Source organism: Eublepharis macularius, chromosome 4 (genome assembly GCF_028583425.1).
Source record: "Eublepharis macularius isolate TG4126 chromosome 4, MPM_Emac_v1.0, whole genome shotgun sequence".
NCBI lineage: Eukaryota > Metazoa > Chordata > Lepidosauria > Squamata > Eublepharidae > Eublepharis > Eublepharis macularius.
This window is the reverse complement of record NC_072793.1, coordinates 188,069,463-188,187,668: the sequence shown is the minus strand read 5'-3', so window position 1 is coordinate 188,187,668 and position 118,206 is coordinate 188,069,463. Positions and strand designations below refer to the sequence as shown.

Below are 118,206 nucleotides of genomic sequence, written 5' to 3'. Positions count from 1 at the left end.
CCACCCCACCCCTCGGGCTAGTCGGGGCTGCTCCGGCCGGGCATCGATGAAGTGGGTAAAGGGGGGTGGGGGGGCTGTCTCTCCAAGCCCCCTTCCCCTCCCCCCGGAGCTCCACTCCCCGGGGGTCTTCTGAGCCTCCTCTCCGCCCCAGTGGCCGGGAGGGGCCCGGCAGCCCCATCAGCTGCCCCCGAGAACCCGGCTTGCAGCCCCCAGCGGACACTTTGCCCGTTCCCTGCAGGGGAGGGGAAGGGACTCTGGCCCCTTCTTCGGTCCTGCCCAAGGGGCACCAATAGGAGCGTGTAGGCGCGTGGGGGCGGGGCGGGGCAACTCTTAGCACTCTGCCCCCCCCCGGCCCCCATTCCCCTCCTAGGCAGGCCGCCCCAAAGCGGAGCTCCCCTCCTCTCCTCGGCCGCTTCCTTCGAGCGGGGCGGCTCAGTCGGTCTGCTCTCTTCCGGTCGGAGCGCCCTCCTCTTCAGCAGGGCTCGCGGGTGCCTTTCTTTCCTGAAACCCATTTTCCTCCCCAGTGGAGACCCCAAGCAGCTGACACCATTTCTCCCTCCTCGGTTTTATCCTCACAACAACCCTGTCAGGTAGGCTAGGCGAAGAGAGAGTGACTCGCCCAAGATCACCAAGTGAGCCCCCCCCCCGTGACGGAGTGGGGATTCGACCCCAGCTCTCCCAGACGGTAGTCAACACTCTTAACCATTACAGCACACTGCTTCTAGAGTCTGAGGATGTCGCCTGCCGCCATTTCTACCCGAGGACCACCCTGGGGCACTTTGGGTCACACCCAGACCATCATCTCAAAGCTAGACTCTGCCGAAGCATCGCACTTGGGTCTCCCCTTGGAGACTTCCTCTGCTGGGAAGCAGGAAAAGCGCAGCCGCAGAGGCGCTTCCAGGAAGGAGGCCTTTGCGTCCCTCAGGAGGAACCAGTGTATGTGACACCCAGAACGGGGGCGGGGGGGGGGGGAGGCTGGGCCGCAGTGTGGAGCCCCCCCCCACACCCAGGGCTGGCTGGGCAAGTTCTGGCCCTCAAAGCCAAGCCCAAGAAGGGTCCACACAGCTGATGCCGCCCCCCCCCGCTCGCTCCCCACCGGCCCCCCGGAAGGGTCGGGGGCAGCCTGAATCCTCCTGCCTGGGCCACCCGCCTCCCCGAGGCCTGGCGCAAAGGGAGAGGCCTGCCGCCCTCCAGCCCCAAGGCAGAGGGGCCTGGCCGGGCGGAGCAGATCCCCGCTGGGCGCTCCCTGCAGGGGGAAGGCAGGCGGCAGAGCAGCAGCCCCTGGGGCAGCGGTCCCGGCAGGCTGGCAGCCGGTATCCTGGGGCTAACGGGAGCGGGAGGCGCTCCGGGCGGCAGGTGGGGAAGGCCCTGCAGAGCCCAGCCGGCCAGAGCTGCCACTGGTCAGGCCGGGCAGGAGGCAGCCCACGGGGGGCTTCTTTGGCTGATGTGTGTGTGTGGGGGGGGCAGCCTTTAGGGGGGCCCAGCTGTGTGGGGGCGGGGGGAGATGAGCAGCACAGGAAGCTGCTGGCAATTTGGGGTCTATTCATAAGGCTCCGAGGAAGAGTCCAGGAGAGGCGGGCTTGTGCCTCTTTGGGGGTCCAGAGCAGCCCCTGGAAATGAGCGCGGGGCTGGAGGGGCTGTCGCAAGCCACTCCTGCGCAGAGCCCCGAGGGAATGCAGCTCCACCCGGGATGCTCACAAGAGAGCAAGCGAGGCAGAGGAGGCCTCCGGAATCCGGCTCACCTTCGCTTTCTTCCCTGGCCTTGGGCCGGGCCGGCAGCTCCTGGCTCCAGTGGCCGGGAGTTCCCTCGGGCTATCTGCCGCTTTCGGCTGCTTTCTGGGGCTCTTCCACCCGGCAACAGACAGGTCAGCACCTGGGCGTTTCCTCATTGGCTGCCTCGGCCATTCCTGTAACATTCTTTCAAGTATGACTTTTTGGATTCGGGATGCATCCCCCATAAGATGTACTTGTGTTGACTGATTAGTCAGTAAATTTACATACCGAAAGGAAGGGACAACCAGTCCAAACAGACCCGATTTCTTCGATTCCTCTCGTATCACAGACAAGAAATTTCAAAACAATGTACACTTAAAGAATCCCATGAAGGCGGAGGCCCTTTACCTGGATGTTACGACCCCTTTCTTTCTCTTGGGTAGAATTTGCCTTTAATCTGTCTCTTACACCCTCTTGGTAAATTGCTGCCACCAGGAATATTATATTCCAAGATATTTTATTTAAATGTCCCCTTTAGGCTTTTTCGTGGTACTATCGTCATAGATCCAGAAGAGTTAGCCATGTTAGTCTGTAGTAGCGAAATAGTCCAGTAGCACTTTTAAGACTAACCAACTTTACTGTAGCATAAGCTTTCGATAACCACAGATCTCTTCATCTGATGCATGGAGGGTATGAAGAAACAGTTTCTTCATACCCTCCATGCATCTGACGAAGAGAACTGTGGTTGGTTGTTGTGGGTTTTCCGGGCTGTATTGCCATGGTCTTGGCATTGTAGTTCCTGACGTTTCGCCAGCAGCTGTGGCTGGCATCTTCAGAGGTGTAGCACCAAAAGTTGTAGCACAGAGGTGTAGCACACTGTGACACTGAGAGATCTCTGTCTTTTGGTGCTACACCTCTGAAGATGCCAGCCACAGCTGCTGGCGAAACGCCAGGAACTACAATGCCAAGACCACGGCAATACAGCCCGGAAAACCCACAACAACCATCGTTCTCCGGCCATGAAAGCCTTCGACAATGCTATCGGACTGTTTTCTATCGTGGTACTATGTGGCCCTGAGGATAGGAATGGGATATAGGAATTACAAGAGACTCTGGAATATAAAAAAGCCAAAGTAAACTTTTATTTTTATAAGAAGCATATCGGTTTCATATTATTTCTAAAACTTGATGGTTTCAAAAGAATAGTTCTCAATTCTTAAAGTTACTTTACTTAAACCCAGTCACATAGATCTCCTCTCAGGCTTCACACACAGTTTGCCTGCTTTTTAATATTAATTTCTCTCTCTGTTACAAGTAAGACCTTTTCTCAGGCGCCCACACAGTTTGCCTGCTTTCCCCTGACTGAATGTTCTTTCACAAACACACAGTTCCGGCTTCCCCACAGGTTATATTTCTCTCAGGCAACGTAAAAAAGCTCAGGCTGCACACACAGCTTGCTTGTTTTCTCCTGGCTGAATATTTTCTCTCAGAACTGCTTTAAAATGCTCAGGCTGCCCACAGCCGGCCTCTCTTGCCCTGACTGAATCTTTTCTCTCCACTCTCAGTCTAAAACTGCCTTCACTCCGCCCACCCTCTCAGTCATCAGCCAATCATCTCCCTCACTCAGCCCTCTCTTTCACCCCCCCCCCCCCCGCTGCCACTCTTCATCTAAACCACACCAAGCATTTAAGGACACACACGCACGCATTTACTTAAAATCATTACGCTGGGCCGTGAGCTGACAGGTTCTGAGATTCGACTTCCAATCCTTGGTGGGACGCTGCTGGCGCCTGTACCAGTGGTGAGGAGTATGGGCGTGGTCCTGGATGTCTCCTTGTCAACAGAAGTCCAAGTCACAGCAGTCACCAAATCTGCGTTCTTCCAACTTGCACCTTACCTCTCAGCCCATGACCTAGCTACGGTGATCCAGGCAACGGTCACCTCTAGGTTGGACTGCTGCAACTCGCTCTATGCTGGGCTACCCTTGGGCTTGATCCAACTGGTCCAGAATGCATCTTGACCAGGACCCCATTCCAGTCACATATAACACGGGGTTTGTGCCACCTGCCCTGGCTTCCAGTGGAATTCCAGATCAGGTTCAAGGTTTGGGTCTTAACCTTTAAGGCCCTTAGCAGACTGGGGCCAGCATATCTGTGGGACTGCCTGTGGGACCCACGTTCCCCACAGGCTGCTCTGTTCGGCAGACAAACGCCTACTGGTGGTCCCTGACCCCAAGGAGGTTCACCTTGCCTCCACCGGGGCCAGGGCTTTTTCGGCCTGAGCACCAACCTGGTGGCGCTCTCTGCCAGTGGAAACCTGGGCCCAGTCAGATTTATCATCTTTCCACCAGGCCTGCAAGACAGAGATGTTCCACCAACTATACGGTGGTTGAGGTGGGCAAGCCACCAAACCGGCCTCCTGCCATAGAGGTGGCATGTGTCCCCCAAATTCTGTATTCATCTGGTAGCTGGCCATGCTGCCACATGGATTTGTTAATATCTGACAAGTTGTGCGATATGCACATGGCTGTTTTAGTGAATTGTTTTACTGATTGATGTTATGTATGAATCCATGTTTTTATTATATTTATCTTATTATTGTGATCCACTCTGAGCCCGCTTGGGGGAGAGTGGAATATAACTAACTAAATAACTAACTAACAAGAGGCCTGGGTCCAGCAGCACCCCAGGCTACGGACCAGTTTCTTCAAGGAAAGTGCGACCCCTTCCAGAAAAGGAGAGATCCCACTTCCTGGGTCAGACCTCCCCCGATGAAGGTGGTTCAGAAGTGCCCCATCAGTAAGTGGACCGATAATTATGCACGCCTCGCGGACAGACAATGTCTGCTGGGGGCGCTTGGGACGGACCTGCTTTGCTGTGCCCCCTTCAAGAGGTGGGATGGGTGGGGTTTGGCCTCCGTGCTCCATGCCCTGCTCACATCCGGGTTGGATCAACAGGCCCCCCGTCTTTCTCTCCCGTCAGCCGAGCTCCACTCACCAGAGGGGCAGGAGGGAGCGCTCTCTCCCACTGCCCCATACAGCCTCCTATTGCTCCATGCAGGTCCCAAGACTCCCCGAATAAACTTTCCTGGGGTGGGAAATGGCTGCTGAGGAAGGGAATAAAACATGTTCGGATTAAATGTCATTTCATTATGGAAGTATGAAAGATCAGACTCTGTCACCCTTTTGCTCAGCTGGGGCACAAAGACACCCCTAACTCACTGGAACTAGGCTGCCTCCAAACCCTCCTGGCAAAGTGCCCCATCCCACAGCCAGAACTCCTGCCTCCCCCCTCCTCCTTCCTTTGCCATGAGCCCCCATTTGGAAGCCGGCTGGACGCTGCTGCGGCTGCTCTCGGGTTTCGCTTCCCCACGCGCCAGGCTAAACTCAGCACTTGGGGAAATGAAAGAGAGAAACTGGCCCTGATCCAGAAGACAGTGGTCCCCATACAGCGAAGCAGAACTTCCCTCTAAATCCTCTTGGGTGTTAGGGTTACCAGCTCCAAGTACCTGGAGAAATACCTGGAGAATTGGGGCTGGGAATGGCAGAGTTTGGGGAGGGGACTCCAGTGGGGTAGAATGCCATAGACTCCACCCTCCAAAGCAGTGGTCTGTGGTCTGGATATCAGTTGTAGTTTATTCTTATTTGTGTTATTTATATTCCACCTTTCTCACTGAGACTCAAGGTGGATTACATAGTGTGAGATTAGTACAATTAGTGGCAAGGACAAGGGCAGGCATTTCCATACAGTGTCAAGAACATTTCCATAAACAATGAGTGGAGATCGAACCAACATATTGCTGATTTGCAACCCAACCATTTCAAAACTGCTGCGGCCACTCAGGAAGCCGCTGAGTAGGAACAGGGAATGCGGAGGCTGTGGGAGAAGCCTAGAGCCAAAGGATGTGAGCTCAGGCCCCTGGGCAGGATGCGGCCCTGGCACGACTGCCCTCCTCTCTACGTTTCTGGGCTGCCCTTCAGACCACAGCAAAGAGCTTACAGAAGACAAACGGAGACCAAATGTGGCTTAGTTACAGAGGCAATGAAAGCCCTCCCCCTCCCTGACCCGGTGCCCCATGCGAGTCTTGCCTCTCCCATGAACTCACCTACCAGAGGCAAGGAGCCACCCCGTCTCGATCTCAGCCCTGTCCCATCTTCAACAGGGGGAGATATTCCCCTACCTTAGAAGTCTGCTGTCAGAATTATTAGACTATACATGGGAAGCTCTGTATGAATCGGCGCTCAGTGCAGGACTCTTTTTGCCCAGGGCGATACCATGCTCAAAAAAGCCTGTAAAAACAATAGGAAAAAACCCAGGAAAAGCAGTCAGGGAGGAATTCCGCTTTGGGGGGTCCTGAGCGAGACAAGGCCTCTCTGGAGTGCTCTTCCAGAGAGGACGGCAAGGCTCCGGTGCCACCCTGTGCCCGGCCTGTCCTTGCCTTTGAGCAAGCCTTGGGGTAGAGGGCTCTGGCAATAATGCCAGGCTGCACCTCAGAGGGACTAGCTGCATGATGCCCCTTCCTCTCAGGCTCTAGAGGAGACCCTGGCAGGGGAAGGACCAGGTTCACAGCCGCACATACTCAAAGAGGCCCCCCTGGGCTTGCTGTTGCGGATTCATGCGAGAAAGCAGCACAAATAAGGAGTCTCTCATGCACAAACCGTGCAGCCTGCTCACCGTATTGGAGAGTCTCTGTCCAAGTAATACATGTTGTTATTTTTACTCCAGAGTTCAATTTTGACCTTCGACTTTTAGTTTTTTCCTACCTCTCAGATGGCGAAAATTAAGGATCCGTGTGCTACGGTAGCAGAGGATGCAGCGGTTTGCAACCCTTTCTCAAGGACTGAGTGTGAGTGTGTGTGTGTGTGTGTGTGTTATGTGCCAACAAGTCACCTCCCACCTATGGAGACCCTCTGAATGAAAGACCTCCAAAGCGCCCTAACCCTAACCCTACCAGTAACAGACTTCCTCAGATCCCGCAAACGGGAGGATTGAGTCCACTGGCAGATTTCCTTCTGGAGAATGAAGCCTTTGGTGTATTCCCTTCTCCTGCCCCCGCCCCCGCCCCCCTTCGTGCTGACCACCTGCCCAGCCTCGGCTTCCCCGTAGCTGTAGCGGCGGAAGGTCTCCACCGAGGCCCCAGGTGTTCCCGGCAGTCCTTCCGGCTGCTCCAGCGCCGGGGGTCGGGCTTGCCCGGCTCTGCCCCGTGGCTGTTGAAGCAGGGCGGGGGGGGGGGGGGACTCCTTCCAGCCCTGGGCAGAAAGCGGGGGTGGGAGGCCGTGCCCCGGTCCCCTTGGAAGGCCAGGGGCTGCGGGGGAGCCGGGAGCCTTGCCCCTCCCCGCCTCTGCCCTCGAGCCCGGGGCTCCCCTGCGGAGAACGACTCCTGTCCCTCTTCCGAGCAGCCGCCGCCCCGCGCGGACCCCTTCCGGCAGCTGCCAGACTGCGGGATTCCCCGTGCAGAGAGAGGCTCGGCTCCGCTTGCAGGCCCCCCCCCTCCCCAAAGGGGTCCCGCGAGGGGGCGTGGCTGCGGTCACATCTGGCGCCTGCGGGCCGGCCTCCCCCCCGCCCCCCGCCCAATGCTGCGCCGCAGCGCCTTCGCTCGTCTGGACGGGGCCGCGGCGAGGACAAAATTCGGAAGGGCAGCGGCGGAGACGGGTTTGCAGTCAGTGAACGCAGCCAATCCGCACCCGCAGCGCCTCCAGCGGGGCTTGGCCGCCGGGCCCCACGGAAGACCCCCTCCCGGGCCCCGATGGAAACTTCCGTCTGGTCCCTGCAGGGGAGGGACGGGGACTCCGGGCCCAAAGGAGCACCAATGAGAATTCCCCCTGAGGCAGCGTCGTCCGTCTCCGGGCAGAAGCGGCAGCACACGCTCGCCTTCGGGAAGCGGGTTAAGAGAAGGCGGAGGGGGGCGTGGGGTGTGCGGTGTGTGCGCACTTACGTGTTTGTGCAGGGGGTGCATTGAGACTTCGCCTCCCCCACCCCACCCGTCCCCCTGTCTGGGGCAGGGCTCTACCTCCCTTCCTCTCTTGGGATTTCAGGGGATTTCAGCACCGAGACCCCCCACCCAGCTATCTTTATTTATGTAGGTACATGCCCCATTTTTCTCCCCAGTGGAGACCCCAAGCAGCTGACACCATTTCTCCCTCCTCGGTTTTATCCTCACAACAACCCTGTCAGGTAGGCTAGGCGAAGAGAGAGTGACTCGCCCAAGATCACCAAGTGAGCCCCCCCCCCCGTGACGGAGTGGGGATTCGAACCCAGCTCTCCCAGACGGTAGTCAACACTCTTAACCATTACAGCACACTGCTTCTAGAGTCTGAGGATGTCGCCTGCCCCCATTTCTACCCAAGGACCACCCTGGGGCACTTTGGGTCAGACCCAGACCATCATCTCAAAGCTAGACTCTGCCGAAGCATCGCACTTGGGTCTCCCCTTGGAGACTTCCTCTGCTGGGAAGCAGGAAAAGCAAGCCGCAGAGGCGCTTCCAGGAAGGAGGCCTTTGCGTCCCTCAGGAGGAACCAGTGTATGTGACACCCAGAACGGGGGGCGAGAGGGGGGGCAGGCTGGGCCGCAGTGTGGAGCCCCCTCCCCCCCCCGGGCTGGCTGGGCAAGTTCTGGCCCTCAAAGCCAAGCCCAAGAAGGGTCCACACGGCTGATGCCGCCCCCCCCCCGCTCGCTCCCCACCGGCCCCCTGGAAGGGTCGGGGGCAGCCTGAATCCTCCTGCCTGGGCCACTCGCCTCCCCGAGGCCTGGCGCCCTCCAGCCCCAAGGCAGAGGGGCCTGGCCGGGCGGAGCAGATCCCCGCTGGGCGCTCCCTGCAGGGGGGGAGGGCAGGCGGCAGAGGGGCAGCCCCTGGGGCAGCGGTCCCGGCAGGCTGGCAGCCGGTATCCTAGGGCTAACGGGAGCGGGAGGCGCTCCGGGCGGCAGGTGGGGAAGGCCCTGCAGAGCCCAGCCGGCCAGAGCTGCCACTGGTCAGGCCGGGCAGGAAGCAGCCCACGGGGGGCTTCTTTGGCTGATGTGTGTGTGGGGGGGGGGAGCAGCCTTTAGGGGCCCCCAGCTGTGTGGGGGCGGGGGGAGATGAGCAGCACAGGAAGCTGCTGGCAATTTGGGGTCTATTCATAAGGCTCCGAGGAAGAGTCCAGGAGAGGCGGGCTTGTGCCTCTTTGGGGGTCCAGAGCAGCCCCTGGAAATGAGCGCGGGGCTGGAGGGGCTGTCGCAAGCCACTCCTGCGCAGAGCCCCGAGGGAATGCAGCTCCACCCGGGATGCTCACAAGAGAGCAAGCGAGGCAGAGGAGGCCTCCGGAATCCGGCTCACCTTCGCTTTCTTCCCTGGCCTTGGGCCGGGCCGGCAGCTCCTGGCTCCAGTGGCCGGGAGTTCCCTCGGGCTATCTGCCGCTTTCGGCTGCTTTCTGGGGCTCTTCCACCCGGCAACAGACAGGTCAGCACCTGGGCGTTTCCTCATTGGCTGCCTCGGCCCTGCCCTCCTCCGCATCCATCTGGGTCAGGACCGAGCTCTGCCCCGCTGCCTCCATTGCCCCCTGGCTCAGTCCCCTGGGTACGTCGCTCCTCTGAGATGGCAGCGGGAATGGGGGGCTTGGCGGGGTACCTGTGGCTACTGTCCTTCCTGGGTGGCCACCTTGCGGCAGGTAAGAGATCCCCCCCCCCCTCGCCCGGTCCTTGGGGGGCGCAGGGGAAGCCTGGCCGGGGGCAGCGGTTCCGGAGGGAAGGGTTCACAGGAGGGCGGAGGGGGGCTAGCGGGGCTTCATTTATTCCGAGCGGCGGCTAAGAGCTCTCTCCGGGGGAAGAAGTGGGCCGCGCAGGATCTCCTTAAGGGCGCCGCTGTCTGCGAACTGGAGTCCACCCTCCAACTTTCCCTTTGCCTTTCCAATAAATGCCAAGCAGAGAGGAGCCGGAGCAGAGGACCGCGCTCCCAGCCCCCAGGGGGCGGCGGAGGAGCCCAGTGCCCGGGGAGGGGCCGGGTCCTCTGCCCTGAATGAGGGGCGAGGGGGGGCACTGTTGTCCCAGGAACAGGACGATCGCCGGGGGGGGGGCTCCGCGGAGAGGGCGGGGGTCTGCTCGCCCCGCTGCCATCGCCTCGGCCTGCCGGGCTGAGAAATGCCCCCCCGCTCGCCCCAAGAGGTCTTGATACGAGGGGGGGGGTCAGAGAGCCGGCTGGGGGGGTGCGAGCGGGGGGCAGCCCCGCCCCGCCAGCTGCAGCCCTTCTCCGACCCCTCCCTCCGGCCTGCCGAGCCCGCTGCCTGCCGAGTCTGCGGGGGCTCTCCCAGCCGGGGGGCCTCGTCCTGCCCCGCTCCCCAGCGAGGGCAAAGGCGCTTACTCCCGAGGAGGGGGCCGAGGATCGCCGGGCAGGAGGCCGGGAGCCCGAAGCCCGGGGCGGGGCCTGTTGGACTGTGGGCGGCGCTAGGGGGGTGCTCCTCCCTCGGCCCCGAGTGCGAGTCTCCCGCCTCCGAGAGCTCGGCCGCCGCTTCTCCTCTGGCTGCGGAGGGAGAAGGAACTGACCAGCCGCCGCCTGCTGCTCGCTGGAGAGGAGGGGCAGGGGCGGTCCGGTCCGGAGCTTCCGGGAGGGGAGGGGCAGTGGGCAGCAGCCATGTCCCGGTCGGGAGCTTTTCTCGTCCCTTCCCGGCAGGGCGAGCCTTCGGGGGCCCAGGACCGAGAATGCCGGTGTGTGTGTATGTGTGTGTGTGGGGGGGGGGGGAATCGTCGCCTCCAGGCTCGGCTCGAAGTCTTTGGGTGAGTCCCCAGACGGAAGAGAGAGGCCCGGCCCGATTCCACCCCCCCCCCCAGCCCAGATCTTGCACGCGTGAATGGCAGGCCGTCCGGGCCCTCCGGTCGGGGCTCACCCCTCTCCCTCCTCCCGCCCCCCCCCCCGGGCCAGCGGAGGACGTGCTGTCGCAGGTGGCCTTCGTGCAGCGCAGCCTGGACTCGGACAAGGGGCCCAGCGAGTTCATGTTCGACTTCGACGGCGACGAGATCTTCCACGTGGACCTGGAGCAGAAGGAGACGGTCTGGCGGCTGCCGCAGTTCCAGGAGTTCACCAGCTTCCAGGCCGAGGGCGCCCAAGGCAACATCGCCGTCCTGCGCTCCAACCTGGACATCCTCATGAAACGCTCCAACTACACCCCGGCCCAGAACGGTACCGCTGGGCCTGGCTGGGGGGAGGGGGCGGGAGGGCTCCTGAAGACAGATCCAGCTACCCCCACCCCCACAAGGGATCGCCCTCCCAGGAATCCACCCCTCAGTCCCAGGCTCCTGAGAGGGGTTCTCCGGAGGAGGGTGCCTGCCGCCCCCCTGCAGTGAACTTGACCCTTAGAGCAGGATGGGGCTGTTTTCCCCACGGATACCAGCTGCAACACAGACCCTTCTCTCTTTGCCTCCCTTCCACCGCAGTGGCCCCAAAGGTGACCGTGTACCCGGAGAAGCCAGTGGCCCTGGGGGAGCCCAATATGCTGATCTGCCTGGCGGATGAGTTCTCGCCCCCGGTGATTCACCTCAGCTGGTGGAAGAACGGGCAGGAGGTGGCGGACCACGTAGAGGAGACGGACTTCTACCCCAACACAGACAACTCCTTCCGCAAGTTCTCCTACCTGCCCTTCGTCCCGGACGCCGAGGACATCTACTACTGCCGGGTGGAGCACTGGGGCCTGGCCCAGCCCCTCACCAAGGAGTGGAGTAAGGATGGTGGGGGTGGGGGCAGGATCAGGGCCTGTTTGCACCTGGGGAGTCCTCTCTGAGGAGCTGCAGCATCGTTCCTCTGCTGGGGCAGGCCCCCCCAAGAGCAAGATCCTTCAGGGGAGGCAACCTGTACATTCCGCTGGCAGAGTCATCCGGGGACGTCATGTGCCCGGGGCCCTTCCCTTCGAGGCAGGGGATCGTGGGGGGGGGGGTTCTGGGGCAGATTGGGGGCCAAAGGGGTGGCGGCGCAAGAAGGTGTATTCTCAGCTGTCCTTCTTGCAATGGGCCCCGGACCTCCAGCCAGCCCTCTGCTCCGCCCACCCCCCAGTAAAGGGTGCCGTTGGTTTCTGGAAGAGCTCCTTTGGACAGGCTGAAATTCAAGTGGTGTAGCAGCTCCTCCCTGTGGCCAACCCTTCTGTTAGCCTTCCTCTCCCGTGGCCCCTTTTCTGGATCGTGTGCAAGCCCCCTTCCCTGACCCAGATCCACTTAACAGCGCCCAGCACCTGGACACCTTGGGGGGGGGGGCGGCAGCCCTGTGAGTTGCTTGCCTGAGCGCCCTGGACTTTTTGGAGAGCTGCAGTTCCCCTGGGGGCCATTACAGAGAAACGGCTCAGAGAGCGGCTTCGGTTGGCAGTGACGGCATGAACAGGGCAGTCCTGTCGGGGTTGATGGCACTGGGAGGTCTGCTCTTGGAGGGTCTGGGGGGCAAAAGGAAGGGGAGGCAGAACAGTGAGTGGCGTCGCTGGAAGACGCAGAATCCAAGGGGCAGAAAGCACAGAGGAGGCGCTGGGTCAGGTCCCTCCTCCTGCTTCCACTAACCCACCTTCTTCTATCAGATACCAACATGCCCGAGCCCCTCCCAGAGACAGGGGCGAACGTGGTGTGTGGCCTGGGCCTGGCCGTGGGCATCATGGGCATCATCGCGGGCACCGTCCTCATCATCAAGAGCCGGCAGAGGAACGAGGCCAACTTCCGCCGGAGGCCGATGTGAGTCCATCCAGGGTCCTTGGATCAGAAGGCCCGAAGATGGGGTGTGTGTGTGTGTGTGTGTGTGTGTGGGTGTCTCATCCTGCCAACTTTATGGGGGGGGGGAACCTCTCACTGTCCCTCAGGGGTGGCAGAAGAGGATGAAGAAGGTGGGCAGAAAGGGAGGAACACGCTGTGAGCGAGGGGAAGTTGCACAGTTGTGCCTTAAGAGTGGGTCGGGCTAAGTGGGATGCTCGGGGGGGGGGGGGGGCTCTTCTTTGGGCGATGTCTTTGGCCAGGTGTATTCTCACCCTCCCCCCTCTCCTTCCTTCTAGGTAATCAAGATCTGCATCTTTTCCGACCCGCATCCTTCGCTGCTTCTTTCTTGACAAAGCTCTTTCCTCCTTGATCCTCAGCGGCCTTCGATGTGCCCCCTCCCACCAATATGGTCAGGGGTCATTTTGCAGAAAAAGAGCTGGAGGAACTCATTAGCATATGCCACACCCCCTTGCCATCACCAGAAATGTGTCATTAGCATAACTGATTTGCATATGCCACACCCCCTAACATCACCTATCTTGGCTTTTTTGGACCCAATCCTGGCCATTCAGGGCCAAAATTGGGCCCAAAATGGAAAAAGGGGCTGAAAATGGCTGAAAAGGGGCTCAAAATGGTCAGGATTGGGCTGCTACTAAACCGGAGAGTGATCCACCACCCGTCAGAGACCCAATCCAGGCCATTTCAGCCCCAATCCAGGACGAAACGGGCCCAAAATGGCTGACAGTCAGGTGGGTGGGGCCATCTGACATGTGACCTCTTTGGGGAACTGTTGGAACTGCGTTCCTGCGCGTTCCCCCTCGAAATGAGCCCTGAATATGGTGACCACACTGAAAAGGCCCTGCTGGGACCAAACTAGGTGGCAACTAGAGAAGGGTCAGAGGGTGCCCCCCAAACCACTCCCCCAAGAGCTGACAGCACTTCTTTCCATTTCTGCCATGATCAAGTGGGACCCCGTTCTCTCGTTGTGCATCAGCTGCCTGCATAGGCTCTGTTCCGGTGGCTCTTCCCACGAGAGGGTGCCCTCCTTCCCCTGCAGTCTGCTTGGGGGCCTCCTCTGGGCCAACGGGGAGGGGCCAGGGGGCATTTGCTGTGAGACGCTGCCTGTCTTGCCCTGCTTGCTTTGTGTAGGGGGTGGGTCCCTTGCGCTCTTTCTGATTCCAGAGAATCTCTGGGAAGGACCTGCTTGGATATGCTGACCATTGATTTGCAGAGACCCTTCTGCACTTCTGGGCACTACACTCTTAGGTAGTATTCAGTCTCCCTCTTTGCAGTCGGTGGGTGAGGAAGGAGAACTGGCTGGGCCTCCTTTGGACTGGCTCCTCTCCTGGGACTAACGCAGCCTGACAGGCAGAAGTAATACTGGTGAATCTTTCCTTGGCATGAAGGTATTGTCGCTGTCAGTGAGGGAGTGGCCATGATCCGTGCAGGTGCGGACAGGCAGAGAAGCCAGAAGAATATTCAGTGCCCACCGTGAGCTTGAGAACCCCTATCCCATAATACTGAGCTGAGCATGAGAAGGAACCCTTCAGTAGTCTGTAGCACGAAGCCAAAGTGGCTTCCTCTAGAGCAAATCACCCCTGCACTCAAGCCAGCTCTTCCATGATCACTGGTTCAGGGGTGGGGCGGGGCATGATTTTGCCATGCAGGGCCTCTGCGTAGTAAGCCCCTTCTCAATGTTTCCATGCTGTCGCATTTCTGAACCAGAAATAAATGGGGGTGATTTTTCTGAATTCTTCTGAGTCGTATTGCTTTTTTTTTTTTGGTAACCTGGTGCTAAAATGTAGGAGAGTACAAAAGTACAACTAGGCCTGTTCCACATGGGGTGTCAGCAAACACTGCGGTTGCCAGCTGGCCTGGAGAGAAAACTGTCCTCTCCCTTCAGTGCAAGCTGAACAGGATGTTGGTTGTTGTGGATTTTTCGGGCTGTATAGCCGTGGTCTTGGCATTGTAGTTCCTGACGTTTCGCCAGCAGCTGTGGCTGGCGTCTTCAGAGGTGTAGCACCGAAAGACAGGGATCTCTGAGAGATCTGTAACCAGGGCTTTTTTTCAGTGGGAACGCGGTGGAACAGAGTTCCAGCACCTCTTGAAAATGGTCACATGGCCGGTGGCCCCGCCCCCTGATCTCCAGACAGAGGGGAGTTTAGATTGCCCTCTGAGCTGCCACACCGGCCATGTAACCATTTTCGCCGAGAGTCATTTAAACTTAAAAAAAAAACGTCATTGTGCGGTCCTGAGTTCCACCATCTCTTTTCCCAGAAAAAAATCCCTGTCTGTAACTGAGTGAAATGTTCGATGGGGAACTGGACATGACCCCAGTGCTCTGATGAGAGTACTTGCATGATCCATTATTATTTTCTTTATTAACGTAAAGAAATGTTATGCCGCCTCTTCAGGGAACCCGCCCATGGCAGCTTTTAAAAGAAAGCATCATAAAAAACAGAAAACAGCTAACGTTGGCATCAGAGAGCTTCTTCCTCAAAACAGAGCATGGTGTAGGACTGCAGGAGGCCTGTCCCACAGTCATCAAAACTTCAGAAATGAGCTTTCTCCTAAAGGGTAGGCAGGCAGGTGCCAGGGTGATGTATTGGGGTCAAGAATTCCAGAGCTGGGGTGCCACTACAGAGGAGGCCCCGTCCTTGAAGCCACCTGCTCAGTTCCCAAGGAGTTGTCCATGTTTCCAAATACACATCTGTCTCAGCCACACAGCCTGTTCTAGGGAATAAACTTTCAAAACAGGATGTGCGATTTCTGCCTCTGTGCCTCTTCTTCGTTGGGAAATTAAGTAGGAGAAGGTGGGACAGGAAGAAGGAAGCATGCCTTCCCCAGCTGAAATTAGCCTGTGGGCTTTACTGCCACAAGGTCTGAGTGAACCTGACCTAGACGGTTTGGAAAAGAGAGGAAATAGTGGACGAGGGGAATTCTATCGAGGGCTGTTGGCTGCGATTGCTGAATCGAACCTCCCTGCTCTGGGGCAGTCTACCTCTGAATTCCCCATGGAGCAGGGGAAGGCCTGCATTTTTTCTTCCTGCTTGGCAACTGGACTTTCTGGAGGTATCTGGTTGGCTGCTGTGGAGAAGAAGATGCTGGCTAGGGGAGTCTTTGGACTGATCCAGCCAGGCTCTTCTTCGGTCTTGCTCGCCTGGTTATTTGTGGGGGGGGGGGCGGTGAATGCAGACTACAAGGGATTATGTTCGATAATCCAAAACTGAGTGTGTGTGTGCGGGGGGGGGGGCATTGCTGAAAACAGCCTCCATCCATTACACCCAATGCCCAGCCCCTCCCCAAACACTGGGCCCTTGGAGTGGGGTGGGAGCGGTCTACCAAGGGATCCCCCAATGCACCCCAGCTTGTGTCACCGGGGACCCGGTGGAGGCTCCCCCTTATCACTCCGTTCTCCCCACAGGCACCACCTCTGCTGCTATCAAGCCCCACAAGTCTGTTTATCTATTTACTTCCTTTAAACGTTTTTGCCAAAAAACCCGAGACCCAAGGCAGGAAGCTGCAATGAAGCAGCTCACGGAAGCCTCAAAGAATCACCCTGAACGCGTGTGGTGTCCGGATCTCGGAAGCTGTCGGCTCACAAAGCCAGAGCGTCCCAAATACTCAGCCGGAGGGGCTGGAAGCCCTTCGGCAAAGTTCCTTCTTGCCTCCCTTCCAAAATCCCAGGAGAGGCTTCCCGGATGCCCAGGCTGGGCAGCTGCTCCAGAGCATCGGGGCAAAGCCAGCAGCGCAGGGCTGGACCCCCAGCAAGGCCTCTCCGTGCCGAGCAGAGCTGCCCCCTGGACTCATACCAGGGGGACAGGCGGCCCTTGAGGCAGGTGGGCCCCAGGTCATGACGGGCATCAAAGGGGCACTGCCCCCGTGGATAGGAGTCAGATGCCAATCAGCCACCGGTGGAGCAATCGCAAAACAGGCAGCTCCTGGCAACCCGTGGCCTGCCTGCCGCGTTCGAATCTCATTGCGCTTTCCACTAACCGGGCCTTTGACGAAGTGATAGTGAGGGACTGAAGACTGCGCTACTGGGCACTCTCTGTTCCTGTCATTTATTATGTCACATCAAATTGCTTATGTATCAAATTTCTGCTCGTTTTCAAATCGTTCCGTAATCTACACCCTCCCTGTATTGTTTATTGAATGCTCCAGCTGTCGCTTGTACTGAACTTCACTCTGTAACCTGCCTTGAGTCTCCATGAGAAAGGCGGCCTATAAGTAATGTAAGTAAAAATATATATATAAATTCAGAGTCGTCTTCAAGGGCTGCCCCAGACAGAGCACATCACCACAGTCCAGTCTCGAGGTAACCACTGCAGGGATTAGCCTGCTCTGATAAGGGAGCATTTTCTATTTCACCAAATGGTGGTGGTGGTGGAGAGTGCCCTAAACTCATAGCCGACTTATGGCAACCTCTGGTGGGGTTTTCATGGCAAGAGACTAACAGAGGTGGTTTGCCATTGGCTGGCTCTGCAACCCTGGACTTCTGTGGAGGTCTCCCATCCAATTACTAACCAAGGCCGACCCTGCTTAGCTTCTGAGATCTGATGAGATCTGCTCACCTGAGCTACCCAAGTCAAGGCATTTTTTAGATTTGGCAAAAAGGACCCACCCATGGCTGCTGCAGGGCCCTGATTCCCCCCCCTCTGATGGACACAGCCCACCCCTGCAGCAGCCTCAAGCCCCTTCACAGTCAGAGAACGCAGACCCGCCCCCCGCCCCGCCCCGCCCCGCCCCGCAGGTGCGTCTTCACTGGCCAGCCCCCCTCCCTCTGGGCAGGTCCCGCCCGCAGCCTCCAGATCTTTGACCGCAAGGCGCCAGGCTGGGGGTGGGGCTCACGTTCCTTCGGGGGAGGGGTCTCCCCCTGTGAACAGGGCGCAGCGTGGAGAAGTGAGCTCTTCCCTGGGGAAACTTCTGCCCCCGCCCTTGTTCTGCCAGCTTCTGGCGGGGATCAGCTAAAAGCAGAGCCTTTGCCAAGCGCTGGCCAGGAAAACTGGTGGTGGGGAGGGGGAGAGGAGGGGGCTTGTCCCTTGGAGGCCGTTTGGCACAGCCCAGGGGAACCTCCTCTCTGCCCCACGGACGGACGGACGGGACGTTGCGACCGGAGCGGAACAGAAGAGACGCTTAGTCCGGAAGCCGCAGCTGCTCTGCCCGGCGACTGGTGACTCAGCCAGAGGTGGGGCCTGTGATTGGCTGCTCAAGCTGCTCAAACTCTGGCTCCTGGAAAGTCCCCGCCAACGGTCAACCCCAGCGCCTTCCAGTCTCGGAGAGGGAAAAGCCCCGGCTGCAAAGCAGGCCGGTAAATAAATGGACTTGGAGAGGGCGAAGCCCCGGAGGGATCCCCAGCAGGCAGCGGGCGGGCAACGCCAGGAGGACGCGCCGGGCCGGCCTCCAGCAGCTGGCCTCGCCACCGGGGCGGGGGGGGGCGCGGGGGGGGCAGCTCTGCCGCCTCAGGCAAATTCCAGCGACCTTTCCTCATTTTGCACCCGCAGCAGTAGAAAGGCCATCGCCCCCCCCCCCGTCCGCAGAGAGGTTTTTCCTCTGCTGCTCATTGTTAGCGAGGTGAAATGAGACCCCCCCACACACACCGGTGGGTAAGAATTTTGCACTTTGCCTGCCTTGTGACTATTGGGCTTGCTCTCTGTGCATGCTCAGGGGCTCCAGTCAAACTGCCCATACAGGCAATCTGCGTCACATCTGCGTTGAGGCTCCCTCTTACCAGTCCAGTGGCCTGTGAGGGGGGCTGGTGGGCTGGGCAGAGCCCGCCCCTTAGTGTCTGTTCCAGCCCCCTCCTTCCCTGTTTTGACCCCATGACTGCCCTCCAGATCCCTGCACTGCTGGGCTGTGTCTGTTGCTGGCCCCGACTGAGTGGCCGATGGGCTTGCTGCTTGGCCGGAGCACTGCCCCTAGTGGGGGAACTGGGGACCCCCCCCCCCCGGGCTCAGCTCCGCCCCAGTGGGAGTTGTGGGAACCCCCACTTATGGGAGGGTGCAATGTGCCTTCGAGTGACACTGGCTTGTTTGTGAGATGGGGAGGGGGCAACTAAATCGCGACGCCCAACCAGGAGGGGAAGGAGGCAAGGGAGAGGGTCAGACACTTAATCCAAGAATCTCTATAAGAATTTTCTGTTTGCCTTGCATATGTCGGGGTTTGAGTCTTTGTAGGCGCCCAGAAGCCTGGGCAAAGGCGAGAGTGACACTCCTCCCTTTCCCAAGTCTAAGCAACAAGCGGGAGCAGAGGGGCTGTGGCTCAATGGCAGGACATTTCCGCTTGGCATGCCGAAGGTTCCAGGTTCAATCCTTGGTAGCTCCAGTAAAGAACAGTCTGTAGGAGACGTGAAACAATTTAGCGTGAGATCTGGAGAGCAGCTGCCAGTCTGAGATGATGGCACTGACTTGGGAGGACCAAATCAATAAATCCCAACATAGAAAGGAAGCATTGCTGAAATGTAGCGCAACTGATTTTTTATTATTATTTTTTTATTATTTTATCATATTTGTATTCCGCCCTCCCCGCGAGCAGGCTCAGGGAGGATAACAGCATTATGAATATTTAAAACATTCCATATAAAACATTTAAAAGCATCATACAAAAATATAAAAAATAGCAGCACTCTTTTTCCTGATGGTGGCAATACAGTTAATAATAAATAGTGCAACAGTGCAGTTGAACATAGCAGCTTAAGGACAGTGGTGGGCAGCTCTCAGAGGGAGGGGGGTAGATGTTTTATCCTCCAGCCAGCGGAGGCCCAACCTCAGCCACAAGCCTGGCGGAACAACTCTGTCTTACAGGCCCGGCGGAAAGATAGTAGATCCTGCCAGGCCCTGGTCTCGAGCGTTCCGCCAGGTAGGAGCCAGGACTGAGAAAGCTCTGGCTCCAGTCGAGGCCAGGCGGGCCCAGGGACTGATAACAATTTTTCCTCTCGATCGGAGGGGGGACAATTTGAAGGATGTGGCAACTACTCAGTAGAAGCATATCTACATCAGCAGGCGGTACTTAGTAGCATAGTCTACAGCCTCTGCCCCTTCACCAATGCATCTCTTGGAGCCATTTCTGAGAGCACAGCCCTCCTGGCTCATCGAGTTTGGCATCCATTATTTCCCTGTCAGTAGGCGACACAGGAAGGCAGGCTCCGGCCTGGTCACGTAGGTGATGAAGAAGTCTCTCTGTCCCCAGCCCTGATGCACAGTGAAGCCATGCATAGTGAAGCCAGCCCTGATGCACAGTCAAGCCATGCTTCCAGGCACCGCCAAGCTGTGAGAGATGGAAGCCATCAGAAGCGCTGCTCAAGAGAGCAGTTGTATACCAGCCCCTGGTCTGATGTGGCAGGGTGTGGCCATTCTGGAAGATGATTCATTTGGAAACAGACATCAAACTCAGAACCTCTCCCCCTATGCACCGTCATGGCTGCTTCGCTCATCTGAACTGGGCCTTCTCAGGTGCCACCCTGCAAATGGGCAAAATCCACAACTTGCCCGTGCGTGTGCGTTCCCTGTGGCGGCCCCTGCCCTATGGAATGGCCTGCCCAAGGAGGTTAGGATGCTCCCAAACTTTCCACAAACTGTGCAAAACTGCATTATTTTGGAAGGCTTTTTTTTACACAGGTAGAGGGGCTGTGCAGTAAGGAAACAGTTCAGAGAGATGCCTTGGCAAAGGGACAGGGGCTGCAGACTATACTACTGTTGTGGTAAGTCTGGTCCTGCTGGGTAGTTTCTGCGCTGTTTAAGATTTCATGTTTAATTGCTTATGCTTCGTTTCAGCTTTACTTTGGATCTGTGCTTGTTTCCAATTTCTGCACATTTGCATTTGCGTACCTTAGCAGTGTGTCATCACCACGAATCCCACCAGGGAAAGGTGGACTATGGATAATGTCAGTAAATAAATGCGCCACAGGGACCTGTGCTTTCAGCTGAGAAACAGAAGGATTTGTTTTACGTGTTTGATTTTCCTGTGCTCAGGTGCTTATGATTTCTTGCTGCTCTACATTTACTCGTGCCGTGAGTTCATTGTTTGCTTATATTCTTTGAGATAAAATTTCTTTTTCATTAAGCTGCCATTCTTTGCTGTCCGTAAACCACATTAAGCCCAGTTCAGTCCACACTTCCCAGGAGTATGAGGGGGGCGGGGCGGCTATGAAGCCCCTCCCTCCTAGAGCTCATGTAGGAGAGATTTGGCCCCCTCTGGCTGTCTGGAGAGGGGGGGGGATGCAAACATGGTGTTAGGGTCTTTTAGGAGAGTGGAAGCAGAAGGGCAAATCCTCTGAGAATCGATCTGCTGGTGCTGGTGGTGGGTTCCCGGAGAGGAGTGGGGAGAGGAAGCGGAGGAGCCTCGTTGGGGTCGAGGGACTGGAGATCGGGCTTGGAACGGAACAGACTCCGGGCCTCATGTGCCACCCTTTGGCTCAGCTGTGCGAAGGTGGGTGAGATTTAATTTCCCCTCCAGCACTCTAAAATCCTGATCCACACTCTCGAAGTGACTGGACAAGGGCAGGCTTGGAGGGAAACGGTGATCATGTTGCATTTGCTTGGGGTAGCAAAGATCCTTCTGGTCTGTAGGAGAATTGATAAAATAGTCAGCCTGGAACTGGAGAGGGTGTTCAAGAGCGGGGGTGGGGGGGCACATCTCTGTCAAGGGGGGGGGCAGCAAGGCCAGGCTTGGAGTGCGAGAGACCGTCCAAGCCTCGCTTCTAACTCTCACGGCCATTCCTGAGAGGGGCATGCTGAGATTTCCATTCGTAAGTATAGAATTAGCTCTCTCTCTTCCTCCCATCTATCCGTCCGTCCGTCCATCACAAGATCCAGGCCCAGTAACTCCTTACAGACCAGGTATTGCAAAGTAGAGTGTCAGGGAGTGAGCTGAAGCCCAATCTACTCGGTATTGAAAGTGTTGCTGGACCCATATCTTGCTCTTCTACTACAGACAAATATGGTCACCCACCTAAAGCTACCTTCAAGGAAGCTAACTGTAAAAAATGTTGTAATAAGTATGATAGGGCATAGGTGTGATAGGGCGAAGTGCAGAAAATTAGCATCTGTAGTGCAAGAAAAGCCTTATGTCCCCATTCAACCCTGGGGGATCCATTTTTTTCAAATTTGCAAATAAATTCAACTTCATCAATCTTATGTTGTGATTTTCCTTTGCTCTGCTTGAGAACTGCTATTCTGAGGTCGGCAATGGAATGTCCTGGCAGATTAAAATGTTCGCCCGCTGGTTTTTGAATGTTGTGATTTTGGACATGAGATTTATGCGCATTTATTCTTTTGCGAAGGTTCTGATCTGTTTGTCCAAGATAGAGTTGAAGGGAGTTGCTGACACTTGATGGCATGTATAACTGCAATGGGAGAGAGAGGATGATGAAGATTTTGTTCCCAAATTATCGGGTGTCCTTCTGAGTGTAGGAGGACAGCCTTTTTGAATAATTCAGTTTTACGAGCAGGGCAGGTGGCAATGCCCACACCCCACCATAACCCAGTTGGTATTAGTAGCAGAGCAAGTGGCAATGCCCGTCCCCCTTCACTCAGATGGGATCAGTAGCAGAGCAGATGGCGATACCCGCCCTCTACACCTTGCTGGGATCAGGAGCTGAGCAGGTGGCAGTACCTGCCCCAGCCATCACCCCATTGGGATCAGGAGTGGAGCAAGTGGCAATGCCCACCCCATGTTTTCACCTGGCTAGGATCAGGTGCAGAGCAGGAGGCAATACTCTTCTTCCCTTCCCAGCCAGGATAAGGAGCGGAGCAGGTGGCAATACTCATTCACTTCAACCTACCAGAATAAGGTACTGAGCAGGCGGCCATACCCACCCCCCTTCACCCATCTGTAATCAGGCGTGCAGCAGGAGGCAATGCCTGTTTCCCCTTCACCCGTCTGCGAGTAGAAGGTGGCAATGCCACTCCCCTTTACCTGGCCTGTATCAGATGTGAAGCAGGTAGCAAAGCCCTCCACCCGTTCATGTGACCGAGATCAGGCGTGGAGCAGGAACCAATGCCCGTTTCCCCTTCCCCCAGCTGGGATCAGGAGCGGAGCAGATCACAAGGCCCGTCCCCCTTTACCCAGCCTGTATCAGGTTTGGAGCAGGCAGCACAGCCCCCCTTCACGTGGCTGAGATCACGTGTGGAGCAGGTGGCGATGCCCACGCCCTCCTTCACCGGTCAGGATCAGTGACGGAGGAGGAGGGAATGCCTTCCGAAGACCAAAACCCTTTCCACAGTTTTCACATTTATATGGTTTCTCCACTATATGGAAACCTCGATGGGCAATAAGATGTGCACTATGAGCCAAGCCCTTTCCACAGTCTTCACTTTTATATGGTTTCTCCTCTATATGGATACGTCAATGGGCAGTAAGATGTGCACTCTGAGCCAAGCTCTTTCAACAGTAATCACATTTATATGGTTTCTCCTCTATATGGATACGTTGATGAGCAGTAAGATGTGCACTCTGAGCCAAGCTCTTTCGACAATAATCACATTTATGTGCTTTTACCCATCTATGGATACATATAGGTACAGATGTAAATATCTTAAGCCTATTTATATGAAGAACTACTGGGCCTCTGGTTGAATCCCTGATGCAGTAGTTATTGTCCGTGCAACATTCTTCCACCTTAACTGGGTCTGGCCAATGCACATCCAGCTTTTTAACTGTATCAGGATTTATTACTGAAAACAAGTCTCCCGTTTGCAAGGTTCTTGGCTTAGCTGTTCTATCAAAATACCCTTTATGCTTCTTCTGGGCCTCAGTGACTTCAATATGGACAATTTCACGCCCCCTCTTTTGATTTTATTGCAGATCAGTAAGGAACTGTGTCACTGAAACTGGCATGCCGGGCTCTAACACCCCGTCCCATCTTCACTGCAGCAACGTAAAGTTCCATGAAACTTTATCCCAAAGATCACTTCATCTGGGGCCTGGCCTCTCAAGGAAGGATGTGGTGATTCATTAAAGCACTGACAAGGAGGAGCAAAGCTATTTCTCAATCCCCACGTTGCTCCATACATAATGCCTTGATCACTCGGATCAGAGTCGTCGTCCCCCGTCCCCCCGTCCCCCCCCCATCTCTCGGCCTGGCCATGGGACTGAGCATGGTATGCTGTACTTAGACTCTACCTAATCCCAGCAATTTCATATAACTTCTGCATCAACGTATTAACAAATTCCACGCCCCTATCAGAAGTTATAACCTGTGGAATTCCAAATTCTCCGTAATACTCCATTAGGGGTCTTGCTACACTCTCTGCAGTAGCAGATCTCCTCACCTCTGCTGTCTTCCCAGAAGAAGTCAAACTGCTGTTGAAAGCTTCTCCAGTTGCCTGCAGCGTGAACAGAGAGATCTAGCATCTCTGGGGTCCAACTTGGCACCTTCCTGCTTCTGGGCCGCTCTTTCTGCCACTCCGGGAAGATACTAGAACAGATTTTAAAGGGACCGATCTGTAAGCATCTGAAGGACCACTCAGTGATCCGGGGAAGTCAGCATGGTTTTGTCCCCAACAGATCTTGCCAGACCAACCTGGTTTCCTTCTTTGACCGAGTGACCAGCTGACTGGATCGGGGGAACTCTGTTGACGTGATTTATCTGGATTTCAGTAAAGCTTTTGATAAGGTCCCCCATGACATTCTGATGGGCAAACTGGAAGACTGTGGAGTAGACTATAGGACAGTTCGGTGGATAGGGAACTGGTTGGAGGACCACACTCAAAGAGTGGTGGTCAACGGCGTTTCATCAGATTGGAGGAAGGTGTCCAGTGGGGTGCCGCAGGGCTCGGTTTTGGGCCTGGTACTTTTCAATATTTTTATCAAGGTATGCTGTTCCCAGTCTGCTAAGGGCCTTAAACGTCAAAACCAGCACCTTGAACCTGATCCGGAATTCCACCAGGAGCCAGTGCAGCTGGCGCAGAACAGGTGTCATATAAGCCCGGAACGGCTTATATGACACCTGGAACAGTCAAAAGCCACCCGGAACAGTCAAAAGCCCCCCGGAACAGTCAAAAGCCACACACCGCTGCATTCTGGACCAGCTGTAGTCTCCGGAGCAGGCCCAAGAGCAGCCCAGTATAGAGCGAGTTACAGTAGTCCAGCCTGGAGGTGACCATTGCATGGATCACTGTTACAAGGTCGCGGGGTGAGAGGTAGGGGGCAAGCTGCCTGATCTGGTGAAAATAGTAAAATGCCGATCTGGCAACCGCCGTGATCTGGGCCTCCATAGATAAGGAGGCATCCGAGACCACACCCAGGCTCTTCGACGTAAGAAGCAGGTGTAAGCAAATGCGCCATCGAGAAGTGGGAGCTGGATCCCTGAACCCAACAACCCTTGGCCCAGGTACAGGACTTCCGTCTTTGTTGGATTCAACTTCAGTCTGCTCTGGTTTAGCCATCCAGTTATGGCCTCCAGAGTCCTGGCCAGATCTCCAGGCCGGCCATCCATCAACAGATACAACTGGGGGTCATCCACATATTGGTGACACTCAAGTCTGAAGCTTTGCACCAGCTGGGCGAGGGGGAGCATATTACCCCCTGTGGGACACCGCACACCAATGGGTGGCGCGACAGTAACTGCTCCCCCAGCGCCACCTTCTATCCTCGGCCATGAAGAAAGGAGACCAGCCACTGTAAGGCTGTCCCACGAACCCCCACATCGGCGAGGCGGTGGGTCAAAAGCTCAGAATCAACTGTCCTGAGTGCTGTGGCGAGGTCCAGCAAGACTACGTTGGCCTGTCCTTCCGTTAGTTGCTTCGGGTTTCATCATCTCTTATGGCTTAATTCCATGCACAGAGTTTGGGAAATTCTTTCGTTGGGGTGCCTGTCACGCAGAAGTTTTTCTTCCAGTGGGATTTCACAGTCTTCTGATGATTTTCCTCTCGCTGAACTGTGTATTTTTAACTGTTTTAGACTGTACTGCTATTTTGCAATTTAACACTTTTAAAGCCTGTATCTGCCAAATCATTTATTAATATAGAATTTTTTTTTAAATCACGTGCCAAGGGGCTCTTTGTGGGGCTCGCCGGTGACATCGTGCAGCCTTGCGCCAGCCCCGGCGCTGCAGTTCTCTGTCCCCCTCCACCAGCAGCAGGGGAGGGTGTTGCCCGCAGGCCTAGCCCCGAAACGGTGGCTGTGCAGTTGGGAGGCTCCCCCACCGGCGGCCACTGGGCTCCCGCAGCCAGCCCGCGGTTCCTTTCGCTCTCCCTCTGCCCCTTCCTTGGGGGTTGGTGCCATTGCTTTGCACGGGGCTGACGTTTGGGTGGACCTGCTTAGGGCTGCTCCCAGTGAGTGGAGGGGAGGGCCCCTTTCCCTCTTTTTTTGTGCTGCTGCTTCCATTTTGTTTGGTGGGGCCTCCTGTGCCTTTAAGAGGATGGGTGTGTGACTCCGCCCCTCTCCAAACCTCTGCTTGAGTATTGATTGGGCTGGGGCCCCTCCATTGCCACCTTTGGGTTGCTTGGTTCCCCCTCTACCTGCACTGCGGCGCCCCTGATACATTTTCTGTGTGTAATCGTACGGTCACTTGGGAGACAGGTTCAACCGTGACCTGTGTGGTCCCACAGGTGGGGTGTTTGCCCAGTCACTTCCCTATGCATGCTCCCTTTCGGGAACACCTGAGTAAGACTCCTGTTGTGCCACCGGTTGGCTGCATCCATCTGGGCTATGCTGCTAGTCACTATCCCACTGTTATAGCAGAGATGATGCATATACATTTTTAAGGCTGAGCAAACCAATGTTCTAGGCCTCTGTGCATGGTTCAGTGAGCAAGAGAGCAAGCGAGCGACTGTCTGTGTTTGACCCTTTAGACAGAGAAAAACATGTCCTAGCGGTTTTCTCATGCAATATGTTTTTGGGAGCAACTGGAATGCTTGCTGAATTGTAGCCAGGTGTGAAGGGAGAGAGACTTCGCTGTGCTGTGAAAATGCTCCGTTATGTTAAGTAAAGGCAATTATTCTGGTAAAATCAAGAGATAGGGTGAGTTAGCTATGAAGGAGAATATGTTCAGAACATTATAGAAAGAGATTGAGAGAGTGAGGTGACCAAACTCCCTTTTATCGGAGTTCACTCTTAGGTTGAAGTTTATTTAGTAAGATTTAAAGATCTTAGAAAGATGAGTCTGGGAGGGAGGGAGAGGGCTGCTATAAAGAGAGTGGGAATATATTATTAAAACGTAACAGAAGTAAGAATTTCTGAGCATTCAGGATGGATTTCAAAAATTTTATTTTTTGAATGCGATCCCATCTGCTGGCAGACGATATTATAGTAGTCTGAAAAACTTGAAGCATTTTCAGCATAGCTTTAGCAAGATCATATCACTGTTTATAACTTATATTTTCATCATGCTTTTAACATAGCTACTCAATTCTATTCATGGTTGTTAAGGCATAATATCCTTATGTTATTCTAGTATTACAAACGAATAGATTTTTAAAAGTGGACACTTAAGCAGGGTGAATTCCAAGTGGGATAAGTTACTGTGGAAAAGGTCAGTGGCGTCCTTGGAACAGGCCCCGTTTGAAAAGCATCTCCTCCCACAAATAGCGTGATACGGTTGCAAAACGAGGACCCTCCAACTGGCAAACGACCACTGAGCGATCATGCAGCCCGGACACGGGGAGGAATTGGGAATTTGATTGGTCGATAAGAGAGGTGGAACCCTAAATTCAGGGGACAGAACTGCCTAGGCAGATCATGGTGAGAAACAAAGGCCTATCGGATTCTTTCTCCCTCTTAACTGTTCCCTCTAAGTACCGTCTCCAGTCAAAGAACCATCAGCCAGTTGGAGGACCTTCCATTCAAATCCTTTAAATTTCATCACCTATTACACTCAGTAAGAACTATTTCCTCTGATGTTGTCTTTCGCATAGAACTAGTAAGTGAAACCAGGACTGTCTGCACTCAGGAAAATACTTTGTACTGAACAAGCTCAGGGAATTTCTCATGTGAATGCAAAAGGTAGGGCTAACATGAACGTGTCTTAATGGATAAATCTATATGAAATCTACGTCTTGTGGTGTTCAGTGTCTTTTCCTGGAAAGTTGCTACTTTACACAAGGCAAAGACAACCCCCTTCTAAGTACCAGCTCAGCCTAGATAAGATACAAGGCTAACGCCACATAAATCTTCCCAATGCACATAAATGCAATTCTGCTCAAGAAATACAGTTGTAGTTTTAATCCCTGCGGGGGGAACATTAACTCGTTTTCCTATATTATTTATTGTTTGTAGCTTATTGTTTTATACTATTGCTTTTCAATTTTTGGAGTCAGTTTGATTTAATGTAACATTTTCCCACATTCAGAACATTGCTATGGTTTCTCTCCAATGTGAGTCCTTTGATGAGAAGCAATGTTTCCACTCTGACTGAAAGTTTTTTGACGGAAAGTAAGATTTGAACTATAATTGAAGCTTTTCCCACAGTCAAGGCATTTGTATGGTTTCTACCCTGTGTGAATTCTTTCATGAACAGCAAGCAATCCACTGTCCCTGAAGCTCTTTCCATCCTCCAGGCATTTATAAGGTTTCAACCCTGGGTGAATTCTTTGATGGAAATTAAGATGTGCACTCTGACTGAAGCTTTTCCCACACTTCAGGCATTTGTATGGTTTCTCCCCTGTGTGAATTCTTTGATGGCGAAGAAGGCTTTCACTTACACTGAAGCTTTTTCCACACTCCAAGCATTTGTATGGTTTCTCACCTGTGTGAATTATTTGATGAACAACAAGATCTCCACTCCGACTGAAGCTTTTTTCACACTGCTCACATTTATATGGCTTCTCACCTGTGTGAATCCTTTGATGAACAGCAAAATCTCCACTCCGACTGAAGCTTTTTTCACACTTCTTGCATTTATATGGCTTCTCACCTGTGTGAATCCTTTGATGAACAGCCAGATCTCCACTCCGACTGAAGCTTTTCCCACATTCCTTGCATTTATATGGCTTCTCACCTGTGTGAATTCTTTGATGGAAAGTAAGGTTTCCACTCCTATTGAAGCTTTTCCCACACTCCAGGCATGTGTATGGTGTGTCTCCTGTGTGGATTATTTGATGGAGATTAAGGCTTCCTCTCACAGTGAAGCTTTTTCCACACTCCTTGCATTTATATGGCTTCTCACCAGTGTGAATTCTTTGATGGAAAGTAAGGTTTCCACTCCGATTGAAGCTTTTCCCACACTCCAAGCATGTGTATGGTTTGTCTCCTGTGTGGATTCTTTGATGGAGATTGAGGCTTCCTCTCACAGTGAAGCTTTTCCCACACTCCTTGCATTTATATGGCTTCTCACCTGTGTGAATTCTTTGATGGAAAGTAAGGTTTCCACTCCGATTGAAGCTTTTCCCACACTCCAAGCATGTGTATGATTTGTCTCCTGTGTGGATTCTTTGATGGAGATTAAGGCTTCCTTTCCCAGTGAAGCTTTTCCCACACTCCTCACATTTATATGGCTTCTCACTTGTGTGAATTCTTTGATGGAAAGTAAGGTGTGCACTTTGATTGAAGCTTTTTCCACACTCCAGGCATTTATAGGACTTCTCCCCTGTGTGAATTCTTTGATGGACAATAAGGTTTCCACTTTCCTTGAAGCTTTTTCCACATTCTAGGCATTTGTATGGTTTCTCTCCTGTGTCAATTCTTTGATGAACAGCAAAGTATCCTTGCACACTGAAGCTTTTTCCACTCTCCAAGCATTTGTTTGGTTCCTCCCCTGTATGAATTCTTTGATGGATAGTAAGTTTTCCACTTTCCCTGAAGCTTTTCCCACACTCCAGGCATTTATATGGTTTCTCCCCTGTGTGAATTCTTTGGTGGGAACAAAGGCTTCCACTCTGACTGAAACTTTTTCCACACTCCAGACATTTATATGGCTTCTCCCCTGTGTGAATTCTTTGATGGACACTAAGGTTTCCACTTTCCTTGAAGCTTTTCCCACATTCTAGGCATTTATATGGTTTTTCCCCTGTGTGAATTCTACTATGTATATTAAGGTAACCTCTCTGACTGAAGCTTTTCCCACACTCCATGCATTTATATGGTTTGTCGCCTGTGTGAATGCTTGGAGGGAAATTAAGGCTTCCACTCTGACTGAAGTTTTTCCTATATGCCAGGCATTTGTATTGCTTCAGCTTGTCCGCCTGGTCAAAGGCTTTTCCATACTCCTGCCCTTTAAATACTTTTGTCCTGGTATTCATATTCCAATGAGTATCAACGTCTGATTTTTCAGCAAAATTTCCCTCATTTGCAGTGCTCTCAGTCCAATTGCCTTCATTGTATATTTGTTGAAGTACTGGAACTTCATGTGAGATTTCACTTTGTAAAAGACTGGAACTATTCCTCGGTGGGTACTTCCCCTCTTCCTTCCTTGGCGCATTACAGTATTCAGTGTTCTCTTTCCATGACAGACAGGCATCTTCTTTTTCCATTATTGCAGGTTCTTTTGTTTTCTTTGCTGACTCCCAGTCACCTCCTGCAGAAAGAGAGAGAAACCTGGCATGATCACAAAATAGAAAAATTCAACCAAAGACTTAGGGAAAGCACTAAACTGCTGAGGAGGATGCAAGAATTCAAAAGCTCGGTGTCCATAAACACTACGATAACCCTTGCTTTAGAGTTCATGACATTCTAGCTGGTGCTATTCAATGTCTCATGGGTGGATAATAATGGGAGTACAGCACTTCACTGGGACTTTTATTGCCTCACAGGTCCTTCTTTGACTCAAATTCCAGGTCGGAGCAGGCTGTACAAAATGCCTCCAGAATTCAATCTATTTGTTTCCAGGCAGTGGCACAGGGCACAGATTGCCTGTTTATTTGCTCTTCCCAGGTCAGTGAGGGATGGTGGAACTGTGTGGTGCTGCTAAAGAGGCAGTGGGGATCTCCTGCCTGCGGTGTTGGACCCACCAAGCGTGCCAGAGAGGCCCCGCGTTCTGGATATTTGGCACCTTGACAGTCTCTCCGCCCCTTCTGACTTTGGGGGCAGTTGTCAGTGTTTCAGCACAGTGGGAAATAATTTTATATTCTGGATCTGAAATACAGTGGCAGGAATCTCACCTTCCTAGCCATGATTATGGAGAGGTGTTTTAATACACAGTTGAAAGATTGTGAAACGTTGAAGAGGACAGGCGGGGGGGGGGGGGATTTTTTGGGATACTGCTTGACCATGCTTATAAGTTGTGTGCCGCTTTAGTATTGGACAGTTTGTCGAGTGCTGGCTACAGCTGGGCTTTCTGGGACCACTGAAGGGTGACCTGTGGCGGAATTTTCCCCTGCCAGAGATGGAGTGACGCATCCTCCCATTCCCAGAACAGGGCCTCAGCATTTGGGAACACAACCTGCATTCTGCCTCTTCAGGAACAATAAGGGAGTTTGGTCTCTCCCCACTCCAAGGCTTCAGCTCCAGCAAGCCGCTCCCTCTTTGCCATTAACTATGGGAAGAAAGGAGTGGAGGGGGTGGAATTTAGGGTCATGTTTATATTCAAAAAGAGAATCCAGCTTTGAAAGTGGAAGTTCACTCTCCATTCACCTCAGGTTGCTCCACTTGTAGTAGAACCAGTAGCAGCTGTCAATCTTCCATCACCACTGAAGGGAGAAGCACAACTGGCTCCCCAAAGAGACCCCTGTTCCCCCAGGGATGCATCCAGCTCAGTTCCGGGCCAAGGTGGCCACCCTCCCAACTGGCCTGACAATTTCTCTCTCCCCCATTTTCTGCAGCCCTCCCCTTGCTCACACCCCTTCTGCACACCATTTTAGATACTAAATCAGCTCTGGAGGAGAAGACTCCTGGCTACCGTATAAAAGTCAATGGGAGAGCCAGGATTTCCTCTGCGAGATGCTGGATTTTATCATGGGATGTTCTACTTTGGGGTAACCCTTGTGTGCCAGGGATCGCTTATGCCAGCGTTCAGAACCACTTACATTGGGATCCCCCACCACTGTGCCCAAGGGAGGAAAGGTGCCCACCAGCTCCTTCCCTGGCACCTGCACGGAGTTCATCAATACTGGGTGGGTCCATTCCACAGCAGGGCTTCGTCATGACCATGCAGTTTTTTAGAAAGTTCTTTGTGCAGCAGGCACTCCACAAGGACTTGTGCTGAATGACTAGGTAAACTGCAGTTCCTGTCCGCCATCGCCTCCTGTACCCCCCCTCCACCGTGGGGTGGGGAGAAAATCAATTTCCTCCTCTGCATGAGCCAGCCAGGGAGCCGAGATCCTTGGAGCGCCAGCCTCTGCCAGGGGCAGGGGAAAACCCCTGCCCCTATGCAAGCCAGCTGGTTAGCTCCTGCCCCCTGGGCTGCCACTGCCAGGATGAGAGAAGACTTTCCATCTCCCTTGCAAGCCGGTAGGATTGTTCTCCCCCTGGGCACTGCTGCTGGGAATGGGAGAAAAGCCCCTCCCTCTGCTATGCAAGCTGCGTAAAATGTGTTTACTTGGAGTTTCTTTGGGCCACATCTCTGTGGTAAAGCACACGCTTCGCGCACACAAGGCCCCGGGTTCAATGACCAGCATCTCCAGAGAAAGGGATCTCACGGGAAACCATCTTGTCAGGGACCCGCTGCGGATTGGCCAACACTTGGGAAGAAAAGCCCCCCAGTCTGCAGATGAGATTCCTCTTCTGCTAGCTGGGACTGCACTGTGATGACATAGCGCTGAGTGTAACTGTGATGAATTGTGGGATCTCTCTGTGTTTCAAGAGGTGTTTCTGCTCAATAAGCAGGGATAGCACCCGCACCTTGCTGTGCACAAGAAACAAAGATCCTGCTCAGCGCCCAGGGATGCCTCTCGAGGCCTCTGATGGGCAAGACGTGGGCCACCAATTGCCACCCACCCAACGCTACAGGAAGGAAGACTCTACATAGATCCCCACCCACAATGGTTGCAATGCCACACTGGATTCCTGCAGAGGAAGTTTTCCAGCTGAGCCCAAACTGACGTGATGAAGGAAGGTCGTCTCCCAAAACACAACCTCACCCGTGCTGAAAGAAACAGTCCACTGAATACTCAACAAATTTTAAGTGAATTGGACCACAGGGCTCAGTTCTATCGGCCCCTGAACAAGCTGCCCCCAGCCGTTCTCCACTGTTTCATGGGGGGCGGGAATCCATGGCATTCTCCAAGACACAGGAAGCCGTAGCCAACACACAACAGCAACCAGCAAAACCCTCCAAGGCAGGCTCAGCCCACAAAACCCAACAGAACCAACGTCAAATAGGAGAATATCACACCAGAACTATCAAACCAGAGAAACTTAGCAGTAAAAAACCTGAAGCTTAGGTCACTGGTGTGTCACTCAAAAGATGCCGGGCAGAACCCAGGGCCAATGAAAAACCCATTCGACCCAATGCAAAGCCAGAGAATCCCAGCATCCAGACCAGGCCATGGCACACGGCAAGCAAGCAACACTGACACAGTCACACACACACACACACAGTCATCCTGCCTTCTCCCCTCCTGATTCCTGCAAAGTCTATGGTGTGTGTGTGGGGGGGGGGGGAGTTGCTGCAATCTTTCAAATGAAATTTCCAGATATTCCCAAACAGATGTGGATAATTCTGGAATGTATGTACTGGTATATTGGAATATACCTGAATAAGCCAGATACATTTGGAAATAACCAAAGAATACCAAATTGGTATCTTTCCAGTATATGTTCAGATGAGGAAGAAAAATTTGCACACCCCTAACAACAGGCATTTGGGGGAATTACAATACTCATGAGATGTAGTAAGGAACAGATCAGGCATCTGGAGAAGGGAGTTTTGATTCTTAAATGCCCATACCCTACAAATCTGGTTGATCTCACAGGTGACACTGGACTCAAACCCTGCTGAATTATTCAGGAGGCCTTTTTATGCAGGCAGGAGGGCTGGACTGTACCAAAATGGTTCATATTAAAGATCTGGTAAAGGATAGAGACTGTAGACTATACCACTGAATACTGACCGTTGCTGTATCCGATGGCCTTGTTTACTGGATGTCCCAGCCTTACTTGATATAGACAGCGCTATGTAATCTGTCTTGAGTTTCAGTGACAAAGGAAGAATATGAATAATGTAAATAATGTTTTTTTAAAAACTCCAGGCTTAGAAATTCCTGGTGACTGAAGGGGTGGAGCAGAAGTGGGGAGTGGAAGGTCTTCAGCATGGATTACTAGCCTAGGCAGCGGCTGAGCTCACAGCCCCTAAAGCGGGAAAGAGCAATACGCCACCCTTGCGCTTCGAGATCTACAGCCTTCATAACTCATCAACGTTCTTTTGAGAAGAAGCAACTGGGAGGATAAAGAACACTGCGGAAATCGACCTTCCCTTGGGAGGAAGCGCAGGCAACACACCGTCCCATGACAGATCTAAAAAGGTACCTGCCAATCCCTCCTCTTCATCAGAGAATGGAAGAAATAGCCCTTCCTCTTCCTCCAGCCAGGATATGAGGTCAGGTTTGGCAATCTGGGGTCCTGTTTGTCAGAAGAAACACAAAATTATGACTCTTCAGTGTGCACATAAATCCAGCAATTCCAAGCCAGCTTGGCTGTCCCTCCGGAAATACACAAGAGGCAAGTACAAAGTGGGGCGGAGTGCAGCACGGGGCGAAGACTCCTCCGTCCAGCACTGGCAGTTCTGTGGCCCCTCCCTGCCCACCTGAGACTGAAATGCCAGAGAGCCCCGCAGAGCTCCTTCCACAGCGCAGGAGGGCAAAGACCAGAGAGGAGGGGAGCCCCTGCTGGGACCATCCCACCCGCCAGGCCTGGCGTCCCTTGGCACCTCTTCTCAGGCACTCCAGGGACAGGACTGCCAGGCAGAGGCTCCCTCTCTGCAAGGGGGACCCAGAAGCCCTCCCACATCCGAGGAAGGAGCACGGAGGGGGGCAGAGATCAGCCACTGGGCCCGGGGAAGACTGCCTGGCCGTGCCCTTAAGACAGCCCAGGAGAAATGGACCCTTACCCAAGGAGGCCACATGGCCAAAGTTCTCCAGCATGACTTCCTTGTACAGGGCTCTCTGGGCCGGGTGCAGCAGGCTCCACTCCCCCCGGGTGAAACGCACAGCCACCTCTTCGAAGGACACCCAGCCCTGGAAGGAGAGGAAAGCATTTCCTTACATCACTGGAAAGGACAGTAGATTAATGCTGGGAAACTAGCCAAAAGAGGAGGGGGGAAGAGCCCTGAGGGGACATTTGGCTTCCCCCTCCCAGACCTCTTGAGGGCCATCTTGAGGGCAAACAGATGTCCCTAACACAGAGAAGCACAAAGTTTTGCGAGGGAAATTCATGGCCCAGTAACAGTCTCTGCCTGGGCTTCTCTGTTCAGGCCATCTTAGGCAGGGGGTGACCCTTCTCCCGCCCTCCCCCTGGCATGAGCAGCGCCAGAACCAGGGGCAAGGGGCCCGATCCTCTGAGACTGACAACTGACCAGGAGGCACTCCTGCTCTCCACTGAATGGCTCCCCTCTGGGACCCCCCCCTCCTTACCTTAGCTGGCTGCATGGCTGCCCCTTTCCCTTCGCCAAAGGGAGGAGATGGAGGAGAAAGTCTCAAGAGCGTCTTCTCCCTGCTGCCTTGCAGTGAGAAAGAGAAGGAGGGTGGGAAGCTGTTTTCTGTACCCACATATTTCTGTGCCAGCTCCTGTCATCTCTGGACTGGCTTCGGGGCACAATTCCAGATCTGATATATGAAGGCTGAGGAGGGTTTTGCCCAGCATCTCTCCCCCCAAACCAGGCCATGTTTCAGGAGGAGTCCCACCCTCCTTATTTATCTCCCCTCCCAGAAATGCTCCCTCCCAAGCCATTTTGGGGCAATGAGCTCCTGGCCCTGCCTGAGGCCCCCCCTCGAGGGAAGCCCAGCCCCCTCCTGCTTGCTCCACACAACTGGCAGAGCCCAGAAGGGACAGGAAGGAGTGCCCCACTCGAGGCAGCAGGTGGGAAAGTTCCAGCTACAAAAGAGTTCCCTGCACATAGAAAGCTAGCCCTGAACGGAGGCAGTTTCTGCCCTCTTTCAATGCTTGCTGAGCTGCTTTCCTGCAGCAGGGAGTTTTTAACACTGTAGGGGAAAAATCCTCATTGTGCTCCTCCACTGATGTCTGGAGTGAAGCCGCCCCTTGAGGCCACCTTCAGGGAAAGGGGCTTAAATAACAGGGCAAATCGGGTGAGCCCCCTCCCCGACTCCAGGTCTCTGCCCCCTCCTCCTCTTGCATGTGTGAACCCGGCCTGAGAGCTATACGAGTGCTGGGCAGGGAGGGTGTTCCTTGTTCTGGGTCCAGCACGGCTGACCCTGAAGGAATCCTGGGCCTGGGGTGAAGAATCCCTGGGGGACTGGAGTCCCCCCACCCCTTCCCACGCCTGCTGGAGAGTAAAGGAACAGCCCAGAAGTTACAGGAAACAGGCCAGGATTCCCCAACAGAAAGGGGAGAAGGGGAGGGGGCTCCTCTAACAGACACCCCACCAAGCCGCTAAGGGTCTTTGGGAGCCTGAGGTGGAAGGAGTGGGGGGGAGGGGAGGAAAGTCCTGCTGGGGCCACCCTGAAAAGCAGCCGAGGGGGAGGAGGGGGCTCCTCTCGCCCCCCCTTCTCACGCTCCTCCTGCTGTTCCCCAGCCTTGACCCCCTCCCTGGTCCAAATCCCAAAGAACAGCAAGCTGGTCCTTTTGCCTATTTGCGCCTCCATTTTGTCTCTCATTCTCTGGCTTTGAAGGAAGCTGGAGCAGGAGGGCAGGGAGGGAACTGGGGAGGGGGCTCCTTTTCACCCCCCCATTTCCCTCTCTTTTCTCCCCCTTGGGACTTGCATTGCAGCCCCTCTCACTGCATACTACCCCCCCCTTCTGCCCCCAAAAGCCCCTTTCAGCTCCCCCGACCCCTCCCAGCCACACTAGCAGCAGCCAGTGAAAGTCAGAGGAGCTTCTTGGGGGGGGGGCGGAGGAAAGGGCTCCCCTCAAGACTCCACCCTCATGGGCCTCTCTAGGATTTTGGGGTCCTTCCCCTTAACCCTTGGAGGGAATCTCTCCCGTCAAAAGTTGCTTCGGTGCCGGGCCCTTTTCTACTCTCCAGGTGTGTTGTCGTGTAGGCATGCCTGCCTGCCTGCTATTAATATGTTTTGCATCTTGTACCGAACTGCTAAAATGAAATGTACTGAGCTGGGGGGGGGGGGGGGCTGTCTACTGGTGAGGTGGTCATCTGCCAAAACGATGTACTTTCACTTCGGAGGCAAGTGTCCTTGGACACGGGCTGGGCATAGCAAGCTATGTATCTTTTCTCAGAGATGGTGTTGATTTCCTTGTGTGCCATGTCTAGCTGAAATATTCGGTCCCCACGCAGCCCCTTGCGGGTGTTTGCGCCAGAATGTCAACGGACCCAAGGGGCGGGAAGCCTTTCGATAACTAGCCTTGTTCCATTTTGAATAGTCGCTTCTGCCGATTGCTACCTGAGGGAAAACACCTCGAACTGCATGGCTCTCTAATAAAAGTTTCTTCAACCAATGCACCTGTGTGCTTGCTGCCAGGGTCTGGGGGATCTGCCTGCCAAGGACTGACACGTGTATATGTTTATAAGCAGCCATGCACAAATGATGTATTTTTATTTATTTATTTATTTATATTTAATTTATATTCCGCCCTCCCCACATCAGCAGGCTTAGGGCGGATCACAAGATTAAAAACGCATTTCACCACATATACAATTTAAAATCATAAGACATCCCAATACATGTAAACATATTCACACACACATATATGTAAACACAGCGGCACATAATCCAGACGCCCCCCCCCCCCTATTTAGCCACCTCCAGAGTATTTTGCCAGGGACGTATGGGAGAGGGAGGGGCCACTGGTAGGGAGGGCATCTACTGCGCTCCCCCGGCCAGGGGGCACCGGCGGGCATCAACCATGTGCCTGGCGGAACAGCTCCGTCTTACAGGCCCGGCGAAATGCTAATAAATCTCGCTGAGTTATTCAGTATTTAGCTGCTAAGAAAACCCAAAGGAAACGGCCAAGGGAGGGGAATGGCCGCCAGCGGGCAGAGGGGCTGGGAAAGGGGCGCTGCAGCCTGGGCGGGAGGGACGGAGGGAGGGAGGGAGGGGGCCACTCTGGGCAGGGCCGTCCCGGGGCAGCCCCCCCACCCCACCCCACCCCACGGCTTTCCCCCCAAAAGCAGGCCTGGGGAAGGTCAGAGAAAGGCCGGGAAGCCCCCGGAAGGGCAGGGAGGGAAACCCTTGGGCCGGGGGTGGGGGGGTGGGTGGGCAAAGAGCCCCCGTGGAAAAGGAAGAGCGTTGCTATTGGGGGGGATTTCCTCGGAGGCCCCTCCTGTTCTGGTTTAGGGTTTTGTCCAGCGCCAGTCCCTGCCCCCCTGCCCCCAATCCCCTCCCCCCTTCATTCCTACTCCTTCCCCTTCTCCCCCTCCCTCAAGCCCTCCGCTCTTCCCTCCCTACTCCACCCGTCCCCAAATTCTCTCCCCCTCACTCCGCCCTCAGCGCCTGTGGAACCTGCAGCCACTTGAGCCCCGTCCCGCCTCCAAAGGTGCCGCCTGCGGGTCCCCCCCTCGAGCCCCTGCAGGGCCCTCCCGGCTCTGGGGGGCAGGAGGGGGGGGCAGAGCGGGCCTTTGGGGAGGGAGGGGGGCTCCCCCAGCCCCTGCTGCCCCCCTTCCTCTCTGCTTTGGGCCTTGCATTGCACTGCTGCCCCCTCCCCATAGGCCCCCTTCTCCCCCTCCCAAGCCCCTCTCAGCTCACCCGATTCCTCCAAGCCCTTCAGAGCAAAGCCTCTTAGGTAAGGCGGGGGGGGGGGGCAGGAAACGGCTTTTCCCTGAGCGCCCCCCCCTTGCCTGTCCCTCTCTAGGACTGCGCGTTTCTCCCTTTAACCCTTGGAGAGCTGCTTAAGCCGTCGAAGACAGGAAATGTCCACAGGCCCAAGGAAGGGGTCCTTCGATTTAGCGCACAAACTGTTTGTTTGCAGAATTAGCCTTTTGTTTTAGTGTTGGTGGGTTTTTTTACAATTGAGGTATTTCTTTGAATGTTCCCCCTTTTCTAAAAAGATTTTGCATCTAATTCTCCACACACGAGTACAGGTTCCTGGAAGCAGATGGCTGCTGACCTGGGAAGAATACCAGTTTTGAAAGCCCCTCTAGGGGGTCGCTCAATTGTGACTTGATGGCACTTGACACACACACCTCTTCCTCACGGTCTTGGCGGTCCCTGCTTCAGAGGCTTTCTTGCATCAAGCATGCAGATGGCTCTTTGCCTTCCCCAATTTTCAGGGGCGTCCTCTTTTTCAGGTAACTTTTGGCATGGTAATGGAGCACAGTTGGTTTGCACGCAGTGCTTTTAAAGGTCGACTCACTGAATGGCGGATATTTTGAGCAGGTGCCCAGGTGCTTCAGCCTTCCTTCCTCTTCCCTTTCCCAATGGAGGCATTTGAAGGTCCAGAGCCTAAAGGCAGCAACGCAGGGCTGTGCTGTTAGTGCACATATAGAGAATCAGAGCTTGGTTATGCCGGTTGGGTGTCCCATTCTGCACTCCGCCCCTCCCCTCTTACTTGCCTCTTGTGTATTTCCGGAGGGACAGCCAAGCTGGCTTGGAATTGCTGGATTTATGTGCACACTGAAGAGTCACAATTCTGTGTTTTTTCTGATGAACAGGACCCCCGATTGCCAAACCTGACCTCATATCCTGGCTGGAGGAAGAGGAAGGGCTGTTTCTCCCGTTCTCTGATGAAGAGGAGGGATTGGCAGGTACTTGCTTAGGTCTGTCATGGGACGGTGTGTTGCCTGCGCTTCCTCCCAAGGGAAGCTCGATTTCCACAGCGTTCTTTATCCTCCCAGTTGCTTCTTCACAAAAGAACATTGATGAGTTCTGAATTCTGTAGATCTCGAAGCGCAAGGGTGGCGTATTGCTCTTTCCCGCTTTAGGGGCTGTGAGCTCAGCCGCTGCCTAGGCTAGTAATCCATGCTGAAGACCTTCCACTTCCCACTTCTGCTCCACCCCTTCAATCACCAGGAATTTCCAAGCCTGGAGTTTTTAAAAAAACATTATTTACATTATTCATATTCTTCCTTTGTCACTGAAACTCAAGACAGATTACATAGCACTGTCTATATCAAGTAAGGCTGGGACATCCAGTAAACAAGGCCATCGGATACAGCAACAGTCAGTACTCAGTGGTATAGTCTACAGTCTCTATCCTTTACCAAATCTAATCTGAACCATCTTGGTACAGTCCAGCCCTCCTGCCTGCATAAAAAGGCCTCCTGAATAATTCAGCAGGGTTTGAGTTCAGTAGCACCTTAGAGTGTGTGTGTTATATGCCATTGTGGAATATTGATTTAATGAAAGAGATTTTATATACCATTTCTGTGCCTTTCAGTATTATACTTTCAGTATTATGCACTTTTACTATGATCAGGAGCTATTGTAGTATTTGTAACGCAACTTGCAAGAAAATGAAATTTGAAACAAAAGACCAAAGAAGAATGTATGTTAAACATGTTAATCACTGTGAGAACTCAGAATTAATGGTACAATGCTTGCTATGTGGTAGAGATGCACCTGTCACACACACATCTGCTGAATGATTTTAATACAGGAAGCTTTTTGTAAGAACTGTCTATGCAAAATGTTGCAATGAAAGCGAGCTAGGATTAGAAACATCTCTCTCAAGGCTGAGAGAAACTGCAAGACTGGGGCCAGGGGCTGTAACCACAAGCGCATTCCAATAGCGCTTTTCCACCCACGGAGCTCCTGGAAAAGACCCCAAGGTTGCAAGAAGTGACTTTAGGGCGCCGCCGTTAAAAGTTACATTGGCAAAAAGGAGTGGGCAGGAGCAAGCCCAGAAGAGGAGACGTGTGAGAAAGGAAGGAGGATGTTCCTCCCAGAGTTAACACCAAGGACAGATAAGAAACTGCAATCTTGCCATTTCTGCTGCTGACCTAAGTTCCTTCTTCCAGTCAGAATGCCCCTGGGCATTTGTGTCATGATAGGTGGTTCCCCCCCCCCCCGCTTCTGTGCCAATGCGGGACCCCCGTATTCTGCGAGCCAATAAGATAACAAATATTATAATTAACCAAAAGGTATTAATTGCTTTGCGCTGCTATTGTAGCTCTGATGAGCGCTGAACACGAGGAGACCTTTCCTCTTCATGTAAAAAGTCGTTTATCCATTGTTTAATAAACAATCATTTATTGCTTCAATCTACAGGACTCCGTGGGGTGTGTCTCTTATTGTGATTGGCGAGAGGGACACCCAAGGCACCAGTTTGTGCTTAACAAGTGAGGGCTCGTCCTCATCTGCCCCCCCCCCACCAGGGCGTCGTCGCTTGACGGACATCAGCGTCTTCCCAGAAAAGTGCACTCTGGCTCAGCTTTGGCCAGCTGGTAGGAGTTGGAGGCTGGTGGTGAGACAGTGTCGCGAGGAAACGCAGCAAAGTCCGGCTGGAGTCCTGAAGACGGAAGCAGAGGAGAGAGTGTGAACCCACGGGATGGAAAGGTAAAAAGGGGACCTCCCTCGGGCAGGGACATAGAAGTCCTCGCTAAGTCCCGGTAAGCGGGCAGAGGCATTGTTCAACATGAGGGGAGGAGGTGGGATTCCACTTAAAAGAACAACGGAAGAGAAACGAGAACTGAAAACCTAGGTGTGTGGAAATATTGGCACCAATGAATGAATGGTTTGACGGCCGAGGGTTGCTGGGGGGCTCAGAGGAGCTGAGCGGGAGATAAAAGCGCAACAGGTGTTTGGCACAGCAAGCCAAGTGGGTGTATGTGCGGGGCTCAGTTTGTGCTTAACGCCATCAAGTTGCCTCTAACCTGTGGCGACCCAATGAACGAGAGACCTCCAAAACGTCCTCTCATTAACGGACTGGAGGACGTGGCTTCTTTTAGTGAGTCCAGCCCTCTCCTTTTAGGTCTTCCTCTTTTCCTACTGCCTTCCACTTTTCCTAGCACTATTGACTGTTCCAGAGAATCTTGTCTTCTCATAATATGACCAAAGTATGATAGCCTCAGTTTGTGGGTGTCTTAGCAACTTTCAAAATGGTGACTTGTGCAAAGAGTGGGTGTTGGAGTTTTGGGGTGGAGTGGACTTCACAGTTTATGCAGCTTGCCCCAGAAAGTACAGGAGAGAGTGAGAAAGGGGCCGGCTGGTGAAGTGATGGGCAAGGAGGGATGTTGTTTGGGCCAAGTGCCCGGCTACAGGGGCACCTCTGAAAGGGGCAGGGTAAACTGGGTGGCGTTCCCAGCCTGTCCTCACACACCTGGTGCACCCAAGGGTTTTTGTGGGCGGGATGCGAGTGTGTGAGTGAGGCTGTGGGCCTGCTCCGTGGGGGACTGCTGCCTCGGTGGGGCTGCCACTCGCTGCAGCCTGCCAGGGCCGGACTTCCCCTGGCCTTTGCCCCCCTCAGTACAGGCATCGAGTGAGTGAAGGGGGCAGTTACAGGAGCTTCTCTGTTTGGGAGGGGGGAATAGTGGCCGCTTTTTCTGTTACCAGGGGGAGGGAGGGCTTCTGTCAGGCATCCTTTGCACAGCCTGCCCCCCCTCCAACCAGGAAGGAGAGCGATGGGTGGGGTGTGGCAGAAGGTGCCCACCTGTTCGATGGCATTTTCCTCGGTGGGTGCGCATCGTCTCCGTGCTCGCTGTCTCTGTGCTGTCTGTCTGGTGTAGGACAGTGTTCCAAGGAGGCACATTGCTGGGGTCACCTTACCTTTGACGGATGACCCTTGGAATTTGGGGCATGTAGTAGCGAACCTAGCAGAATTCGGTCTGATGATTTGGGGAGGGGGGAACCGGAGCATGTATGGGGACATTGGAAATTAGATGTGTGATTCCCCCCAGGCAGGATCTCAGGCAGGATTTGATCCTGGAGAATCTTCCCTCCAAAGGATCTGTTTTCTCCAGGGGAATGGATCACTGCAGTCTGGAGATCAGTGGGGATTCTGGGAGATCTCCACGTCCCACCTGGAGGTTGGCCACCCTACTAGTACACCTCAGAGGCTCCTGCATGGACTTAGAGGCAGCTTGCTCTCCTTCCACAGGAGTTTGCGGAGGGACAAACTGGGACAGGTTAACTCATCTTCCCTGGGGAATTTAGGCAAGGATGCAGATCATCTCCCCATCTATTCAGCTTACATGCAGAACATATTTTAAGGGTAGGTGGTTTAGATATAGAAGGAGGGGGAGCAAAATGCAGATGACACCCCGTTCCTGGCCGAAAATACCAAAGACCTGAAACGACTGCTGATGAAGGTTAAGGGAGAAAGCGCCAAAGCAGGATTATAGCTGAACATCAAGAAGACAAAAGTAATGACTACTGAGGAGTTACACAATTTTAAAGTTGACTATGAGGAAATTGAAATGGTTCAAGATTTTCTATTCCTTGACTCAATCATCAACAAAAAGGGAGACTGCAATGAAGAAATCAGAAGAAGGTTGAGGCTTGGAAGAGCAGCTGTGAGGGAACCAGAGAAGATCCTTAAAGATAAAGATGTCTCTCGGGGGACCAAGATCAAGGTACTCCAAACTACGGTATTCCCAGTTAAGATGTATGGATGTGAAGTTGGTTAATGAAGAAAGCTGACAGGAAGAAAACTGATTCCTTTGAAATGTGATGCCAGAGGAGAGTTTTATGGAGACCATGGACCTCCCAAAGGACAAATAAATGGGTTCCAGTTCAAAACAAGCCTGGATACTTCCTAGAACCTAAAAGGAGGCCATCATACTTTAGTCACATCATGAAAAAAAAAGACTCACTGGAAAAGACAATGGCCGATTCCAGACGGTCCTCCCCATCCCGAAACGTCGCGTGTTGTTGTGCGGAAAACGCGAAATATCGGCCAATAATTCTTGAAAAAGAGGAAGACCCAACGTGAGATGGATTCAATAAAGGATGCCTTGGCCTCCAGTTTGTGAGACCCGAGCAAGGTTGTCAATGATCAGATGTTTTGGAGGTCATTAATTCTTAGGTTCACCATGAGTCGGAAGAGACTGGATGGCACATAACACTCATACAGGAGAAAACCCTTCAAAGAATGAAGGGAGTCCCTGCAGTAAGAGCCGGATAATCCCTGCCAGGGATACTGGAACAGATCACATTCCTGTTCCAATTAAAACAATGCCCTCCTTGACCAGCTTTCAAGGCGTGAACCTACACCGCCGAGTTATTGCAAGGATAAGAGAGAGGAGAATAGTTTAATCCGGTGGAGAGCCCCCTTGTGAAGGGAGATGGAGCACAAATGAAGTAAACCATTCTGTATCAACAGAAGGCTCCGGCGCTCCATCCCTCCGTCTGTCTCTTCGTCAGGCTGTGGCAGGCACAACTCTCCAGAGAAGAAAGCCGGGGGTCTCAAAATCTGCCCCTGGCTTAGGGATGATCACGGGAGATGGCGGGCCAAACACAGAGGGAATCGGGACTTCCTCCCCAGTTCTTTGCACTGCAATATAAGGCTGTCAGAGGAAGACACCGTTCATCAGAAAAGAAAGCTGGGCGCCACAACATTGGTCTCTAACTTCAGGCCGAGGGGGTTGGTGAGTCCCAAAGCAACAGGAATCCGAAAATCCTGGCCCAGATTGTCACCAGATCCACCTCCCCCAATTTGGACTGGACAGTACCATTGACTGTGGCAGGTAGAAGCAAGGGAGGGGCCAGCAGCACAGACAGGGAAGGGGGGGAAATATCCCCTATGTGAAAAAACGCAAGGGGTGTGACCACTTCCCTGACCTGTCAGAGCCCGTGTGGGGTAGTGGTTAGAGCGTCAGACTAGGAAGAAGGAGATACAGGATTGAATCTCAACTGTGGCATGGAAGGTTGCTGGAAGGTGGACAATATCCCCTTCTTTACAAAACAAAGGCCATGTCAAAAGCTCCCTGAGCTGTGAGAACCACCCTGACCGGATCAAGGCAGAGAGGGGGCTGCTGGACGGCTGGTGGGGGACCGGTCCAGAGCGGCCCTTGCCACCCTCAGGGGCAACTCCATTACTTCACACCACTTTGCCTTCTGGCGCCTTCAAGCAGAACGGGTCCCTGCCCTGAGCCGCCTACAAAGAGGGAGAGGTCCCCACAGAAGTGGTGGAATGACTGCTTTGGGCTGGCTGAAAGTGTGCCCTTATGGTCAACAGCATTCCTGACAAGTGGGCAGCGTAGGAGGGGCTGTTCTGAGGGGGGGCAACAGCATAAAAAGTCCTGTCCTGTGGCTATGGGGCCTCGTGGCCGGGGAGGGAAGGAGGAACGGAACGGAGACTTTCCTTGTTGGGAAGCCAGAAGATTCTCTGAAAAAGGACCAGGGAAACATGGTTGTTGTGGGTTTTCCGGGCTGTGTCGCTGTGGTCTTGGCATTGTAGTTCCTGGCGTTTCGCCAGCAGCTGTGGCTGGCATCTTCAGAGGTGTTGCTGTGACACTGAGAGATCTCTGTCTTTTGGTGCTACACCTCTGAAGCTGTGACACTGAGAGATCTCTGTCTTTTGGTGCTACACCTCTGAAGATGCCAGCCACAGCTGCTGGCGAAACGTCAGGAACTACAATGCCAAGACCACGGCAGTACAGCCTGGAAAACCCACAACAACCATCGTTCTCCGGCCGTGAAAGCCTTCGACAATACATCGACCAGGGAAACAGCTTGGCCCGACTCCTCCTGAGAACATCTAGACTGACCCCTAAGAAGGGCTCCTCCTAGCTCAGCAGGGTTTAGACAGAGACCAAATGACTGCAGCCGAGATGGGTGGAGTTGTGAGGGAGGCCTTTCCGTGCTCAAAGGCCTCCCGCCGATCCTCAGCCCGGGCTGGAGCTTCAGGCTGCCTCTTTTTACAAATATGAGTGAGTGCCAGGCTGTCTCCAGCCTTACTCTGCAAAGTTCTGTGTAACTCTGGGTTCTGGTTGTTCCTGTGTGACCCAGAGGTTAGAAGCTGCTCCGGCATGTTCTCTCTTCTGGCCTGCGGTTTCTCTTCTGCCTGGGAGAGCTGGGCCTCATGGAAAGCCCCACGCGCCGCCTTGGCTTTGTCCTGCTCATCTAGTAGACTTAGCTAGCTGTTTCTGGAAGGGGGCGGGTGGGTGGGGATTCTGGGGGCGGGGCTTAGAATCCTACATACATTCGGTGCTTGTGGAGAAACGCCATTCCTGGCAAGAATCGAAATGGGGAAAGATACTAGTAGCGGATCCATAAAATTGCTTTAACTCCTGCAGTCCCTGGGCTCACGCAGTGAAGTCATTGAGAGCCACGTGGCAGTAGCTTTAGAGTGAGAAGTGCTGCAATTGAACCGTAGCCCTTTACAACCTGTCAGGTGTGCCTGCCTGCAGTACATGCCGTGAGTATGTTATGCGCTACCTATTAATCCTCTGACATGCATCTGACGAAGAGAACTGTGATTCTTGAAAGCTTATGCTACAATAAAGTTGGTTAGTCTTAAAGGTGTTACTGGACTCTTTGATTTTATTAATCCTCTGACGCTATAGAGTGCTGAGTACCATTTGGCGTCTGTTATTTGGGAGTTCAGTGTGTTATCTCCTCTTTGAAGTTCAACACTTTCACTTTTGTAGCCAACGGCTACTAACCAGGGGCAGGCCCTTACCCTATATCTAACCATACTTTCCCTTAATGCATCACTTCTGCCAGTCTCTACTGTCTGAGCACCTTGAACCGGATGGGTCTCTAATAATAAAAGTTACGTCAACCAAATCACCTGTGTGTTTGCTGTGGAGAACTTGGGGAGTCTACCTGCCAAGGACGGACAGGTGTTGGCGCCAAGAGCTCCCCCCGCCCTGCTAAGGGCCCGCTCCACGCTTCCCCTGCCACTGCCGTGCAGCACCCTGCACTGCAGCTCTGCCCAGCAGGAACCTCTAAAGCAGAGTTCTGTGCCCTGCCCCTGACCTCCGGATTTGTAAGGCATCCCGACTGGGATTTATGCAGGCTGGGGGGGTGGGGCTGTGATTGGCTGCTGAGGAGAGCAGCTGGATTTGGGCTTTGCACCTATGGGCTCCGCTGTCTTTTTTAGTGCAGTGGACGGCAGGAAGTTCTCAGGCTGCAGCCGGGCAGGGGGTCCGCTAACTCCCGCCACAGCTCCCGGCCTGTCCGCTTCCACGCTGGCACGGGGGCTATGTTGCCAACCTGCCACCAGGCAGCCTCAGCATAGCTGGGCCAGCAGGTGGACGGGCGTCGTGATGCCCGGGTGCTGCGCTGGCATCTCTGCTACTAATGCTGACATTTCTGGGCGATGCCGAGGCCAGGAACTGCTCGTTCCATTCTGACATGTAAGCCAAGCCTCTCCTCCCTTCTGATCAGGTTCCACATAGTCCCATTGACAAGTTGGAAACAATGCGGTTTGGATCCTATTGCTGTTAGCCAGAATTGTAACGGGCGGACAGATCACACTCAAAGAGTGCTTGCAAATGGCTCCTTGTCCTCTTGGAGAAGAGTGACATGTGGCGTGCCTCAGGGACCGGTCTTGGCACCTGTTCTGTCCAACATTTTTATAAATGATTTGGATGAAGGAATAGAGGGGATGCTCTCATTAAATTTGCAGATGATACAAATTTGGGAGGCGTAGCTAATACAGTCGAAAATGGAATCAGGATGATCTTGACAGGCTGAAAAACTGGACTAAAACTAACAAAAGTAATTTCAACAGAGATAAATACTCTGCATTTAGGTAGAAGTTTTATTTCTACCTAAATTTGCAATTTTAGGCTTGATCAACAGAAGTAGAGCATCCAGGTCACACCACGTGAAGGTATCGCTCTACTCTGCACTGGTTAGGCCTCACCTAGAGTTCTGCGTTCCGTTTGGGGCAGCACAATTTCAGAAGGACGTTGACATGCTGGACCGTGTCCGGAGGGGGGCAATGGGGATGGTGAGGGGTCTGGAGACCAAATCCTAAGAGGAACAGTTGAAGGAGCTGCGCATGTTTAGCCTGGAGAGGACAGAGAGGTCTCCTGTAGCCAGTTTTCCAAGAGATAAATTAACAAGTAACAAAAGTAAACAGCTAAACAAAATTAAACCCTCTTTTCCAGTAGGGACACATAGAACACTATATTAAAACAAAATATAAATTGAAATACTGAGGCATCTCTTTATTAGCAGGAAATAACAGATGGTGCTCTCCTTTGGTATTGTCTCATGAATTTTTTCTTTTTGTTGCCTGCCTGTTTTTATATTTTTATTACATTTCAATGAACAACTCCCATCACCAGAATATATGCCTTTTTGACCCTTACTACTTTTACCACTTGGTTTCCCTTCCCCTGCTGAGTGCCAACATGCCGTGGCTGGTGGGATCTAAGATTTGTTTCAGTTCTGAAAGCTTTTATGTCATTATACTGAATTATGAAACACATTATTACAGTGTTTTATTTCATTGCTTGCTAATTTTGACAGCCAAGTTACCTGATGTGACTTCCTTCCATTAGTCAAGCTTTGTTATGGTTTTCTTTCTATGTGGGCTCTTTGATGGGAAGTAAGCATATCACTCCGACTGAAACTTTTCCCACAATCCAGGCATTTATAGGGTTTCTCCCCTGTGTGAATCCTTTGGTGGGAAGTAAGGTTATAACTCCAACTGAAACTTTTCCCACACTCCAGGCATTTATATGGCTTCTCCTCTAAGTGAATTCTTTGATGAGAAGTAAGAGTATCACTACGACTGAAGTTCTTTCCACACTCTAGGCACTTATATGGTTTCTCCCCAGTGTGAATTCTTTGGTGAATAGTAAGTTTTCCACTCTGAATGAAACCTTTTCCACACTCGAGGCATTTATATGGTTTCTCTCCTGTGTGAATCCTTTGATGAACAGTAAGATCTCTACTCCAACTGAAGCTTTTCCCACACTTCAAGCATTTATATGGTTTCTCCCCTGAGTGAATTCTATGATGGGAATTAAGGCTGTCACTCCGAGAGAAATCTTTTCCACACTCCAGGCATTTATATGGTTTCTCCCCAGTATGAACTCTTTGATGGGAAGAAAGATTTCCACTCTTACTGAAGCTTTTCCCACACTTCAGGCATTCATATGGTTTCTCTCCTGTGTGAATCTTTTGATGGACAGCAAGTTCTCCACTCTGATTGAAGTTTTTCCCACACTCCAGGCATTTATATCGTTTCTCCCCAGTGTGAATTCTTTCATGAGAAGAAAGATCTCCACTCCGTCTGAAGCTTTTCCCACACGTCAAGCATTTATATGGTTTCTCCCCTGAGTGAATTCTATGATGGAAATTAAGGCTGTGACTCCGAGAGAAACTTTTCCCACACTCTAGGCACTTATATGGTTTCTCCCCAGTGTGAACTCTTCGATGGGAAGAAAGATTTCTACTCTGATGGAAGCTTTTCCCACACTCTAGGCATTTATATGGTTTCTCTCCTGTGTGAAGTCTTTGGTGAATAGTAAGTTTTCCACTCTGACTGAAACCTTTTCCACACTCAAAGCATTTATATGGTTTCTCTCCTGTGTGAATCCTTTGATGAACAGCAAGATCTCTACTCCGACTGAAGCTTTTCCCACACTCCAGGCACTGAAATATTTTGTTATATGTGCTCCGTTGAATATTAATATCTGATTTTTGGGGGAAATTTTCCCTGCTTGTAGTGAGCTTATTCCTGTTCTTGCCTGGGTATAGGTTTTCCTGTATAGAGTCACTCCACTCTAATAGACAGGAAGAATTCCCCCCTTCATTCGGATCTTTTCCCTCTTCCTTCTTCAGTCCATCAAAATATTCAGCCTTTTCCTTCCCATCTGAATACATTTCCTCTTTCACCATCACTGGATGTTCTTTTGTGTCATTTGCTGACTCCCACACGCCTCCTGCTGAAAGAAAGAGAAACCGGGTGTGATTGTGGGGGTATGAATGCTGAGGCATTAAACTCCAACCACCTGCAGCCATTTCTCCCCCTAACCTTTTCATTTCCTTCTAAATTTCAAGAGGGGCAGAGTAGCCTTTTGCATGGTAATGAACGTAGCCCAAGAGACAACAGAGCGCGCGTGGGCAATGGAGGTCTTCATCTTAAATTGAACCAGTAGTTTTATCTTTTTCTGCGGGGGGGGGGGCATTTACAGGAGGGGACTGAAGGGGGGGGGAGAAGGGCACCCTTTAAGAGAGGGACAGCCATTCATACAGATGGCAGGAGGTCTGAAGAGAGGTGGCCAGCCAGATGGAGGAAAAGGTAATCCAGCGTTAACAAGAAAACTCTTGTTTTCTTTTGCCTATGTTTCAGATTAGGATAAGCCAGTCTGCTGTTCAAAATTATAAGGTGATAAATTAGCCATGAATAGGGGGGTCTTCTGAAGAAGGACAGTTAGTTATCATTAGGAAATTCCTCTGAAAACCTCTAAATAGGAGAAGTTGAATTATCGGGAGCTTCTTCTTGTGAGGAGCTTCTTGCTTCTTTATCTTGGGGTAAGATACATTCGTGGACTCATCATGTTTTAATAAAGGCTTAGAATGGAAGCAAAGATTCTATCTGCGGTGTGCCTTTTGCCAGGAGTTAAATAATTTGATATAAGAGAGCTGACTAGAAACTATGGGTTTCTTATGCGCATGGCTGTACCTGAATAAGGCCTGACTGGACTCATCCAGGACACCTGCAAGTTGTTAGACTTTATATTGGCACACCGTCTGTGCCAGGACCTTTGGGATCACCTGCAGCACTGCACTTAGCTGGGTGGGCGGATGTCTTCAACTCAAGAGCTCTGTGGGGTTGTTTTGGGTCATGCCTCTGCAATAAAGCACAGGCTTGGCTTTGCTGGCAGAAAGTCCAGGATCAATGCCTGACATCTCCAGGGAAAACCTCTCAAATTGGACAATACTTGGCTGGGCTTGGCATCAGTGATCTGTCTTGGGAGGAGGAAGTGGCCTATTTTCAGAGGTTCCAGATCTCCAGGCACCATTTCAGCAGTCAGAACTCAGCCCAGCTCTTCTGAGAGCCCACCAAAACCCACTAGCCCTTGGAAGGAAGCGCAGGCAACACGCAGTCCCAAGACAGGTCGAAGCACTTACCTGTTAATCCCTCCTCTTCATCTGAGCCTGAGAGAATCAGCTCTTCCTCCTCTTCCAGCCAGGATATGAGTTCAGGTTTGGCAACTTGAGGTCCTTTTTACCAGGGGGAAGAAAACACAAAATCATAACTTTTCTGGGTGCAAATAAATCCAGCAATTCCAAGATGGCTTGACTCCGTCTCTCCAGAAATACAGAACAGACAAGCAATAGGGGTGGGGCAGAGTACAGTACGGGGTGAAAAACTGTCCATCTTTTGTTACCCTCGGATCAGGGTGGGAGGCAGAAGTATGTGGCCATTCGCACAAGCACCCCCCTACTCTGGGTCTCTTGGGACCTGAGCCTGTGTATACACACATTGCATATAGGATGGGTATTTTCCCATGAAATAACGAGGCCATCGTTTTAAAAAGGTTGACTATTATTAGCTGCAAAGAGATAGACCGGAGGCAAGCCAGAGAGGAAAATTCAGAAGGCAGCCAGCAATCAAAACCTCTGGCAAGCCAAAATATTTGACATATCTACTAGGTTAGTCCTAACTTTACAATTACTCCAACCTCTGATCAGTAAGGTGTCATGGCCATTCTCTGAGAGAGCTGTGCTGAATGAGAGAGAGAAAGAGAATGCAAGGAGACGTCTTGGGGACTCGAGAGGGAGAACGATGCCGGAGAGGTGGGTAGAAAGGGGGTTGGCAGGGCCCAGAGAACCAGGGGATGTGGAGAGGGACGTTGGGAGCCTCCATGGATATTGGGAGCAGCGATGGAGTAATGGGGAGAAAGTGTGGGCCCCATGGGCCATAGTGAGAAAAAGAGGGAGACAAAGAAAAGGGGAGGAATTAGATCACACCCCCCACGGATCCTGAAAAGCGCGTGCTGCCTCCTAAGTGGGGGAGGTGGGATAGATGGAAAAACCTCACCTGCCTCGTATGGCTGAATCCCAGGTCTTATGTGGGAGCGAGGGGAGTCCTGAAGTCAAATTAATTTGTCTTATTTGCTAGTTTCAGGATTCATTTCTGCTTGTGAGAGGGCTTCTATTTTCTGGGGCAGCAGGAGGCCAGGGATGGCTATAGGGGTGCTTGGAGTGAAAGTGGCACTGCAAGTTCTCTGAGTAGGAAATGCCAGCTGAGAAAGAACCGGTGGCAAAGAAGCCGGCAGAGCACCATCCTCTGCCACATCTCAGCTGAGGCAAGGAAGGCCTGGACTGGAGGGAAGCCCCCGCACAGACCCTCCCCCAAGCCCCGTTTCACTTGGCACTGCTCTCGCGGTCCAGGCCCGGGGCTGCCAGGCAGGGGCTCCCCCTCCGCAAGGAGAACTCACAACCCCCTCCCACATCAGAGGAGGGACCAGGGAGGGCGGCAGAGATCAGCCACTGGGCCCAGGGGAGGCAGCCTGGCCACGGCCTTCCTCATTCAGGTCTTCCTCAGAGTCACTCCTCCCACCAGAAGGAGGCAGCCCAGGAGAAAGGGACCCTTACCCAGAGAGGCCACGATCCCAAAGTTCTCCAGCATGACTTCCTTGTACAGGGCTCTCTGGGCCGGGCGCAGCAGGCTCCACTCCGCCTTGGAGAAACGCACAGCCACCTCTTCGAAGGACACCGGACTCTGGAAGGAGAAGGGGGAAGCAGTTCTTTACACCACTGGAAAGCTGGTCCATGGGACCAGGGAAGGGGCAGAAAGAGAGGCAGGGGGATTAATACAGGAAGGCCAGCACCGAGAGGAGGGGAGCCCCTTGGGGGCATTTCGCTCCCCACTCCCGGCTCTCCTTGGGGGCACTGGGGGCCCAGAGGGGTGGCCCTCCTTGGCAGGGGGCTGGCAGGCTTGTGGGAAGAGGCCGGAGACGTCCATGGGGCAAAGGACCAAACCCTTTTCCATCGTCCTGCACACGCCATCCTAGGCAGGGGGTGGCCATTTTCCTGCCTCCTCAGCGGGCAGCCTCAGCCTCTCGTATCGCCACAGCCAAGGCCAAGGAGCCCGAGCCTCTGAGCCCCCAAGGCCCCCTCCCCGTACCTGAGCTGGCCGCATGGCTGGTCTTTTCCCTTCACCAAGTGGAGGAGACAGCGGAGAAGCCATCAAGGGAGCCTTTTCACTGCTGCCTGGGAGGGAGAGAAAGAAAGAGGGTGGGAAACCCTTATTAGTACCCTCACATCTCCTGCACCAGTCCCTTCAGGGAACCTCTCTCTGCACTGCCTTTAGGGCACAACATGAGAAACTGGGTTCCCTCTCGGCTGGCTCAGAAGGGCTTGGCCCCAGAGCCCTCCCCCCCCCGTTCCTCCTTCACCCGTCCCCCTCCCATACTTGAAATGCTTCCTCCCAAACTGCAGGTCCCTTCCAGGGAGAGGAGCCCCTGGCCCTGCCTGGAGACAAAACCTCCCCCTCGCCCTGTCTGAGGGAAGCCAAGACCGTCTGGGACTCTGCTGGTCAGGGGGTGGAAGAGCCTCTGAGGTGAAGGGATGGACTGATGGACTCCCTGCAAAGAGAAAACTAGCCCTGCAGGGAAAAGGTTTCTTTCCTCTCTGCCTCTCCTGTCTGGGAGGCTTTCCCTCCTGGAAATACAAGAAATCCTGCAATTGTGGTTAATAATCCTTTGGGAAAACACCCCTCCAGGCACGCCCAGCAGAGCAGAAAAACAGCCCCAAGGCTACAGGGGAGGGACCCAAAGGAGGGAGGGTGAAAGCTAGTGGGGGAAGAGGCTTGTGTGGTCCCCCCCTTGATGCTGCCGTGCCAGGCCTTCCAGGGCCACGGGGGCCTCTTCAGGGGAGGCTTCCCCGCACGCCCCCAACCCCAGACTTCCAGCAGTGCTACTGAGGCTTTTTCACTGGGATTGCAAAATCAGTAATTGAATATTGAGGGATCAGCATAACCAGATACAATGTGTGGATAGAACAATACAATAATATTTAACTGCTAGTTAAAAAAAGAAAGAAAGACCCACATACCCGGTTCAGAGGCCAGGAGAAGGAGAATGGGGCAGGAGGAGGGAAGCCGAAGTGGCACCCAGGTGGGTTTGGTTACGCAACAGAGGAGGTTTGGGGAGATCGAGCCTGGGAGGGGGAAACCCACTTCCCGGAGGCATGAAATGTGGGGCTCAGGGGTCGGAAAAGGCCTTCCATCTCTTTGTCCGGGTAGCCCTTCCAGGGCCACGGTCCCCCATCAACACCCCTCTTCCCAGCTCCATCGACTTCGTCAGCCCCTTCCTCATACGTACCCCATGCTTCCAACCCAAACCTCCCCCCAGGCCCCCACGCCTGCTCCATCCTTTCTCCCCCCCCCAACCTCCCCCTCCCGCCTGGCAGGGACCCCCTGGCACGTCTGCACGAGGGCCGCGTGGCTCTCAGTCAAAGAGGAGGGGGACTGGGGCGGCGGCTCTCCCCTTCTCCTCTCCACAAAGCCCCTTCGGGGCCCCCAGACCCGCCCCCAGGTGCATCTGGAAGGGCCCGGGAGACCCCCGTTTCGCCCCAGCCCAGGCCCTCTGTGCAGGGGTCCCCGCGAGAGAAGCCGAGCTGCTCCGATGCCTGCCGGGGCTTGAGCAGGAGGAGGAAGACCCGGCCGGCCCCCCGCCGCTCAGCGCCCCCTCGGGCCGCAGGCGCCCTTCGCAAGGGGGCTGCGCGATGCAGGGGCCCCGCTCCAGAGCCGGCAGAGGGCGACCCAGGGGGGGGTCTGGATCCAGCCGGGACAGCCCCCCTCCCGCGTTGCGCCTCCGGACTGTCCCCGCCTCGCTGGGGCCACGGGGCGGAGGGCAGGACAGGGGGGGGCAGGCCCCTCCGCCGCGCCCCCATCTCCGCTCTGCGGCCCTGCGAGGTCCGCTGCTGGCCGGAGGCGCCACCCCCTCCCCTGAAGGGGCGCGGCGGGGGGCTCTTCCCAGGGAACCGCCCCCGAGCCCCCCTGCCCCGACCCACCGGGCTCTGCAGCGGAAGCCGCGCCGGCCCCTCCGCCGGGAGCCCGGAGTTGGCGGCCCCTCCGACGGCCCCGCCGCTGGCCCGGCTGCGCCCCTCGCTCCCTCCCCCCCTCCCCCCGAGGCGGCGCTGCTGCAGAAGAACCGCGGGCCGGGGGCTCCCGGGCTAGCCGGGCCGGGCAGGAGGGCCTTCTTCCAGCTGGGGTTCCTCGGAAAGGCGAGCGCAGACGCCGCGGCAATCCCCGGGAGCGAACTGGGTTAGCCCAGGAGGGCGGAGGCCGTACCTGGAGCCAGGCGGCGGCTGCGGGGGGGCCGTTTGCTGCGAGCCTGAGAATACATCGTGCGCTCTTATCACCCGGAGACTTTCCAGAGGGGGGGGTGTTGCCAGGCTCGGTTTTTAAAAGATCCCGGCCGGTGACATCGTAGGGAGGGGCTGCACTATCTAGGGAGGAGGTGAGGCCATAGGGGATTTAGGGAGGGGCTTCCTGCAAATTTAGCCCCCCCCCGGCACCCTTGGACACCCCCCTAACAACGCCCCTGGGCTGGGCCAAACCTGAGAGAAGGTGGGAACTGGCCCGTGGTTCAGTGATCTCCCGCTGTGTCCTGTTTTTGAAATTCACTTTTACGACAATCGCTTTGAGATCTACAGATATACACACCTTGTGCATCAGACAAACGAATGGTCACAAATCTGACACTAAGAAAGGCAACACAGAAAAGCCTGTAGGGGGACATTTTTAAAGTTTTCCTGGACGTTCATTTACAGGCGTCTTGATTCTGCCTTATTCATAAGGGTGACTTAGCACTGAAATTTACTAAATTGCGGCATGGCAGATGCCTTCGTTTGGCAAATGCAGGGCTGAAGCCTCTGAGCCAGGGCAGAATACAAAACAGTTGCTGTGCACTCCGTTTCTGAGCAAAGTGCAGAGTTCAGAGTTGTCACAATCCTCTCGCTTCAAACTCATATCGTGTAAGTGAGTAGAAGCATGTATTGTCGAAGGCTTTCACGGCCGGAGAACGATGGTTGTTGTGGGTTTTCCGGGCTGTATTGCCGTGGTCTTGGCATTGTAGTTCCTGACGTTTCGCCAGCAGCTGTGGCTGGCATCTTCAGAGGTGTAGCACCAAAAGACAGAGATCTCTCAGTGTCCAAGAGATCTCTCAGTGTCCAGTGTCTGAGAGATCTCTGTCTTTTGGTGCTACACCTCTGAAGATGCCAGCCACAGCTGCTGGCGAAACGTCAGGAACTACAATGCCAAGACCACGGCAATACAGCCCGGAAAACCCACAACAACCATGAGTAGAAGCACTTGAGAGGCAATTCAGAACAGCGCCCATAACGGTGGCCTCAAAGAAAACTCGCAGCTACGCCGCCTGGGATTTTAAGTTACACGGAATGCGTTTGTCCTAACTGATGTTCATTAGCTATACCATCCCGGAGAGATCTGTTTGTGTCCATGAAGAAGAGCCCGGGGTTTGAGTCTTGCTTGTCTCGTGCTGGACCTTAGAAAGATCTTTATCCTCCGGAGGCTCCATGAGACTGGCCTTTCTGAGGCGCAGGAGGAAACAGGTGTGAACTCCCAAGCAATGACTGCATGCGTGCTCGCGGGTGTGTGAGCGCCCGGAAGACGAGTCTCTGCCCTTGGAATTCACTCTGGAAGGAGCCTGAGTGGCTCCCTTGGATACGTTAGACGTTTAGCAGAAGAAAATCCCTCCATGGCTTCTGCAATACTTGGGATTCTTTTTGTCACCAACGCTCTGACCGTATCTTGCGGCCGGAATCCGCAATGATCTCAGCAAGTCAGGATTGTTTGCTTTTAGGATGAGCCTTCTTGCAAAAGGGAACCTGGAAAACCCGTTTCGCACTTTAACCGATTTGGGCAATTATTCCTCTGAGCCTGATCAAGCTGCTTCTTCCCCCCTCGCCTTCGGAAGTCTCTGAGAGCCAGTTTGGTGTAGCGGTTAAGAGCATGGGGCTCTAATCTGGAGAGCCGGGTTTGATTCTCCATTCCTCTGCTTGAAGCCAGCTGGGTGACCTTGGGGCAGTCACAGCTCTTCCAGAGCTCTCTCAGGCCCGCCCACCTCACAGGGTGATTATCGTGAGGATAATAACAACACACTTCGGTAAACCACTCTGACTGTGGCATTAAGTTGTCCTGAAGGGCGGTATATACATCAAATGTTATTGTTGTTATTCTCTGGAAATGAAAAGTGGGGCGTTCACCGACCCCCTTTTATCTGTGGCAGGAAGAGGCCCCGTATGACCACAGGGTGCTGGTGTAACAATGGCTCTGGCAGTTCTCTGCCTGCTCCCTGACCAGGTAAAGGTAAAGGTAGTCCCCTGTGTGAGCACCAAGTCATTACTGACCCATGGGGGGGACATCACATCACAATGTTTTCTTGGCAGACTTTTTGTGACAGGGCAGTTTGCCATTGCCTTCCCCAGTCATCTACACTTTACCCCCAGGAAACTGGGCACTAATTTTACCGACCTCAGGAGGATGGAAGGCTGAGTCAACCTTGAGCCGGCTACCTGAACCCGCCTTCCACCAGGATCGAATTCAGGTCAAGAGCATTTCCAACTCCCTGACCAAGTGAGCTGGAAATGCCAGCTGAGAAGTAACCAGTGGCCAAGAAGCCAGCTGTGCTCCTTCCTCTGCCACATCTCAGCTCAGGGAAGGTGTAAGAACCTTATACTTGGTCTCAGCAGAAGTATTTTCAGCTCTGTATGAGATTTCTGCACGTTTTCAAAATTTCTGCAATCCTTACCCCATTGTGTTGTTTACTAAATGTCCAGCTCTTGATTGTCTTGACTTTTGCTGTGAGATCCACCTAGAGTCTCAGCGAAAAAGGCAGGTTGTGAATAGTGCAAGCAAATTGACATGACATATTAAACCAATGTGGAACTAACTATCCAGCAGGAGCAAACTTACAGCAACAGAGATTGACTAGACTAGAATATATTGTCGAAGGCTTTCACGGCCGGAGAACACTGAGAGATCCCTGTCTTTTGAGTGTGACACTGAGAGATCCCTATCTTTTGGTGCTACACCTCTGAAGATGCCAGTCACAGCTGCTGGCGAAACGTCAGGAACTACAATGCCAAGACCACAGCGACACAGCCCGGACAATCCACAACAACCATAGACTAGAATACATCTCAATAACTCTCATTACATTCTCAAAGGAAGGTTGTAAGTTTAAAAACAACATTTGATTTAAAAACAACAAATCACAGAATCACAGAATCCTAGGTCATAGATCCAGAGGAGTTAGCCATGTTAGTCTGTAGTAGCAAAATCGAAAAGAGTCCAGTAGCACCTTTAAGACTAACCAACTTTACTGTAGCATAAGCTTTTGAGAACCACAGCTCTCTTCGTCAGATGCGTGGAGGGCAAGAAGAAACTGGTCAGATATATCGGTGGGGAGGGGAGGGGGAGTAGATGCAATCAGTAGCTTCTGATAATGGGATCAGTTTGCTTCTGATAATGAGATAACCATTCATAGTCTCTATTCAATCCAAGCCTGACTGAATCAAATTTGCATATGAATTCCAGTTCAGCAGCCTCCCGTTGGATTTTGTTTTTGAAAGGTTTCTGTTGAACCACAGCGACCTTTAAGTCTTTGGTGGAATGTCCTGGTAGATTGAAGTGTTCTCCCACTGGTTTCTGGACGTTTCCATTTCTAATGTCAGATTTGTGTCCATTTATTCTTTTGTGCAGTGGTTGGCTGGTTTGTCCAATGTGCAGAGCAGATGGACATTGTTGGCACATGAGGGCATATATCAGATTGGAGGATGAGCAGCTGTAAGAGCCAGAGACACTGTAGTTGATGCCATTGGGCCCTGTAATTGTATTCCCTGGGTAGATATAGGGGCAGAGCTGGCATCTGGGTCTGTTGCAGGGCCTGGTACCTGTGCTGGTGACTCTGCTGGCCGATTCATGGTTGTGAGTGAGAAGTCGTTTCAGGTTGGGGGGCTGTCTGTAGGCAAGGAGAGGTCTTCCACCCAGGGCTTCTGAGAGAGAGGCATCATTTTCCAGGATGGGTTGTAGCTCCCTGATGATACGTTGGGTGGGTTTGAGCTGGGAGCTATAGGTGACAACCAGGGGTGTTCTGTTGTTAGTTCCTTTAGGTTTGTCCTGGAGCAGACTGTTTCTGGGTACTAGTCTGGCCCTGTTGATCTGTTTCTTCACTTCATTTGGTGGGTACTGTAGCCCCAAAAATGCTTGTTGCAAATCTCTTAAGTGGGAGTCCCAATCAAGAGCATTGGAGCAGATACGATTGTAACGTAAGGCTTGGCTGTAGACAATCCACCAAGTGGTATGTTTAGGGTGGTAGCTGGAGGCATGTAGATATGAGTATCGGTCTGTTGGTTTCCGGTATAAGGTGGTATTTATTCGTCCATTATGTAGTTGTACAGTGGTGTCCAGGAAGTGTACCTGTTGTGTAGAGTGGTCCAGGCTCAGGTTGATAGCAGGGTGAAAGTTGTTGAAGGCCTGATGAAATCTCTCAAGGGCTTCCTTCCCATGGGTCCAAATGATGAAGATGTCATCCAAAAGAGTCCAGTAGCACCTTTAAGACTAACCAATTTTATTGTAGCATAAGCTTTCGAGAATCACAGTTCTCTTCGTCAGATGCATGGAGGGCAGAAAGAGACTGGTCAAATATAGAGGAGGAGAGAGGAGGGGAGGAGGAGAGGAGGGATGCAAACAGCTCCTTTTGATGTGGGGATCAGTTTGTTTGTGTAAAGGTTCAAAGGAGTTTGCCTTGTTAGTAGCAAAATCAAAAAGAGTCCAGCACCACCTCCAAGACCACGTGGCTGTCTCCCTCCTGGCCAACGTGCCAACGGAGGAGGAGACAAGTGCATTTTCTGCACACGGGCAGGAATGCTTTTGTTTTGAGGAGGATTTAACACACACACACCCATGTAATTTTTACACCTTTGGCGGTTGGGGGAGTTTTGTAGCTAAAAGACCCCGAATCTTGAATTCAGGGATGCAAACATTGGGGCCACTTGGCTATTAGATATATTTTGGTAGGAGGGCTTCAAAACTTTACATAACATTTTGCCAGTCAGCTCGTATATTTAGGAAAGGGAAAGGTTAGGAGACCTGATTTTTACTGCATGTATTTCTTCTGTCATTGTAGGACATATTTGAATCTGTGTTTACTTATCAAGTTCTTTCCTCATAAAAAGAGGTATGCTTTCCTTTAAATAAAATCATTAACGCAAAGAAGCTCTCTGTCTGTTCCTCTGGCAAAAGACTTCTCTGTGCTGTAAGCCGCTCTCAGAGAGTTTATCTTCCATAGATCTCTCAGAGATTTTTAAATGACGGAGGAAAACTCGCCCAGAACTGAGCAGGGCCAGCCCTCAACTGGCTGCGTATTAAAGAATCCGCCAGGACAGGGTCTGAGAATTTTCCCACCTTCCCACTGAGAACTTCCACGCGGGAAGCCTTGATATCTCGCAGCCACACAGGCCAGGCAAGCAGCCGGATCCTCTGAGCAGCCCTACGACAGAGGAAGAAACACCCCTGGGGCCTGCTGCCGGCCTCCCTGACCTGAGCTGGCATCTCCAAGGGGAAGAGGGATTCTGTTTGCTTATGTCACTTATAACCCACCTTTTCGCACTGAGACTCAAGGGGGATTACATAGTGTGAGATTAGCACAGTCAATACCAAGGACATTTCGATAAACAATGCCATAGGGTGCCATAAATGCGGATTTGCAAAGACATAACACCAGCAAAAGTCCAATGCAGAGTAGAAGAAATGCTGCAAGAGAGCACAAGACTGACATGCTAAACAACACAGAAGTACCCAGTAGGAGCATCCCTAAAGCGGCAGGTGGAACTGAAGGCCACAGAGAGCGCATGGCAGTGAAGTCTCCTTAGTGAAGCGTCTCTTTGGGGCCACCTCCCCGCAAAGAAATAGTTTAATTAAAAGAAACAGACTACATGTTACAAGAGGCACACACGGAAACGGAAAAGCCAGCAACTGTCATGTTTACAGCGTACAGATAAACAAAAACGCCCCCCAAACATGAACCTTTCCTATCCCCCCAACATCTCGTGCATCCCAGCTTGTGCATGCTTCCCAAGGGTTAAAGTGAGAAACGCGCAGTCCTAGAGAGGTGCATGGAGCGGGGGGGGGGGGGGCTCCAGGGAAAAGCTATTTCCTGCCAAAGCTATTTCCCTTGCCAAAGAGGCCTTTGTGTCTCCGGCTTTTGTGTCCCCGGCTTGGAGGAATCGGGTGAGCTGAAAGGGGCTTTGGAGGAGGAGAAGGGGGCATATGGGGAGGGGGCTGCAGTGCAGTGCAAGACCCAAAGCAGAGAGGGGGCAGCAGGGGGAGCCCCCTCCCTCCCCCCGAAAGGCCCGCTCTGCCCCCCCTCCTGCCCCCCAGAGCCGGGACGGGAGGCCCCTGCAGTGGGCTCGAGGGGGGGGGGACCCGCAGGCGGCGCCTTTGGCGGCGGGTCGGGGCTCAAGTGGCTGCAAGTTCCACAGGCGCTGAGGACGGAGGGACGGGCTGGGGCTGGGGAGGGGGAGAAGGTGCGGAAGAGGAGGCAGGGACTGGCGCTGGACTCTTCCTCAGGATCCCAGACAGAATAGGACCCTGAACCAGAACGGGAGGAGGCTCCAAAGAAATCACCCCCCCCCCCAGTTGCAAAACTGTTCCCTTTTCCAGCATGGTAGTTAATGAAGGTGCCTGATACCTTTTAAATCATTGAATCACAGAGTTGGAAGGGACCTCCGGGGTCATCTAGTCCAACCCCCTGCACAATGCAGGGAATTCACAAATCCCCCCCCCCAACACACACACCCAGTGGGCTCCTTGCCCAGGAGGAGCCACGGGAACCAAGCCCTGATGCAGCCCTCCCCCTCACGATCCACACGGGTTCTTCGCCCCGGGGGTTTTCCCCTCGCTTCCCGCCCTTCCTGGGGCTTCGTGGCCTTTCTCTGACCTTCCCCAGTCCTGCTTTTGGAGGTTGCAGGAAAGCCGGGGGGGGGGAGGGGGGGGCTGCCACGGGACGGCCCTGCTCAGAGTGGCCCCCTCCCTCCCTCCCGCCCAGGCTGCTGCGCCCCTTTCCCAGCCCCTCTGCCCGCTGGCGGCCCCCCCCCTCCTCAGCCTCCTCCATCAGATCTGGAATTGTGTCCAGAAGCTAATCCAGAGACGACAGAAGCTGGCACAGAAATCTGTGAGTACCAAAAATGGCTTCCCACCCTCTTTTTCTCACTGCAAGGCAAGAGGGAGAAGTCGCTCTTGAGATATTCTCTGCCATCTCCTCCGTCTGGTGAAGGGAAAAGAGCCGCCATGCAGCCAGCTCAGGTAAGGAGAGGGGGGGGTCCCAGAGGGGAGCCATTCGGTGGAGAGCAGGAATGCTTCCTGGTCAGTTGTCAGTCTCTGAGGATCGGGCCCCTTTCCGCTGGTTCTGGCGCTGCTCACACCAGGGGGAGGCAGGAGAAGGGTCACCCCCTGCCTAAGATGGCCTGAACAGAGAAGCCCAGGCAGAGACTGTTACTGGGCATTGAATGTCCCACACAAAACTTTCTGCTTCTCTGTGATACGGACATCTCTGGCCTCTTCCCCACAAGGGGTACTACTCACCCTCTGCCAGTGAGGACAGACACTTTGGCCTCAAGATGGCCCCCAAGAGGTCTGGGAGGGTGGTGTCAGATGTCCCCTCAGAGCCCTTACCGCCTCCTCTTTCTGCTAGTCTTCCGTCTTTCCAGTGATGTAAAGATCTTCCTCCTCCTTCTCCTTCCAGGGCGGGGTGTCCTTCGAAGAGGTGGCTGTGCGTTTCACCCGGGGGGAGTGGAGCCTGCTGCGCCCGGCCCAGAGAGCCCTGTACAAGGAAGTCATGCTGGAGAACTTTGGCCATGTGGCCTCCTTGGGTGAGGACGCTTCTCTCCTGGGCTGTCTTAAGGGCACGGCCAGGCAGTCTTCCCTGGGCCCAGTGGCTGATCCCTGCCCCCCTCCATGCTCCTTCCTCGGATGTAGGAGGGCTTCTGGGTCCTCCCTGCAGAGAGGGAGCCCCTGCCTGGCAGTCCTGTCCCTGGAGTGCCTGAGAAGAGGTGCCAAGGGACGCTTGGCCTGCCGGGTGGGATGGTCCAAGCAGGGGCTCCCCTCCTCCCTGGGCTTTGCCCTCCTGCGCTGTGGAAGGAGCTCTGCGAGGCTCTCTGGCATTTCAGTCTCAGGTGGGCAGGGAGGGGCCACAGAACTGCCGGTGCTGGACGGAGGAGTCTTCGCCCCATGCTGCACTCCGCCCCGCCCCTCTTACTTGCCTCTTGTGTGTTTCCGGAGGGACACTCAAGCTGGCTTGGAATTGCTGGATTTATGCACACACTAAAGAGTCTTAATTCTGTATTATTTCTGACAATCAGGACCCCCGATTGCCAAACCTGACCTCATATCCTGGCTGGAGGAAGAGGAAGGGCTGTTTCTCCCATTTTCTGATGAAGAGGAAGAATTTACAGGTACCTGCTTAGATGTGTCGTGTGTCTGTGTGTTGCCTGCGCTTCCTCCCAAGGGAAGCTCGATTTCTGCAGCGTTCTTTATCATCACAGTTGCTTCTTCTCCAAAGAACGCTGATGAGTTCTGAAGGCTGTACATCTTGAAGCGCAGGGGTGGCGTATTACACTTTTCTGTTTTAGGGGCTGTGAAGTCAACTGAGGTCTCTTTCTTCTACCACTCTTGGAAAGTTGGTCTAAACACTTATGGTCTAAATGCTTACGGTGTGTTTGCAGAGATCAGGCTTGGGGCATTCAGAATATAAACAAACAAATGGGGCCTTGCAACAAAATGTCCCGGAATGTGTTGCTCTTGAACCGCCAGGTGGGGCCCGGAGATCTCCCCGATTTACAAGAGATCTCCAAACTTCGGAGATGAATTCCGGAGGGAAAAATGGCTGCTTTGGGGGGTTTACTCTATGCTAGTAATCCATACTGGAAGTCCTTCCGCTCCCCACTTCCGATCCACCCCTTCAATCTCCAGCAATTTCCAAGCCTGGAGTTGTTTAAAAAAATATTTACATTATTTGTAGCCTGCCTTTGTCATTGAGGTGTACTACCTGCAAGTTTTGCATCCAGACAGAGACTTAAATAAAACATCCATTTATTGGTTTACAGAGTGTCGCAAAGCATAAAACACTCGAATTCAGGCAACAGAAATAAAACAAACAACCTCTCTGTTGCTAGCTAAAATCTGCGTATCTACAAGTTATAAAGCTTGGTCCCTCTGTGTCTGTGAGGCACTTTCGTCGCTGGTTGTTTCTCGCCCATTGGTTTGGCAGGTGTGCCCACTCCTAGAACTGGGTGAGCTGGGAAGGCGTATTTTCAGGAGTCCGGCCATCACCCTGCCCTCCACGAGCCAATCAGGGCCCAGCTGCTGATCAGCGTTTCCCTCTGTGTGAAAACGGTGTGAATTCAGAGTCTCTGAGAACCAGTCTCTCCAGTTAGAAGCTGCAAGGAACAGACACTGGGCTGCAGGTGTTACAGTCAGCCTGGAAACTGGGCCTGCAAACATGGACACCAATTAAGTAATTAATTAATTCTTAAAATGATTCTGGCCATCACTGGCAACTTCCATACAAGTGGCACCTTAGAGACCAAAAAGATTTTCAGGGTATCGGCTTTTCAGAATCTCTCAATACCCGATCTGTTTCGCTCTGCATCTGGTGGGTATTGTAATTCCCCAAATGACTGTTGTTAGGGGTGTGCAAGCTAGTATTCTTGACCTGGATATATATCTGAAAAATACCTGTTTGATATTCTTTCGTTATATTTGGATAGGTACGGCTTACTCAGGAATATTTGAATATGCCAGTATTTAAATTCCTGAATTATCCAGACCTGTTTGGGAATATCCGGAAATCTCATTTTCAAGAATGCTGCAGCTTCCCCCACCCCACCTTTGCAGAATTCACTGGAAACAAGAGGAGGGGGGAAGGAGGCAGGATCACTGTGTGTGTGTTTGTGTCAGCGCTGCTTGCTTGCCATTTTCCATATGCATTCTGGGATTCTCTGGCTTTACATTGTCTCTAATACGTTGGCATTGGCCCTGGGTCCTGCCTGGCACCTTTTGAGTGGCACGGGTTCTGTTCAGCTTGTACCTGCGTCCCTTGCTTCAGTTTTTTTTCCTGCTGAGAATCTCTGGTTTGATCATTCTGGTGGGATTCTCCTATTTGACGCTGGTTCTTCTGGGCTTTGTGGGTTCAGCTTGCCTTGGTAGGCTTTGCTGGTTGCTGTTGTGTGTTGGCTACGGCTTCCTGTGTCTTGGAGATAGCCATGGGACCCCCCCCCCATGAAACAATGGACAGTGGCTGGGAGCAGCTTGTTCATCGCCAAGAGAATTGGGCCCTGTGGTCCAATTCACTTAAAATTTGGTGAGTATTCAGTGAACAGGCAGGACTAGGATCCCTTCAATCTTAATACCCTTTTCTTGAAAAGTGATCCCTCCAGCCTCTGGAAAAAAATTTCTCATATGGAGTAACAGAACCGAATACGTTTAGAATTCCGAATAAAACCCGAATCCAAATGCTGTTGTAGATCCTGCAGGCAAGAATCTCTGTCAGAGGGATTGGAGCAGGTAATACAGAGCTTGGCTGTGGGCGATGGATTTTTGGAGTGTTTAGAATGGAGATATGTTTGCTGATCAGTCAGTTTCTGGTTAAGGTAGTTCTTAAGCATCCCTCATCTATTTGTACAGTGGAGATGCTGGTCACTGAACCCGGGGCCTTGTGTGCGCAAAGCGTGTGCTTTACCACAGAGATGTGGCCCAAAGAAACTCCAAGTAAACACATTTTACGCAGCTTGCATAGCAGAGGGAGGGGCTTTTCTCCCATTCCCGGCAGCCGTGCCCAGGGGGAGAACAATCCCACCGGCTTGCAAGGGAGATGGAAAGTCTTCTCTCATCCTGGCAGTGGCAGCCCAGGGGGCAGGAGCTAACCAGCTGGCTTGCAAAGGGGCAGGGGTTTTCTCCTGCCCCTGGCAGAGGCTGGCGCTCCAAGGATCTCGGCTGGCTCATGCAGAGGAGGAAATGGATTTTCTCCCCACCCCACGGTGGAGGGGGGGGTACAGGAGGTGATGGCGGACTGGAACTGCAGTTTACCTTGTCACTCAGGACAAGTCCTTGTGGAGTGCCTGCTGCACAAAGAACTTTCTAAAAAACTGCATGGTCACGACGAAGCCCTGCTGTGGAATGGACCCACCCAGTATTGATGAACTCCGTGCAGGTGCCAGGGAAGGAGCTGGTGGGCACCTTTGCTCGCTTGGGCACAGTGGTGGGGAACCCTAATGCAAGTGGTTCTGAGCACTGGTGTAAGCGATCCCAGGCACACAAGGGTTACCCCAAAGTAGAACATCCCATGATAAAATCCAGCATCTCGCAGAGGAAATCCTGGCTCTCCCAGTTTATACCATAGCCAGGATTCTTCTCTTCTGGTGCTCAAACCTCAGGACCTCTTCAGGACCTCAAACCATGTGCAGAAGGGGTGTGAGCAAGGGGAGGGCTGCAGAGAATGGGGGGAGAGAGAAACTCAGGCCAGTTGGGAGGGTGGCCACCTTGGCCTTGGATGCAGGAAGGGCTCTGGGGGAACAGGGGGCTCTTTGGGGAGCAAGGAGTGCTTCTCCCTACGGTTGTGATGCAAGATTGACAGCTGCCACTCTTTCCACTGCTGGTGGAGTAACTCAAGGCTTTAGAGAATTTATTGTAATAGCACAGCAGCTTACAATTTATAAGCATCGTCAAGCAGTTTCCTAGCACCCCCTTCTCTTTTTTGCAGTGTTTGAACTGTACATTGATACATCTCTCAATTAATCATGGCTGTTGGGTTAAACTAGATTCCTGGTACTCTGTCACAGGTCCATAATATAAAATTATTTTCCACTGTGTTGAAACACTGACAACTGGCCCCAAATCAGAAGAGGCTGAGAGGCTATCAGGTGCCAAATATCAATTAATTTAATTTAATTTAATTTAATTTAATTTATTACATTTGTATTCCGCCCTCCCCACTTTTGCAGGCTCAAGAACGCGGGGCCTCTCTGACAGGCTTTGTGGGCCAACACCGCAGGCAGGAAATCCCCACTGCCTCTTCAGGCATGCCACCGTTCCACCACCCCTCACTGACCTGAGAAGAGCAAATGAACAGGCAATCTGTGCCCTGTGCCACTGCCTGAAAACAAATAGACTGGATTGTGGATGCATTTTGGCCAAGCTGCTCTGACCTGGAATTTGGGTCAAAGAAGGAGCTGTGTGGCAATAAATGTCCCAGTAAAATACTGTACTTTCATTATTATCCACCCATGAGACATTGGATAGCACCAGCTAGGATGTCACAGATTCCCAAGCAAGTGTTATCATGGGCCGTTTCCAGATGGCTTACCTGAAGCCGCTCCATGCCGCAATGTTGTGGATCGTGCTGGGGAAAATGCGAAATATCGCGTTTTCCCTGGCACGATCCACAACATTGCGGCATGGAGCGGCTTCAGGTAAGCCATCTGGAAACGGCCATGGTGTTTATGGACACTCAGCCTTTGAATTCTTGCCTCCTCCGCAGCAGTTTATTTAGTGCTTTCCCTAAGGTTTAGGTTGCATTTTTCTATTTTGTGATCATGCCAAGTTTCTCTCTCTCTCTGCAGGAGGTGACTGGGAGTCAGCAAAGAAAACAAAAGAACCTGCAGTAACTGAAAAAAAAGATACCTGTCTGCCACAGAAAGAGAACAGTGCGTATCTTAATGCAACAAGGAAGGAAGAGGGAAAATACATGCCAAGGAATACTTCCATTGTTTTACAAGGTGATATCTCTCATGAAGTTCTAGTGCTTCAAAAAATATACAAAGGAAGCAAGTGGACTGAGAGCACAGCAAATGAGGGGAGAAATCTTGAAAAATCAGACTTTGATATTTATTGGAACATGAATACCAGGACAAATGTATTGAAATGGCTGGAGTGTGGAAAAGCCTTTGATCAGATAGAAAAGCTTAATTCCCCTCAAAGAATTCACACAGGGGAGAAGTCATATAAATGCCTGGAGTGTGGAAAGAGCTGCAATGGCAGTGGATCCCTTGCTGTTCATAAAAGAATTCACACACAGGAGAAACCATACAAATGCCTGGAGTGTGGAAAAAGCTTCAGACAGAGTGGAGACCTTGCTGCTCATCAAAGGATTCACACAGGGGAAAAACCATATGAATGCCTGGAGTGTGGAAAGAGCTGCAATGGCAGTGGATCCCTTGCTGTTCATCAAAGAATTCACACAGGGGAGAAACCATATGAATGCCTGGAGTGTGGGAAAAGCTTCACTCAGAGTGGAAACCTTAATCTCCACCAAAGAATCCACAAAGGGGAGAAACGATATGAATGCCTGGAGTGTGGGAAAAGCTTCAGTCAGAGGGGAAACCTAACTCGCCACCAAAGAATTCACACAGGGGAGAAACCTTATAAATGCCTGGAGTGCGACAAGAGCTTCAGTGAAAGTGGAACCCTTGCTGTTCATGGAAGAATTCACACAGGGGAGAAACCATACAAATGCCTGGAGTGTGGGAAAAGATTCAATCACAGTGGAAAACTCACTATCCATCAAAGAATTCACACAGGGGAGAAGCCATATAAATGCCTGGAATGTAGAAAGAGCTTTAATTACAGTGGATCCCTTGCTGTTCATCAAAGATTTCACACAGGAGAGAAACCCTACAAATGTCCAGAGTGCGGGAAAAGCTTCACTCAGAGTGGAAACCTTACTTCCCATCAAAGATTTCACACAGGGGAGAAACCATACAAATGCGAGGAGTGTGGGAAAAGCTTCAGTCAGAGGGGACAACTTAATTCCCATCAAAAAATTCACACAGGAGAGAAACCATACAAATGCTTTGAATGTGGGAAAAGCTTCAGTCACAGAGGAAACCTTACTTCCCATCAAAGCATCCATCACACCTTATAAATGCATAGAATGTGGGAAAAGCTTCAATCATAGTTCACACCTTACTTCCTGTCAAACAATTCACAAAAGGGAGAAATCACATCCATGAAAAGTGTATGGAAAAACCTTCAGACAGAGTGGAAGCCTTGCTTCTTATCAAAGAATTCACGTAAGAGAGAAACTGTCATATATGTCTGCCTACATAGCTGCCATGAATGTATTCTGGGTTCTGTACTGATCCTCTGAGGGTATGGGAAGTATGCCATTGATGTTAAGCTGGTAGCTTATCTTGCAAGTGTTTACTTTTGCTTTCCCAGCTCACTGGAGCAGGTGTCCTTGAATGCTGGTCGAAGCTGGCTCGAGATGTCTCATCCTCGGGAACCAAAATGATTTCATTCTTCTCTGTCTAGACTAATTTTGTCTAGAATAATTCTAGAACTAGTTACTAGTTCTATGCGTAACACAACATTAAAGCAAATACTTCTTACCGACTCCAACAGGTGATAAAATTCAAAGGATTTGAACGGAAGGTCCTCCAACTGGGCTGATGGTTCTTTGACGGGAGACGGTACTTAGAGGGAACAGATAAGGGAAGGAAAGTCATCCCACAGGCCTTTTCTCTCTCTCCATGATCTGCATAGGCAGTCCCTATGCATAGGCATCCCTATCTGCACAGGGAGGCAGATAAATGTTAATTACTATTAAGGCTTTCCCTGCACTCTTCAGCATGCTGGCCTGAGCTAGGTGGCCGCCACAATCCCCAAGGGGGCAGAACTCCCAGTTTAGGTTATTAGACCAAAGTATGGCCAGACCTGCTTGGGGACGACCAAGTCTCTTAGTTTTTAAAACACATAAAGAGTGAACCCTAAATCCCTCCAGGGAAATTTCATCACAGGCCCAGGTTTCTTGGAGTAGAATCACATCAAACCTTGAAAGGAAGTTTTTAAGGGAGGGATCCGTAGACTTCTTCTTCCAGCCAGCAACATTCCAAGAGATGATGTTAAAATTAGGGGATGCTGGCTGGATACTCAGTCATTCAGTTTCCACTATTTGATTGAATGTCTCATTTTCGTCATGGAACACGCTACCGTTTTTCCAAACTTTGCACTCTGTTTCCCTATGAGGACCTCTGGACTCTCTGATCGCTGACTCCGCCTCCACAGGACACTGTTGTGTTCTTGCTGGCACAATATCCGGCAGAAAACAAGGCAATTACGGGTATAGGCAACAAGCAGACTGGCGTCCCCGTAATGAAATAAACAAATGTAAGTGAATTACAGAATGTAAATACTGTTGAATTTATATTCGCCTCTTTCGTCGGGCTAATACATGTTAATACTATTTACATAGAACAACAAACAAAAAGAAACAGAATATGTTGGAGCTCTTATATCTTGGCTCATTCACACATCCAAATATATACACAGTTCTATTTGCAGCAATTGTTGTCAATGAAAATATAGACCACGGATGGTCCGTTGTAATGTCTCTGTTATTCCATTTGGAATAATTCCAAATGGAATAATTTGAGACCGTCTTATTGAATTTAGACTGGTTACTACGCACAGGGACATCCCTGCCGATCCTAGCAGCCTTACTGTTGGTTTGGGACAGAGTTTTGACTTGTTCGTTGAGAGCTTCTATCTCATTATGCAGCAGCTGTAGCATTTTGCAAACATGATCGATCCACACTGTTCTCGCGGACAACTGCCGCAGATTAGAAAAATCCTTGTCTGCTTCCAGCGATTCCTCCTTCCATGCAGAGAGAGTCCAGCTCTTGGAAGTGGGAATTTGAGGTAGGTAATAGTCGTCGATTTTTAACTGTTTTGAGAGAGGCGGTGAGAGTTCTTCATCCTGTCTATTGCGCTTACAAGATTTCATCTTGAGAAGAGTAAATGCCACAAACTAGTTGGCCATGTGCTGGCAATAACCCAACAGTATGCGGCAATAGTTTAGAAACTCCACATTCAATAAGAAGTTCTCTCACCTACTTTAATTTTTTTAAAAAAGACATGTTACAAGCAGCACACAAAAACAGGTAAGTAGTAAAGAGTCCAGTAGCACCTTTAAGACTAAGAATTTTATTGTAGCCTAAGCTGTCGAGAACCACAGCTCTCTTCATCAGATGCATCTGACAAAGAGAGCTGTGGTTCGCGAAGGCTACAATAAAATTCTTAGTCTTAAAGGTCCTACTGGACTTTTTACTATTTTGCAACTACAGACAAGAAAGCAACTGTCCCATTTACACATAGATAAACAAAAAACCCTCACAAACACTGAAACATTTTGTGCACTAAATTGAAGGATCCCTTCCTTGGGACTTGGGACATTTCCTGTCCCCAACATTTTATGCGGCTCTCCAAGGGTTAAAGGGAGAGACGCACAGTCCTAGAGAGGGACAGGCAAGGGGAGGGGGGGCCCTCCGGGGAAAAGCCATTTCCTGCCCCCCCCCTTGCCAAAGAGGCTTTTGTGTCTCCTGGACTTTGCTCTGAAGGGCTCGGAGGAATCGGGTGAGCTGAGAGGGGCTTGGGAGGGGGAGGAGGGGGCCTATGGGGAGGGGGCTGCAGTGCAGTGCAAGGGCCAAAGCAGAGAGGAAGGAGGGGGCGGCAGGGGCTGGGGGAAGGGGAGCCCCCTCCCTTCCTCCCCAAAGTCCCGCTCTGCCCCCCAGAGCCGGGAGGCCCCTGCAGTGGCTCCGGGGGGGCGGGACCGGCAGGCGGCGCCTTTGGAGGCGGGACGGGGCTCAAGTGGCTGCAGGTTCCACAGGCGCTGAGGACGGAGGGGGCAGCTGCGGGGAGGGGAGGGCGGAGTCGACGGAGGGGCTTGTACTGAGGAGGGGGAGGTACCGCGGCCCTGGACCCTGCGGGTTACCCGGGAACAGGAGGAGGCGCCGAGGAGACAGCCCAGGCTGCCGCGCCCCTTTCCCAGCCCCTCTGCCCGCGGCGGCCACCCCCTCCCCTGGCCGTTGTTTCCTTTGGGTTTGGCTGGCGGCTGAACACGCCCTAACAGGGGGTCCGTCAGGCCTTGGATTCCCCGGATGTCCCCCTCGAGAGAGGGGGGGGCGTCTCCTCGGGCAGGGCTGCTTGGGAACGTATCAGTGCCCGGAGAGCGGGAAAGGGCCCGGCACCAGAGCAACTGCTGAGACCCCCTCCAAGGGCTAAGGAGAGAGAGACCCCCAAATCCATGGGGGAGGGGCGGAGTGTTGTGGGGAAGCCCTTTCCTCCCCCTCCCCCAAAGAAGCTCCTCTGACTTTCACTGGCTGCTGCTGGAATGGCTGGGAGGGGTCTGGTGAGCTGAAAGGGGCTTTTGGGGGGCGGGAAGGGGGGAATATGCAGAGGGAGGGGCTGCAATGCAAGCCTCAAGGCAGAGAGAAGAGAGGGGAAGGTGGGGGTGTAAGAGACATCCCCCCCCCCCGCCAAGTTCCCTCTCTGCCCTCTTGCATCAGCTTCGTGCAAAGCCAGAGAATAAAAGACAAATAGGAAAAGGAACAGCTTGCCAATGTTTGGGATTTGGACCAGGGAGGGGTCAAGGGAGGGGAACAGCAGGAGGAGCAAGAGATGGGGGGGGGCGAGAGGAGCCCCCTCCTCCCCCTCGGCTGCTTTTCAGGCTGGCCCCAGCAGGACTTTCCTCCCCTCCCCCCCCCCCACTCCTTCCACCTCAGGCTCCCAAAGACCCTTAGCGACTTGGTGGGGTGTCTGTTTGAGGAGCCCCCTCCCCTTCTCCCCTTTCTGTTGGGGAATCCTGGCCTGTTTCCTGTAACTCCTGGGCTGCTCCTTTACTCTCCAGCAGGCGTGGGAAGGGGTGGGGGGGCTCCAGTCCCCCAGGGATTCTTCACCCCAGGCCCAGGATTCCTTCAGGGTCAGCCGTGCTGCACCCAAAACAGGAAATGTCCTCCCTATTCAGCAATTGTTCACACATGCAAGAGAACAGGCAGCAGAGACCTGAGGTGGGGGTGGGGTGGGAGAAGGGGGGCTCACCTGATTTGCCCTGTTATTTAAGCCCCATTCCCTGAAGGTGGGCTCAAGGGGCGGCTTCACTCTGGACTTTAGTGGAGGAGCAGAACATGGAAAGTTTTCCTGCAGTGTTAAAAACTCCCTGCTGCAGGAAAGCAGCTCAGCAAGCACTGAAAGAGGGCAGAAACTGCCTCCTTTCAGTGCTAACTTTCTATGTGCAGGGAACTTTCCATTATGCAAAGAACTCTTTGGAGCTTTCCCGCCTGCTCCCTTGAGTCAGACACTCCGTCCCATCACCCCTCCAGGGCTTGCCCAGCACAATCTGGGAGTTGCCTGGAGCAGGACGGAGGGGCTGTTGGGCTCCCCTCAGAGGGGAGGAGGGGGTGCTGCAGCCTCAGGCACGGCCAGGAGCCCATTGCCCCAAAATGGGAGGGGAGGGAACATTTCCAGGAGGGGAGATGAATAAGGAGGGTGGGACTCCCCCTGTAAACATGGCCTGGTTTGGGGGGAGAGATGCTGGGCAAAATGCTCCTCGGCCTTCATATATCAGATCTGGAATTGTGCCCCGAAGCCAGTCCAGAGACAGAAGGAGATGGCACAGAAATCTGTGAGTACCAAAAACGGCTTCCCACCCTCCTTCTCTTTCTCACTGCAAGGCAGCAGGGAGAAGACGCTCTCGAGACTTTCTCTGCCACCTCCTCCCTGTGGTGAAGGGAAAAGAGCTGCCATGGATCTAGCTAAGGTAAGCAGGGAGGGGGGATCCCAGAGGGGAGCCATTCAGAGGTGAACAGGAATGCTTCCCGGTCAGTTGTCAGTCTCAGAGGATTGGGCCCCTTGCCCCTGGTTCTCTGGCCTCTTCCCCACAAGGCAGCTCACCCTCTGCCAGTGAGGACAGACTCTTTGGCCTCAAGATGGCCCCTGAGAGGTCTGGGAGGGGGGAGCCAGATGTCCCCTCGGGGCTCTTCCCCCCTCCTCTTTCTGCTAGTCTTCCAGCATTAATCTACTGTCTTTTCCAGTGATGCAAATATCTTCCTCCTCCTTCTCCTTCCAGGGCGGGGTGTCCTTCGAAGAGGTGGCTGTGCGTTTCACCCGGGGGGAGTGGAGCTTGCTGCGCCCGGCCCAGAGAGCCCTGTACAAGGAAGTCATGCTGGAGAATTTTGAAACCGTGGCCTCTCTGGGTAAGGGTCCCTTTCTCCTGGGCTGCCTCCTAGTTGCTATGAGGAGTGGCAGCGAAGAAGACCTCAATGAGGAAGGGCATGGCCAGGCAGTCTTCGGTGGGCCCAGTGGCTGGTCTCTGCCCCCCTCCGTGCTCCTTCCTCGGATGTGGGAGGGCTTCTGGGTCCTCCCTGCAGAGAGGGAGCCCCTGCCTGGCAGTCCTGTCCCTGGAGTGCCTGAGAAGAGGTGCCCAGGGACGCCTGGCCTGCCGGGTCAGATGGTCCCAGCAGGGGCTCCCCTCCTCCCTGGGCTTTGCCTCCCTGCGCTGTGGAAGGAGCTCTGCGGGGCTCTCTGGCATTTCAGTCTCAGGTGGGCAGGGAGGGGCCACAGAACTGCCGGTGCCAGACGGAGGATTCTTCGCCCCGTGCTGCACTCCGCCCCACTTGGTACTTGCCTCTTGTGTATTTCCGGAGGGACAACCAAGCTGGCTTGGAATTGCTGGATTTATGTGCACACTGAAGAGTCATAATTCTGTATTATTTCTGATAAACAGGACCCCCGATTGCCAAACCTGACCTCATATCCTGGCTGGAGGAAGAGGAAGGGCTGTTTCTCCCATTCTCTGCTGAAGAGGCGGGATTGGCAGGTACCTGCTTAGATCTGTCATGGGACGGTGTGTTGCCTGCGCTTCCTCCCAAGGGAAGGTCGATTTCTGCAGCGCTCTTTATCCTCCCAGTTGCTTCTTCACAAACGAACGCTGATGAGTTCTGAATTCTGTAGATCTCGAAGCGCAAGGGTGGCCTATTGCACTTTCCCGCTGTAGGGCCTGTGAACTCAACCGCTGCTTCTCCCTCCCACCACTCTTGGGAAACTGGTCTGAACACTTGTGGGGCGCTCAAAATATAAATGAACAAATGGGGCCTTGAAACAAAATGTCCCGGAATGTGTTGCTCTTGAACCGCCAGGTGGGGGCCGGAGATCTCAGAGATCTCCAAACTACAGAGATGAATTCTGGTGGACAAAGGGGCTGCTTTGGGGTTATTTATTTATTTATAGTCCGCTTTTCTCACTCAAGGTGGATTACGCAGTATGCGATTAGTACGGTCGGTATCAATTACCTTTCTACACAGGGTCAAGGACGTTTCCATCAATAGTGCCATAGAGCATAGATACAAGTTTCAAAAGACATAGCATGAGCAAGAATCCAATACAGAGTAGAAGAAATAGTGAAAAAGAAGAAATCAATTCTAGGAAACATTTATTTATTTATTTATTTATGACATTGATAGTCCACCTTTCTCACTGAGACTCAAGCCGAATGATACAATATGAGATTAGTACAATCAGTAACAAATACATTTCAATACAGTATCAAAGACATTTGGCTCAGCCCTAGACCCCTTCCAGTCCCGGTTTCGTCTGGGACATGGGACAGAGACATTGTTGGTTGCCCTCACAGATGATCTTCATAGACATCTGGATCGAGGCGGCTCGGCATTGCTGATATTGTTGGATCTGTCGGCAGCATTCGTTACAGTCGATTACGATCTTCTGACTCGCTGCCTCACCGATGTGGGGATACGAGGGACTGTCTTGCAGTGGCTTGTCTCTTTTCTCCATGGTCGGGGACAGAGGGTGGCGCTTGGGGAGAAATTGTCATCCCGCCACCCTTTGGTGTGCGGGGCCCCACCGGGAGCAATACTCTCCCCTTTATTGTTTAACATGTATATGCACCCCCAGTTGGTGTGAAGTTTCGGACTTGGGTGTCATCAGTATGCAGGTGACACCCAGTTGTATCTGATGATGGACGGCTGGCCCGGCTCAGCTCCAGATGTTCTGGAACATGCTTTTGCCACCATGACTGGTTAGTTGAGGCAGAGTCGGATGAAACTGAACTCGGCAAAGACGGAGGTCCTGTACTTGAGCCGCGGGGGATTAGGTTCGGGACTCCGGCTCCCGGCCCTCGATGGGGCACCATTAGTGCCAGTTCCAAGGGTTAAGAGCCATGGGGTGATCTTGGATGCCTCCCTGAAAATGGAGGCACAGGTTACAGCGGTTGTCAGGGCCTCTTTTTTTCCATCTGCGGCAGACCAGGCAACTTGTCCCTGTCAACCTGTGACTTGACTACAGTGATCCAAGCAACGGTCATCTCTAGGTTAGATTACTGTAACTCGCTCTACGCGGGGCTGCCCTTGAGCCTGACCCGGAGATTACAGCTGGTACAAAATGCAGCAGCGTGTGTTATTATGAGAGTGCCAAATAAGGTGCATATAACACCGTTCTTAGGTGAGCTGCATTGGTTGCCAGTGGAGTAAAGGATCAAATTCAAGGTTATGGTATTGACCTATAAGGCCCTGTGCGGACTGGGACCAGCGTATCTATGGGACTGTCTCTCCCCATATATTCCCTAGAGGATACTCCAATCAGGGGACAACAGCTGTTGGTGGTCCCTGGCCCCAAGGAGGCCCGCCTAGCCTCGACTAGAGCCAGGGCCTTTTCGGTCCTGGCTCCCACCTGGTGGAACGCTCTGTCTGCTGAAATCAGGGCCCGGCAGGACCGACTATCTTTTCGCCGGGCCTGCAAGACAGTGTTGTTCCGCCAGGCATATGGCTGAGGCTGGGCCTCCGCCGGCCTGGGAAAAAAAGGGGTGTATAAATCTTAACCCTCCCTGTGAAGGCCGTCCACCATCCTGTTTTAAATGTGTTGTTTTTAATTAACATGAATTTTTAATTGTATTTTTAATATGTTGTTATCCGCTGTGAGCCTGCTCACGGGGAGGGTGGAATACAAATTTTAAATAAATAAATAAATAATAATAAATTTCCATAAACAGTGCCTTATGGTAAATAGACACAAGTTTAAAAGACATAGTATTAGCAAGAATATAATACAGAGTAGCTAAAGTATTGAAGCAGAACATAATCAATTCTAGGACTAACATTAGACAACATGGAGCACTGGTAGTACATAGGAGTACATATTTAAAGCAGCAGATAATACGTAAGGCAATATAATAATAACATAACATTAGATTTATACACCGCCCTTCAGGACAACTTAATGCCCACTCAGAGCGGTTTACAAAGTGTTATTATTACCCCACAGCAATCACCCTGTGAGGTGGGTGGGGCTGAGAGAGCTCCAGAGAACTGTGACTAGCCCAAGGTCACCCAGCTGGCTTCAGGTGGAGGAGTGGGGAATCAAACCCGGCTCTCCAGATTAGAGTCCCGCTGCTCTTAGCCACTACACCAAACTGGCTTTTGATGTGACCATAGCATGGATCCAAGTGGCCAGGTCGGCCGTGTCAAGATAAGAAGCCATCTTCCAGGCTAGGGTGAGGTTGTAGAAAGCATTTTTTGCCACTGCCTTAACCAGTTTGTCTAGTAGTAGCGCTGGATCCAGTATAACCCCTGGGCTCTTAACCGAGTCTGCAAGGGTCAGACGAACTCCATCGAAAGTGGGGAGTACAATATCCTTCAAGATCTTGTCTGGGATCCTTCAGTCTTGTCTGGGATCAATTTCAATTTGTTGTTTTTCATGGGGACCTGGATAGCGAGATACAGAGTTGGGTGTCACCTGCACATTGGTGACATCCGACTCCATAGCTGTGAATGAGTTCTCCTAGAGGCGTTACATAGAGGCTGAATAACGTGGGAGGTAAGACTCTGCCCTGCGGAACCACGCAAGAGAGTTCCCGTTCTAGAGACAGCTGATCTCCGACGGCAGCCCTCTGAGTCCGCTCCAAGAGAAACGATTTAAGCCAGTCCAGGGCACAACCCTTGATGCCAACTTCTGTCTCTAGGCGCCTCAACAGGATGGCACGGTCTACTGTGTCAAAGGCTGCGGACAGATCCAGGAGGAGCAATAAAGCTCAGGTAGTACGTAGGAGTACATATTTAAAGCAACAGATAATACGTAAGCAGGGCTCATTTCGAGGGGGAACGCAACGGAACGCCGTTCCAGTGTAACCTCTGAAAAGAGATCCCGTGGGTGGTGGCCCTGCCCACATGATTCCTTTTCCTGCCCCCAGTAGGCGGTGGCGGCGGCGGCGGCGGCGGCAGCACCCCATCCCCACCCCGAGCAGGCCCCGAGGCCAGCCGGCACCTGTGCGGCCCATCCTCCCATCCTGCAGGCTGGTCAAGGGGCGTGGCATATGCTAATGAGCTATGCTAATGAGTTCCTGCCGCTCTTTTTCTACGAAATGACCCCTGTATGTAAGGCAACATAGTGGTGAAGTCTAGGGTCCCTAACTCATCAGCGAAGCATCTGAGACCCCCTCCCTACAATACAGCCCCCCCCCCATTTGAATAAAACGCCTTTTTGAATCGGTCAGTTTTGCATCGTTTGCAGAAAGCCAGGAGAGGTGGGGGCTCAGTCCTGACCTCCTCAGGCAGGCCGTTCCACAGGGTGGGGGCCACCACAGAGAAAGCCCGTGTATGGGCTGCTGCTGCTGACTTCACCCGTGTGCAGCCTGGCACCTGTAGGAGACCCTGTTCAGCTGCCGTGGATGAACATAGGGAGGGGGACGGTCCCACAGATATGCCGGACCAAAGCCATGAAGAGCTTTGCATGTAATAATCAATACCTTGACTTGAGCACGATAACTGATAGCCAATGGAATGACTGTAGGATGGGAGTTAAGTTCATGCTCCTGCTCGCTCCTGCTAACAGTCGAGCTAGCGCAGTGCTTTACTCTCTGCTAGTAATCCATTCTGAAGCCTTTCCTCTTGCCTCTTCCGCTCCACGTCTTCCGTCTCCAGGATTTTCCAAGCTTGTAGTAAAAAAATCATTTACATTATTTGTAGTTTGCCTTTGTCATTGAAACGTAAGACGGATTGCAGAGCGTTGTCAATATCAAGTATGGCTGGGACATCCAGAAAACAAGGCCATCAGTTACAGCAACAGTCAGTACTCAGCGGTATAGTCTACAGTCCCTATCCTTTAGCAAATCCTTCCTTTGAACCATTTTGGTACAGTCCAGCCCTCCTACCTGCATAAAAAGGCCTGCTGAGTCATTCAGCAGGGTTTGAGTCCAGTGGCACCTAAAATCTCTTAAGTGAAATCCATTTTCCCACCAGACCAACAAGGTTTTAAGGATATGGGCGTTTAAGAATCAAAACTCCCTTCTCCATATGCCCGACCAGTTCCTTAGTAAATTTAGTGGGTATTTTAATTCCAAAAATGTCTGTTGTTAGGGGTGTGCAAGTTTTTATTCCTAACCTGAACATATACCTGAAAAATACCAATGTGGTATTCTTTGGTTATATCCAGATATATCTGGCTTATTCAGGAATATTCAAATATACCAGTACATACATTCCTGAATTATCCACACCTGTTTGGGAATATCTGATAATTGCATTTTAAAGATTGCAGCAGCTTGTGTGTATGCCCCCCCCTCGCAGACTTTGCAAGAAACAGAAGCGGGGGGCCAGAAGGCCGTACGTCTGGGTCAGAGTGGCTGGCTTGCCATGCGTCATTACCTAGTCTGGAAGCTGGGATTCTCTGGTTTGAAAGTTCTGGTGTGATATTCTCCTGTTTGACATTTGTTCTGTTGGGCCTCGTGGGTTCAGCTTGCCTTGGGAGGCTTCGCTGGTTGCTGCTGTGTGTTGGCGAAGGCTTTGTGTGTCCTGGAGAAAGCCCCTACGAAGCATGGGAGAGTGGCAGGGGACAGCTTGTTCAGGGGCCTATAGAATTGGGCCCTGTGGCCCATTTAAAATTTGGTGAGCATTTAACGGACTGGCAGAACTAGGATCCCTGCCATTTTAGTTCCCTTTGCTTGAAAAGTGACGCCTACAGCCCTGTAAAAATTTCCCACACAGAATATCACAGCCGAATACTTTCAGAATTCCAAATACAACCCAAATCCAAATACTGTTCTAGATCCTGCAGGCGAGGCTCTCTGTCGGCGGGACTGCCTCTCCCACTATGTCCCCCGCCTTCCCCAGGGCCTTGTGCTCTGCAGTTAGTTTCCTTGTTGCTAGCCCCAAGCCTGTTCATGGGCAGGGAGGGGTATAAATATGATAAATAGATAAATAAATCTCAAGAACTGGAGGCGAGTTAGGAGCCAAGGAAGGCTTCTCCATGTTAGCCGTAAAAGTATTGACGTTTTGTGCTACCCTGTGAGTGCCCATGGCTGAGCCGTGGCGCTAGAGGAGTCAATCTTCACCAGATCAGGACTAGTTGCCATTGAGGACAAACCGGCAAAGCTTCGTAGCAAGGTCAGCTGTGGAGTTGTTAGGGATGGGTTCCTAAGTGCTTGTTGTCCATCTTTGTGAGTGTATAGAGAGACAACATCTGTGGTGGCCGAAAGAGTGTTACCTGGAAGGCTTTTTAAAAAAAAATTAAAAAATTTTTCTAAATAATAAAAGGGATATGAAACAAAAATGGAACAGAAATACAAATGATACTAAAGGAAGGTTAAGGAACCCTTTTCAAAGATTGTCTAGAATACAATAACCATATATAGTTTAGATATCATATTTGGATTTATAACAACCAGAAATGATTATTCTCTCTGTTTTACTATATTTCAATTTAAATTCAAATATTGAAGATATTATATTGTTTTTTAGAGTGTTGAATGATACTGGTTCTACTTTTCTTACCTCCAAACTAATTTAAAACATATTATGATCTGTGTGTTATGTGCGGCCAAGTTGCCTCCAGCTTATGGTGACCCTATGAAGGAAATGGATCCAGAGGATCTAAAGCTTCAGTAAAGTTGGTGAGAGTCTTTGCTGTAGAATTTTGAGCATCACTTTGCTTGCATGGGAAATTAGCACGATGGTTCGATAGTTGCTGCACTCTTTGGCATCCCCATTTTTGGACTTGGAATGTAGACTGAGCATTTTCTAGTACATGGGCCATTGTTTTGTTTTCTGTATTTGTTGACAGACTCTTGTTAAGATTCTGTTGGACTCCATTTCCGTAGCTTGAAATAGCTCTGTTGGTATTCCAACTACTCCAGGTGCTTTGTTTTTCCCAATGCTTTGAGTGCAGCTTTTACCTCACTTTTCTAAGATTTCTAGTTCTTCGTCAAAGGACTCTTCTTTAAAAGTATCTGTCATCTTTCCATCTCTTCTGTATAGTTCTTCAGTGTATTGTTTCCATCTTTCCTTCATTTTGTCCTGATCAGATACTGTGTTTCCGTGTTGATCTTTCAGCATCTCAAGCCATGGCTTAAATTTCCCTTTGATTTACCAGATCTTGTGGAACAAATCTCTTGTTCTTTCTTTCTTGTTCTCTTCTATTTCTTTGCACTGGTTATTATAATAGATTTCTTTGTCTCTGCGTGTAGATGCTGAAAAGTTGCATTTAGAAGTCTGAGGAGTTAGACGTGTTAGTCTGTAGCAGCAAAATAGAAAAGAGTCCAGTAGCACCTTTAAGACTAACCAACTTTACTGTAGCATAAGCTTTTGAGAACTACAGCTCTCTTCATCAGATGCATCATCAGCTTTTGAGAACCACAGCTGTCTTCATTAAATGCATCTGATGAAGAGAGCTGTGGTTGTCAAAAGCTTATGCTACAGTAAAGTTGGTTAGTCTTAAAGGTGCTACTGGACTCTTTTCTATTCATAATTCTGACTCTCTGTCACTTTTTGCTTTTGCATTCCATCTGTCTTTAACCATTTTAAGAGTTTCCTCAGTCATCCATTTCGGCTTCTGTCTTTTGGCTACAGGGATAGTCTTTGCACAATCTTCCTTGATAATATCTCTGGTTTCAGCCCATAGTTCTCCTGGCTCACGAACCACTAAACTTAGAATTGCAAATCTGTTCTTTGCACAGACTTTAAATTCTTCAGGAATATCCTTTAGATTGTATTTTGGCACTATGATTCTTTTAGTGTTTCTCTTCAGCTTTCTTCTAATTTTTGATGTTAGCAATCAGCTCCTGGTCTTGTTTTAGCTGAGAGAATAGAGCTTCTCCATCTTCTGCTTCCAATTATGTAATTATTTGGTTCCTGTATTTGTTACCCGGTGATTTCTACGTATACAATCATCTTTTTGGTTGCCTGAAACATGTATTAGCAATGAACAAGTTGTTAGCTTCACAGAAATCTATGAGCCCCTCTCGTGCGTCATTTCGTGATCCTAGTCCAAATTTTCCAACTATGTTTGATTCTGCTTTATTTCCTACTTTTGCACTCCAGTCTTCTATGATTATCAGCATATCTTGTTTAGGTGTATGATCAATTTCTTTTTGGACACTTGTGTAAAAGTTTTCGATTTCTTTCTCCTCTGCATCTGTAATTGGGGCATAAACTTGAATGATGGTTAGATTAACAGGCCTTCCTTGAAGTCTGATGGATATTACTCAGTCAGACTTTGCATTGTAGCTCTTGACTGCTTGTGTTAAGTCTCATCTCACTATTAGAGCAACACTGTTTCTTTTGAGTTTAGATCCAGAGGAGTTAGCCATTTTAGTCTGTAGTAGCAAAATCAAAAAGAGTCCAGTAGCACCTTTAAAACTAACCAACTTTATTGTAGCATAAGCTTTCAAGAATCACAGTTCTGACGAACTGCATCTGACGAAGAGAGCTGTGATTCTCGAAAGCTTGGGCTACAATAAAGTTAGTTAGTCTTAAAGGTGCTACTGGACTCTTTTTGATTTTGTCATTTCTGCAGTAAAACATTGTGTGGTTTTCTGACTGAAAATGTCCTGAGTCGGTCCATATTAGTTCACTCACAGTCAGGACTGCCATGTTTAAACATTCCATTTCTTGTTTTACGATTTCTAGCTTACCTGTTTTCATACTTCTCACGTTCCGTGTTCCTGTTATGTGTGTCGCACAACTTTGGGCGCTCCTTTTCAATCTATTCACGTCTGCAACTGGACATCCTTTCGGCTTTCATCCAGTCCCACCATTCAGAATAGCGCTATTCCTACTTGGCTCTTCCCCAGTAGCCCACCGAGTGCCGTCCGGCCTGGGGGGTCCTGTCTTCCAGCACTGTCTCTTTTTTCATTTTGGGTTGTCCCATCATAGGGCTTTCAAGGTAAGAGATTAGCAGAAGTGGTTTGCCTGTGCCTTCCTCTGATCTAAACATTTCTAATTCTAACAATAATACATCAAACTATGCTAATTATATTTTATTAGTCAAATTTATTTATTTTTTTTATTCGATCTATACTCCGCCCTCCCCACAAATGGGCTCAGGGCCATTAAATAATATATGTTTCTATACTCTGTTCCAAAAAATTTGAAACTCAAAGTAAACAGCATTTCAATAGCCTCTGTAAGTCAAAGCTCATGTCCCAATTTACATCTTTAATTCATATCTTTTATTTCTTATCTTTATAATAGGTGAAGTAATTTTCCCATTTCTTTTCAAATTCTGTAATGGGTCTTCTATTTGTATAATTTGCTAATTTTGCCATTGCCACATATTTTATCATTTTATCTTTCCAATTTTCTCTTGCTGGACATTTTTCATCTTTACCTGGAAGGTTGTCGACAGATTGTATCTTTCTCAGGAATTCTGTGGCGTCTTGCACATAACCGGGGGCATTGATGGCAAAGGGTCTGAGAATGGAGTCCATGAACCCAGACACCCACCAGAGACAGTCTCTGCCCGAGTCATTAGGACATCCTGGGTCGCCTGTTTGTGCATTTGGGGCAGAAGATATAAAGTGCCCGGCTGAGGTTCCTGTGATGTGTCCATATAAGCACATAAGAGAAGCCCTGTTGGATCAGGCCAATGGCCCATCCAGTCCAACACTCTGTGTCACACAGTGGCCCAAAACCAGGGGTCCTCAGGAGGTCTGCCAGTGGAGAAGGGATGCTAGAAGCCCTCCCACTGATTGCCCCCCCCCCTCAAACACCAAGAATACAGAGCACCACTGCCCTAGACAGAGAGCTCCATCTATACCTTGTGGCTAATAGCCACTGATGGACCTCTGCTCCATGTTTATCCAATCCCTTCTTGAAGCTGTCTATGCTAGAAGCTGCCACCACCTCCTGAGGCAGTGAATTCCATGTGTTAATCACCCTTTGGGTGAAGAAGTACTTCCTTTTATCCATTCTAATCCGACTGCTCAGCAATTTCATTGAGTGCCCACGAGTTCTTGTATTGTAAGAAAGGGAGAAAAATACTTCTTTTTCTACATTCTCTATCCCATGCATAATCTTGTAAACTTCTATCATGTTACCCCTCAGTCATCGTTTCTCCGAGCTAAAGAGCCCCAAGTGCTTTAACATTTCTTCATAGGGGAAGTGTTCCATCCCTTTAATCATTCTAGTTGCCCTTCTCTGTACTTTTTCCAGTGCTATGATATCTTTTTTAAGGTGTGGCGACCAGAATTGTACACAGTATTCCAAATGAGGCCTCACCATCGATTTATACAGAGGCATTATGATATTAGCTGATTTGTTTTCAATTCCCTTCCTAATAATTCCCAGCATAGCATTGGCCTTTTTTACTGCCGTCACACACTGTAGCAACATTTTCAGTGAGTTCTGCACCACGACTCCAAGATATCTCTCTTGGTCAGTCTCCACTAGTTTGGACTCCATCATTGTCTATTTTTATTTGGGATTTTTGGCCCCAATGTGCATTAGAATCATAGAATCATAGAGTTGGAAGGGGCCATACAGACCATCTAGTCCAACCCCCTGCCCAGTGCAGGATCAGCCTAAAGCATCTCTGACCAATATTCATCCAGCCTCTTCTTGAAAACTGCCAGTGAAGGGGAGCTCACCACCTCCCTAGGCAGCCGATTCCACTTTTGAACTACTCTGACCGTGAAAAAGTTTTTCCTAATATCCAACCGGTACCTTTGTGCATGTAATTTAAGCCCATTGCTTTGGGTCCTACCCTCTGCTGCCAACTGGAACAGCTCTTTGCCCTCCTCCAAATGACAGCCGTTCAAATATTTAAAGAGAGCAATCATGTCCCCCCTCAACCTCCTCTTCTCCAAACTAAACATTCCCAAGGCCTTTCCTCATAGGACTCAGTCTCCAGACCCCTGATCATCCTCATCGCTCTCCTCTGCACCCTCTCGATTTTGTCTACATCCTTTTTGAAGTGAGGCCTCCAGAACTGCATACAATACTCCAGGTGTGGCCTGACCAAGGCAGTATAGAGAGGGGCTATGACCTCCTGTGATTTCGATGCTATGGCCCCTTTGATACAACCCAAGATTGAATTAGCCTTTTTTGCCACCGCATCACACTGACTGCTCATATTCAGTTTACAGTCCACTCTTACCCCAAGATCCCTTTCACATATACTACTGCCCAGAAGTGTATCCCCCATCCAGTATTTGTGCTTCCCATTTTTGTGGCCCAGATGTAATACTGTGCACTTGTCCTTGTTGAATTGCATCCTATTCACAGCTGCCCACTTCTCCAGAGTATTCAGGTCTTGTTGAATTTTAATTCTATCTTCTTGGGTGTTTGCTACCCCTCCCAATTTGGTATCATCAGCAAATTTAATGAGCAGCCCTTCCACTCCTTCATCCAAATCATTGATAAAAATATTGAAAAGTACCGGGCCCAAAACCGAGCCCTGCAGCACCCCACTGGACACCTCCCTCCAATCTGATGAAACACTGTTGACCACCACTTTTTGAGTGCGGTCCTCCAACCAGTTCCCTATCCACTGAACTGTCCTATAGTCTACTCCACAGTCTTCCAGTTTGCCCATCAGAATGTCATGGGGGACCTTATCAAAAGCTCTACTGAAATCCAGATAAATCGCGTCAACAGAGTTCCCCCAATCCAATAAGCTGGTCACTCGGTCAAAGAAGGAAACCAGGTTGGTTTGGCAAGATCTGTTAGGAACAAAACCATGCTGACCGGATCACTGAGCAGTCCTTCAGATGCTTACTGATTGATCCCTTTAAAATCTGTTCTAATATCTTCCCAGCAACAGAAGTCAGACTGACTGGCCTGTAGTTTCCTGGGTCATCCTTCCTCCCTTTCTTAAAGATTGGCATAACATTCGCTCTTCTCCAATCTTGTGGCACATCCCCAGTCCTCCAGGAGGCCTTGAAGATGACGGACAGGGGTTCTGCAAGTTCTCTGGAAAGTTCTCTCAGCACTCTTGGGTGCACCGCATCCGGCCCAGGGGATTTGTATTCATCCAGTGCAGCCAGATGCCTCTCCACAACCTCTCTGTCAATGTCAATTAGCCACTCAGGTGTCCTGCCACATTTTCTACTATCTCTAGATGTGCCTGAGTTCTTCAGGGAGAAAACAGAGGCAAAAAAGTCATTAAGTCTGTCTGCTTTTTCTCTGTCCTGCATCAGAGTTTCTCCTTCCAACAGCGGTCCAATTGCTTCTTTTACCTTGCGTTTGCTTCTCACATATCTGTAGAAGTTTTTCTTGTTGTAGCGAGCCCTCCTGGCCAGACCCAGCTCATACTGAGCTTTGGCCTCTCTGATGGCTGATCTGCAGTACCTAGTAACCCTCATATACTCCTCTTTAGAGGTCTGTCCTTCTCGCCATTTCCTGAACATTTCCTTTTTCTCCCTTAGCTTATTCTGGAGCTCTCTGTGCATCCACATCGGTTTCTTGGAGCCCTTACCATGTTTCCGTCTTGCAGGGATAGTGAGGGCTTGAGCTTGCAAAAGCTCGTGTTTGAGAATGGCCCACCCTTCACTCGCTCCTTTTCCTTCCAGCACACTCCCCCACGGAATGACTCTCATCAAGCCTCTGAGTTCATCGAAGTTGGCCCTACGAAAATCTAACCTACGAGTCTGGCTATGAACTTCCTTGGCCCCCCACAGCAACTGGAATTCAAGGAGGACACGGTCACTTCCCCCTAAGGTCCCCACCACCTTCATCTCATCTACCAATTCTTCCCTGTTGGTTAATAGCAAGTCTAGTATGGCCGAGCCCCTTGTAGCTTCCTCCACCTTTTGAAAAAGGAAGTTATCGGCCAGGCAGGTCAGGAAATTGCGTGATTCATGGCGCTTTGCTGAGCCTGTCTCCCAGCACACATCGGGGAAGTTGAAGTCACCCCTAATTATAAGGTTCTGAAGTGCATTACTTTGCACTTGGCCACATTGAACCTCATTTGCCATGTTGACACCCACTCTCCCAGCCTCGACAGATCCCTTTGGAGTGCCTCACAATCCTCCCTGGTTCTCACCACCCTGAACAATTTAGTGTCATCCGCAAACTTACCCACTTCAGAGCTTACTCCCAACGCCCAGTCATTGATGAACAAGTTAAAAAGCACCAGACCCAACACTGAGCCCTGCGGTACCTCACTGCTTACCACCCTCCACTGTGAACATTGCCCATTTATACTCACCGTCTGATTCCTATTCATTAGCCCGTTTTTGATCCACAAGAGGACTTGTCCTTTTACCCCATGACTATTGAGCTTACTTAGCAGCCTTTGGTGAGGAACTTTATCAAAAGCTTTCTGGAAGTCCAGGTAGACAACATCTGTTGGTTCCCCCCTTGTCCACGTGTTTGTTCACTCCCTCAAAGAACAGGTTCCTGAGACAAGATCTTCCCTTACAGAACCCATGCTGAGTCTTCCTCAATATCTTTTCTTCATCAATGTGCCCACTAATTCTTTCTTTAACAACCGTTTCCACCCACTTACCCGGTACTTACATTAGACTGACTGGCCTGTAATTTCCCGGATCTCCTCTGGAACCCTTTTTAAAGATGAGGGTGACATTAGCTGCCTTCCAGTCCTCAGGAATGGAGGCAGATGTTAATGAAAAGTTACGTATCTTTGTCAGGAGATCCACAAGTTCACATTTGAGTTCTTTCAGAACTCTTGGATGTCTGCCGTCTGGGCCTGGTGATTTGTTAGTTTTTATATTGTCTATTAGACGTAGGACCTCCTCTCTCATCACCTCAATCTGACTCAGGTCTTTCAAAACTCCTTCCGAAATCAGCAGTTCTGGAGTGGGCAAGCCCCTCTCATCTTCTACGGTGAAGACGGAGGCAAAAAATGCATTTAGCTTCTCGGCCTTTTCCCTATCGCCCTTCAGTAGTCCTTTTACCCCTTGATCATCCAGGGGCCCCACTGCCTCCCTGGCTGGTTTCCTGCTTCTAATATATTTGAAGAAATGTTTATTGTTGGTCTTCATGTTTTTTGCAATGTGTTCCAATCCTCATAGTCCCTTTTTGCCTGCCTGATCACAGACTTGCATTTTCTTTGCCACAGCCCGTGTTCCCTTTTATGCACTTCACTCCGACTAGCTTTCCATCTTTTAAAGGAAATCTTCTTACCTTTTATAGCTTCCTTTACTTTGTTTATTAACCACGCAGGCCTTTTTTTATACCTACTTGTGCCTTTCCTAACCTGCAGTATATATTTTATCTGAGGGCCAAGCTACAAGTGACGAATGACACTTGAACGGCAAGTGTATTTCTCCCTGTTCACTTGCCCTCCACTCAATCCACTTGCTGAGCAGGGTCAGAGTTCAGTGGTTTGTAGACAGTCGCTTGGGAGAGCTGTCTTTCAGCCTCTGGGAATTGTGCATGGTGAGAAGTGCTCCTCCTTTGTCAGCTTCTTCAATCATGATATCTGGATTGTTTCCAAGTCTGTTTATAGCAGTTATTTCAGCATGGGTGAAATTGTATTGGGGGAGGAGAAGTCCTTCCTTGATCATGTCAGTTTGGCCTCAGCTGCAAAAGCTTCCTCTGCAGAAATCCAGTGTGGCATTGCAACCCTTGCGGGCGGGGGTCCGTGGGGATCCTTCCTTCCTGTAGCGTTGGGTGGGTGGCAGTTGGTGGTCAACGTCTTGCCCATCGGAGGCTTTGAGAGGCATCCCTGAGCACTGAGCAGGAGCTTTGTTTCTATGTACAGCAAGGTGCAGACGCTATCCTGGTTATAGATCCAGAGAAGTGAGCCGTGTTAGTCTGTAGCAGCAAAATAGAAAAGAGTCCAGTAGCACCTTTAAGACTAGCCAACTTTATTGTAGCATAAGCTTTCAAGAACCACAGCTCTCTTGTGTCGGAAGCATGGAGGGTATGAAGACACTGTCCAGAGATATATAGGTGGGGAGGGGAGGGGGGAGTAGATGCAATTAGTAGCTTCTGATAATGGGATCAGTTGGTTTCTGATAATAACATCAGTTACTTCTGATACTTTTTATCCTATCCCTGGCAGCAATAAGGGCTCCCAGGATCAGCGCATCCTGGCTGGATCATGCAGAGGAGGAAATGGATTTTCTCCACCCCCCCACCCCCCCACCCCACAGTGGAGGGGGTTCAGGAGGTAAGGGCTGAGATAAACAGTCGCTTACCTAGTCATTCAGCACCAGTCCTTGTGGAGTGCCTGCTGTACGGAGAACTTTAAAAAATTGCATGGTAATGGTGAAGCCCAGCTGTGGAATGGACCCACCATGTACTGAGCAACTTTGAACAGGTGCCAGGAAAAGAGCTGTTGGGCACGTTTGTTCCCTAGGACAGAGTGGCGAGGGATCCCTATGTAAGTGGTTCTGAACGCTGGCATAAGTGATCCCTGGCATGCAAGGATTCCACCAAAGGAGAACATCCCACTGTAAAATCCAGCATCTTGCAGAGGAAATCCTGGCTCTCCCCTTGACTTTTATACCATAGCCAGGATTCTTCTCTTCGGGTGCTGATTTAGTAACTAAAACCATGTGCAGGAGGGGTGTGAGCAAGGGGAGGGCTGCAGAACGTGGGGGAGAGAGAAACTGTCAGGCCAGTTGGGAGGGTGGCCACCTTGGCCTTGGATGCAGCAGAGTCTCTGGGGGAACAGGGGGCTCTTTTGGGATCCGGGAGTGCTTCTCCCTTCAGGGTGAGGCAAGATTGACAGCTGCCACTCTTTCCACTGTTGGTGGAGCAGTTCAAGGCTTTAGAATATTTATTGTAATACCACAGCAGCTTTTTTCTATTTTGTGATCATGCCAAGTTTCTCTCTCTTTCTGCAGGAGGTGACTGGGAGTCAGCAAACAAAACAAAAGAACCTGCAGTAATAGAAAAGGAAGGTGCCTGTCTGTCATGGAAAGAGAACACTGAATATTGTAATGCACCAAGGAAGGAAAAGGGAAAATACCCACCAAGGAATAGTTCCGGTCCTTTACAGGGTGAGATCTCTCATGAAGTTACAGTACTCCGAAAAATATACAAAGGAGGCAATCGGACTGAGAGTATGGCAAATGAGGAAAATCTTCCTGAACAATCAGATGTTGATATTCATTGGAATGCACATACCAAGACAAAAATATTTAAGGGGCAGGAGTGTGGAAAAGCCTTTGACCAGATAGACAAGTTGAATTCTCATCAAAGAATTCACAAAAGGGAGAAGCGATACAAATGCCTGGAGTGTGGAAAGAGCTTCAGTCACAGTGGAAATCTTAACTCGCATCAAAGAATTCACACAGGGGAGAAAACTTATAAATGCATGGAGTGTGGAAAGAGCTTCAGTCACAGTGGAAACCTTACCGTCCATAAAAGAATTCACACAGGGGAGAAAACTTATAAATGCATGGAGTGTGGAAAGAGCTTCAGTCACAGTGGAAACCTTAAATTCCATCAAAGAATTCACACAGGAGAGAAAACTTATGAATGCATGGAGTGTGGAAAGAGCTTCAGTCACAGTGGAAACCTTAATTCCCATCAAAGAATTCACACAGGGGAGAAAGCATATAAATGCATGGAGTGCGGAAAGAGATTCAGTCACAGTGGAAACCTTAATTCCCATAAAAGAATTCACACAGGGGAGAAACCATACAAATGCCTGGAGTGTGGGAAAAGCTTCAGTCAGAGTGCACATCTTAATCGCCATCAAAGAATTCACACAGGGGAAAAACCATACAAATGCCTGGAGTGTGGGGAAAGGTTCAGTCAGACTGCATCCCTTCATTCCCATCAAATAAGTCACACGGGGGAGAAACCTTATCAATGCCTGGAATGTGGAAAATGCTTCAGTCAGAGTTCACACCTTAATTCCCATCAAAGAATTCACACAGGAGAGAAACCTTATAAATGCCTGGAGTGTGGAAAATGCTTCAGTCAGAGTTCACACCTTAATTCCCATAAAATAAGTCATACAGGGGAGAAACCTTATAAATGCCTGGAGTGTGGAAAGAGCTACAGGATCATAGAATCTCTTGCTGTTCATCAAAGAATTCATAGAGAGGAGAAACCATACAAATGCCAGGAGTGTGGAAAAGGCTTCACTGCGAGTGGGTCCCTTACTATTCATGAAAGAATTCACACAGGAGAGAAACCTTATAAATGCCTGGAGTGCGGGAAAAGCTTCAGTCGGAGTGCAAGCCTTAATCGCCATCAAAGAATTCACACAGGGGAGAAACCTTATAAATGCCTGGAGTGTGGGAAAAGCTTCAGTCGGAGTGGATCTCTTGCTGTTCATCAAAGAATTCACACAGAGAAGAAACCATATAAATGCCAGGAGTGTGGAAAACCCTTCACTGAGAGGGAGTCCCTTGCTGCGCATGTAAAAATTCACAAAGGGGAGAAACCATACAAATGCCTTGAATGTGGGGAAAGCTTCAATCAGAGGTCACAGCTTGCTGTTCATCAAAGAATTCACACAGGGGAGAAAACTTTTAAATGCCAAGAGTGTGGAAAAAGCTTTAGTCGGAGTGGATCCCTTGCTATTCATGAAAGAATTCACACAGGAGAGAAACCATACAAATGCCTTGAATGTGGGAGAAGCTTCAATCAGAGGTCACAGCTTGCTGTTCATAACAGAATTCACACAGGGGAGAAAACTTGTAAATGCCAGGAGTGTGGAAAAAGCTTCAGTCAGAGTGGATACCTTACTATTCATCTAAGAATTCACACAGGAGAGAAACCTTACACGTGCCTGGAGTGTGGGAAAAGTTTCACTCACAATGGCAGCTTTAACTGCCATCAAAGAATTCACACAGGGGAGAAACCATACAAATGCCTGGAGTGTGGGAAAAGATTCAGTGACAGTAGAAAACTCACTATCCATAAAAGAATTCACACAGGAGAGAAACCATACAAATGCCTGGAGTGTGGGAAAAGCTTCCGGCAGAGTGCAGCCCTTAATCGCCATCAAAGAATTCATACAGGGGAGAAACCATATAAATGCCTGGAGTGTGGGGAAAGTTTCTCTCGTAGTGATAACCTTACTTCCCATCAAAACATTCACAGAGGAGTGTCACATTCTGCCAAAAGCACTCAATGACGTCACTGCATGAGTTCAGGAACTGCATGAGTTAAAGCAACTTTATTGATTAGCTGTTCATTCCTTGTTACAACCTTTGCTAAGACTAGTGTCTTCCTAGAAGCATACAATAGATATTGGAGTTTAAGCCCAGCCCCCCCCCCTCAAGCCCTCTTTAAGGCAGCTTCAAGCCCAGGCAGCCAGTTTTCCACTCCGAGATGGCGATAACAACAGGCTGTGAGATTCCAAGCCAGAAGAGCTGTTAACAGCAAGGTTACACAGAATCAACCAGCTTCTTGATCCTAGAGTTACACAGAGTTACACAGAACCTTGCAGAGTATGACAGGAGACTTCCTGACAAGGGGAGGAAGCATATACATGCCTGGAGTGTGGGAAACCCTTCAGTCAGAGCAGAAGCATTGCTTCTCATCAAAGAACGTGTATAGATGAGAAACCGTAGCAGTGGCTGCTTCCACACACGTTGAATAATCCACTTTCAATACTCTTTAGTGAACATTTGAAACTGCTTTTCCATGTGTGGAACAAAAAATCCACTTTCAAAGGAATGCTAAAGTGCATTGAAAGTCCATTATTCGACATGTGTGGAAATGGCCAGTGTTCAGAATGTGGAAAAATGTTGCCTTCAACCAAACCGAGTCCAAAAATGGCAAAGCAATAGTATGAAATAGTAAACTATATATGATAAATAATACGGGAAATCAGCTTTATATTTCCCCCGCCGGGATTAAACATACAGACCTATTTCCTGAACAGAAATGTCCTTGTGTGCATTGGGAAGATTTATGTGGTGCTACTCTATATCTTATCTAGGCTAAACTGCTACTTAGAAGGGGGTTCTCTTTGCCTTGCTTGAAGAAGCAACTTTCCAGGAAAAGTCACTGAACACCACAAGACGTATATTTCACATCACATTTACGCATTTACCCACTGAGAGCCACTTTGGTGTAGTGGTTAAGAGCGCGGGACTCTAATCTGGAGAGCCGGGTTTGATTCTCCACTCCTCCGCTTGAGCTGGGTGACCTTGGGCTAGTCACAGTTCTTTGAATGTTATTATTATTATTATTACTAGCAACAAAGCCTGTTGTGGGAAAAAATCCAACCGGCTCTAGAAAGGGGAGGGCGGATAGGCAGGCATTCCCTCCTCCTCCATCACTGATCCTGGCTGGTGAAGGAGGGAGCGGTCATTGCCCCCTGCTCCACACATGATTTCGGCCATGTGAAGGGGGGTGGGCTTTGCTACCTGCTCCACTCCTGATACAGGCTGGGTAAAGGGGAGCGGGCATTGCAACCTGCTCCGCTCCTGATGCCAGCTGGGTAAAGGGGAAACAAGTATTGCTTTCTACTCCACACCTGATCTCAGTCACGTGAATGGGTGTGAGGCTTTTCTATCTGCTCCACACCTGATACAAGCCGCATAAAGGGTGGTGGCATTGCCACCTGCTCTGCTCCTGATTGCAGACGGGTGAAGGGGAAATGGGCATTGCCTCCTGCTCCATGCCTGATTACAGATGGGTGAAGGGGGTGGGTATGGCTGCCTGCTCAGTGCCTTATTCCAGTAGGTTGAAGGGAATGAGTATTGCCACCTATGCTGCTTATCCTGACTGGGTGAAGGGAAGAAGGGCATTACTTCCTGGTCTGTGCCTGATCCCAGCCAAGTGAATGTGCAAGGCAGTCATTGCCTCCTGCTCCACTACTAATCCCAACTGGGTTATGGCAGGGGGCGGGCATTGCCACCTGCTTCACTCCTAATACCAGCTGTGTTAAGGCAGGGGTGAGCATTGCCACCTGCTCCACTCCCAATACCAGCTGGCTTAAGGCGGCAGTGGGCATGGCCAGCTGCTCAGTGACTTTTTCCGGTAGATTGAAGGGGGTGGGCATTGCCACCTGCTCCACTACTACTGCCAGCTTTCTTAAGGCAAGGGGTGGGCATTGCCACCTACTCCACTCCTAATACCAGATCAGTGAAGGAGTTGCGGGTAATGCCACTTGCTCTGCTCCTGATTCTAGCAGGTTGAAGGTGGATGGGCATTGCTGCCTGCTTGGCGTCTGATTCCAGCCGGGTGAAGTCGGGCGGGCATTGCCTTCTTGATCTCAGCTGGGTGAAGGGGAGTGAGCATTGCCACCTGCTCCACTCATAGTACCTGCTGCATTATGGCGGGGGGAGGGCATTGCCACCTGCTCTACTCCTGATACCAGCTGGGTTAAGGAGGGGGGTGGGCATTCCCATCTGGTCCTCTCCTAATAGCAGCTGGGTTAAGGTGGGGGTGGGAATTGCCAGGGCTAGGCCTTGCCACCTTCTCCGTTCCTGATCCCAGCTGGATGAAGAGGGGTGGCCATCGCCACCTGCTCCGCTCCTAATATTTGAAAAAACTAAAGTGGAAACCCACCCAGGAAAGTAAACAAGAATTATATTCAATACAAAGTGTAATATATTCATACAATTCTTGCAACAGTACATACACAGTCAATGAAGTGCAATGTGCTATTTTTACAATATTTATGCAACTCTACAATGCTTAAATGTACTTATGACCATGTATAAGAGTTCAGGTATAATCAAGAACTTGTAGTCACTGTTTTGAAAAGTTAATCTCAAAGCATGAGCCCAATTCAGAGAGACTCCGGGACAAGCTGAAGGAGAATTTCTCATATGTTTCTAAGGTAAGTGTCTTCTTTCCTTGTTATTCCTCAGCTGAAACAACAACTGGAATACAAGGAAAGAAGACACTTACCTTAGGGAACATCCCCCAAGGAAACCCTGGAAGGCTATTAAAGATACTACCTCCCATCAAATTCAAATACATCAAGTTGTCAACAGTTCACATTATAGAGATTGATAAAAGACAAGTTGACTAACCTTATTTTATAAAGGCTATTAAAGGTGCATCATTCCATCCAGTTCCAATACAACAATTAGTAAACAGTTTACATTACAAAGATTGATATACACATTGCAGAATATCCAATTGTATAATTAACAAGACAGAATACCTTATTCTATAAATAACAGGAATACCCTATTTTATAAGTAACAAGACAGATTCAAATCATGATTTAACCCATCAGGTCGCACACAATTCAGTTGATGGATCCACCTCGCTTCCCATTGTAACGAGATTCGAGGAACAGCAGACATTGATTTCTTAGAGGCCACTTGCAGAACTGGATTCTGGAAGGAATAGATTCTGTAAATGACTTTGGGAATTGGCTGAATTCCATTGTTGCCGCTCCTAATACCAGCTGGGTTAAAGCAGGGGGCGGGCATTGCCACCTGTTCCACTCCTAATACCAGCTGGGTTAAAGTGGGCAGTGGGCATTGCCACCTGCTCCGCACCTAATACCAGCCGGGTTAAGGCACGGGGAGGGCACTGCCACCTGCTCCGCTCCTGTTCCCGGCCTGGGCTTCCCACCATGGCATGTTTTCTGGAGTGATATGGTGAGTTACCTGAGCTTTCCTTTGCAGCAGCGCCCTCTGGTGGTGCACCAGGGTATAAAGTGAGTTGTCTGAAAAACAATTGTATAGTAAAGATAGTAATACCAGAATAACATAAGGATATTATAGATATTATAGAATTTAGCAGCTATGTTAAAAGCATGACAAAAATATTTTTAAAATTTTAAGCTGTTGTATGATCTTGCTAGAGCTATGTTGAAATGTCTCAAGTTGCTATAATATGTTATGCCACAAGATGGCACCACATCCAAACAAATCAAAATTCTGAAATCCATCTATTATTTCTGTACAATTTAATAATATATCCCCCATCTCTTTATAGGAGCCCCCCCTGTCTCCCAGATTCATTCTTTCTAAGAACTTTAAATCTTACTAAATAACCTTCAACCTATGAGTGAACTCAAATAAAAGGGGGTTTGGGCACCTCACTCTCTCAGTTTCTTTCTATAATGTTCCAAACATACCTAACCCACCCTATCTCTTGATTTTACCAGAATAATTGTTTTTAATTAGATAGATAGAAGGTTTATTGTATACAGCCATAGGCCATTACAAGTCACAAACAACAAACAGAACAGAAACACAAGTTTGAACTTGCTTTTAATTAATATAACGGAGCATTTTCACAGCACACTGCAAAGACTCTATTCCTTTACCCCCGGCCTCAATTCAGGAAGCATTCCGGTTGCTCCCAGAAATGTATTGCATGACAAAAACCACGAGGATGCGTTTCTGTCTGTCAAAAGGGTCAACCACAGACACAGTCACAAAAACAACTGAGATACGCTGGAGAACCACGCAAGGGGAGAAGACGTCAGTTTGCTTGCTTGCTCACTCGCTGCACCGAGCTCAGAGGCCTGGAGCATTGGTTCGCTTAGCCTTAAAAATGTACATACATGATCTCTGCTATAACGGTGGGATGAAGGATGACCAGCAGGATAGCCCAGAGGATCCCTGCGGTGGAGGCTGCCAACCGGTGGCACAACTGCAGTGTTGCTCACGTGCTCCCTAAAGGGGTTGTGCACAGGGAAGTCATTGGACAAACACCCCTCCTGTGGGACCGCACAGGCCACAATTGAACTGGTCTACCAAGTGACCACACCATCACATGCAGACAATGTGTTAGGGGCCCTGCCGAGCAGGTAGAGGGGGAAGCAATCAACCCGAAGGTGGCCATGGAGGGGGCCCGGCCCCACAGACTCTAAGCAGAGGGTTGGAGAGGGGCGGAGTCACACACCCATCCTCTTAAAGGCACAGGAGGCCCCACCAAACAAAATGGAAGCAGCAGCACAAAATAGAATTGAAAGGATCTTGCCCCTTTGCTCACTGAGAGCAGCCTTAAGCAGGTTCATCCAAATATAAGCACCAAGCAAAGCAACGGCAGCAAACCCCAGGGAAGTGGCCGAGGGAGAGCAAAAGGAACACTGGGGGGGGGGCGCTGCAGGAGCCCAGAGGCCACGGGGGTGGGGGTGCCTTCCAGCAGCACAGCCACAGTTTGGGAGCTAGGCCTATGGGTGCCCTGGGCAACCCCCTCCACGGCTGCTGGTGCGGGGGGTGGGGTAGAGAGCTGCAGGGCCAGGACTGGAGCCCCTTGGTACGTGATTGCTGCAGGTGTCCAGTAGTTGCTCTCTGAGCCTACAAGAGCCTCTCCCTGCCTGGGTGGCCCTGGGCCACAGCTTCCTTCCACTCCCATGGGGTGCACAGCTGCTCCCTTTCCCACAGCTGCACCCGCATGGACCAGCAGGAGGGAGGAATGTTCTGAGCTGGAGTCCGGCAGCAGATTCAGATTCCACACCCCACCAGGGACCACAGCTGGGCCAGGGCACACCCACTGCCCTGGCAGCCTCCCCCCATTGCCCAAACCCCCCTCCCACCCCAGTCCTGGAGAAATGCTGTTGCGTTTTCTTGTGTTGGTCTTAGTCGGGGAATAGGAAACGTTCTCAGATCAGGAGTTCAGTTAAGACGTCTCACACTCTCCAAGTGCTTCATCTACAAGCAGAAAAAGTAGAGAAAGAGCAAAGCAGGAGGAGGAAGAGGAAAGAGGAAAGCTTGCTTTGCATACAAGCGGAGAGAGGAAAAAGGAACGTGAGCTGCTTTGGCTCCAGCTGGAGCTCGCAAAGGTAAAATCAGCCACGCCGGTCCAGGGGGAGCAAAGCCCACAGGCAGACCCCAGGTAGTCCCCCCCCAGTATATACAGGACAGTGCCCTAGGACCCCTCCCTCTCATTTGAAGGTGCCCGCCGGAACCTTAGTATTCCTAAGGAAAGGCACACGAAGCACATATGCTTACAAATCACGGGGTGGTTGGGGGAAGTTTATAGAGATACAACAGAGTTCGGTTATGGGAACCTTTGTCAGGCTATGGATAACAGGATATGGTAGATAGATCCCTGAACCATTGCAGCAAGACACAGATTCTTGGTTAAATGGGTTTTATTAAGAAATCCAGTTTTTTCATAGAATTACTCAGAAGCAAGAAAGCATCTCAGTAGTACACACTCCTTGCTAAGAATAGCAACTTGAAGAAAGTGCAAAAGTACAAATACTCATTTCCCCCCCCTCCCTCTAGACCACAGATTAGAGTGGAAGCAGGGAAGTAAGTTACAATAGTGCAAACAAGGTCACGTCGGTGAGCCTCAAAGAAAGAACAGACAACACAGCCGTGTTCCCAGGCCGCTGGAGAAACGGAAGCTAAGGTTAGAGCATGTGGAAAATGATACCAGGCTGCAGCATTAGCAATAATTCAGTTCAATACAGAGAGCAATGGCTCAGTTCAGAGAGCAATGGAATGGCTGTAGGGCACGTACTTGACATTTCTGCCTCCCCCCAAATCAGCCACCTCCTCAAGGCCCCGGTTTGTCGGGATAACATTTGTCTTGAAGCAAGATTCCACGGTTACATCATTGATCACTCTTTTAACAGGAAAAGGCCCTAAGTATTTTAATCCCAGTTTTTTACTGGGTTGTTCACTCCTAATGTTCTTTGTGGAGATGTACACCAAATCTCCTGGTTGCAGCTGCCATTGTTCAGGCCGTTTCCTGTCAGCAAACTTCTTATAGTCTTCTTTTGCTTTCTTTAAAGATTCTTGTATCACTTCCCACTGGGAAGTTAAATTGGTCCGCCATTCTCCCAGATCTCCAGGTTTTGAGGAATCAGGGGATGTAGCAAAAGGTACGGCATTCCCCTCATATCCTTGAGCTATTTTAAAAGGAGAAACTTCTGTAGAGTTGTGTGTTGAATTGTTATGTGCATACTTGGCGAAATAAATGAAATTCACCCAATTATCTTGCTGATAATTAATGTAGCATCTTAAAAATTGTTCTAACACTTGATTTGTGCGTTCTGTTTGTCCATCAGTCTGAGGATGATGAACGGAGCTTATTCCTTGTTCAATCCCAGCAACTTTGAGAAGCTCCCACCAAAAGTTGGCAACGAACTGAATTCTTCTATCCGAAATCACCTTAGTAGGAAACGAGTGTAATCTGACCACGTTTCATGAACAGGCTGGCTAACTTCTTAGCAGTGGAAATAATAGTACATGGAATGAAATGAGCTTGCTTGGAGAATAAGTCCACCACCACTAAAATGATGGCATATCCCTTCGAGGAGGGAAGGTCAGTGATAAAATCCATTGAAATTACAGCCCATGGTCTAGGAGGGGCTTCTAAAGGTTGCAAAAGTCCCGGGGGGGCGGGTTCCTCTCCTAGTTTCCCCCATAATACATATGGGGCAAGAAGATAAATATTGAGAGAGATTTTTTCTCATATTTGGCCACCAAAATTGCGCTAAGTGAAGTGTCTTCAGGTACCCAAAATGGCCAGCTAGTTTTGAACCATGGCAGTGTTGTAATATTTCTTTCCTTAAACTGTGTGGGATGTAAACTTTACTCGCCCTGTACCAGTTGCCATTTTCCGCTTGCTTCAGTTCGGCTTTGGGCACCCCCCCTCCTTTTCAGTCTCCGTTTTCACTCCCTCCTCTCATTCTGAGAGATCAGGTTTTGGGCTGTTTTGCATTTTCGCGGCTTGGCTGCATGTCATCACTGCCCCTCGTAGTTGGGCTGGTGAAAAAACTGTATCAATGATCTCCTCCCTTTTAACTGTCATGCTGGGGCATGTGTGAAAGGGCGTCTGCCAGGAAATCCGATCGTCCTGGAAGGTATCTCAACGTGAAGCTGAATTTAGAGAAAAATCCCACCCACCTTAATTGTTTAGCATTCAGTCCCCCACAGCCCTTCCATTGAGCTCTTGCTCTGTATCTTAGCCAATGTGTTGCAATATCGTTTTGCACCTGTTTAACTTTTGCTTTCCAGCTTCCGCTGCTTCAGAGGCCTGAGAACCCAATGTTATCTCCCATTCATGGCTCACCGCTGTGGCCTTGAGACATCTGCACTAATGTTACCCCTTCGTCTTAGTGTTGCTTCAATACTCTGTGGTTCAGAGGGGAGGGGGAGCAGGGAGCAGGTATTGAGAGTGTGTACTGTATTCAATTTGTTATTCTTAACAAGGGACCTGTGTACAGCCAGAGGCCTTTTTATTGCTTCTGATTATTCTGCGGACATCTATATGGCAAAGCCAAGATCTCTGAATAAAAACCCATTTACTCAAGAGACTGGATTTCTTGCTGCAACGGTCCAGAGTCTGGTTCACCATATCCTGTCATCCACAGCCTGACACGTGGGGTGCAGAGGGCCTCTTAAGTTTTTGTGATCAGTCCATACTTCAAAAGGTATTTTGGCCCCTTCCAACCACTGTCTCAAAGTGGTAAGTGCTAATTTTACAGCAAAACATTCTTTCTCCCATACGCTCCAATTACGTTGTTTCTGAGAACTTAGATGTGCATGGTTGTAATTCCCCCTCATCATTGGGTTGTAAGAGCACCCCGCCCATGGCGGTGGCGCTTGCATCCACTTGTACTACAAATTTTCGGTTCTCATCAGGATGTTGTAGAACCGGTTCAGAGACAAACACCTTTGTTAGGTTATCAAAAGCCCTCTGGAAGTCCCTGGTCCAGTTTGACTTGGCACTGGGCTTTCCCCCCTGCCCCCCTCCCCTTTTGTCTTTAACAAGTCCGTTAAGGGAAGGGCAATTTGAGCAAAGTTCTTCCTGAAGGGTCGGTAAAAATTAGCGAACCCTAGAAATGACTGCAATTGTCTCCTTGTTTTGGGGACCTTCCACCCCATTACAGTTTGGATCTTTGCCAGGTCCCTTTTAAGCCCTTGGTGGGATACCTGTTACCCCAAGAAATCCAGTTCATCTTTATGGAATTTACATGAAGAATATTTCACCAGCAGTTTGTTTCATTAATGCAGTCAACACTTTTCTTACCAATTCCACATGGGATTCTTTGTCAGCAGAATAAATCAACACATCGTTTAGATAAACGACAACACCTTTGTACAGGTATTCATGCAGCACTTCATTGATTAAGTTCATGTACACACCTGGTGTCCCTTTCAGGCCGAAAGGCATTACCAGGTACTCGAAATGTCCAACCAGGGTGTTGAATGTGGTTTTCCATTCATCCCCCTCCCTTATTCTCATCCGGAAATAAGCATCTTTTAAGTCCAGTTTCGAAAAGATTTTGCCTTGTGCCGCCACACTGAGCAAGTCTCTGATTAAAGGGAGGGGATATGCATTTGACATAGATATGGCATTTATTTCACAACTAGTAGCAAAGCCCGTTGTGGGGAAAAAATACAATGGGGTCTAGAAAGGGCAGGGCAGGCGGGGCAGGCATTGCTGCCTCTGCAGTGCCTTGATCTTGTCAGAGGGCTGGCAGGGCGGCCAGGGCTGGCATTGCCCCCTCCCCAGCACCCCAATCAGGAAGGGGGAAGCAGGGTGGCTGGGCCGGGTATTGCCACCTCCCCAGCGCCCTAATTAGGGTGGGGGGGGAGCAGGGCAGCCGGGCATGATATTGCCCCCTCCCCAGCACCTGTTGGGGTGGGATGGGCAACAGCAGGGGGAGTGCTGGGGGGCGGTGCCAGGCACCCCGGTGAGCTTGTGCACCCAGCAGCCACCCATTTCAGCCCCTGAAGCTGGCAACCCTACTTGCCAACCTCAAGGTGGTGGCTGGAGATCTCCCGGAGTTATGACTGGTCTCCAGCTGACAGAGATCCCTTCCCCTGGAGTAGAGGGCTGCTTTGGAGGGTGGACTCCATGGCCACCCTCTCCAGGTTCCCCCCCATCCCCCAGAATTTCCCCACCTGCAGCTGGCAACCCTACTTCCCAACTTCTGCTCCTCTTCTAATATAAGATGGGTTAAGACAGGGGGTGGAAAATGCCAGGAATGGACATTGCCACCTGCTCCATTTCTAATACCAGCTGGGTAAGGTGGGGGGGGGCAGGCATTGCCATCTGCTGATCCCAGATGGTTGAAGAGGGGTGGCCATTGCCACCTGCTCTGCTCATAATACCACCTGGGTGAAAGCAGGCGGTGGGCATTGCCATCTGCTCCGCTCTTGATCCCAGCTGGCTGAAGAGGGGTGGCCATTGCCACCGGCCCTGCTCATAATACCAGCTGGGTTAAGACATTGGACAGGCATTGCCACCTATTCTTCTTCTACCAGCTGGGTTAAGGCAGGGGTGGGCATTGCCATCTGCTCTGCTCCTGGTGCCAGATGGCTGAAGGGGGACAGGCATTGCCACCTGCTCCACTCTTGATCCCAGCTGGCTGAAGGGGGTGGGCATTTCCAGCTGCTCTTCTCCTAATACCAGCTGGGTGGAGGCAGGGGGTGGGCATTGCCATCTGCTCTGCTCCTGGTGCCAGATGGCTGAAGGGGGACAGGCATTGCCACCTGTTTTGCTCCTAATACCTCCTGGGTTAAGGAGGTGAGTGGGCATTTCTACCTGCTCCACTCCTGATTACAGATGGCTGAAGGGTGGGGCAGGTATTGCAACCTACCCCACTCCTAATACCAGCTCGCTTAAGATGGGAGTGGGCATTACCACTTGCTCCGCTCCTAATACCAAAAAACCAGAGTGGAAAACCACAACTAAGAGATCCAAACAAAGACAGTAAAAATCTTATGAAAAGGTTTTAGTGCAATAAAGTGGCGCAGTGCAAATACTAACAGCAATTTTACATATAAATATACATAAATACAATAAAATCAAGTGAAATTCAAGAACAATACAATCTAATGGCTCAAAGACGGCCAATGTGGAAAAATACTTATTTCCTTTTTTTAAAAAAAAATTATTAGGTGAGTACAAATTTACAAACATTATTTCAGTTATTAAACCTAGATATCAATTTCCCCCCATCCTTTCCCTCTCCCCTTTTCTGGTGACTTCCAACAGTTTTCCAACCCATATGTCCGGAGCGGGACCTTCCCGCCCCAGACTGGGCCCACCCAGGGCCCCCCCGGACCGAGGCCAGGCCCCACCAACGCCCCCCCGCTCGCCAGACCCCCAGCGCTCACCTCAAGACCCGGGGGAAGCCAGCTCGAAGGAACGCCGACGGGCGCGGCGGCGGAGCAGCGCCCCGGCGCGGCGCAGGCTGGAGGAAGCGGCCGGGCTGGGGAATGCCGGGCCGCTGCCGCCACCACCGCAACCCCCGCAGATGGGCACCAGACCGGCGCCCCCGACAACGCGGGTGGCGGCGGGCGGGGAAAACCTGGAGAGGCCTCCGCCGAGGAGGTGGCTGGGTGGAGACATGGCGGCCGGGCGGGCCAGGCCCGGGCCGGGAAGGGGGAGGGCGCAGGTGTGAGCAGCGGAAGGGAGGCGGGCACCCGGGGCAGCGCGGAGCCAGATTAGGGAGCAGAAGGTTGGGAGGGCTCCCCAGTATGAAGAGACTGGCACGAGAAGGGGGAAGGAGAGGGGGTCGGCGGAGCGCAGGGAAGGGAGGAAGACGGAGGAGGCAGGTGAGCTGAGAGGAAAGGGGTGGGAACAGACAAGGGAAGGCACCAGTGACAGGACGGACAGCAGAGCACGGGGCGGGGAAAGGAGGGAGCACGGTGGCGGATTGGGGGAGAGGGGAGAAGCGGGTTGAGGCAGTGGCACAAAAGGGAAGAGCCCGAGGACGCCGAGGAGGAGAAGTTGGCGGGGAGAGCACATACGGCCAGAGCGAGGAAGCGAGAGAGAGAGGGGGGAAACGGCCATAGGCTCTCCAGGCAGCTGGTAGGAGGCAGAAGCCAGTGGCTCAACTGCTGCCCCTGCCCAGTCTGAGGCTGAGGGAACTCCTTTGCCACCACCCCAACCGGGGTCCAAGGGTACGGCAGAGCAGGGGGGGCCGGCGGCGGGTAGGGCGGGGCCTCACAAACTGGTGGAGAATGCAGGCACTGGCAGCCCCATGAGGCCCCCCCGCCCTTACCTGCCCACCCCCGCAGGTTGGCGCAGCCCTCGCTCGCTGTTCAAGCCCGCCACCTTAAGCGCCCCAGGGACAACCGCGCTGTCCGGCAGCGCCAACCCCGGCATGGACCTCACCCAGTTCGGGCAATGGGTGACAGAGCATCAAGGGCAGCTGTTACACGAGGTAGCCCAGCAGCAGTTGGACGCCCAAGCCGCCCTCGCCCGGCAGCAACAGGACGCCCAAGCAACCCTGGTGCGAGACCTACAGCAGGTCCTTGCCCAGGCAGGGGTGGGAGTGGGTGTAGCCGGAGCAGGAGGCAGCGCCCCTGCCCCCCGTCCACCGTTCCAACTAGTCAAGCTGGGCCCGGAAGATGACGTTGATGCCTTCCTAGAGGCCTTTGACCACACGGCCGAAGACGCCGGATGGGCCCCGGCCCAGTAGGCCTTCATACTGGGTCCGTACCTGACAGGGGAGGCTCAGGCCGCCTTGAAGGCCCTGCCCAAGGCCGAGGGCGCCGACTATGCCAAGTTGAAGGAGGCCATCTTGGACCGGTACGAGATAACGCCGGATACATATTGCCAGAAGTTCCGGGCCCTGACCCTGGAAAAGACGGACCGCCCCCGCACTCTCGTGGCCAACCTGCAGGACGCCACCTACCGCTGGCTCAAGCCGACCACAGATGAGGGGCGACGAATCGCCGACCAGGCGGTCCTGGAGCAACTCCTCCAAGTGATCCCTACCCGAGCTAGGAACTGGGTGGCCTACAACAAGCCGGGCACCTTGAAGGAGGCCACCGTATTGTGGGAGAACGTGATGGCGGCGGAGACCCGGGAGCCTCCCCGGGGGGAGACCCTGCCCAGCGGGGAAGGGGGCTCCGCCACAGGGACTCGAGGCGGCCGGGCGAGACCCGGGGTGCGAGGGGCCCCGCCCAGCGCCAGAGGGCGGAACCCACCGGGAGCGCCGGTGGGGCCCCGGGCACCCTGGCCAGCGCTGCCGACACCAAACCCAGCCCCTGCAGCCCGACCAGGAGGGGGTGCCGGGAAGGAAACCAGCGAGAAAGGCCCCTGCTTCACCTGCGGACAGTGGGGACATTGGAAGCGTGAATGCCCCCTCATGGAATGCGACCTTGGCTGGGACACCGCCCTGCCGGTCTCGCTCAGAACCTCGCGGCCCCCACCCATGCTGGTACATGTCCGGGTGGCAGGGCGGCGGCTGACGGCCCTACTCGACAGCGGGAGCTCAGTGTCCATGATCCGGTCCCATCTCCTGCCCCCGGACCTCCCCGTGGTCCGGCAAGCCACCATTGCCTGCTTCCACAACCATATCGAGGAGTGCCCCGTCGTCCTGGTACCCGTCACTTACCAGGGGCGCACCTGGGACACCCCCTTGGCGCAGATGCGGGCTCTCCCATACCCGGTCCTACTTGGAAGGGATGGCCCTCACTTCTGGCACGCCATGCGAGAGGCGCTTCCGGTGGTCGAGGGGGAGGAGGACGAAGAAGCCCTGGCCGGGGAAGAGGTGGACGAACCCGAGGCCAACCCCGCAGAGGCCAAGGCGGCAGGTGCCCCTAAGCAGCTCCGCCAGGAGTGGGGGGGGAGCCTCGGTTCGCGGCAGACCAAGCCAACGACCCCACCCTAGAGGATCTACGCCGGATGGTGGCGGTAAGTGAAGGGGCCGTCCTTGACCCCCGTCGGGCGGGAAGATGGCCCCAAGTCGTCCGGGAGGGGGGGCGTTGGTACCGGAAGGTGAAGGGAGCCCGGGGGGAGGTTTCCCAACTGCTGGCGCCTGCGGCCTACCAACCTGAGATCCTGAAGACTGCCCACGATCACCCCTAGGCGGGACACCAGGGCGCCAAGAGCACAATGGCCCGGATCAAAGCCCACTTCTACTGGCCCGGCTTGGCCAGGAACGTACGACGACACTGTCGGGCCTGCACCCTTTGCCAGCGGCTGTCCCATCGTCGCCCAGTTAAGGCCCCCCTTGCCCCGTTGCCGGTCATAGAGGAGCCCTTCACCAGAGTGGCAATGGACTTCGTAGGATCTCTACCCCGGACGCTGCGGGGGGCCCGCTACATCCTGGTCCTTATGGATTATGCCACCCGGTACCCCGAGGCCCTCCCAATGAGGGACATGAAAGCCCCCGGGGTGGCACGTGCGCTACTGCATTTCTTTGCCCATGTGGGCCTGCTGCGGGAGCTCCTATCTGATTGCGGGAAGCCTTTCACAGCTCAGCTCACGCGGCACCTGTGTCGGACTCTGCAGGTCCGCCAAATTTTCACCAGCGTCTACCACCCCCAGATGGATGGGCTCGTGGAAAGGTTTAATCAGACCCTGAAATCTATGCTGCGGAAGCTGGCCCACGACCGCCTCCAGCAATGGGACTTATACCTAGACCCCCTGCTCTTCGCGGTCCGGGAGACTCCCCAGGCTTCGACGGGGTTTGCCCCATTCGAGCTCCTCTACGGACGCCGCCCTCAGGGCATTCTGGGGCTGGTGGAGGAACGATGGAGACCAGCGCCAGCGGCGGAAGCTCGGCCCATCCCCACCTACGTCCAGGAACTACAGGCCCGCCTAGCGACCTGTCGAGCTGAGGTGCGGGAACACCTCCAGGCAGCCCAGGAAGCCCAAAAGGCTTACTACGACCGAGGGGCCCGAGCGCGAGAGTTCCGGGTCGGCGATAAGGTTCTCGTCCATCACCGAGTCATGGGGCCAGGACCAGGGGATCCGTGGAGGGGCCCTTACCCAGTCACCAAGGTCAAGGGGCCCTTGTCCTACGAGGTCCAATGCGGCCCCGAACCCCGGCATCGGAAGCGGCTCCACGTAAACGACCTAAAAGCGTGGCACAACCCTGCGACCCTACAATGCAACCTGGCCCCGGAGCCCCTGGAACTCTCAGAAGGAGACCTACCCTGGGCGGCCGACGTGTCAGTGGTGGAAGAGCCTGAGCTGGACCCCAACCTCCGGGCGGAACAGCAGGAGCAGGTGCGAGCCGTGTTCCACCAAGTCCCAGGGGTCTTCTCGCGCCGCCCGGGGAGGACAGCGGTCATCTCTCATCCCATCCCCACCCCGCCAGGGCGGGTGGCCCGGGCCCCGTGGCGGCCTCTGCCGTGGAAGAAATGGGAGGTCGTAGCCCGGGAGGTGGAGGAAATGTTATGCCTGAACGTGATCGAACCGTCCCGCAGCGCATGGAGGAGCCCCATAGTGTTGGTAGGGAAACCCGACGGCTCGGTGCGCTTCTGCGTGGATTACCAGCAGGTAAGTGCCATCGCCACTTTCGATGCCTACCCCATGCCCCGGGCCGATGTCCTCATAGGCCAGCTAGGAACAGCCCAGTACCTCTCGGCCCTGGACCTCACAAAGGGGTACTGGCAGATCCCCATGGCACTCGAGGACCGCGAAAAGACGGCCTTCGCGACGCCTCAGGGCCTCTTCCAATTCAAGGTAATGCCCTTCGGGCTCCACGGGGCTGCGGCCACCTTCCAGCGGCTCGTTGACCACATCCTCGCCCACTGCCAAGAGTTCGCCCGGGCCTACATTGACGATATAATTATCTTCAGCCCCGATTGGCCCTCACACCTGAGGCACCTACACATAGTCCTGGACGCCCTCCAGCAAGCTGGCCTCTGGGCCAACCCCCGCAAGAGCCGCATCGGGTTCCGTGAGCTGACCTACCTCGGATATCGGGTAGGCCACGGGGTGTTACGTCCTGTCCCCGACAAGGTGGTCACCCTAGAACAGAGCACCCGCCCACGGACAAAACGGCAGCTGAGACAGTTCCTGGGGCTGGTTGGCTATTACAGCAAGTTCATACCAAGCTTCGCGAGCCTGGCCAGCCCCCTTTCCGACTGCCTCCGCAAAGGCCAACCCACCACCGTCCGGTGGGACCCGACCCGGGAACAGGCCTTCGAGACTCTCCGAGGGGCCCTGTCCACCGCCCCTGTCCTCCACAACCCGGACTTCAGGCGTCCTTTCATCGTCCAGACTGACGTCTCGGACGTGGAGCTCGGAGCGGTGTTGTCCCAGGAGGTAGGGGGGCAAGAACGGCCCGTCCTGTTCATCAGCCGGAAGCTGCAGCCAGCCGAAACCAGATACGCTACAGTGGAGAAAGAAGCCCTCGCCGTCAAGTGGGCCGTGGGCGCCCTGCAGTTCTACCTCTCGAACAACCCCTTCACCTTGGTCACGGACCATGCCCCCCTACTATGGATGGCCCGGATGAAGGACCACAATGCTCTCATCCTTAGGTGGTACCTCTCTCTGCTCCCTTTCAGCTTCACCTTGAGGCATCGACCAGGCCAGCTGCATGTGAATGCGGACTACATGTCGCGGATCCCCAAAGAGGCCCCGGAAGACCAGAAGGCTGGGCCCAGGGAGGGGGTGTGTCCGGAGCGGGACCTTCCCGCCCCGGACTGGGCCCACCCAGGGCCCCCCCGGACCGAGGCCAGGCCCCGCCAATGCCCCCCCGCTCGCCAGACCCCCAGCGTTCACCTCAAGACCCGGGGGAAGCTGGCTCGAAGGAGCGCCGACGGGCGCGGCGGCGGAGCCGCGCCCGGGCGCAGCGCAGGCTGGAGGAAGCGGCCGGGCCGGGGAATGCCGGGCCGCTGCCGCCACCGCCGCAACCCCCACAGATGGGCACCAGACTGGCACCCCCGACAACGCGGGCGGCGGCGGGCGGGGAAAACCTGGAGAGGCCTCTGCTGAGGAGGCGGCTGGGTGGAGACATGGCGGCTGGGCGGGCCAGGCCCGGGCCGGGAAGGGGGAGGGCGCGGGTGCGAGCAGCGGAAGGGAGGCGGGCACCCGGGGCAGCGCGGAGCCAGATTGGGGAGCAGAAGGTTGGGAGGGCTCCCCAGTATGAAGAGACTGGCACGAGAAGGGGGAAGGAGAGGGGGTCGGCAGAGCGCAGGGAAGGGAGGAAGACGGAGGAGGCAGGCGAGCTGAGAGGAAAGGGGTGTCAGACTGTGGCTAAATAAGGCTCTCACTACAGAATTCCCTTTAGAAGCAAACACAAGTCCATTGTTTGAGAAAGGAAACTTTACTGCAGAATAGGTCCATTATAGTCCACTGTCCTGAATAGGAGACTCAGGATGGTACATGATCATTGTTACCAATGAAGGGCAAGCATAAGGTACAGAGTAACAATACCCATCTGGATTAGCCTCCCCCCCACAGTTCTCAAAACAACATCGCTCAGTCCTGGGAAGCTGCTCTCTTCAAGGCCAATGCTTGGTGGAACGGTGTTAGACAAAACAGTCTCCTCCGGTGGGAATGCTGCCTGGGAACTGGTGCACCTGGGAAGAAAGCACTTAAACACTAGAAGCATTAGAAAATGGAGTCAGTACAGTTTAGATATACACTGGACCTGACATTCTGCCCCCCTTAAAACAGATCCCCCCCTGGCTTATATGGGTAGCGAGTATGAAAAGCTTTGGTTAATCTAGGAGCATGAACATGTGCAGAGTTCACCCATTCATCGTAACCAGAATCAAAGTCCTTCCATCTAATGAGGTAAAAAAGCTGATTTCGCTTAAGTTTAGAGTCCAAAATTTGTTGTACCTCATAGTGTATTTGATCGTCAATTAAAGTTGGAATGGGTGGAGCTCTGATGTGCCATTTGTCATCGGTGGGAGCTCTCTTTAAAAGACTGACATGGAACGTGTCATGAACATGGCGCAAGTTCTTGGGCAAAGTTACAGCAACAGTCACTTTATTTATTATCTTGCGCACAGGAAAAGGTCCCAGGAATTTTAGAGCGAGTTTGCGGCTTGTTTGAGCTAGTTTCAGGTTCTTTGTGGAAATATACACATGATCTCCAGGTTGTAAATCCCATTCGGCCACACGATGGCGATCTGCGTATTTTTTGTAATCCAGTTTGGCTTTTTCAAGGTGTTTCTTAATGAGAGTCCACTGTTGCGCCGCCTCCCCCCACCATGAAGATACATCTGGCAATTTAGAGGAATGGAGAGGGGGAGCGTCCAACGGGAAGGGATTGAAGTGAGCTCCATAGACAATTTTGAAAGGGGCCTCTCCGGTTGAAGCGTGTACACTGTTGTTATATGAGAATTCGGCTAGAGGGAGAAGGTCCACCCAATTATCTTGTTGAAAATTAATGTAGCAACGAAGGAACTGTTCTAGTATTTGGTTTGTTTTTTCGGATTGTCCGTCGGTTTGTGGGTGGTGGCTTGAACTGATTCCTTGCTCAATATTCAACATTTTCAAAAGCTCCCGCCAGAAGTTGGCAACGAACTGTCCGCCGCGATCCGAAATCACCTTGGACGGAAAAGAATGTAATTTTACGATGTGTTTTAAAAACAAATCCGCTAGTTTCCGAGCGGAGGGTATAGCAGTACAGGGAATAAAATGAGCTTGTTTGGAGAACAGATCCACCACGACTAAAATACAATTATGTCCTTTTGAAATAGGTAGATCAGTGATAAAGTCCATAGATATTATTTCCCAAGGTCTGTTTGGCGTTTCCAAGGGTTGCAGGAGACCCGGAGGTTTTCCTTTTCTGGTTTTGGCGCTGAGGCAAACGGGGCAGGAACTAACATATTGGGAAATGTCTTTGCGCATGCCCGGCCACCAGAATTGCCTTTGGACTAGGTGCAATGTTTTCAAATACCCATAATGACCAGCAGTGGGAGCATCATGACAGCGTTGCAAGACCTCCAGCCTGAGGCTGTCAGGGACATAAAACTTGTTCCCCGCTAGCCAATCCCCTTGTGGGGATTGGGTCAGTTTGTTTCGCGGAGCTTTATCCCCCTCCCTTTCCACTTCAGTTTTAAGTTTCGATTTCCACTCTTGGTTGGCCGGGAGGGGCGGCTTGGCACGACTGCGAGTAGTTACCACGCCCCCAAGTTGCGTAGGCGAGAAGACCGTGTCGACAGTCTCCTCCCGTTTGCTCTTATGTTGGGGCATGCGCGATAGGGCGTCCGCCAAAAAGTTAGTTTTGCCCGGGAGATAATTTAGAGTGAACTTGAATTTAGAAAAGAATTCCGCCCATCGCAATTGCTTGGCATTCAGTCTGCGTGGGCTTCGGAGGGCCTCCAGATTTTTATGATCCGTCCAGACCTCGAAAGGGTATCGCGCCCCCTCCAGCCAATGCCTCCAGTTAGTAAGAGCTGCTTTTACTGCAAAAGCCTCCTTCTCCCACACATTCCAATTCCTTTCTGCCTCCGAAAACTTTCTAGACAAGAACGCACAAGGCCGCAATCTTCCATCCTCCCCCTTCTGCAGTAAAACTCCCCCTATTGCCGTATCGCTGGCGTCGACTTGCACTATGAAAGGGGATTGTTCGTTGGGGTGGGAGAGGATGGGTTCCGTTACAAATTGCTTTTTTAGGCATTCGAAAGCAGTTTGGCAATCGGGGGTCCATTGTAGTTTGGAGGAGGGTCTTTTAGCTTGGTCCCCTTTATCTTTTGTTTTCAGCAGTTCTGTTAAGGGGAGCGTGATTTGGGCGAAATTTGCTATAAAGTCTCTATAGAAGTTGGCAAAACCCAGGAAGGATTGCAGTTCTTTACGGGTGGTGGGTGTCTGCCACTCTTGGATCGCTTGTATTTTGGCTGGATCCATTTTTAAACCCTCTGGGGAGATGCAATACCCAAGGTAAGTGAGTTCGGTTTTATGGAATTCACATTTGGACAACTTGATGGGCAGTTTATTATTCATCAAGGTGGCCAGGACCTTTTGCACCATTTGGACATGTTCTTCCTCGGTGTCTGAATAAATTAAAACATCATCAAGGTACACCACCACCCCTTTGTACAAAAATTCATGTAGAACTTCGTTTATCATGGACATGAATACAGACGGGGCTCCCGTCAATCCAAAAGGCATAACAAGGTATTCATATTGCCCGAGGGGCGTATTAAACGCGGTTTTCCACTCATCCCCTGCTTTGATACGAACGTGGAAGTAAGCATCTTTTAGATCTAATTTTGTAAAGATCTTACCTTGAGCCACGACGTTGAGAAGGTCTCGGATGAGTGGTATAGGATAGGCGTTGTTAGTGGACACTGCATTCAGTCCTCGGAAATCTGTGCACAGTCGGAGTCCCCCATCCTTCTTTTTCACGAAGAGGACCGGAGCTGCGTGGGGACTATTGGCTGGGCGGATGAACCCTCGTTGGAGGTTGGTGTCGATGAATTTCCGGAGCTCTTCTCGTTCATGGAGACTCATGGGATAGAGTCGTCCTTTGGGCAGTGAGGCTCCGGGTAAAATTTCCACCGCGCAATCCGTTCGTCGGTGCGGGGGTAGAGTATCAGCTTCCTCCTCAGAAAAAGCATTTAGAAAAGGCCAATACGGTTCGGGTATTTGGTTGACTTCTTCTTGAGTGAGAAGGGCCTTTTCAGTATGAGTTGGATCATCGCCCCAGTTTTGGTTCCAACGGTGATTTTTACAGTTGGCATGACTGAAGGTGATACATCCTTGTGCCCAGTCTATGTAGGGATTGTGATCACATAGCCACTTGCTGCCTAGAATTAACGGGTACTTGGCAGTAGAGCTGATGACAAAAGACCTCTTTTCCCAATGTTGTCCCATGCCTGTGATCACTGGGATGGTCTCAGTTGTGACAGGGTTCATATTGGTGCCATCCATTTGTTCAAAGATTACTGGATTTTGTAATTCCCGAGTTGGTAAGACCAGTCCATTGACTAAAGCTGGGGCGATGATGTCTCTCGAACAGCCCGAGTCGATAAGGGCTTGCACCCGAATATGCATTTGTCTCTCTGGGTTGATTAGAGTCACTGGCATGAATAAGATGGACCCAGGTGGCCGGTTCCGTGCAGGGACTGGCTTGGGGCGGATCTGTCGTTTGGGCCCTTTTACGACAGATCCATCTCGTTTCCCGACTGGGGGCTTTCTGGATTGACTTCTGCGGTTGGGGAAGCGGGGTCGTATTCCATAACTTCTTCCGCTTCCAGCCCTCTCTCTGAGGCAGGCCTTTGGGAAGCGCCGCGGCCTCTATTCGCTCGTGGCGCGGGAATTGGGCGTTGGAGAGTAGGAAACGGAGCAAGGGTTGGACGCCGTAGTTGAAGCGGAGGTCTTTGCACAGGCCGGTAGGGGCATTGTGCTGCAAAGTGACCTGCTTGTCCGCATTGCAAACACAGCCCTTGTTGCCATCTAGCATCTCTCGCTCCACGGGTGGCGTAGCTAGTTCCCCGTCCTCCCTTCTGTAAAGTCAATGGTCTTCTCTGTCCCGTTTGTTGTTGTTGTTCAACCAAACGGACTTCCAGAATGCGGTTCTCCACTTCGCATGCAAGTTGGATCCAACCTAACAACGTAGGGGGATTGTCCTGCATAAGGGCTCTGTCCAAAAGTCTCGGGTTTAGTCCTTGCTTGAACAGAATAATCTTGGTGGACTCCTCACACCTAGGGCACTTGGCTGCCAATTGCCTGAATTTTGTAACATAGTCTCTCGCTGACATGCTGCCCTGTTTAATGGCTTGCAATTCTGTTCTGGCCCTGGTTTCCTCTAAGGGGTCTTCATATTGCGCTCGGATAGCATCCACCAACCCCTGGAGAGTATCGAGTTCTGGGGCCCCAACATTGTATAGTCCTACATACCAGTCCGCTGCCTTGCCTTGTAAGCGGGATCCAAGATGTTCAATTTGACTGGCCTCGCTGCCGAAGAGGTGTCCCCACCGGTTGAAAAATTGTACCACTTGCACCAGGAAAAATCCTAGTTTGGAGGGATCCCCATCAAAAGTGGCTTCTAGTTTCACCCAGCCCATCGGGAGTTCTTGTCTCGGAGCAGGCGCTGGGTAGAAGTCCATTGGCAGTCTTAATTGCGCCTGGGGCGCGGGAGGAGGTAACTGGGGCCCCGGTTGGGGCAACGGTGGCGGTTGTACTGGCGGCGGCAACACCGGCGGTGCTGGCAGAGGTTGCCGTGGTTGGGCTGCCGGGGGTGGTCTCGGTTGGGCTGGAGGCTGCAGTGGCGGGCGAGCAGGTGGTGGCAGTCTTGGTCTGGCTGGTAACACGGGAGGCGTCGGCGGTAACTGTCGAGGTGGAGGAGGCTGATGTGGTTGAGTGGGGGTCGGCCGCGGAGGAGGGGGTTGGAGATGTCGTAGTGGTGCGGGCCTTCCCGGTTGATTCGGGGGTGGTAAGACGGGCTGGTCCTGTGGCTGCTGCAACGGTGTGAGCTGCGGTCGAGGCGGGAGGGGCCGCAGCGGCGAAGGCCGGATGGGTGGAAGGCCGCGCGGGCTTGCCCCTCCAGGCGTCGTTATTCTGGGAAGCAAAGGCTGGCCTCGTGGCGCTGGTAGACCGTCCCCTGAAGTTTGCCCGACGGGAACAGTTTCCCGCGGTTGACGAGGGGCTCCCGCCTCGGATGGAGCCGGGTGTTCTCCCGATTGGTCCGGCCGGACCGTTATTGGAGAAGTATGAGGGGGTATCACCGGTGTCCCACTTGGCTTTTCTTCCCCTTCCGTAGGCCGCTCAACTGGAGTCTCGTCTGGCGGTACATCCCCTCCCGAGTTAGGAGGTTCAGTGGGAGTTTCTCCGGGTGGCTCAACCGGGTTATCCCCTCTCGGTGGAATTTCGTGCAGTTTGGGAAATTCCTTGGGTTGTTCTCCCGATTCGCCAGGGCAGGCGTCCCCCTCTCCCGTAGGTGACGACTGTTGCTGGACTCCCTCCACCGGATAGGAGATGACACTTTGGAGTGTAGCTATCTGCACCGCCATCTCTTCTGGGGACAGTCTCTCTCCTGCTCCCATTGCTGAGATTAGATGAATGGCATGAGCCAAACTTTCTTCCATATCCATCAGTTTAGCTTCTAACTGTTGCATTCGACTTGGCCCCGGTTGCTCCCTCACGGAACCTTCATTCGTTGCACTCACCGGGGAAAAGGGGCCCCAAGGCGGAGGGTCTCCTTGAACGACTCGCGATCTCGCTGCTAGCATACCCTTGGCCAGGCCCGTCACTGCCGAGATGCCGGTATCTACAGCATGGGTGCGACCTTGCAGCTGCTCCCAACTTTGTTCAGGAACTTCCGTTGGCTCTTTCCACGGAGCAAGTTCGGAATAATCCCAACTCAGGGCGCCGCGGTGGGACGTGTCCCCCTCCGTCTGCTCGAGCGTCCTGTTCCAATATCGCCATGGTTGGCTACTATCTAGCTCAGGGACGGTGTCTAGGCTTCGGCGCCCTTCCATCGAAACTCGTGGATGGAGTCCACCGGCCCGGCGCTCTCTCGTTTCCCGGGGTCTGGCTCCCCACTCCGACGGGGTGGGTACCGAGATCAAGGGGAGAGCGGTCGCCTTCGGCCTTGCCCCTTCAGCATCGAGATCGATGAGAGGCGGGGTGGAAGTGGAGGCTCCGGTCCCGTTCCCGGTTGCTCCCAGCTCCTGGGAGTCTTGGGCTTGTACTGGTTGATTGTCGGGAGACGCATACGGATCAAACAAAGGATCCCTGTCCGGGACAACCTTGGATTCCGCTGGGCCCGACTCAGACATGATTGGTAACAAAATGTCAGACTGTGGCTAAATAAGGCTCTCACTACAGAATTCCCTTTAGAAGCAAACACAAGTCCATTGTTTGAGAAAGGAAACTTTACTGCAGAATAGGTCCATTATAGTCCACTGTCCTGAATAGGAGACTCAGGATGGTACATGATCATTGTTACCAATGAAGGGCAAGCATAAGGTACAGAGTAACAATACCCATCTGGATTAGCCTCCCCCCCACAGTTCTCAAAACAACATCGCTCAGTCCTGGGAAGCTGCTCTCTTCAAGGCCAATGCTTGGTGGAACGGTGTTAGACAAAACAGTCTCCTCCGGTGGGAATGCTGCCTGGGAACTGGTGCACCTGGGAAGAAAGCACTTAAACACTAGAAGCATTAGAAAATGGAGTCAGTACAGTTTAGATATACACTGGACCTGACAAGGGGTGGGAACAGACAAGGGAAGGCACCAGTGACAGGACGGACAGCAGAGCACGGGGCGGGGAAAGGAGGGAGCACGGTGGCGGATTGGGGGAGAGGGGAGAAGTGGGTTGAGGCGGTGGCACAAAAGGGAAGAGCCCGAGGACGCTGAGGAGGAGAAGTTGGCGGGGAGAGCACATACGGCCAGAGCGAGGAAGCGAGAGAGAGAGAGGGGAAACGGCCATAGGCTCTCCAGGCAGCTGGTAGGAGGCAGAAGCCAGTGGCTCAACTGCTGCCCCTGCCCAGTCTGAGGCCGAGGGAACTCCTTTGCCACCACCCCAACCGGGGTCCAAGGGTACGGCAGAGCAGGGGGGGCTGGCGGCGGGTAGGGCGGGGCCTCACACCATATCTTAATCTATAACTTATTTTTCTATTCTCTCTCTATATAATTAACTCTTATTACATTAATAAACTAAATACTTTCCATTAAACTCAAATCTATTTAAAATTTAAACTTTACAATAATTAAAACTTTTTTAAAAAATGGTAAAGATTACTGTCCCCATTAAATTCCCCTAATAACTTTCAAATTGCCACAATTTCCCCTTCACGTCCCACTTTTTTTCCAAATACTCCTTCAATCTCCCCCAGTCATTGAAAAATTCTTCAGAATTCGGGTCTCTCAGCCTTCTTGTCATTTTGTCCATTTCCGCCATGTACAGCAACTTTTGTATCCACTCTCCAATAGATGGTGTTTCTTGCACTTTCCATTTCTGCGCATATAGTATTCTTGCCGCTGTTGTCATGTAAAATAACAATGTTCTGTGTTGTATAGGAACATCTTCCATATTTAAGTTCAGTAGCAGGAGTTCTGGGTTCTTTATTATTGAAGTCTGCAAAATCTCATTTATCATTTCTAAAATATCTCCCCAGTACTGCCTGGCTACCTCACAAGTCCACCACATATGATACAGTGATCCTTCATGACTTTTACATTTCCAACATTTATCAAACATTTTAGCATTTCCATACGCTATTTTTTTTGCATCAAATACCACCTATATATCATCTTGAAAACATTTTCTTTAATACTGGTACAAGTTGATCTCTTCATTGCATTTTTCCACAAATACTCCCATGACTCCATTGTTATATCTCCTTGACAATTTATAGCCCACTTCACCATCTGGACTTTAACAGTTTCATCCTCTGTATGCCACTTCAAAAGAATTTTATAAATTTTTGAAATTTTCTTCTTACTTTCTTGCAATATAACTTCTTCCAATTCCGAATCTTTCCATTTAATTCCACTTTTTGAACGATCCAAGTTATATAAGTCCTTTATCTGCCTATATTGAAACCATCCATAACATAAACCTAGCTCTTCTTCTGTTTTAATTCTTAACATATTTTGTTCCTGAATGAGCATCTTTTTATAGGACAGACATTGGTCTCTATTGTAAATAACTCTCGGGTCGATAGATTCATATGCTACCACCCATGAGGGGATACCTTCACCCAGATAACTTTTGTATTTTTCCAGATTGTGAAGAGACTCCTTCTCACATAATGATGTAGAAACATAGAATCAGCTTTCAATTTATCGTGCCACAAGTAGGCATGCCACCCAAACAGTTTATTATAACCTTCCAAAGTTAGTAGCTTACAGTTCTCCAATGACATCCAATCTTTAAGCCAAACCAAACAAATTGCTTCATAGTATAGTCTAATATTCGGCACTTGCAGTCCACCTCTTTCCTTAGCATCACACAAAACTTTCATTTTTACTCGCGGTTTCTTGTCTGCCCATACAAAATCAGAAATCTTCCTTTGCCATTTTTCGAATTGCTTAATGTCTCTAATAATTGGAATTGTTTGTAATAAAAACATACTCCGAGGTAACACGTTCATCTTGACTGCCGCTATTCTTCCCAGCCATGACAGATTTAATTTATTCCATTTAATCAAATCTCTGTCAATTTGCTGCCATAGCTTTTCATAGTTATTCTTGAACAATTCAATATTCTTCGCTGTAAGCTCAATTCCTAGATATTTTACTTTATGTGTTACTTCACAATTTGTAATTTCCATCAATTCTTGTTGCTTTTGTTTGGTCATATTCTTACATAGTATCTTAGATTTTCTCTTATTGACATAAAATCCAGCCAACTCTCCAAATTCCTTTATTTTGTCCAACAACTTCAGCATATTTTGTATTGGATCTTCGACAATAACCCTCACATCATCTGCAAAAGCTCTAACTTTGTAGGTGAAATCTTTAATTTTTATGCCTCTTATCGCATCATCCTCTCAAATCTGAATCAACAATATTTCCAAAATCAGGATAAACAACAATGTAGATAGTGGGCAGCCCTGCCTTGGACCTTTCCTAATTTCCAGTTTTTTAGTTAAATCATTATTGACTACAATTGCTGCACATTGGTCATTGTAAATCGCTCTTACCGCTCGAATAAAGTCTTTTCCCAATTGCAGTTTTTCCATTGTGGCAAACATAAAACTCCAATTTAAATTATCGGACGAGAGAAACGTGAGGAACCCTTGTTCCTGTTCAAAATAAATGTACTTTTCTTGCTTTCTTTCAACAGGTGGAACAAGGAGATGGACCGCTCTGCAGGGTCTTCGGTTCTGCAGAGCATCCCATCTCCTTGTTCCACCTGGTTTCTCTGGTTGGTTTGTCATCTTTGTCATGAGCTCGTTTGCACCACCCCCGAAATAAGTATTTTTCCGCATTGGCTGTCCCTGAGTGCAATCTCAACTCCCCTCTGCCTGGAGATCAGGGGGCGGGGCCACCAGCCAGGTGACCTTTTTCTCCGAAGGCAACCCACTGAGTTCCACCACCTCTTTCCCCAGAAAAAAAGCCCTGCCCACTTGTGTTTCCAAGTTCCTCAACAGGGTGGCACGGTCTGCCGTGTCCAAGGCTGCAGATAGCTCTGTACGCCACTACTGTGCCAAAAGTTACTTGAAAGCGAGGATGCCCCTGTCAACTGGAAAGGACAAAAAGCCACCTGCATACCTTGAAAGGGGTACAGGATTTTATCTCTTTTTATGATTGATTTTAAGTTGTATTTTAATCAATGTTGTACCTCGCTCTGAGCCCACCTGCAGAGAGGGTGGATTAAAAATAAAATAAAATGAATAAATAATGGAAGAAAGCCTCTGAAGCAGGGACCTCCAAGACCGTGAGGAAGAGGTGTGTGTGTGTGTCAAGTGCCGTCAAGTCACAATTGAGCGACCCCCTAGAGGGGCTTTCAAAAC

At 51.7% G+C, this 118,206-nt stretch overlaps 3 protein-coding genes and 1 long non-coding RNA gene across 5 annotated transcripts; 3 read left to right on the top strand and 1 right to left on the bottom strand.

Moving 5' to 3' along the window:
• Nucleotides 1–9,227: 9,227 nt before the first annotated feature.
• LOC129327434 (HLA class II histocompatibility antigen, DR alpha chain-like) lies at nt 9,228–14,155 on the top strand. Of its 2 annotated transcripts, none has more exons than XM_054976080.1 (5): nt 9,228–9,355; nt 10,603–10,860; nt 11,115–11,396; nt 12,236–12,386; nt 12,701–14,155. In XM_054976080.1, exons 1-5 carry the CDS (start codon nt 9,283–9,285, stop codon nt 12,702–12,704), a joined length of 768 nt encoding a protein of 255 aa, XP_054832055.1. In that variant the 5' UTR covers nt 9,228–9,282; the 3' UTR covers nt 12,705–14,155. The 2 variants fall into 2 exon arrangements, with proteins under 2 accessions (XP_054832055.1, XP_054832056.1); XM_054976081.1 differs by having other exon boundaries at nt 12,236–12,430.
• A 13,170-nt stretch (nt 14,156–27,325) lies between these two features.
• Nucleotides 27,326–52,184, bottom strand: LOC129328056 (zinc finger protein 493-like). The gene is given in 8 exon segments (XM_054976792.1): nt 27,326–29,437; nt 47,765–48,378; nt 48,547–48,760; nt 48,828–48,835; nt 48,931–49,128; nt 50,318–50,410; nt 51,788–51,895; nt 52,064–52,184. Coding segments are annotated over 8 exon segments (3,093 nt in total). The 3' UTR covers nt 27,326–27,700.
• Nucleotides 52,185–61,155: 8,971 nt separating this feature from the next.
• LOC129329050 (zinc finger protein 420-like) lies at nt 61,156–92,382 on the top strand. The gene is made up of 4 exons (XM_054978447.1): nt 61,156–61,526; nt 61,966–62,092; nt 66,839–68,125; nt 89,371–92,382. The coding sequence occupies exons 1-4, from the start codon at nt 61,512–61,514 to the stop codon at nt 91,338–91,340; spliced, it is 3,399 nt and encodes a 1,132-aa protein (XP_054834422.1). The 5' UTR covers nt 61,156–61,511; the 3' UTR covers nt 91,341–92,382.
• On the top strand, nt 72,724–73,857 carry LOC129329051 (uncharacterized). Its single transcript, XR_008596914.1, has 3 exons — nt 72,724–72,810; nt 73,120–73,246; nt 73,777–73,857. It is a non-coding gene; the product is annotated as an uncharacterized LOC129329051 (long non-coding RNA).
• Nucleotides 92,383–118,206: the final 25,824 nt, after the last annotated feature.

Bases quoted from the DNA above. Each gene is read 5' to 3' on its own strand.
- LOC129327434 (XM_054976080.1), top strand. From the start codon at position 9,283: ATGGCAGCGGGAATGGGGGGCTTGGCGGGGTACCTGTGGCTACTGTCC. The intron at 10,861-11,114 runs GTACCGCTGGGC...CTTCCACCGCAG, and splicing joins CTACACCCCGGCCCAGAACG to TGGCCCCAAAGGTGACCGTG. The intron at 11,397-12,235 runs GTAAGGATGGTG...TTCTTCTATCAG, and splicing joins GCCCCTCACCAAGGAGTGGA to ATACCAACATGCCCGAGCCC.
- LOC129329050 (XM_054978447.1), top strand. The intron at 62,093-66,838 runs GTGAGGACGCTT...CTCTCTCTGCAG, and splicing joins TGGCCATGTGGCCTCCTTGG to GAGGTGACTGGGAGTCAGCA. The intron at 68,126-89,370 runs ATCACACCTTAT...ATTGGAATGCAC, and splicing joins TACTTCCCATCAAAGCATCC to ATACCAAGACAAAAATATTT.